Source organism: Astyanax mexicanus, chromosome 18, assembly GCF_023375975.1.
Source record: "Astyanax mexicanus isolate ESR-SI-001 chromosome 18, AstMex3_surface, whole genome shotgun sequence".
NCBI classification, from domain to species: domain Eukaryota; kingdom Metazoa; phylum Chordata; class Actinopteri; order Characiformes; family Acestrorhamphidae; genus Astyanax; species Astyanax mexicanus.
Genome location: NC_064425.1, coordinates 4,898,810 through 5,018,634, shown reverse-complemented (window position 1 = coordinate 5,018,634; position 119,825 = coordinate 4,898,810). Strand labels below are relative to the sequence as shown.

Here is a 119,825-nt window from a genome sequence, read left to right as displayed (position 1 = left end):
GCCATAACCAGAGCAGGACTGCCATGCCAGGCTACCCCTGGACTAAATGGGTATGGAATCCTTCCAAACCCAAGGGACTGGATAACTATGTAATTATGCTCTGGCCTCAATGAAGCTTCTGTGAGGTCGGATTTTATCAGCACTCCCATTGTATGAATATTTGGCTCCGCTTATAACACCAGTTCACGTTCTGTTTGAAGATGGGCATTGTAACTGACATGAGAGGGCATGTAGATGAGCATGTTTTTGAGGAGATTATTAGCAGTGTGGTGTAGAATCTATACAGGTTTGTAGGCTGTTTAAGACTGCAGGCTGTCAGATAAATGTAAATTTGTTCTTTGCAACCAGCTTATAATCTCACACAAGTATTTTATCATAAACTTCAAACTTCCTGCAGCATTTTTGTAAACATCTAAACACTTTACTAGCATATATGGATCTTCATTTTTATTGTTTCTAATTGCACTCAACATTGCCCATCTTACAGCTTTATTTTTGCAGTGCAGAGATAAGGTTTCAGATAATGCATAAACACACTCATTGCAAAGATGAAAATTTGTATTTGATAAGTAAATCAGGCCTGATGTAAGTCAACAGTTGTAATTTGAAAATTACATGTAATTCAAATTTCTAATATTTATAATATCTTGGATGCTCATTCCTTACACTAACACTCATTGCACATGTACTCCTCTAAGCAATTTTCCAAAAATCTGAAAATGAAAACTATAGACAGACAGAATCAGGAGTTTTCTGGTTTGAGTTTCTACACTGCAGAATGTTGTTTAGAAATAGCTGTTCAGGGGAACTGTGGAAGGCAATATTTATAAGGTTTGAAGAGTCAAAGAATTTAAAAGTTGGGAAATTTTTATTTAATTGATGACAGATAATGATTGAAAGAACTATAAATACTAATATGTACATATTTCTTAATAAATAAATGGATATTTAAGACTATGTACATGAGAAAAGAGAGTGAGATAAAAGTATGTGGGGTGTAATGGATCATATATAGGCTTATGTCTGATTTGATGCAGCTCCACAGTGAAACTGAATGAAGGGGTGGTTAATGAATCCTCCTCAAGTCCCTCTAATTACTTTATTGGCTCAAACTAAATCATTTATGTTTACCACTTTCCTACCTTCTCTCATTCCATTGCAGTGATGCTGACCATCCAGAAGACAGACTAGACTCAGAATGTTCTTTAATCTCACATAAAGGCCTGTTTTAATTAAATGTGTTATACCTACCTGTAACAATGAAATTGTGGACCAGGATTTTCCAATTAGGAATGATTAACTTGATGTAGATGACATTATGCTGAGCTGTGAAATCCCCTCATGAAAACAGTGCCAGTCAAAACAAAAGCACTGAGTACTGTTTACAACTGCCCATTATTTCAGTGCATTCATTATCCTTAATTTCTTTATCATGGGAATTCTCTTGTTTTCCCTGTGGAAAAAGCAGCACGCAGGACAACTGTGGCAAGGAATTAGACTTCATTCAGGCTTTAGTGTTCAGTCAATATAACTGACAAATATACTAAATATACCAGAGGTACTCAATAGATATCAATAGAAGGACTCCGGTCCTAATCCAGACCTAAATTAATTGTATTCTGGACAGAGTATAAAATCTCAGAGAGAGAAAAAAACTGAATCAAACTGAATTTCAAGTGATCTACTTTAATTTCCTGCGTTTAAATCACAGTGAAAAAAGCAGCAAAAAAACACCAGTAGGCCAATGAAAATTCATTTTATATTTGTCTTACTGTATCTAGCAAATCGGGGAAGAGACACACAAAGATTGTCTTTCATATTTTGGTTTCCAGAAAATTGTTAAAATTAGATTGACCGATTAAAAAATAAAAAACCTTAATAATACAACTAATTCCAAAGTCTTCATTGGTTTCATTTGAATATATTTACGCATAAGTGTAAAAAACACACCAACATACAATCTGAGAGATCTGGTAAGGTGAAATGTGGGTAAAAAACATGCATATGTGTCTGTCTAATTAACCTTTGGCACTCTCCTTGCACTTCCATCACTCTGGATTTGATGAGGTTGTTTGTCTTGTTGTGAGTAAAATTTGAGCTGCCAGACCATCCAGACTGAAAGGCTTCTGTACATATCGGATTTTAATCACAATTTTTTTTCATTATGTAATGAAGAAAAAAAAAACTTTCTTATGTTACATTTCTTTCAAAAAGTGCTACTCTTTTTTTAATTAGTTTTTTAATAAAATGTAAAAGAAAATGAATTAAACTCAAGATATGAGTAGAAAATTTGTTTAGTTTCAAATTTACAAATGAAGCAATGTTTATTAGCCCTTGGCCAAACATACTGTATGTATTATAAATGTGTGTGTGGTGGGGGGGTGTACAGTGTGTGTTTATTGAAAATGTGTTTTGATATATGTTTTTCACAAAAAAATGAGCCAATGCCAATGAGTCTGAGTTAGAAAAAATATATTTTTTTGTATCATTTGATGAAAAATTAAAACGGGTCCCACAGACCCGAACACCACACAAGGGTTAAGACTTACAAACCACCTCCAAATGTGCCAAAAGTGGCTAATTTTGATGCTCTCCTTGGACCTCCGTAATTCCATCACTCTGGATCAGATGATGTCCTTGTTTGTTGTGTTGTGAGTAATCCAATACAACAGACAACAAGCATTTCAAATCACCTCCAAATGTGGTTTCGATCTGATTTGCAAAAAAACAGATTTGATTTCTGGCTGTCCAAATTATCAGGATCTGGATATCTGGATACTACTTAGATATGACAAAAAATTACTTTGGGCTGGCGATCTAAACACATCCTAGTTAACATATATGTTCAGATCTGTTGAGATGGCTGTCTTGACACCATAAACCCATCTTCAGCAACTTTTGATGCTCTTCTCGGACCCCCGTAACTCTGTCACTCTGGATTGGATGAGGTCCTTGTTTATTGTGTCATGAGTGATCCAAATATGATTTTAATATAATTTCAAACCACCTCCAAATGTGGCTTAGATTGATTTGCAAAAATCAGATATCATGTGGTTTCTGTATGTTAAGATTATCAGAAGTCAATCTGGATACAAACTAGATACGACAAAAATCTAAATTTGGACTAACAGTCTAAAAATTGCCTAGAATGCATATTTGGCTGGCAAATTGGCAGGTCTGTTGTTATAACTGTGAGCAATGTTATTTGCGAGTGATCAGAACAGATTTGCATGTCTTGACACCATAAACCCATCTCCATTGGTTGCTGTGGTAACAAGGTTGGCATCAGTTGAAACTTTTGATACTCTTCTTGGACACACATAATTCTGTCACACTGAATCAGATGAGATCCTTGTTTGTTCTGCCAAAAGTGATGCAAATACGATTTGTACAGATACAGAGACAATCTGGGTACAAAAACTGGATTTGAGCTGCCCGTGTGAACACTATACTACAGCTGGTCTCTTTAACCTCCTAGGACTTGGTGTCCACATGTGTGGACATCACATTTTGGGTTTGTTAGACCACAACACTTTTTGCTCTACAAGGTCCTGGTGTCCTCTTATGAGGCCATTATACTGTCAGCTAGTGGTGACAGAAGAGTGTAACACGTTACAGTTTCGATTTTGTTCTGAAAATGAAATATACAGTAAATGTTTGTTTTTTTACTTTATGTCCTTGTGTTGAAGCAGCACTTCAAATGAGCCACTTTTGTTTCGTACTCTGTGTTCAGGCACAAAATAAATGTTTCACACATCATTAATTGCGACTTTAAGTCCTCATATGCAGACATAATTTTTCTCATAATCTACATCATGTAAAAAAAATTAAAAAAGTTTTTACACTAATCAGGTGCCAATTAGCTAAAATAGCAAAGCGAAATAAAAAATGCATGCAAGTTTTAGGAGGTTAAGTCACTGGCACTAGGCCGTGCCATTAGTGGCTAAATATGAGAGCAGTGGACTGCTGCATGTTGGGATATATAGAAACAGCCCTATAAGAAGAAATACTATATGAAGAGGATTAAGCAGACACATAATTGTGGAAATACTACTCGCCACACCCTTTAAATGCAGTGTGACTACAACACCCCACAAGTTTGCTCTCACACACACACAACACATAAAGCAAACGAGCTTCTTCTCCCCAAAAACCCACAGCAGTGTCCACTCCACGCGGACAGACACCGGGATGAGCCGAGCCCCGCGTGCAGCTCCGGCAGTGCGCATGATACTGCGGTTGTACTCCGCCAGCACGCTCCAACTCACCTTGACCACGAGCCGCCGCCGCCACGCCATTTTACTACCAAAAGGGGAGAGCCAAGACACGCCCCGAGGCGCCCGAGCAGCCAATCACAGATCAATACGGGGGAGGAGCCATCGACCGAATTCCCGCACTGGCTTTCGCTTCTCGTGATGGGAAGTTCGATTCCGCTGAGTGAACCGAATCCTCCGCCCGGTCCGATTCACTGAATCCACAGTCTGATTCAGTGATTCACTGCTGATTCCCAAGCCAATTCATCCCTGTCTCCTCCTCATCTCCTCTCATATGAATGAGAGTCTGTGAAGCTTGGCATATTTTTGGAGGAAGAATAATACAAAGAATGTATGGTTAATTTAATTTTTGTTTTGTTGTGCAGATATTTTAATATTTTTATATTTAATTATAGTATGTGAACCTGTCTGAGACTCCCAAACAATTAGACTATCAGTGGCATTAAAATTCTAGATCTGGTGCACACGATTCATTTTTATTTTATTTTTTAAATTATAATAATAATTCATATAAATTAAATAAATTCATTATTTTCTTTTTTTTTTTTTTTACATTTATGTCATTTATCTATAGTAAATGTTGATTTCTATTTCTGTTTTCAATCACTTTTATACTGTAAATGCTCTGTAGCATTGTAAATGAGGGTCACCCTTAATGTAATCCCGAGTGAAAATAAAGGTTGATTGATTAATTGATTGATTAATGAAATTTCATATAACACAGCCCTCTTCTGACTCGGGGAAACACACATGATATACAGTGTATTGGCAATTCGGGGTGGGCGATATGGCTCTAATATAAAATCACAATATTTCATGGTATTTTTGTGATAATGATACTCTTGTCGATATGTGACAAAACACTGAATAAAAAAAAACTGAGATATTAAAAAAATACAAGAATTTGATCAGATTTGTAATAGAAGTCAATGATCCAGATTGTCATGATACTAATAAAGCACTCCAAATATCTCCATATATCCAGGATTAATGTCAAATAAATTATACTGGACAGATATAATCTGTCTCTAGTAAAGATATATAATGGGAAATGGGAAAAGTGTAATTTTTTCTATTGCTAAAAACAGCAAAAAAGTAGTACCCTGATGTGTTAAATTGGGAGTGGGTGATATGGCACAATAGTTCAGGGTATAATATCAGTCACAATATTAAAAAATGTTGGCGATATTATTGCGTACGATACGTTATGGCACACCCCTAGTTTACAGTGAATTAAATGTAATTGTGTTGTGCAGATATTTTAATGTTTTTATGTTTTAAAATACAGCATGGTTAGCTCAAACTCTTCACTAGCATAAGGAAGATTATTTAAAATCCATTTTTATTTTGATGGCTCAGCAGGTCTACAAGCATGATCAACAACCGGACCAAGATAGACCTGTACAAGCTGATTGACCAGCAAAACCAGCATAAGAAGCATAACAAAGCTGGTTGACAGCTGGTTGGCTTGAACAGCATGAAAACCACAATGAGTCAGATTATTTTGTTAAAAGAATGCTGAAGATTTCACGTTTATGTACATGTCTCTCTACCAGTAAAGATGATCCCAACAGATGCTTTTATTAAAAATAAAGAACAAGTTAGTAATGCCAAAACCCATACGTCCACTATTGAAAGAGTGACTGACTGCTCATTATGGTGTGGCATGTATGTATAGTTATAGTATACAACTATGGGATTTTATATGGGGAATAGGGTTAGAATCAGACGCTACACCTGTCTGAAACTCAATAAATCCTGACTTGATTCTCAGTTGCCCACACTATCTCATTTAGAAGGCAGTGTATAGATCATAAGCTGTTAGCATTTAAGACCAATAAAATAGAAGGCTGGATTGCTGTTGGCACTGTATCTGCATCGTTATGTGCCATTATTTTCTACTATTGTTCCAGATGTGTGTATCAATAATAGTGGATAATAGTGTGGTGACCGTTGCTATGGACATCCAGAAAATGTGAGTAAATGGAATGAATGATGAATGAAGCTATAGCTTTGTACACACCCAAGGATGCTTTCTATACAGTCACACACACATTCACACGTACACTCAAATTCAGTTTTTTAATATGTATGGATATTTGGCATTACTCAACTTTCACGCTTTTACTTTAAATACTTTAAAAGTGAAAATGATTAGCAATGTGTATATATTAGGACACAAATACACAGAGTTTGTACGGTTATATCACTAAAAGTATACTGAAGACCCTCTTTTGGGTGGCACAGTGGCTTAGTGGTTTGCAAGTTGGGTTGCAAGTCCCTATCTGGATGGAATTTCCATGGGTCCTCGTATCATCATGTTAGATACTCTAATTGTCCATATACGCTATTGTGTATGTTTATCGGGTAAGTATGAATGATCGATTGCAGTCTTTGGCATTCTGTCTACTCTTCAGTGCCCAATGCAGGCAGTTGTTTCTGGTTGAGAGGATGCTGTGTGTGACTGGCTGGATGAGTGCCGAATGTAAATGGTTGTCTGTAAAATGTAAAGTGTATTTAGGTCTAGTATGAGTACCTGAGAAACTAATCCCATCTGGATAGGGCTTTAGGTTCAGAATCAGAATCAGACCTACACGCTTATAAAAAAAAAAAAAAAAAAACATTCGATTCAGTTCAGTTCAGTCTGGTGAATCGGTTCACCGCCTTGCTGAGAAGAACCGGTTCAGCAGCACGATTCGCTGGCGAGTCGGACTTCGCCAGTCTTCCGCCGAGAGCTGCTGGTGTTCGCAGGTGCTCGGTGTGTGTGCGTGTGCGTGTTCGGAGGGGGGGAGCTAGGATGCCATTAGGACGGACGGGCAGGGGAGGCATGAAGGGAGCGCGGAGGATAGAGCAGAGGACGTGAGCGCCGAGGAGGACGAATATGATGAGCACATGAGCACGCGGAAAGGGGCACGTTGAGCCGTTATCTGTGGCCGGCAACAGTACTATGATTTGGTATGTGGCCACTTTGATAGCAAGTGTATTCAGCACCCGAGGAACGACAGCTCAAGGTGAGTCGAAGTGCGGCTGCGGGTTTTCTGGGCTGTCAGAATCCTTTTCTGCCATTTCTATATATCCTTCATTTTTAATAAAGGATGCATGACAGTGTTGGGGATTATGGAGGGCTTATTCTGCACTGTTCCTTGAGGAGACGTTGCTTGGACGTTATTTGCTGTGAAATTGATGCTATATGCTATATGGTGGTGGAACTTCAATGCATGCATGGCTGATATCGCCTGCTGGGTTCTGAACGAGGCCATAAGCAATGACCAGGCACGCGCGCACGCACACAAGGCGTGCTGCAATAATGTGCGCGCATGCAGCGAGCGGCTGCTGTAGTAGTAGCGTTAGTAGCAGCAGCAGCAGCAGCCCAGCCAGCTCTCCTATGAGGACAAATGAGCCTCTAAGAGGATTTTAGGTGCCATTGCAACCATTTAAGAGCGATCGATTGCAGTCAGTCGTCGCCCTGTTGGAGAATTGCATTGCAATTGCATTGCATTGCACTGGAAAGCTGTCCATTCTGCTGGTGCTGAAAAAAGGGGCGTGCGTGCATCACGTTAAAGACAGGAGCAGGAGCAGCAAAAGCTGACTTACTGGGATGTGTGTGTGTGTGTGTGTGTGCATGTGTGTATCTGTGTGTGTGTGAGAGGGAAGGAGGTGTGGGGGGGTGCCATTGTCTGCCCGTCCCTATTTATTATTACTACTGCCTGCCTATCGCTACTGTCCTCCTATCTCATCATACTATAGCGCGCATCCTCTTCTTATGAACACTGTGATTAATAGCTGAATAGTAGCTGCTGTATATCCTGCTGCCCTGCCAGCCCTGCTGTTTGTTTTTCATGGTGAATTTCGCCGTGCAGTCGCCATTGGCTGCCTCCACCAGCCAGCCTGTCTAGCCTAGCTAGAAGAAGAAGATAGACCCCAGCCATTGTCACACTCAGTACAACACTCTGAGCTGCAGATGTGAGGTTTTTCCACATCACAAATAAAAAATCAAACCAAAGATCACCACCATGCATGCATTAATCCACATTTTCAGCACCGTGGACCCTGTAGCCTGTTGACCAATGGACTTACTTAACCTTGCGCTTCCAGCCGCGCCCGCTAGAGGGGGTGGTTCGTCCGCCGCTGTAATTGCCAGGTTGAACGTGCAGTCTGTGTAATTAGTGCGTGGCTTGAATGGGAGGTGTGTTAGGGGGATTGAACTCGTTAAATGGTTCAGCAGTCTCACAAATACTGAGTTTGTAATTATCCGAGCACAAGGCAGAGCTCCTCGCGCTTCTTTTTTTTAAATTTGTGTTGATGTTGACCTTAGTCTTTAGGCAGGGGTGTAGGAAGTAGGCCTGGACTGTTTCAAGTGCTGGAAGCTGATTTTTGATGGTGAAGGTAGTTGTAAAGCTGACCATTCAGGAAAAAAAACATATACTATGCTGATTATCCAGCTGTTGACAAGCATGGTATATATTGCATTTGATTTTGACCATGCTTGGCTATGCTGGACAACATGTTAGTAGACCAGCATGGTATTGCTGATCATGATGGTCAATCAGCTTGGTCAGCTTATTCAACTTATTCTAGATTATGTGATTGGCTGAGAGGCGTTCTCTGAGTGCCATTATCAGCCAGTAATGCACTGTTACCAAAGCTCTCCATGTATTACTCCATTACATACAGGTAACCTAGCAATGTTGCAGCGCTTACAAGAGAAACAGCGCAGCTACAAAACAGAACAGCAATGAAACTATTACTAACTAACTCGCTAAGTGTTTATAACCAAACAGATCGTATTTTCTATTCCTCTTTAGCTCAAAATCGTTCAATAAACAGTTATAAATGGAACTGTGGTATAATCGCAATAACACATTTGAGGTCCCTGCTATAATGTGTAATATTGGCACAGCTGTGCTGCGGTCATAGGCTTGAGGCCACAGGCCGATATTACACATTATAGCACGAACCTCAAGTGTATTATTACTTAATTATAGAGGTCTTTTTTTGTTTCCAACACTTCCAGCTCATAAATCTATTGAGTCTGTGGCTTTTTTTTTTGTTTTATTGTAAGACCTAGTATTTACATTTATATTTATGGCATTTAGCTGATGCTCTTATCCAATGCAACTTACATGCTTGTTTCTATTAAAGAGATGGGCCAATGTAGTGTTAGGAGACTTGCCCAAGGACTCTTTTCAGTGTATCAGTGAATAGTCACCCAGACCTGGAATTGAACCCAAGTCTCCCATATGCTGTGGTAGCTTACAAGCAGGCGGTGGTTAAAGGTCAAGGTGCATCTCAGAAAACTGGAATATCATTGAGAATTTTTTTTTATCAATAATGCAGTACTTTACTTTAAAAAGTGAAACTCCTAGTATACAGATTCATTACACACATTCTGTGTATTTCAAATATTAATTTCTGTCAATGTTGGTCAATCTTGGCCAGGCTCATCATACTTGTAAACCAGCTAAATCATCAAACTTAACCAAAACCTTCCCTATACTGGTAAAAACCCAAGCTAGTCAACCAACTTTTAACTGGCCATGCTGTTTTTTCTCCGTAGGGTTGTACTCCAATAGTGCTTCATTTATGTCCATTTTTGTCATTTTGAAATTGGCTTAATGATTTTAAACATAGTTTGCTGAGTGCCCTGCTCAATCAGGTGTGTTTGCAAGAAATTTATTAAAACTATGTTGGAGACTGACCCAATGAAAGGACCAAAATGTGAAAGAAACTTGATATATATAATTCTACCAAATTTTAAAGATTGAAAGTAGATATCTTTGATTATTTTACATGTATTAACCATCAAAAGTAAAAAAAAATCGTAAAGATTATAGAGCTGATTAAGCTTCCACCATTTTCCCCATGAAATCTGATAGGGCTCGTTAATCTTTATGGCTTCTTATGTTTATTGTAATAGCAAGTATTCTGATTGAGGGAAAGGTGCATCTCAACAATTTAAAATATCATCAAAAAGGGAATTTATTTCAGTAATTGACTTAAAAAAGTTAAACTCATATATTATATAGATTTATTACACACAGAGTGATCAATGTCAAGCGTTTATCTCTTTTAATGTTTGTCAAGCTTGGTCAGGCTGATCATGCTTGTAGACCATATAAAAAAAAACACATATAAGGGGGCGCCGAGTAGTCCAGTGGTCTAAAGCGCTGCCACTGTGAGCAGGAGGTCGGAGGTTCAAACCTGGCTTTGCCATCAAGCTGCCGACCCTGCTCCCTCCGGGTGTGTAGATGACACTGTCTCCTCACATCTCTCCTAGGGTGATGTCCACAACACAGGGCATCTGTGAGCTGATATATCGGACCCGAGGCGCTGTGCTATCTTCCAAGCGAGCTGGCTGCTCGGCAATGCTACAGCATCGAATCTACAGCTCGAAAAAAACGCTGGCTGTTTTTAGTTTTAATTAGCTGAAAACCGTAATCAATAACATTAAAATAAACACTTGAAAGAGATCACTCCGTGTGTAATAAATCTATATAATATGAGTTTTGAATAATATTTGGATAATATTTATTTTTTTGAGATTCACCTGCATGAGTTTATATAGGTGTCTTTAGTCACTAGGCCTGGGCCTGGACTACATTTAGTGCTTTCTCTGCTCTGATATGCCTGACAAAACCTGCCAGCTTATTGAATATCCTTCCTGAGGTGAAGTGGGAACATTCAGTTCAGAATGTACAGAACAGGGAGTACTCCATGATCAGGGTTTGAAAGTGCTCACCCAGAGATAAGTTCACTAATGCCATCCTTACACCAGAGTTACACAGCCCAGCTGTGTTGGGAGGGCAGGGCCTCAAGGACCAGGGTTAAGAAATGTAAACTGTCATAGTGAACATCAAGAACAACCATTAAATGAGTGTCTCCAGCACCGAATGAGGGCTGCTTTCTGTATTCTGCATTCTTTTGTTGTGTCGGTTGTACACATCATTGTCAAGTCATTGTATTGTCATTTTGGTGAATACTGCAAAAACAGGCACCCACCCTATAGTGGAACAAACTACCTTCTACTACCAGATCAGGAGAATCTCTCGCTATCTTTAATAAACTCCTGAAGACAGAGCTCTTCAAAGAGCACCTACTCTCCTAACACCTCTAACTAACTACCTTCTACTACCAGATCAGGAGAATCTCTCACTATCTTTAATAAACTCCTGAAGACAGAGCTCTTCAAAGAGCACTTACTCTCCTAACACCTCTAACTACCTTCCACTACCAGATCAGGAGAATCTCTCACTATCTTTAATAAACTCCTGAAGACAGAGCTCTTCAAAGAGCTCTTACTATCCTAACACCTCTAACTATCTACCTACTTCTAACCTCATTTCCTTCTTCCCCTCCTTCACTTCTCTATACCTTTATTTCCCTTCGACCTCCTTAAGCCCTATCTAAAATGGTTATCTTAATTCCTATTACTTTTGTACCTGACTATTGTTATTCGCTTTGGACAAAAGTTTCTGCCAAATGTAATGTAATGTAATGTAAAAGTATAAACACCAATAGCGTCCTCAGCTTTTTACTGCAACAATTTAAAGCAAAGTCATTAGTTTGTTCAAAAAAGTAAACTTTTTCAAATTAAATTATATTTCAATATTTCCAAACCCACCAGAGACCCCAACAATCTCTGCAGCCTTTCTCCACGCTGTATTACGCTGATCAGAGTCCCTGTAAATCAGCAGGGATGGATCATAAAGGATGGGGAAGCCTGAAACCGCAATGATTAGCTTTTCTTCCATGCTCACGTGACGGGGCAGTGTAAAAGCAGTGTTTGCCTAGTGTTTCAACTCCTTGCATTGTAGTGCCACTGTTCTCAATATTTTACACTTGATCCATCTAATCCAACTGAAAAAATAATACAAGATCACTCTATGGTGAACTGAGAGCATTGTACCAGGGTAAACATTCAAGCAAGAGTTTACAATTACAATTCTTTTAAAACATACCAAAGTACACTACACGATTTTTATACATGTGAAGTCAGCCACTGCTTCTTTTCAAGCTGCTGCTGATGCAGCACTGAGGAGCAGCCAGCACGCTTCGGAGGAAAGCGCAGCGACTCGGTTCCGGTACATCAGCTCACAGACGCCCTGTGCTGCAGACATCACCGTATGAGTGATGTGGGGAGAGAGCGCCATCTACCCACCCAGAGGGAGCAGGGCCAATTTTGCTCCCTCTGAATGCCGGCAGCTTGATGGCAAAGTTGCATGAGGGGGGGTTCGAACCTGCAACCTCCCGCTCATAGTGGCCGCACTTTAGACCACTGGACCACTTGGCGCCCCCACTACATGATTTTGTATTGTAAACTGAAAATTGCAGACAAAAATAGATCTGGCTCAGTCACTATTTGTGAACTGCTAAAAGACATGACAAGTGATTGCTGATGCCTTACAAGTTTTTCTGTAGATATCTAGCAGGTTTAATATCTGGACTTGTCTGCAACTTTAATTCATGTAGCATGAAAAATGTAGAAGTGTTACTGGAAATTACTGCAGTGACTAGCTTGCACCAATAAGAGCACAAGACACAGGGTAAGGATTAGGGGTGAAGAAAAACACATACATTTTTGTCCATTTAGGAAGTAAAAACATTGCATCAGTTCTCACGTGTGTTTTGTTGAGAGCAGAGTTACTCCTGATAAAAGATCTTATCCTTTGTGACCCTGTGTTAATGATCACTTGTACGGTGTTCAAGACAAGTTGTGTAGTGTGAAGGATACAGTGATCTGATGTCTCTGGTGACTGAGGTAGTGTTGTGTAACCCTGGCATAAGACCAAGATGGGGCATGCCTCCTTTACAACATGTAGGGCAGTGGTACACCAGAACCCGAGGCTGAGAACGGCTGGTTTAGGCCTTCTAGTATTTCAGAAGAAAACAAACACATCTTTCTTTTTAGGCCACTAGATTCCTCAAAGCTCAAGAACATGCCTACAGGGGTTTAGAAATGTGATTATATAAATCTCAAAACCTCTTACACAAACATTTACACAACATCGTAACTCTGAAATCATTGTTGCTGAAAGGAATTGCAGTGAGAGGCTTGTTGAATATCAGCAAATGAGCGACTGGAGACTGCTTTCAGAACATCAGGCTTTCAGTATTGGCCCAGTGAGACAATGAAGAGAATGTGCTGTGTGAATTAAAGCCTAACAAGAAGATCCACCACTCATCACATACTAAGCTCCTGTTATTGGCAGAGTCATTTCAGGGTCCTATAAATTGCCTTAGGTTCAATGTTTGTGGTTATGTACTAGTGTGGCCTGTCAGAATGCTCATTTGCTGTTGATGTGTGTGTATGTGTGTGTGTAAAAACCAAAAATCTGAGCTGCTGGTTTTCTTGAGCGAGCACCTGACAGGCTCACGGGACTGTGGGAGGGATTATGCACTGCAAATACAGCTGAGGCAGTGAAGGAGAAAATTGATTTCATCACAAGCTGCAAGGTTTCAAAGATGTAAATGGGCAAAATAATGGCAACAGTTATTCTATCCCACGCCATTTAGAGATCCAGTAATGCAGTCATATTGATAGGCATATTGACAGTAAAAGGGGAGGGGCTTTAGTGTATGAACATGGGTTTCTGCAAAATTCTAATTTACTTTAAAAAGCTTCTGGCTAAGTCATTTGTTTCTTTTGACACATGTTTAATAAACATTATTTCCCAATAGCTCATGAGCCCAAAGTTATAGGCTGTTGCGGTATATTACAGGCAGTTGAGGTAATGTCCTCAATAAATTTCATATTATGCTGATAGGTGTATTAAAGTTTGAGTCTTCTGTATTCATTATCTAAATGTAATGTATTTTTGCATTCATATGTAATCATTTATGAGGTCTCACTTAGCCTATGGTCAGTTTGTAAGTGCCAGCTTTTAAATACCTCTCAGGCTGAGGATGCAACCATGCACACTATTTAAAATGTGATTTTATTGGACACTGCAGTGTCATAATTAGTGATGTACCCTAGAGCTGCACAACATATAATTTTAGCATCAATATCACAATAATCATATCGTAAGATATTAAATTAAACTGAATTTAAAGAACAAGGGTCTTTGCATTTTCCAAAGCATCTATAATAGAGGCACACTAACACCATGCAACATGATTTATTTTACTCCAATATTGGATACACAGTTTATTATTACCGTAATATCATTCTTCTGCAATATCGTGCAGCTCGAATGTTCACAGATACTGAAGTATTTGATTTACCTAATAAAATATCACTATTACGTTTTGTATTACATGGCACTTACAGAAGCAAGGCCTATCTATATCTATGGACTTGCACATTATTTAAAATTTTATTTTATTGGACACTGCAGTGTCATAATTAGTCACATACCCTAGATTCGCAGAACATATTATTACAGCATCAATTTCACAAAAATCATATCGCAGGATGTCAAATTAAACTGAATTTAAAAGGCAATTTACTCAGATCTTTACATTTTCCTTGACATCTATACCAGAGGCACACTAACACCATGCAATATGATTTATTTTACCGTATTATTGGATGCACAGTTTATTATTATACACAGTTTATTATATTAGCCTGTATTGGGACAAGCTGGATCATTGACTTCTGATAAAATCTGGTGCAAATGTATATAATTTTTAATATCGCTGTGCATATTGCAGAAAAAAAATTATATAATATATTGCAATATCATTCTTCTGCAATATCGTACAGCTCTAAGGTTGACAAGTACTGGAGTAATTGGTTTGCCTAACAGAAAAACACTATTACGTTTTGTATTACATGGCACTTACAGAAGCAAGGCCTATCTATATCTATGGACTTGCACATTATTTAAAATGTGATTTTATTGGACACTGCAGTGTCATAATTAGTGAGAGCTGCACAACATATTGTTTCAGCATTAATATCACAATAGTCATATAACAAGATATCAAATTATACTGAATTTAAAGAACAAGGATCTTTACATTTTCCATGACATCTATACCAGAGGCACACTAACACCATGCAACATGAGTTATTTTACTCCAATATTGGATACACAGTTTATTATTATACACAGTTCATTATATTAGCCTATATTGAGGCAAGCTGGATCATTGACTTCTGGTAAAATATGGTGCAGATGGCTGTACTTGTAGTATCGCAGTGCATATTGGAGAAAAAAATGTATTATTATATTGCAATATCATTCTTCAGCAATATCGTGCAGCTGTAATGTTCACAGGTACTAAAGTACTTGGTTGACCTACCTATCTATATATGTGGACTTGCTGTTATGATACAACTGGGTCAAATTGGATGACATGAGGGCATTGAGGATTTTCAATGTGTTTTCAATTTTTGAAATGTTGCATCTGGCAGTCACTTTCTTGGAAATTACCCCTAGTATCTACTGCATGTGCTAACTACACTAATGTATCTACACTAATTATGATAATGCTAATTTGTAAGGTTTGTTATTTTGAGTGATAAATTAACATTCAGAGCTCCAAACAGACCCTCAGGGCTTAAGATGTTAAATTAGGGTGACTTAGTGCACACACATAAATGTACTGTGCGCTTAGATGATAATGAATCAGTGCGATGTGTGAAAAGTAGAGAATAAGTAGCACGTGCAGAGCTGTGAGGAGGAGCTCTTGGCACCGTGTGCTGATTGCTGGTAATGGACACCTCTGGCAAAGCAGCCTCCTTCTTCACTCTGCCAAGCAGCGTTTGTCTGACCTGTGGCCTTCTGACGTGATGGCTCCATATTACATTCCTTAGCCTGATTCAGTTAGAGTAGGAGCTACTCGCTTAATGTAGTCCTGTACTTTCTTCTGTAGAGAGTGAAACTCTGCGTGTTCTAAAGCAGAGGTGTCCAAACTACGGCCCGCGGGGCATTTGCGGCCCGTTTCCCTTTTTTGTAGCGGCCCGCGAGGTACTTTAGAGATAGAATGATAGTTGGCCCGCTGTTAAGCAGGTTTTTATAAGAGGGTGCGCATTTCTAGCGCAGAAAAACGGGGCAAAGAGTCTAAAAAGCGGAGAGGGTGCACATTTCTAGCGCAGAAAAACGGGGCAAAGAGTCTAAAAGTTGCCGTAATTAAGGAGTTTAATATTAAGAGACATCATAAAATTAAACATCAGTTTGAAAAATCTTAGTTTACACAACACTGCCAAAGATAAAGATAGTAAATCAAGTAAAATGGTGTGTAAATGAAATAATCATGAAAAAAGCATTATTTAAAGTGGTATATTTCATTATTTGTTTTATTACGGAGTGTGGCCCGAGACTTCAAATATATTTCTCCTTCTGGCCCCCAACAAAAACACCCCTGTTCTAAAGTAAAACATGTATATCTGCAATCATTTGAGGTTGTGTATTTTGTTAAACTGTCACTACAAGAACCTTTTTTAGTCTTATATTAGTTTTGGCATCCCTCTGCAATCAATTATAGATTTTTTAAATCACACATCACAAAGCTGCTGTACAAAGGTCCTTAAAAAGTAATTTAAAGATCAAATTTAGAACAACAATGACGAGTAAAACATTAGTGTCGCATTCTCGTCCTGTCTCTCGTTTTTTCCCATCTGCTCATGTTTTTTCAGCCATGTGCTCCCTAGCACATAGCCTTCTGTGTTGTTCTTCTTGACTCCGCCCCTGTCTTCAGTGATTCCACGTGTTCCATTTTTAGCTCTGCCCATTCATTATCTGTCCTCAGGTGTTTCCTGTTCTCTCCATTTGTATTTAAAGCTCCTTTTTTCAGTGTTCAGTTGTCTGTTCTTGTACATGTTTCATGTCTGTTAGGGGGTAGGTTTTTCTTTGTTTTTTACAGTCTGAGTGTATTCTGTGTTTATTCTAGTCACCCTGTCTGTTAACTTATCCTGTTTTGTGTAATATTATGTAATATTTTTTCCTTAAAATAACAACTTAAATATTATTTTGATGCTTCACTGACTGTAATAAGTAGTAGAATAGTGTCTCTATTATTAACACACTGGGCTCGGCACACAGCTAACCTCACTGTGCAACTTTGATGATGTGGGCAATTCTGTAAGAATTTTAATTAAGACATGAAACTACATGAGAAAACATGAAACTACACTATATGGATGAAAGTAACGGGGCATCTCATTCGTTGTTTCTTCTGAAATCAAGGGTACAGAAAATGTTGGAGTAACTGCCTTTACTGCCTCTACTGTTTCTAACTAGATTTTGAAGCATTACTGTGAGGAATTTAATGCTTTTAGTGACAAGAACGGTAGTGAGATAATCACAGAACAACTGGAGAAAAACAAAAGACCCATGCCTTATCCCTCTTTCCAAATATGATCCTTCACAGCAAAATATATTCTGTCCAGTTACTAACTGTTTTTTTTTTAAGTAGGCTTATGAAGCTTGGCTGTAGACCACTTTAAAATCAAAATGTCCAGAAAATACTGTAGCCATACATTCCTTAACAGAATATTAGGCTCATAGAAATGCTTTAAAACAACCTTTATGGAGGCTGTTGAGCCTGCCATGAGGATCTTCTTTTGTATTAGCTTCAAATTAAAGACAGAAGCATCACATAAACTTTACAACAACTGGACATTCCTAAAAGAACATAGACCACATCTATTACGATTTTTATTAGCTCTGAGTTTCATCTGAAAAGCACGAAGATGAGTCATGTAAAACTTGAATATGTATAATCTTGTAATCAATGAATTGATGACCATTCGGAGGAGTATTTCACAAACATTTGGAAATTTGGTAGTGTAAAAGTGCACTAATACATAAACATTTACTTACACTACTTAACACAACACTTTTTTTGTAGCCTATAAATGATATAAATACAGATACAGTACAGGCCAAAAGTTTGGACACACCTTCTTATTCAATGCGTTTTCTTTATTTTCATGACTATTTACATTGTAGATTCTCACTGAAGCATCAAAACTATGAATGAACACATGTGGAGTTTTACGTACTTAACAAAAAATGAGCTGAACCTCCACAGTCACCGGACCTGAACCCAATCCAGATGGTTTGGGGTGAGCTGGAGCACAGAGTGAAGAAGGCAAAGGAGCAACAAGTGCTAATAAACACAAAGTTCCAAAGTTCCCATCCTTGAAGACTGTTGGAAAACTTTTCATTTCAGGTGGCCACCTCTTGAAGAAGCTCATTGAGAGAATGATGCCAAGAGTGTGCAAAGCAGTAATCAGAGCAAAGGGTGGCTATTTTGAAGAAACTAGAATATATATATATATACTTTTGTTAAGTACATAAAACTCCACATGTGTTCATACAGAGTTTTGATGCCTTCAGTGAGAATCTACAATGTAAACAGTCAGCCTATATATGTTTTAAACTATATATGTTTTAGGTTGGGATTAGTTAGCTGTGGTGGAAAGAAGTTTGACCAATGGTTTTATGTAGATGCAGGTACAGGGTTATCTTATATAGTGTAATTATGTGTATAGAAGTGAGTGGTGTTTGTCAGTGAATGTTTGTGGGTGGCCCCGGTCGGCTGGTGAGCGCGTGGCTCAGCGTGGTCTTAGCACTGCTGTCAGCGCTGGCAGAAGCAGGCTGAGTTGTAGCTGTGTGTGCTCTCGCTTGAGCTGGGACAGTAGCTCCTGCCAGAGTAGGGCATGCTGCCACTGCGCTCTCCCTTTCCTTTCCACTCTCACTCTCTCTCTCTCTCCCTCTCTCTCTCTCAACATCCTCTCTCTGTCTCACCTTACAGTCTGTCTCCTCCAGCCCTCAGTCAGCTGGAGTTGTGTCAACTCGGCCTGTGCTGTCTCCTTCAGCGCCATTAAATATTCAGCAGGCTGCTTACAGAGACTGGACCTAGCGCCGCAAACTGCTCTGTAACTCTTCCGCTTCCGGATGTGTTGTTATTCTGCTCATTCTGATGCTGCTGTAAGGTACACTGACCTGCATTTTAGATGCTGATTACATAATAGATCTGCCTGTCTTACCAGTCATTCACTCACATTCGGCAGGTTTTAGCAGGTTTTTACACAGTAAGCACATTTGTCAAGATTGTCCAGAAGCAGGAGCCATTATCACTCAGGTATTTTTTAGGGTGCATTAATATGGGAATTGCCCCATATTTTTTATACATAGATATATTTTGATTCTGATACATAAATATTAGTTCAGTTGCTTCTGCCACACAAAAAATACATGTATATCCATTTTTGCAGTTTTTGAACTTTTGACATAATTTAAATCTAAAAGTTGTCTTTTATGTTCTGCCCAAATTTCAGGATTAAAGAACACACAGAAATGCTCCAAAATGACAAAACTTTGTCACATGGTCAGTCTGACAATCACAACAGTTTTACTGCTCTGAATCAGAAAAAATATGCATTAGCTTAGTTAATAGTTCTGCCACCTCCCCACTCCACCACTGGCCTGCACTCACACTGCGTTTAAACAATCCGTGCCCGAGCACGCTTACGTCATTACTCACTGCTCAGTGGGCTTGCCAGTGTTGTGCGGAATTCAGCACCCCTGCCATGCAAAACACCCTCTCTCGGGAGTACGTCTTCTTGATAAAAGTGGAGATAATCTGCTTTAACTTACTTTGAAAAAAGTTCACACAAAAGGTTATCTCAGTCACAGTTACATACATAGAAACATAGTTCGCACGCCTGAGAGAAGGTGCTCGGCACAACACCGCCATGTTTGTTTACTGGAACTTCACATTGCTAATGTCATCTTGTTTCGTGCTTGGGCACGGATAGTGCTCACTTTAAGCACTTGCCTTGTGTGAGTACACCCTTAAATTCCATTTAAGTATAAATGTATAAACTCATAGTCAGCCAGTTATACAGGCTACACACCTCAGCACAGAATGCATTCCAGATAAAACACTACACCAAAAAAGAAAGTTTTTTAGTGTTTAGAGGCACATATTGCAGACTGGTTCATTTTCATTAACTCAGCATAGCATTAAACTCGCAACTACGATTTCTTATGTGTTTTTTCCCCCTACCTGCTTTCAAAGTGGACATCACAAACCACAGTGGCTCTTTTATATGCCACCAGGGGAATGAGCTTATTTGGTGATGTTCTAAGCAGACACAGAACAGAAATTTGATAAACTAGACATACTCTGCTCATTTAGAGATATTACACTGCAAAAAAATCCATTGGCAAAAACTAGAAAAAATATATGCAAATTAAGATAAATATATGTATATTAAACAAAAAATTCTGCCAATGGGGTAAGCAAATTTTTCTTAGTAAGATTTCTTACAAAAAGCAATGGCGAAGTCTCAAAATGAGTGAAGTAACACCTAAATCAAGCAGAAAAGTCACTGTTTTTGAACACAAGAATCTGAATAACTTGATTGCTGCTTGATTGTGCTTATTTTTAGTTCAAATTACTTAAAATAAGGTACAAATTCTACGTAAGAATTATTAAGATAATTATCCCAAAATAAGCAAAATAATCTAACACTTACACAATGCTTAGTAAGACAAAAAGTCTTATTAGAGAAGAAAATAAGATTTATTGCCTTAAATTTAGAAAATTTCACTTGCTAAGATTTAGTTTTTTGCAGTGTATCAGCATGTTAAATTAGTGTTTACCGCCCAAACCTAGTTCCATGTATATGTTCTAAAAGGCTCAGAATAAACCCTATGCAAGCGCAGGGTTGCAGGGTAAATGCTGCTGTCATTAAAGCTACATCATGCAGGCCTAGATAAGCAGGCCGCTACTTACTGTAGAAGTAGTTCTGTAAGTAAGTAAGTGACACTGTGTTCCTGCATTTAGTGTTCCTTCTTTCCTGACCTGGATCTAATGACGTATTCTACTCGTTGTCTTGTGTTTTTGAGGTCGAAAGATCGAACAGTTTTATATCCTGACATCCTCCATTATCTCACAGTGTCTGCTCCTGAAGAGAAAGTGCTATAAATGGAGCGTTATGGACAGAATGTTCCAGGCTCGGTTAAGTTTACTTTATAATTTGCTATGTTCCACATGAGGTATAGTTATAAAGGAGATGCTCTAAATTTGGTCTTCTGAGTGTTTCTGCTGTCGTTCCTGCTGATTTTATCACACTTCAGTCTAATGTGAGGAAAGTCGCGCTTTGTTGCCCTGCTTTGTTTTACTCAAGATGGGATTTCCTGCTGAGAATGTGCATTGCTTTCTCAGCTGTCATCAGTTTTAGCTATAACTGTAATCAAATGCCTCTGTATGGATTATAGAGAGGGAGATATGCATCCTGCCTGCAATGATTGCCATGTGCCTCCCTCTCATATTGCCACACTCTGTGATTTAGCAGATGACTCAGATTAACTGTCACTTTTTATTATGCCAGTGTGCCCCCTTTTTACTGTGCAAAAAAGGCAGCAATGTTCAAACATTCTCTCCAAAGTGGAGCCTGGAGGGGACTGTTTAACGTATGGTGCCATCAAATCCATGCTGAAGCCAGGAACAGATTGGAATGTTCAGGGACACCAGGCTCCAGATGGGATGGGGTGATGGGACGAGCGCAGAGTGTGCTTCATCAGGCGGACACCTATGACCCTGTTAAAGTGACCACGTCTTCCGTTTCCAAAGAACCGAGTGACCATCTGGCGTCCCTGAGGTCTCAGCTGCAGTTTTTTGCCCTGTGCACTTGAGTTATGAAAAGTCTTCTGCAGATTTTATAACTTTAATGATGCAACAATTAATTTTTTGAAGTCATCCTTGGATTGAACCCTTTAAATTTCATAGGTGGCTTACGTTTTAAGCCCTTACTATTTTCTCTTTAAAGATAATATGTGTCCCATGAAGCTAAAGAATGCTGCACTGACCTGCAGGAACTGTGTTAGGACACATGTATTGAATGTAAATGTGATTTCTTTTTTTTTTTGTACCTTTTTTGTTCACACAAACAATTCTGACCTGTGGGATATTCATATGGGACTTCTGGCAGATGTCACATCCACATTCAATGCAAGAGTTGCTTAAATTTGCTTGTATTCTTATCCAGACATGGATATTAGGTCATGTGCTTAGTGCTTAGCGCGTGGTTAATGCTACTGCTGCTCCAGCAGTGCTAGTCGAGGTTAGCAGAAGGCTGCAGGCCGATAATTCTCACCTCTGGACGGCCAAAGTGCTAGCGCTTAGCGCGGTTAGCGGCAAATGTTAATGCTGCTGGAGAACTAAACTAAAACTCCTGAATAATTCTGTACTTCAGTGACGTGGCTTTACTGGTTCTTAAAGCCTGGCTGATAAAATTCATACATAAGGCGCACTGAAAATTTTTTGGAAGATTTTAAGTATTTTAGGTGTGCCTTATAGTGCAAAAAATAATATCATTGGCCACACTATTGATCTGCATTTCTGGTGTACAGTTATACTGTAAACCCAGCCATACCCACACTTTAATTCACTGCATCCTGGTTTAATTTTAGATACTGAATAATGAGTCTTATCATTATTAATAATTGAACAATAAGCCTGTAAATTAAGAAGCTAATAAAATGTAACCTTTAAAGTGAATTTAATGTATTAGCACTGCATATATACAGTCATATGAAAAAGTTTGTGCATCCCTATTAATCTTAATCATTTTTAGTTCTAAATATTTGGGTGTTTGCAACAGCCATTTCAGTTTGATATATCTAATAACTGATGGACACAGTAATATTTCAGGATTCACATTGAAAATGTGCAATATGCATTAAACCAAAATTAGACCGGTGCAAAAGTATGGGCACCCTTATCATTTTATTGATTTGAATACTTACTTACTGAAGCACAAAATTGGTTTGGTAACCTCATTGAGCTTTGAACTTCATAACCAGGTGTATCCAATCATGAGAAAAGGTATTTAAGGTGGCCAATTGCAAGTTGTTCTCCTATTTGAATCTCCTCTGAAGAGTGGCATCATGGGCTCATCAAAACAACTCTCAAATGATCTAAAAACAAAGATTGTTCAACATAGTTGTTCAGGGGAAGGATACAAAAAGTTGTCTCAGAGATTTAACCTGTCAGTTTCTACTGTGAGGAACATAGTAAGGAAATGGAATACCACAGGGACAGTTCTTGTTAACTAGTAGTTAGGAGTATTCAAATCAATAAAATGATAAGGGTGCCCATACTTTTGCACCGGTCAAATTTTGGTTTAATGCATATTGCACATTTTCTGTTAGTACAATAAACCTCATTTCAATCCTGAAATATTACTGTGTCCATCAGTTATTAGATATATCAAACTGAAATGGCTGTTGCAAACACCCAAATATTTAGAACTAAAAATGATTAAGATTAATAGGGGTGCCCAAACTTTTTCATATGACTATATATATACCTTAATTTAGCCAGCTGTATTTTCTTCTTCTTTTGAAAGGTCATTTGGACAAACTCCCTGTCTGCAGCAATCTGCTGGTTGCGTGGTGCAGTTTTGGCCCGGTCACTCACTCGTTCTCATGTGTGTCCATGTGTTGCTTGTATGGCACAGCTCTGGCCAGTCGCTCTCTGTGATGTGACCTTCACTTAATTCAGACTGGCGTTCAATTACAGATCTATCAGTGGCCCATGCAGCGGAGAGTGACCCTCTGTCCTTGACAGTGGTCTCTGCTTGACTGCTCATACCTTGTGTGTCTTGGTGCCCCAACTGGTGATGAAAGCAATGCTTTCTCAGGGGGTGCAGATTGGGATTGATCCTCGGCTTCAAGTTCAGCACCACAGAGATCCTACAGCACATTTAATATTAATGTCGCTAAACATTCTGAATCAATTATGAGATGATGAATATAAAATAATTTTATAGATTTGATGCCTACATACCTGGCTGATGGAACCATGGGGTCAAGCAAGTACTTTAGCCACTACTCAAAAAGCTGCACTGTCCCAATACTCAATGACCTGGGAAATAAACTGGTTAGCTGTTAGCCTAGCATAAATACTTATTTGCTTCTCTGGGTTTCCCTTCCCTTCCCCTCTTCCTTAACTCTATTCTGATATATTCAAACTTATATTTTTAAGAATGCGGGTGTCAGAGAGAAGCTTCCTTAAAAAAGCTGGTTGTATAGTGTTAGCTTTTAGTCTAGCATGGTACATCCTTGCTTCTTCTGCACTGTCTATAAGCTGCACTTCAGTCTAATATGAAAAAAGAACCAAATCCAAATTAAAATGTTCCTGTTTATGAGCCGAAATAAAAAGTTAGGGCAGAAAACAATAAGCAAATTAGTAGATTCTGGGACATATTTTACACCTTTAAAAGCAATAGTGTTTGTGAATAAATTTACAGCAATGGATGTGGTGGTCTGGAAGTGAGGTGTGTTCAGGTTAATTTCTGGCGTATTGCTATTCTGGAAACGAAAAACACAGGTGCACCACTGACTGAATACCACCTAGTCAGAAGTGTCAGATGTTCGTTGCTATCTTGGCAGTGAGTTGCCATCAGCCACATGCCCAACACTCATACGCACCCACTTGTTACGCACACATGAACACTCCTGTTGGCAGCTATGCACACTTTACATCAACAGTAAACAGTGTGAACAGGCATGAACAAGCAGGTCAATTATGTTTGACACATCTGAGTAGCTGCGCCATTGAAATAGCGATTAGTCAGACCAAACCTCGCTTTTAAAGGGAAAGGCATGTGAAATGCTGACACCAATGATTCATTAAGAGAATTATTGCATTCCACATTCTTGGTTCTCCTATAGATCGCTAATATTGTTGCACACTCTAAAGATTGGACAAACTCAGTAAAACCAATGGAAATTTTAATTTCACTTGAAGCATAACAGAAAGCAACAAATTAAAAACATTTAAATAATTATTTACCAGCAATTTAATCATTTTCCAGATTTCACCCACTAGCTTGATCTCCTCTGTATCACATGATGCCGTCAGCACTGGGAAAGTAAAGGGTAGCTCATGCTTCCTCTGAGACACATTAAGTGCCACTTCATCCTTTCAAACTACCACTAACATAATGTCAATAGACAGTGAAACATGCTTGGAGGAGAACACTAACTGCATGTTACTAGTAGGAGTGGCAATTTTATTACTTTTAACACCCAGCCATGAGTGACTGTGGCATCCACAAATTTCTTACCAACTGAGCTGCAGACCACTTGTGCCACTGACCTTTTAAGGACTAGTTTTTTTTATTCTGTCAAACAGCAAAGAATGGCAGTCCATACACATTCCTTCATTTTGGCCAGCTTTAAAAAGTTAAAGAAACTTTTTGTTATAACTGAATTTTTTCAGCTTAGGTCAAGCTTCACTGTCTTTAAGACCATCGTAATATTTCTGAGGTGATACATCATAAAATGTTCCTTATACTCATTCTCTGCCTTTAAAAAAGGGCCAGGTCACTGTATTTCCATTAAGGAAATGAAAACAGCAGTAGTAGCTGCCAGCCTTATGCTGATCTTCTCTTTGGTAGAATCTCATAAAGATACTGCAGTGTTATTAGGCAGACTGTGTGTACAAATCTAATTCTCAGGCTGGATAGGAATAGGTAAGTTCTATACTTTAAGCTGATCCGATTCAGAGATGAATGGTTATTCTGCAGCAGCTCCCAGTATAATTATGCAGGTTATACTTTCTTATAGTATAGTAAACAGTGTTCTGTAGTTTATATCATTGATAGGGTAAGGTATAGAGAAAAAAATGAATGCATGGTCACAGTGCACACTATAAGTAATTACTGGACTGTAAAGCAATTTCTTTTGTTTGCTGCTGCTCTGGCATACTGAATCAGAAACAGAATAATGAGGTTAAAGAGCAGAAGATCGGCTTTGATTCAAGGCTATTTCTACATATATATATTGAATACATACAGTGTGTTTTGTATGTAATAACTCAGTTCTTTTTCTGTTGCATGTATCAGAATGATCTGCTTTGCTACAGTGTTAAGAAGCTGAAACAAAGTGTTAAAAACAGGAAACAGGTCAGATCTTGTGAGTCATTACATTGATAAATAAGATTAATCAAATGATCAAATCGGGTGGTTTTTAAAATTGAATTACTGAATTCTAGGGGCACAATTCCCTATAACACTCACAGTTTGTATAATCTCCATAAAAAATGTAAGTAATAGATTAGTATAGACTGGACCAGCTGCATCTGACCCAAGGTAATCAAGCCCAATGCCTAATAAAGTATGAGTTACATGGTTTTTGAATTCTGAACTAATAAACCAGCATCAGTACCTGGTCTCATAATGCTCTTTTGATTAAACGCAATAAAATCTTCACAGTTATGTTCCAACAACTAGTGTATAGTCTTTCCAGAAAAGTCTGTATAGGATGTATTCTTTATTAATTTGTAATAGTTAAATACACTGCCTGGCTAAAAAAAAGTCACCACCTAGATTTTAGTAAGTAAATGATGTGAGGTTGGTTGATGCTGCAGTTGGTCTGCAGGTTTAGGTTCAGCAACAGTATGTGCTGAAAGAATGAGGTCAGCTGACTACCTGAATATACTGAATATAGACCAGGTTATTCCATCAATGGATTTTTTTTCTTCCCTGATGGCACGGCCATATTCCAAGATGACAATACCAGGATTCATGGGGCTAGAATTGTGAAAGAGTGGATTGTTCACCACAGAGTCCAGATCTTAACCTCATTGAGAATCTTTGGGATGTGCTGGATGGAGAAGAGCTGCTTTGTGCAGTGGTCAGACTCTACCATCATCAATGCTGCTGCAAGATCTTGGTGAAAAATGTATGCAACACTGGATTAAAATGTATATAAAATAAATCTTGTGACATTGCAGAATGCACCGTGCCGCAATCAAAGCTAAATCAAAGTCTATTGAAATATTAGAGTGTGACCTTTTTTTTTGGTGTCAATATTTTTTGGGACAGGCAGCACTAATGTAAAGATATCAAGACTTAAAAAAACTTGTTTAGACAATGACGAGCTGTGCTTGAATTAGAGCTGAGTTCATATTTTTTGTAATTTAGTGCCCCACAAGTGCAACCAGGACAAAAGCTGTCAGGCCCCGGGGGGATAAGATATACACACTGCCCCGTGCCTGTCATAGCGTGCATGTATTTGCACTGTAAATGTGCAGTGTGAGTGATGGGTTTGTGGATGTTTCATGAAGGGTTCATGTGACTTTGTTGTGCCTGTGGGAGCACGAGCGGACTAAAGTGGATTAAAAGGTGAGCACTCCCACGAGTCTGGTCACAGTGGAGCTACTGAAATACAGAAGCTACACTGACCTACTCAGCCTTCTGTACTCTCATTCAGAGCCATGCCAAGCCAAAAAGTAACCCTTTGTCTCATTGTTTGCCCCTATAAAGCACAAGAACACTGGCAGGTAAATGCAAATGTGCAGTAAATCTAATAGAGTAGAGTGAATGAGCACATAACATGAATGAATGTCTCTATCACAGTAAAAGAAGACACATGAGAAGCTGCCATAAACCCTGTCACTGTCACCCACATGCTGCTTCGGCTAAATCTCAGTGAGCTTACTCAGCTTACTACCATTGAGAAATTGAGAATGAAACTGTACTGATACAGTTTCTTTTATTTTACCAAATTAAAAACCTCTGAATATAATCAAGAGGAAGATGGATGATCACAAGCCAAACTGAACTGCTGGAATGTTTGCACCAGGAGTAAAGCAGCATAAAGTTATCCAAAAGCAGTGTGTAATTCTTTGCATTATTTAAGGTCTGAAAGGTCTGCATCGTTTTTGTGATTTCAGCCATTTCTCATTTTCTACAAATAAGTGCTTTCTATATAAGCCAATAATACCCAGTGTTTGTTGCACTCATAGTAAATTACATTTTTTTTACATTCTCCGCGCTCGTCTTGCTGTTGCCAAAAACACAATATTTCCTGTTAAAAATAAACTTGGTGGAATTGATTCCCAAAATGAACATAATTAGGCTCCAAATCGAGTGTTTGTTATCCACACACAGGTTTAAATCTGCAGCTCCTTGACCCATATCCTGTGCGTGTGCTGGCGGACGGCTCTCGTGTGAGGTGGTGAAAGCCTGTGCTGGGCTGGTCATGTGCAGAATCTGCTGAGTGTACGAGAGTGTGCACATGCCCCACTGACCTTTTATCAAAACCCAAAACCACCCTTTTATGTTGCCCATATTTGCACCCTTTTGCTGCCACAATGCCCGAGTGGATTTGAGGGCCTGGCCCGCAGCTGGACAGCCCTGGGCCCCACTTTAGAGGAAAAAAACGAAATTATAATTTGATTAAATCTGCTCTGTTTCAGTCCAAAAGCTGTGCTTGCTAAATCAAATAAAGTGGATTAACTCTTCCACTGGATAAAGCAGATTAAACTGGTAAATACAATCACTAACTGATGCATAGGAGTACTTGGGGAGTAGTATGTGGAAATAGATTATAGATATAGATATAATAATATTGGTAGATCCACTTTAAAAAAAATAAAGAACTGTATCTATTGCAGACAGAAGTTTTAGTGTGGGATCAGGCAGAAACTCTTGGTCAGGAACAGACAGACAACAGACTCCAAAGGCAGCAGCACAAGCAGAAGCCAAAACACAGAATAGGCAAAAATAGCATAAAAACACACTCAGGCTCAGAACTTCAGTAAACTAGAGGCTTCACAGCCTTTGACTGAGGCATGAGGCCAAATTTCCTATCTGACAGAAATTATTAAGATCACTTTTCACTGTTGCACAGAAGCCCAACAAAATCAACCTCTGTATTTAACACATCAATGGCAGTGAACACACACTCATACTAGTGATTATGGAACTGAGAATACACTCCAGAGGCATTGGGCAGTAGAGGTGTGCCATATCGTATTGTACACAATAAAATTGTCAACATTTTTGAATATCGTGAACGATATTATACCCTGACATATGGTGCCATATCACCCACCCCTAATTATCACATCAGGGTACTACTTTTTTTTGCTGTTTTTAGCAAAAGAAAAATTCACACTGTTCTCATTTCCCATTATATATCTACTAGAGACAGATTATATCTGTCCAGTAACATTTATTTTACTTTAATCCTGGATATATGGAGATATTTCCAGTGTATTATTATTAGTATCATGACATTCTGGATCATTGACTTTTGTTACAAATCTGATAAAATTCTTGTATTTTTTAATATCTTATTTAGGGATTGCCAAATCATTTCATATGCAATAATAAAATAAAAATGTTTAGTGTTTTGTCATATCGCCAAGAGTATCGTTATATAGAAGTCTTGAAAATACCATGAAATATTGTGATATTAAATTTTAGAGCCATACTGCCCACCCCTAGTAGGCAGTGACTTTAGCACCCAAGGAGCAACTGGAGTTAGCTGTCTTTTCAATGGAAACCTCAGCCGTAAATGCTGGCCTTTAGGATCAAAACCTTTCCATTTCCAAAGCACATTTTTTCAAATGTTTAGGTAACATTTGCACCCAAAAACAACAAAATCAAATTCCATATCTGAAATTAAACCTGAGGCAATATTAGTTGTAAGTAAGTTATTAGTACAGCTCAGTGACAGTTCACACTGTTCTCATTTTCCATTATATATCTACTAGAGACAGATTATATCTGTCCAGTATCATTATTTTTTATTTAATCCTGCATATATGGAGATATTTAGAGTGCATTATTGATTCTATTTATTCCTTTTGATTCAAACAACTCCTTCTTGGTGTGTGTTTTTGTCGATGAATGTACAATGACTTTTATTAAAAGTAAAAAAAAAAAACTTTTTTTTTTTGCCTGTAAAGTTTTCAGTTTGGACTGTGTCTGTGTTTATTTACCCTCCTCTGTTTTTTCATCTGCCCCTGTTTCTCATCTGTTCAATTGTAGCTCCGCCCCCTTGTTATCTGGACCCAGGTGTGTCCTGTTTCCTGTCCCTTTCTGTGTGTATAAATAGTTCTCCTTGTTTCTGTTTTATTCATCGATGATTATATGTGTTTACATCGGTCAGTTTATGTGTTCCTTTGGTTTGTTTTATCCCCATTTTCTGTTTTTTGTTTCTTTTTTTTTTTTTTTCGTTGTTTAATAAATCACTCGTCTCCTCCCTGCTCCCAACCTGACAGGCAGATAACTATTTTTAAATTTGTATTTTTATTTTAAATTTTTATTTAAAATATCAACCCACAATTCCCTAATCGGTGCATCCTGTTTTGAAACGTCAACCCAATAAATACAATAAAAAGCTATTTGAGGTTTTGTGGTTAGAACTCTCGAAGCTCAGGTGACTCTGGAACCTTCTGTTGTTCCTAATGACAACATTGTAGTTTTGTTTTGTTGCCCTCTTGAGAAGTTTTTACTGTTAGTGAGTCACTTAGATTTCCACACAGTGTCTGGAGGGGTGGAAAACACACTGTCAGCAGGTTTTTTGATTCCGGAGGTGATTTTCCCCTTCATTGAGGCGCTGAAGCCATGCTAACTCTGATAGAGGGGAAAGTGCTCAATGCTGTGGAGCAGTGGAGCCAAGGGGGGAAAATCCATTCTTGAGTATATTTTCTGCTGAGGCAGGTACAATGACCTTTAGCATTGCGATAGGTCACTTATAGGCGTTTGATGGGCCTGGCCATTGATTGGCTAAAACTCGGGCTCCCTTATTGTAGAATCCATCCAAGTGTGAATTAGTGGTGATCAATGAGCTGGCTGCATGTCATCTCATTAATGCCATGGCCAACTTACATCTGCTGTTTCATTTAAAAATTAAAAGTGTCTGCAGCTATCAGATAGAGCTGGGCAATAATTCAGTGCCACTGTGTATCGTGATAAAAAAAAAAATTGTACCACTTTAAAATAAGGCTCCTTTATAAAGAAATGTAATTTGTACATAGTTAAAAAAACATTTATCAGCACTTACAACACATAAATAGAAAGAACAACATTGAAAATAAGTTTTTAATATATCTAATAAAATAATATAGAAAGTCAATTTGGAAAGTCATTTAATATGTTATTATAGTTAAATAAATAAAGGTATTAACAGAAATGTTAATGCTGACTAATGGAAAAGACAAAGTAAAATAAGCATCTAGTAAGATCTGAGGTTTAACAGTATACTTTTTTGTGGTAAATGCTTATTAATGGTTTATAACCTAATTAGTAACTATTAATAAACACCTTTATTAACCATTTATACATTCTTTATAATAGAGCTTTATTTTAAAGTGGTACCAAAATTTTAATTTACAATATTTAGCTAGCTAACTAACTAGATAGATAGATAGATAGATAGATAGATAGATAGATAGATAGATATACAAGTACAAAAACTAGTGGTAGTGCAGTAATACAGAATAAATTAAGTATAAATTAAATGAAATTACATTTAAATGTAATTAAATTTACATCGTCCATTGCTGCATGTCTTTCAGTACAGGGCATATTAAAGGAATTGAAAAATTCTTTTTTTTGTGGACATTCTTAACAGTTTTTCTGTGTCTCTTACATTTTTTATATTTATATCAAAAAAAATAAATGGCCATAATTTTACAATCAGTGATAGTTGGATTAGTCAATATATATATTTTTTAAAGATTTCCAGCGTCCATTTCCAAAACTACCACAACTAAAAAACAGTTCAACAGTTATTCAGATGATTAATTATTAGAGATGTGTTTAATAATCGAAATGTTGTTAAATTGTTGATTTTATTCCAGGATGTTTCAAATTGTATGATATCCACAGTAATCTGCTTATATTAAACCCCTTCGTCTGTGATGTGTGTTGTCTGTAGGTGCCCACGGAGTGAGAGAGGAGCCCCAGTTTGTGACGGCCCGAGCAGGAGAGAGTGTAGTTCTGGGATGTGACGTGAGCCACCCCCTCAACGGCCAGCAGACCCCCTATGTGGTGGAGTGGTTTAAGTTTGGAGTGCCTATCCCATTTTTCATCAACTTCCGCTTCTATCCTCCCCATGTTGACCCGGAGTATGCTGGTGAGTCATAGCTGTTTCCATGACCGTGTTTACACCTGGTCAATTTATGGTCTTGAGTATCACAATTATATCTGGATAAGACTAAACTACATGAATGTGAAACTACATGAAGTGTAAACACGCTAAAGATGCATTTAACACATTATTTTAAAGTTAAGAACATCTTTGTCTTCTCTATTATTTATTAGTGTGTGTCAACATTTTATCTGATTTATTTTAGACCTACTATTATCAATTTTAATTTTAATTATAGTTTTATCAAATTTTTGGTTTTATTGTCCATGTCTGCACTGATGTTTTAAAAATTGAATGGTCATGAAAATTTGCCTTTTATTTAATTTATTGTTTTTAAAGTGTTTTAGATATGGACCGTTCAGTGTTTTTAGAGCCAGTCACTGATTACGAATGGTCTTTCAGTTTGATCAGCCAATTACCTATACTGATCAAGATCAAGGTCATATGCAGAGGCCATATGTGACATTAACATTTCCAGACAATTTGGGAGATTTTGCCTAATTCCAGCGACCTCTGAACAAACATGGGAAATTTAGGATGACTGTAAATAAATGGAAGCGCTTTAGCGCGCTACCTATAGAGCTATCCATTAATTTTTTCTTCCAAATAGCCTATATTTGTGCAAAAATACAACATATAAAATGAAAAACCATAAACAGCAGTTATAAGCTATTATGCTATGTTCAGATCATTCCCAATTTACATAATTCATTCGCTCTAACGCCAAATTAAGGCCACTTATCGTATCCTCCAATAGGGTATGAATGATCATCTGTTGCTCTGTCACCTGTCAGTATGAATGCAGGTTTACACATACTGACCTACACCTAAGACCCAAAAAAGGTAAGCACCCCTGACTGGCTCCTAACAAGAAGTGTCTGCAACCATGCTCCAGCGTCACCTAGTGGTAAAATACTGCAGCTTTCAGTGAAAGTGCAGCCCCAACAGTGAGTCACACAGAGCTGCTGTAATTCTTAACTCCCAAATATGATGTGATTAGCTCTCAGGAGTGGCTAAATTACAGAAATAGATCTTTCCATCTCTAAAATCTATAGTTTCTATTTGGAATCCAGCTGGTCTATTTATATAACAAATGTAATTATGGGATATACAGTATTGTGCAACTGTTTTAGGCACCTGTGGGAATTTCAGTAATGAAAAAGCTTATTATCTGTGAAGTAAGTGTTTATTAGTTTATTAACTCAGTAAAACACATTACAGCAGAACTTTTACAGCCCTGTTTTCCTTAAAACATCTCCTAATCTCTCCTCCTCATCTGAGTTTAATAGAGATATTTCTAGTTCTTATCATATTAATCAACACCTGGTTTGCTAAATTGCTGGTAAATGTGGTAAATCAGGTGAGCTGCTGACGGAACTGAACATAATATATACGTGCTGGCTGAGGAAAATCCAGGAGAAATCTGGAATCTCTATACTTTGTTCTTTAGCTTGGATAACAGGATATAATATACTTATAGTTAAAAATGATAATTCCTTGTTATGTTTTACTGTCTGTATGTTTATTGCATCTGTTTAAATCATATGTGGTGCTTTTCTTCATGTAAAAATACTCATATTGCTGAGATAAATGGATAATGTAATTAGCTTTGGTGCCTAAAACTTATATTGTATATAAATCAGGCTCAGTTTGGCCGGAACCTGCTAATGAGGAGCTAGTTGAATCCGATCTAATGGGTTACTGGTGCCAATGCTTGTAGAGCTTTCGCTTGTGTTTTTATTCCACTAAGCACGAGCCATGTGAGGTGGAGGCCTTCACCCTGAGCCTAAGACGCAGGGGCCAGAGGGGGCTACTCTCAGGCAGGCAGGCACTGGTGAGGCTTTAGTGTTGAGGCTTTAGAAAGACCCCCTGCTAACTTGCGTCTTGCTCCTGTTAAAATGCATTACACTGCTTTAATGATCTGCTGTCTGATGTGGAGGAGAGTCACACTTCACTACGCTCACACATGCTTCTCTACATGCACACAGAGCTTCCAGAGACTCACCCACGCGAGCTTCATCAACCCGCACCCAACGTGCAGAGCGCAGCAGCAGACTTAAAGAAGCAGACGTCCGCTTAGCCCAATGATTCAATGATTCTCATTTACCTTGGCTAGCGGACAGTTTTGCATAATTTGCATCGGACCGGAGATTGCGGTGGACTAAAAAATAGTTAGTCATCTGTTATGCAGATGAGGATATGTGCCGAGACGAGCATGCGGCGTGCAAAAGGCCGCAATTTAACACCACTGCAGCCTTAATGGACAGAAAGACACCATGATAGCTGATTAGACGCTCCCACGGGAGGGCATGCAATTTTAATCGGACAGTCCCCCTCTCCCTGTGAATCTAAATGAGAGACGGACTTTCAAAGGGGTAGCAGGCCCACAGCCCAAATGGACTCTCTGATCCACGTCTTTATACGGCAATTCCCATAAATCCGCACCTCGCATAAAATAAATAATTGATTTTTAGCGAGAGAGCGGAGGGGAGTAAATGAACTGATTGTGGTGCTGTTTGCCTGCCGCTTCATCACATTTTAAATTAGATTTGGAGTCTCACGTTCAATTTCAGCAACATTGCAATATGGCTGCTGTAGCTCATTCTGCGCAACTACTCTTTCCTTTACGTGGAGTGTCTGGAGGCCTCCCGCAGTTACTAACCAGCTCCATATATGAGCTCACAAGATTTTTCGATGTTAATGTTAGGGATCCACAGAATAAAAAAAAAGGTACTTTCAGTGTTCGCCAAATAATTGAAAAAAAAAAAAGAATAATTTATGCTGCACAATTTATTTTAAGTTGTATTGCAGTGTTTCCTCTAATGTTAGGATTTTTCTAATAAAACTCCAGCACTGGGATGCAAAATTCTGGTTCTAGGGGACTCTAGGGGACTCCCACAAAGGTTGATAATGCTCCTGTTAATTCAATTCAACAGTTATATAATAATAATATACTAACAATATAATTTAACCATAAACGTCTTGCACACATTACATTGTATCAACATTTTTGTATGCTCAAAAATGACCTAGAATTAAATATATTTAATTTGGTTTCCACTGAAAATTAAAAATGGTTGTTATTTTGGAGATATGAGGTTTTTAATCATGATTAATCACACTTGTTCTTCTTCTTAAGACTTAAACATTTATTAGAGGATAGTTCAATGTAAGTATAACAGAATGGAATTGTATTCATATTATTGGTGTCAATCTCTTAATAACAATTATAATAATCACGACAATATTCTTAAAATCATAACCATTTAAATGCAGGTATTTTTCTGTATTTTTGGGAGGGCTACAGTAATAATAGTGTACTATGGTGTAACTGGCAGACTAGATGCTTTTTTACTTTTTTATAATATGTCAGTGTAGTTTTGATGCTTTTTAATTAAGAATATATAAAGTTTAGTAGTGGAACAGTAACTGTGTCAGAGTGTGTGTACGTGTTAGAGAGGGTGCGAAAGCCTTGTAAGGGAGGTGTTGTATTGGGAGTTAGTTATTTAATGTAGCATAAATAATTTCTTTATGTTCAGTTACTAAATAAAACCTCCATTACCTCACCAAGCTTTGTAAACTCGGTTGTGTGACTTTACTAAAGGACTAAGTTTACAGATTAGTTAGCTTTAAAAGCACTAGATTTTTATTAATTTGTCCAGTAAATCATTCCCTGGACACTGAGACCATACCAGAATGCCCTAACAGTAACCCTGATTCATGCCTTTTAACTCAGTTGAATAAACTACATACTATCACTAATGTAGGAGACAGTTTTATGTAATTTATATAATTTACCCACAGTTTCCTGTTTAGATAATCTTCAGATAGCGAGAGATCACTTTTGCTCTGAGCAGACTGTGTGTACATTCAATAAAACACAACATGGCCATCACTAATCCTCCCCCATCAGTGCGCGTGTGCAGCCTGCTGCAGGATTATTTTCATTAAGCAGCTAAAAAGCTTGGCCCGTGCCCCCGACTACAACATGTGTGCAACACTGCACTAATGTAAACCAAAAGAAAAAAAATCTACCAAAAAAAAAAAACACTTTTAATAAAATGTGGGTGACAGACTTTTAAAATTACCTTAGTAATTCATAACATTATTAGTATTATTAATATTAAGTCTGTGCTTTGGAAGCTTGGGAATTTGGAGCCCTCACTGGTGAAAATATGTAATTGCCAGTAATGTGTTTTTTTTTGTTGCAAGGTCTAATGTAATGATTTGGCACACAATTTATGGGCAAATTGGACTTGAAATATACTCCTTGTTTAAGAAAGCCTTTAAAGTACTTTATTTTTGTTCTGTTATTAGTTTGTACTGAGCGGGTCGGCCTGAGTGGGATGAGTTCCTCTGACTGAGACTTGGTTCTTCCTAACCAAGCCAAAATCTTCCTCCATGTTGGCGATCCTGACACCCGATTCTGAGCAGTAGAGACCAGACGAGGGAGAAAGACTGTTGAGACAGCCTACTCATTTAAATAACCCCGCCCCTGAGGGCTGCCTCGCGGTCAAACGAGTTCTGTGGGGATATAAAAATTTGACAATATAAGCAGAGGTTACACTAGCTGTTGCATTTAAATAATGGTGGTAGAATTACAGTATATTGGAAAAAAACGTGATTGAAAGTTGTTCTGTTTTGCCATTGAAACCTATGGTAATGGGTGGAGTTACACAGCTTTCTGAAACCGAACAGCAGGGGGCGCCCGACCTGTGGTGGCTTCACTTTTGAGAGACGATGCTCTGTCCAGCTATACACAGTCTATGCTCCTAACGGTGCGCGTCCACTTGCACTTAAGCCGAGATGCATCCCATTCATTTCAATGAAGAGAGCCGCCGCATGCCGCGGTGCATTCTGGGTTGCGTTGCATTAAGCGCAGCCCCGCCCTCCGGCAAGAAAGTTGAGCAGATCTCAACTTTATTCAAATGAATCCAGCCGCCACGCTGCGTCCAGCCAATCAGGGAACAACAGGCTGCTACGCCACACACATACGAGCCTCACACGCACAGAGCAGGCACATTTTAAACACAGAAGAGAGGCTAAAAATGGCAGAATATGGATTTATACAGCTAGAGATCACAGTGAGGTTTACTAAAAATGTAAAATCTTAAACTTATGATTGACTAAGTCTGTTGCTTTATTTAAATTCAAAAGTGTCACGGACACTCCCACACGCGGCGAGCCGAGAGATCCGGCACGGCGACATGCGTTGAAGAAAAGTGCTAGTGGACGCGCATAAGAGGCGGTGGTGCTGCTCATAAGAGGCGTGGACCTGTTTTTTTCTCTGTAAAGCTGCTTTGTGACAACTTGTTTTAAAAAGCGCTATATAAATTGAATTAAATTTGAATTAAATCAATGAATCACTGAACTGAATATTTGATTCTCTGAGATTAGTGGTGTAATCAAATCGTTTCGGTGAGCTGAATGAAACTGGACGTTCATTATGAGGAATCTGTAGACTGTAGAGGTGATGGTATGGAAGTGTAGTGGCCGCCTCTGTAATGGTTGAGATATATATATTTTTTGCAGCGAATGCTCTGTAACCTCTGTGCCGATTCCTCCCCTCATCAGCACTTTATCACCTCATGCAAAAATAGATGTGATTTTTTGAAGCTGTGTTTTCTATATGTTTTTTTTTCTTCTCTTTGCTGCAAAGCTGCAGCCTCATTTTCCCCATGGCGTATTGATTTTCTGCTGTGGAAACCTGCAGTTTCCTCTCTCAGGTGCTGCCTCTGATCCCAGGCCTATGATATCTACTGCTCGATACAGCAGCAGCATGCTAAAGCATGGAGGCTAGCTGAAGCGTCAATACGCGAGTCTGCGAAGGCCAGGCCAAAACAGCCCCTGACGTTTTGGTGCAATCGTTTAGTTTAATCCCAGCTACATTCGTCAGAGAGGGAGATGAGAGATTGCATCTTGCTTGGTTGCTGTTGCACGCCTTACCGATGCACTGGTCCGTGTATGCCTATAGAAAAAGCACAATGCCCGATTTACACGATCTCGCTCGCTTGTTCGCTCTCGTGAAGCTCCTCTTCGTTCCTGAGAGCACTGCTAAGCCTCTTAGCTAAAGAAAGTGTAACATTCTTGCTGCAAGCTGTGACACTTTGTTCTTTTTTCCATTTCAAGTACAGTACACTTCTCATTTGATAGCGATGGAGGGATGAAATCAAGGGAAGATTGCTTTCCAAGTAATGTTATACATTGATCTTCATGCTAGCTTGCGGTGCTGCCTCCAGTCACTTTGCAGTCGCAGTGCGAGAAGCCTGTCAGTGAGACTCGAAAAAGCTGGAATCCAAATGGATTATTTTCCCCACTAGATTGCTATTCAGTGTTACTGCACTGCTTGCTGGTTTGAATGTCAATTAAGGCTAAATGTGCCTGACTGATTATGAATTCATAAAATGTGTGCTGCCTGTGATATTGTTATTTTTTTCGTAAGCACATTCCGAAAGACATTAAGGCTTATTATTTTCAGCTTGCCTTGTGTGTGTCAGGTTGCATCTTTATAAAAATTTAATTTGATATATAAACCATTTAAGACATTGCAGAAATGTGTATATTTGTGGAAAAAAAAACACGCGCATGTTTGTCTCTCTGTACATTTAGAGAGCAGTTTATTAGGAACACCCAACCAATAAGTCATGCAATTATCTTATCAGCCATCATCAGGGATGGAATGACCATAGGGAGTACCATGACAATTCCCGTAGTTCGCTATGTGTGTGTGCCAATGAAAAGCTTAAAAAGAACCTGAGTCAAGGATGTCGAGTTTTGTACTGGTCAAAAGAGCAAAGGAGAGGCTGAAAAGGTGCACAATAAAAAAGAAAATACTACTACAAGACACTGAAAAATGCATAAAACTGCACATTTTGTTTGGCTATCAAGAGTTTGTCAGCACAGCTAAAACCTAGGAAAGTTGTTCATAATACCTTTGCTAGCTTGCTAAGTTTACCTAAATTAAGCTGTTTTCACACTGTCGGTTGGCTTAAAAAAAGGTGCTCTTGTCTTGAAAAGAATTGTCTTAACTTGTGTACTGACTATTTGAAAGCAGCACATTAGCTGCTCTGCGATTTGCTGCAATCGGACGAAACTCAGCATACAAAAGTTACACAGTGCTACACAGTGCTGTTTTAGTCTCTGCCTCTAAAAAAGTCAACTTTAGCCTGGCAAATGTAAAACATGCAGAGTTTCAATCAGGAGACTAATATGTTGAGAAATGATAAATAAAATAAAAATAAATTAATGCTTATTGGTGTTTAGAAATATGTGTCCTCAGAAACTAACAGCAGACTTAACTGTGTCAGACTAACAGTTGAGGACTAACTAAAGATTGAGAAACTTTATATTGAGAAACAGTTATTGAGAAAATTGAGAAACAATTACCCCTAAAACCTTAAAAATCCAGTAATATTCATATTCACACCTGTTACCTTGAAACACTGTTGAGTCATCAATTTAATACTTATATTTAGTTTGTTTATTTCCTGCTTTATTGTATATTTTCTACTTTAATCTTTATGCAGCATACTTGACGAGGAACAAAGAAAGAATTTCATTGTATGGGGAAACTTGTTTCTTACTGTGCTCATGACGATAAACTCTTTGAATCTTTGAATGACACCAGGGATGAAAAAGGACTAATTTGGCACAATTTGGGTATTTTCACTTAGGGGTAGACTTTTGTTGCCAGTGGTTAAGACAGTGTTGTCCCATGAAAATATGAAAATGTGAGGTGTATATTCACTTTTATAAGATACTGTGTGAAAAAACACTCTTTAACACATGCCTCTAAAGATTGTTAAGATTGTGAAGATGGCTGCTTTACAGAACACTGTGCTCTTGTGCTTTTGTCCTGCAGGTAGGACCAGCCTGCATGGAAAGGCGTCTCTGCAGATCGAACAGGTGCGCTCAGAGGACCAGGGCTGGTACGAGTGCAGGGTTCTCATGCTGGAGCAGCAGTATGACACCTTCCACAACGGCAGCTGGGTCCACCTCACCGTTAACGGTGAGTCTCACCGACACAGACACACACTCACACACACACAGGTTAACCATCTCCAGATTCCTGTTCCTATTCATAGAAAAAGAAGCTCCAGCTTACTTCCCTACTCCCTCCAGCTATTTGTATCGTAATGGTGCGTTCCATTTACCTCAGGTGTCGAAGCTGTAAATGACATTACACCCAAGTTTACTGTACTCTAGGTACATTTCAAAATATCAGTTAGCATTGGTACGGTGCATGTTCACTGGCATTTAAGCCTCAACCCATCCTATTCATTTTAATAGAGAGAGCCCACGCCCACATGTGGCAATATGAGATATCCGGTATTGCAAAATGAGTTACAGAAAAGTGCCATTTTTGCCTTCTTTGCCATGTAAAGTCACCATTTTGGAGATAAATGTTTTTGATTGAACAGCGACAATATTCATTTGACTAAAATCTGATCAGGATACAATCCCAAATCTATTCTCATGATGTGAGCTGGTGTAAACTGAGACAATGAATTTGATTTCTTGTCAGCTTTGAATTCTTATAATGGATTAAGTTTCTATAGCAGCTTAAAATAGTATAATACTACTATAGTTAAAGTACTATATACTACAGAAATATATTATATATCCAAATATTTGTGGACATATTTGTGTACCCCTATTTTCACGAATGCATTTATCTACTTTAAGTTGCACCTATTGCAGTTATCCAACAAAAAGAGTAACCCTCAATTTTGGAAGAAGTTGTAAATGAAGAAGCAAGTGTCCACATACTTTTGTCCGTACGCTGGATGTAACTGTATAACATGTATTTGAATAAGCACCCGCTATACTCAGCAGCAGTTCAGGGTTTAGTCATGTATAATCAGGCAGTAGCCTGAGAAAACTCCACCCACCCCGCTACACTGCTAACATATTACCACAAATTCTTCCGTCTGGAAAAACTATTCCCATCTCATGAATTATACACATTTACAGCCTTTAAAGAGCACTTTGCTGCACTACATTCTCAGCCACTTTCAGCTCAAGGCTCCTAATAAATACTGTGCCATATGAGGGCACGAATACAGCAGTTTTTGTATGATATTCATGAATATGAGTATACATTTTTGTTATGAAGTCACAGGATATGTGGCAATGTACATTATTTGTTTGAATAAGTTAAAATACAGAACTTTTTCTATATAGAGAAACGACTAATTTGTTTTAAATCCTATTGCAGTGTATAATCCCAGTAATTAGTTTAAGCTAGCGGCAGATTCAAACACATGAAACAATCAGAAAAATTATGCTTAAAGCTTACTTAAGAGTTAGCTTAAAGCTATCAACAGGCTGGAGGGCTCATGATATCTTCCTCTCCAACACAGCTTAGACAGGATGCTGTGTCTGATAGCAATACGGCTTCAACACAAATGAGCCAGCCTGTTAGCATCACGGCTAACCCACTCCAAGCCCGCTAAGGTAGATTACTGCCTGTTAGCCTGTTAGCATTGTGGCTTTTACCTGGCTGAACCCGAAATGCTTGAATTGGGACTAACACACTCCATCCCAGCTGAGACAGGCTGTCTGTTAGCAACACAGCTTTTAACCCAGCTGAGGTCAGCTGTTAGCATCATGGCTAACCCACTGCAATCCAGCTTAGACTGCTAAGGCTGCTGTGTCTGTGAGCATTGCAGCCTCCACTGTAAATGTAGGGTATTCAATTTATGCAGGAGTAAAAAAGTGTTAATTTTGTGCATCCCTAGTTTTTATAGAATGGTTTGAAACAGCCTCTTGTTGAGTTGTATTTGAGTGAGTACATCACTTATCCAGTGTCCCAGTGGGTCCATTCAATCTCGTGTGTGAAAAAACGCAGCTTTGAAAGGGCAGTTTTTGGCAGGTTTGCACTCACTGATCCTAATGACTGTGCAGAATCGCCTGAGACGCTTCGCTCAATTTTGTAACAGATCGCAGGCGGCCTAAAATAGAGAATTGACCGGAGCCTGTCAAACCCCTTCAGCTTTGGAGCTCCTTCTGAGGGTCCACAAGCCTCTGAACTGATGACAGTACAGAAACCAAAAATGCACATTTGCATTTCCCCATGATTCCCTTTGCAGGTCGTTTGTGTGTGATGAGAAGGCTTTTCTGCTCCTTCAGGGAGGTGAAAAACATGAAATCAACAATGGTGGTGAAGAATAGGGGCAGGAAAGGCAGAATATGCCTAGAGTGAGATGAACAAAGCTTTTGGCAGTGAATTTCAGGTGGACATGTGACCCATTTGGCCCACAAAGCAGATCTGTTACCAATAATAGAAATAGCTTACAAGCCTTAATACAATATGTGCTTTTTACACTGACATGCCAAAAGTCATGGGCTAGCAGTATGCAAACAGATATTAAAGTGTTACCTCAGAGGAACGGCTTTGGAATGCCAACAACTGTATACGTATCACGTATTTAGCTTACAGTGGATGCCAAATGGATAAAACATTTTATTTCTGGAGTTGGATGTGTGGATATTTAACATTCCTCAGTGTCACATGGGTAACAGTTAAATGTTAAAAAAGGCATTACCACCCACAGTGGATAGCACAGTGGGTGGAAATAATTGTGACCGGTATTATCTGGCTAGAATTGTCCATGGAAACAGACAGGCATCTAGGCGACTTCACATCTCCATCCCATCACATCCACATTTTGGTCAGTGGAGTATTATTTCATAGGAAGTAATACTTGTTCCTGTCCCAGGACGTGGGCCATGCCAGTATACATTCAAATGAAAGTAAACAAAAAATATTGTAATTGAATGTGGAAGCACTTTATACAATATATTAATGAGTATTTTGTTATGTTAATTTATTTGAGGGAAGATAGTGTGAAAATATGCATAATGCTACTAAAGGTGTGACTGATCACATATTCCTTTATATTTACTGAAGCTTTTAGTGTGTGAACCAGGTGCTAATTGTTGCAGGTATCTTTAGGATTGTTTGGTAATGAACCTTATTAAAAAAATGGTTCAAGCTGGCTTTAATGATGGTCCTTATTTCACACTTCTACTCAGTAATTAATCAGCAATTAAACTGCTGCATCCAGACTGCAATTGAAAAAACAGGAGGACCAGTGAGATTTTTTTTTGGCTTTCTCTGTCACATGACATCATGTTCAGTAGCTCCTCCATTTCCATTCACTGTTGTGTTTAATTACGGTGTGTGGCAGTGGACAAATAGCTATTTTATTAAATGCGAGGAGACGAAACTCAAGAGATGTGCGTCCGGACAAGAATAAAATTACCTTATGACCACAGTAGGTAATTCAGCCTGAAATTTTCTCAAAGGACGTATGAGAAAAACACGTACATGGTCGTTCTGGAGAGGAATAAATTCACAGAGGATCCCCCATAAAATAGAAAATTAACCCAGGACCCACTGAGAAACGAATCCCGTCTGGATAGGGATTTAGCTCTATTGTGAATGTCTCCATGTGATTTGCTAATTAGTGCATTCTGTTTATGTTTCTTATGTTTTTTATATTTTACACAGCATCCAAACCTTTTTGGAACGGTTGTAGAACAGAAATATTAAGTGAGTTATGTTAGGTTTGTACCCAGCCTCCAGTCAGTACAACATTAGCCTTGCATTAGCAGTTGGACTCCAAAGGCTATCGCTAGCAGACTTTGTGTGTGTGTAAAATTTGGGTGACATAAATAAAATGAGCCATAGCTGTTATGTAACAGTTTGGAGGTTTGGGAATTGGCCTATTTTACAACTCGATGCTGTTTTTCTTTTTAGTGAAGAGAAAATCAGTGTTTTATCTTTCATGTTCCAAGCGCATTATTTAGTTGTACCAAGGACAGTACAGTTCTCCATTCTGTGGCACCAATAAAACCTGTATATGAGAATTATTAGTAATGTTAGCATTGAGTATTTAGGCCTATCTGCAGTTAACTAGCTGCAAATACAAAGAACTTACAGTAGTAAATAGAATGTGAATTTCAGATGCTTGGCAAGCTTGTAATAGAGCTAAATCAAGGCACGTTGTGCTGTGTGTCTTCTCACCTGTGTACACCTGCTCACAGCAGTGCATCACACTCTCTGTGCTGTTTCAGGACTGTGTGTTTTTGATGATTTATCATGACATCATGTTCTGTTCCTCAGGATTGATAAGCCAGCATGATTGAGGATATGTGTATGTCTTTTTAATGTATGTGTGAAGGAGGGACCAGCATCCATCTTGAGCCCCTACACCCCCATCCCCCCACCCTCTATACACACACACACACACACACACACACACACACACACACACACACGCACACACTTATACGTCAAGAGCTGACAGGCATTTCTTTATATAGTCTTTTTTTCTCACTATACTCTTCCCCTCCTGCTGCTCGTGTGTAATGGATGTGTGTTGTTGGTGGGGCTGAAAGATAAGATAAGTAATCATGGCTTGATTTCATATTCATCAGCAGTAGAAGCAGTGAATTAGAGCCATCTATGACTGGAGAAGGTGGTGGCGGGGGTGATGAAGTGTCACTCTGTCCTTTAACTATGCTATTCACACAGTTAAGGATGTTTATGGGAGCATGGAGGCATTTTCTTGCAATATTGTAAGTAGGGCTGTACACTTTATCATATGAGTTAAAATAACAACTTTAGTCCTATTTTTGCCAAATGTTTGACAAAATGCTACAAAAATGCTCCACTCCATGTAACAGCTGCAGCACATTTAACACCATAACACTGCAAACAAGTGTAACATGCTCTTTGAGCTATATAAGAAATCTAAAGCAATCTAAAGCAATCTAAAGCATTTTGTGGAATCTGCTTTTGTACCAAATCATAGTTATAAGCACTAGTTTACATCACCTGTTAGAAATCATGTTATTATTATTATTATTATTATTCATTTTTTAAACTCAATTTTAGCCCTAAATTGCGCCATTCCCTACTTGTTTGGAATGTGTTGCAGGCATAAAATGCAGTAATGGATGTATATTAACAAATGAAATGGTCATGATGATGGAGCAGACAAAATCAAAAAAATAAATGAGTTCAAATCATTTGCATTGTCAGTATTGTAACAACATTTTATGAGTAGTAAGGGACAGGCAGGTTCAGTAACACTATGACAGCAAATATAAACAACATAAAGAGTAGTCAGGCAAAACAGGAACTTACATGAAAAATCCAGTAGATAAGGGGCTTTGCAAAATAGTAGTCAAAAAAACACAAAATAGTACTAGAATCTGAAACAAAAACAAGTTGGTAACAAAGGCAATAAACAAAGGAAACATGTTATAGAAGAGCTAGATAACTAGGTTCAATACTTGGCAGGGAAAAGAGCAAACTGAGGGGTATTTAGACTAGAGTGGCCAGGTGAAAACAATCAGTGACTAGGAGAGCCAGAATGCAGTAGCATCACAAAATAGTTTATAGAACAAAAAAACTATGTAATGTGCCTATATTGCTACATTGTCATTTAGACCTATGCATGTATAGCACAGTGAATTACTTCATGTCACATATAGCAGCTTAGAAAGCTGAGGTCAGAGTGCGGGGTCAGTCATGCTGTGGGTCCCCTGGAACAGAGAGGGTTAAGAACCTTACTTAAGGGCCCGAGCACTGAGCCACCACTAATGACTGTGATCACAGTACTACTTTTAACGTTTAATTTATTATAGGTTTTGAGAATGCATAGTAGTGTGTCCCAAATCTGGTTAAAGTGAGTAAAAAAAATCTGAACTTTTCCTGCACCCTAATTTTAAAAAAAAAATTATTTCCGTAGAAAAACCTACTTTTTTAAAGGAACCCACTAGCCACTCCTGGGATCTGTCTGCCTTTGGTGTCAGATAAACAGAGCAATGTTTTACTCTGCAGAGTATTGAAAATTTCCATTAAACTAATGGAGATGTCCGCCATAGTGCCAAAGCACAAAGGCGAATTTGGACTTTGGTCCCTTTCGCTCCTTTTGAGCATCACGTTTTGCCTGATTTATTATTTATAGTACGGACTCGGCGCTGCCAGAAATGTATGATCTCTGCAGCAGCGGGTCTTTGCGTTTTATTAGATGATGAATTTAATATGAACCATTAAGACAATATGTAAACTATCATGCTTCATGGCTCTGTAATCATTGCCTGAAGGTCAGTTTTCAAAAGGCCCTCCATCGCATATTAATAGTATCGCCGTAGGCTTTGCGTATGTGCTGACAGGGCAGATTAATTTGAACACTGGAGTGTTTTGTATTCTGGACGCACACAACACACACACACACACACACACACTCAAAAAAAAGCCCTAGCCTTATAAATCCTCTCTACTCATTAATTTACGCATTGGAGCTGCGGGAAGACAAAGCAATGAGAGGTGGTCGTTACGTTCACTGGTACTGGGTTGCACTGGATCTGTCTAATTTCTCAATTTAAGTGTGTAAAATCCCTGAGTTAACACTAATTAGCCGCTTTACTAAATTCCATTGCATTCCCAAGCAATTAAGCAGCATCCACCGGTCAGGAAAGTTCAGAGAAATCATGCTACAGTGTGCATACAGTGCTACACACCAGGATGCCATCGGTTCATCCACACGTTCACCTTCACACATTTTTAATTGGGTACAGGTGGAGTCAGGAACAGTGCAGTACCTGTACACTGTTTTTCTGCAGCCATGCCTTTGTATGATATGCAGCATGTGGTTTTGCATTGTCTTGTAAAAAAATGCATGGACATTCCTGGCAAGTATATCATATCTCAAAACACAACTGGCTTTGCTCTCTCTGGGTGGGTACAGTAGATAGCGCTCTTTCCCCTCATCACTTCTAGGGTGATGTGGATTAGAACAAGGCTGCATCTGTGAGCTGATGTATTAGAACCGAGTTGCAGCGCTTTCCTCCGAGCGTTAGCTCTGTGATGCTACTCGGTAATGCTGCATGTATCAGAGGAGGCATGTGCTAGTCTTTAACCTCTTTGTGAAAGAGGGAGTCCTAATAATATTGACCTTGTAAAATGGGGAGGAAGCAGAATAAAAATAAGAAATAAAAAAAGAGTGAATTTTTTCTTACATAATTCCTAGAAATACACATTTTAAGGCTATATTAAAAACTAATTAAAGAGGTATTATAGCCATAATAATGGTTCTACCGAAAATAGTACTCAATATTGCCACAAATTAGATGAAATATGCAGCAAAACGAGCAAAAAGGCTTTGAAAGGATAAAAACATGAAACCAAAAAATATTTAAATGTTCCCAATTATGAACAAGTAAACAGTAGATATTTTAACCAAACACACTAAATTATAAAAAAGTATAAAAATAGACATACTATCTAAACATCTTTTAAAACACCCAGGTATCATATAGGAAGTACTTTTCAACAATTGCAAATAAATAAAAATATACTCAGGTATCTGAAAGTATAAGTTAGTTTTAAAGCTGCTTTTCCTCAGTGAATTTTCTGAAGCAGATCCACTCACACCTTTAGATCCCCACTAACTCCCGCAGGTGTACAGTGGAGCGCATACTGACCAGCTGCTTCACAGTTTGGTATGTCTACTCCACGGTGGCTGACTAGAAAGCCCTGCGGCGAGTTCTCAGAACGGCTCAGGGTATCATTGAGACAGCTGTTCCAACCATAAAAGACTTTTACAACAAAAGTCAATGTCCAAGTAGAGCCCTTAGCATGACCACTGACCACACACCCTACCCAACCGCTACCTGTTTGCTCCCTTACCTTCATATACTCTTCACTCTCACAAGACCAGAAGCTGCAATCTGCTGGTTCTCTCTCTCTCACACACACACACACACACACACACCGACAACCTGGTTATAAACTGTAGACCACTGCAGCGCATTACTCACTCGGAACCGAGTATTCACTCACTCGGAACAATCGGGAACAACTGTGCAGTTGTTACTCATACAGTGTGCAATAATCTTGTCTGCTTAAACACAAAGGCGTAGACCGCTATCAGTTTCTCTGCCATTAGCCTGTAGCAGACATTATGTAATGAAAAATTACGCAACCAGAAACACATTGTTCTATAGTTATAGCTTTAATCTTGTTTATTGAAAGTAATGGCTGGGCTGGTATTAAACTGTTGCATGGTTTAACACATATTAAAAATGTTTTTCTTTACAATAGTACTTGTTAGCACATCCTATATTGTCTGTATAATGCTTGCCCAGTTTCTGTTTGTCCTGTTTAGAGTACACACTCATCAAACAGTAATTGGGAATTGAGAAACAGCTTATTCTGTACAACTTCTCAATATTCAGTATGCAACAGCAATATACAGCAGCTTGCTGACATAAAAATAAAAAGAGCCTGGCTAAGATGGTTAAGGTCATCCAACGCGACCAACATGACCGGCATGAACATTATGATCATTCTGGTCGACCAACATGACCAACATGGCCATGACCCGCATGACTGCGCTACTAGACCTCAAAAAAAGTAAAAAAAAAGGCTGCACTGCCAAATGCTTCTAACGTGCTGAATCCACAGACAATAATCCAAAATTGAAGAGGACCGGACAGCACTCGTATAATATCCAAGTGTGTTTATTAGACTCACAGAAAAAACAAACGTTTCGGCCCTTAGGCCTTCCTCAGCGTGCTCTCCAAACACCAGACCCGCTGCTAAATGGATCAACCAGGTGTGTACACCCCGCCCCACTTATATACAAACATCAATGATGTGCAAAAATGAGAAAAGAAAATAACAAAAACAATTATTGAAAAACCAAATACTTCAAAAACAATAATAATAATAATCACAATCTCATGGAAAAATACTAATCACAATCTTATGAAATTATGTCCTACTCAAAATCAAATAACAGTATCTTAAAGATCCACATGCACAAAAACAAAAAATAAATTAAAGAAAACAACTCAAAGAAAAATCTTCATTCATGCCTTTTGGATTTACTGTATTTAGTTTAAAAATGTACCAAGCCTCTCTCTGTAGGAGACGCTGCTCCCGATTCCCACCTCTAGAAAAGATTTTACAATTTCTAAACCCATGAAACGTAGAGAGTTATCATCATGTCCAGCATTATTGAAATGTATAGCTACTGGGGATTTCTCATCTTTTTTCTGACTGTACATTTATGTTCACAAATCCTTGTCTTTAATTGTCGTTTTGTTTTTCCTACATAGAGAAGGCCACAAGGGCATACTAACAAATAAACCACAAAAGTGGACAGACATGTTATCCTACCCCTGATTTTGAACTTCTCCTGTGTTTGTGGATGTACATAACAGTCCTGTGTCATCATATTGTTACAACCAACACAATTCAAGCATCTAAAATTACCATTCGAAAATTTGAAAGAAAAATGTACCTGCTTACTCGGCAGATTAGACCGAACCATGTTACTAGACCAACATGACCAACAGGACCATGACCATCATGACCATGCTGCTCAACCAACATGACCAACATGAACAGCATGACCATCACCAACATGATCGTGCTGGCATGACAAACATGACTGTGACCAGAATGACCAGTATGACTGTTCTGGTCAATCAACATGACCAACATGGCCATGACCCGCATGATTATGCTACTAGACCAACATGACCAACATGACCAACATGACCATGACCATCATGACCATGCTGCTCGAACCAACATGACCAACATGAACAGCATGACCATCACCAACATGATCGTGCTGGCATGACAAACATGACTGTGACCAGAATGACCAGTATGACTGTTCTGGTCAACCAACATGACCAACATGGCCATGACCCGCATGATTATGCTACTAGACCAACATGACCAACATGACCAACATGACCATGACCATCATGACCATGCTGCTCGACCAACATGACCAACATGAACAGCATGACCATCACCAACATGATCATGCTGGCATGACAAACATGACCGTGACCAGAATGACCAGTATGACTGTTCTGGTCAACCAACATGACCAACATGACTACCATGACTATGCTGCTTCACCGACTTGACTGTGACCAGCATGGCCATGCTGGTTGACCAACATGACCAGAGTCAGTTGACCAGAGTGACCGAACTGGACAAACAGCGTGACCAGCATTACCTAGCATGGTCTAAATCAAATGCAACATACCCTAAGCTGATCAAGAACTGGTTAACCTCAGCTATCCTACCAGCACTGGATGTTGGAGGTTTGAGCCTGTTTGATGCATTGGATCTTTCAGCAGGGTGATGTGGAGCTATGTGGTGCACTACAGTATTTAACAATACTGTTTTTTTTTGTGAAAAGACAATTGAGCTTAATTTTAAGCAGTTTATGATTTTTTCTGCATATTTTGTGTATATATGTATTATATGTTATGTGTAGGACTTTAGCTGATTGGCTCAAGATTTACTTTAAAGTTCTACAAAAAATATATGAGTAATAAAACTACTAAAAGTACAACCATTCCATTTTCTCAGCGTTGTTAGCTAACCATACCTGGCTACAGAATAATTTGATAGGAGAGCCTAAAGACATAATGATGCAATGATTGGCTAGCTGGACCGTGCTATTGCAGTGATAGTGTTGTAGATGTTGGACAAGAACGCATAGCTGGCATGCTAATGCTGTGATAGCAACATTGGGAGGCTGGTATTGATGTGGGTCTGTAGCCAGTGTGGTAACGCATTGTTAGCAATGTGTAACAAGGCTGGTAGCTGCCAAGCTGCCATAAAACTCGGTTCTCCATTTGGAGAACAGAAATCAGTAACTGGGCTAGCAGGCCCATATTGGCATGGAATGGTATGATGCAGCCATTTGGCTCTGCAGTGGAAACGAAGCCATAGATAGGCTGTGTGCTGCAAGCTGTTTAATTTATTAATGTGTAATTACATTATTATTGTGTTAGATTACAATTAGATCAGATTGGTTTGGCAAATACTGTCATTATAACATATATATATAAAGTCGCAGTTTTGTGAATGTTGCAGAAATTACAGTTTGTGTTTAGTTTCCATCCACACCCTGCATTATTGTAGTGCAGTTCTCAGATCGTCATGTTCTCTCTATCTCCTACGTGTCTTTAGCAGTTGATTTTTGTTGCTGAGTGCTGTTCGTTATTCATCAGGAAGCTTTAGCAGCTCTTGAAACTTCTTGTCTCCTGTCAGACGCCGAGGTGCCATCCACAGGAACAGTATAATTAGCACAGGAGTGTGCATAGAGCTGTCAGCTCACAGTATGCACTCCATATTTGTTCACTAAATATATGCTTGTGAGGTGAGGCTCATGCATATTCCAACCTCCAAACAATAACGCCTGCAAGGGCAACAGGGGCACACAGTACCTGCATGGTAACTGAGTAATACACTGAATAGCATTGATAAGGTGGTGGTGGCGAGTGTACCGTGTGCAGGACTCAGCAGAGTGGAGCCGTAAGGAAACAGATGCACACTTGAAAAATGTTGCTGTTCTAATTAAGCACTATTTGCTACTTATTTAGTCCTTGTTCTTTGCTTGTTTTTGTGTTGCATCTATTTAAATATGGGATTTTTGGTACAGTTGACCATAACAGCAGAGTTTATCACTTCTATGTACCCTAAACTTTCAGTTTTGGACAGATTGGCATCATGTTTAAGCATCTTGCACTTTATTTTTTTACATGAAAGTATGTGTCTGTCCTGACACTATGCTACCAGTCTGCCTGTTCTTGATGCTAAACGTAACAACAAAGACTCTAATTACCAGAATGCTCTCTTTTTGGACTTCCCTGACTCTGCAGATCACGTGAAACTACAGTGTTCACGCTCCTCGAGCTTCTGATTGCACACAACTGGTCTGTCTTGTATAAATAGCACCTGTTTTTATTGTTCCCTTGCCAGGTATTGAATCTAGTTCTCTAGCTCTTTTAGTAAACAATAAAGCCCTTTGCCTGCCCACTCTGATATATTGCTTATTTTTTTCTTCTCTCCTGTTACTGACCCTGCCTGTCCCTGACCATTCCTGTAAGTTTTGTCCGTTTGTTTAATAAACTGTGTTTGTTATCCGATTGTGTCTGTCGTGTGTTTGGCCGTTGTGACAAATAAATGTGAACAGTCATATTTGATTTCATGTGTTTTTGAAGGAGGTGACATGAATAAGCATATCACTGTGTGCATGCGTTCAGTTTCAGGGACAGATTCGTTCACATTACAGACAGATACAGTTCATTTGCATTTCTGAATGTGAACTTTAAAATGGCCAGATCTGATCTGAGCAAGAAATGATTTTTTTTCTAAGCTTGTAATGTGTACGCACCTTAAGTCAACATACAAGCTCATTCATATTAACTGACTCTCTTGGCTAAAAGAAAAAAAAAACAATATGGGCAATATCGAGGTCACAAAAAATGATAGAGAACATTTCCATATCACATAAGTGTTAGTGATATTAGATTTGTCCCTCAGTGAACAGAGCCGGAGTGTGTTCTGTAATGGTGTTTGGCTCCGTGTGAATGCTTCTCTATGTGTGGCTCTGTGTTCTTGTTTCGCTGCGATTCGTCACCTGCGCATCTGCGGCGGGAACGTCTGCGGCTTCCTGCCGGCCACATTTACATTCATGGTCAGCACACACTCCTCTACCCTTAGACACACGTGTGTGTGTGTGTGTGTGTGTGTGTGTGGGTGTGTGCACACTTCACCTCTGCAGTGCTGCATTAAACGCTCTATGCCTTCAACTTCAAGCACACATACGTACACACACACACACACACAGACACACACACACACACAAATGTATATGTACACAGTTCCACACACAAACAGACACACACACATACGCACACATTTCTCCTCTGCAGTGCTGCATTACATGCTATAGACAACCTTGACACACACACACACACATATATGGACACATGTGCACGCACACACACACACACACACACACATACACTGTGTTCCAAATTATTATGCAAAAAGTGTTTAGGAGTGATAAAGTAAGATTTTATTTGTTTGTCAGTTAAACTCATTGATGGTGATGTGTGTCAGGGCTCTTTATATCACTGAAAGCAATTGCAGACACCTGTGCTAATAAGTTTGGCAGGCGTGTCCAATTAAAAGCAAGACTACTTAAGAAGGCTGTCCCACATTATTAAGCAGCCTACATTTTAAGCCAAAATGGAAAAGAAAAAGGATGTGTCGGCTGCTGAGAAGCAACAAATTGTGGAGTGTTTTTGTCAAGGCATGACTACAATCAACATTGCCAAGACACTTCATCATGATCATCGCACAATCCAGAAGTATGTAGCTGACTCAGAGCACACACGTGTACGTGCTGATAAGGAAAAATTGAGGACTCTTTCCAACAGGCAATTACAACAGGTTAAAAGAGCAGCTGCAAAAATGCCTTGTCATAGCAGCAGACAGGTTTTTGAAGCTGCTGGTGCCTCCAACATCCCCCGAACAACAAGATGCAGGGTCCTTCAGAGGTTTGCAGCTGTGCATAAGCCATCCTGTCGACCTCCTCTATCCACTGCACACAAGCAGAAACAGCTCCAGTGGGCCAAACAATACATGAAGACTGACTTCAAAACTGTTTTGTTCACCGTTGAGTGCCGTGCAACAATCGATGATCCTGATGGATGGAGTGGTGGATGGCTGGTTGATGGACACCCCATGCAAACAAAGCTACGGAGGAGGTGGAGTAATGTTTTGGGCTGGAATCATGGGGAGAGAGATTGTCGGGCCCTTTAGGATCCCTGAAGGGGTAAAGATGACCTCCATAATGTTTGTGGAGTTTCTCAAACAGCACTTCCTGTCATGGTTCAAGAAGAAGAACCGTGCATTCCACAGCAAGATCATTTTCATGCATGATAATGCACCGTCTCATGCTGCAAAGAACACATCTGCATCTCTGGCTGCTATGGGCATAAAAGGGGACAAACTTATGGTGTGGCCCCCATGCTCCCCTGACCACAACCCCATTGAGAACCTCTGGAGCATCATCAAAAGGAGTGTCTAGGATGGCGTGAGGCAGTTCACATGTAAGCAACAGCTCTGGGAGGGTATTCTGTCCTCATGCAAGACAATTGAAGCAGATACCATCCAAAACCTGACAAATTCAATGAACTAGAGAGTTCAGAAGATCCTTTCGAACAAGGGGTCCTATGTGCAAATGTAACATCACCTAGAATAAAGTTTTGACTGGAAAACTGTTTGATTTCAGTTTGTAATAACTTGCTAATGCTTATAATTTCACAAATGACCATTTTTTTGTTCTTCGTAAAAATGAAAAGGTTGAAAACTCTGCTGTGCATAATAATTTGGAACATGCATTTTGAGTGCATTTTGAGTGTATTATTTTTTTTTATTATACTGTTATCATTGGCAGTTTGTTCAAAAATCTTTCAATTGTACTATAATAGTTGATGACTGGAAAATTACAATAACTGCAATTCATATAGGTAATTTTGGAAAATCTGAGAAAATATTATTTGCATAATAATTTGGAACACAGTGTATATAAGTGTGCATGCCAGCACACACCATCTCTGCAGTGCTGCATTAAATACATTAGACTGCTCTCACACACACACACACACACACACACACACACACACTCTGCGTGCCCTTCTCCCTTAAACAGTTTGTGAAATTTCAGTATCAGTGTCTGCTCTGCGCAGATGCTTTGTGGCTTTTATATGTCTTGAAGAGATTTTAAAGCGAGAACACAATAGCCTTTCAGCAGCATTACCCGGGGTTAGACGTGCCGGCGGTGCTGCAGTGCATCTAAAACTGCACAGAGCCTGCTTGAGATTCATTGTATTTGCCGGGGAGGGATACGGGTGGGCGGGAATGCAGCAGGAGTGGCATGCGGTGTCTGGGCTGAAACAGAAGAGGGGGAAGACGCCCGGTGGGCTCTGGGACAGGAGGTCTGCTGGAACTTTGTTTTAACAGGAAATTTGTTTAGGTAAAAGCTCAGTTTGCTTTAAACACAGGTTGTTTCCATCTCATTTCGCCTTTCTTAGCCATGTGAAATGACCCTCAGGGCGTTATTACACGCTTCTTTGTGTTCATTATACATGTTTTACGAACATCTGGATGTGGCCATCTGGGCATCCTGGATTGAAATGGTCTAAAACAAAAATCAATCCTAATCAAACTTACTTTTACATGTCCTACTATCCATCTCTTAACCAATGCTAATCTTTCATTTAGACAAAATGAATCCATTTAAGTGTTTTTTTATTGTTACTAAAATAATATAAATCAGAGCACTTCTAAATTTTAAATTATACTAGTCGGAAATCTGTATGTATAAGAATGAATGATGAGGGGCTTTGAGTGCTGCAGCAGTCTAAAGCGCTGCCACTTGATTATGAGATCTCTGATTAGAATCCCAGTCATGCAGCTTGCCATCAGCTACCAGAGCACTGAGGGAGCACAATTGGCCGTGCTCTCTGTGGGTGAGTAGATGGCACTCTTTCCCCTCATCACTCCTAGGGTGATGTCGATCAGCACAAGGCATCTGTGAGCTGATGTATTGGAACAAGCAAAATCATGAAAAGCAGAAGCGTGCGAGACGCATGTATTTCCTTAATCAATTTATTATTGTGTGCAAAAACAAACCAGTAAGTTCACCCCTTAAGAATTAGCCCTGGGTGTGAAAATGCACCTAGGCCTGTTGAGCCTACAGTAGTTTGTTTTTAGGGGACAGTACATAAACACACAAAGTGGGAAATGCACTGGCATAATACATGTTTTAATACACAATTTTTTGCATGACATCAACAATATACAGCTCTGGAAAAAAATAAGAAACCACTTAAAAATGAGGGATTTCTTTGATTTTACCAAATTGAAAAGATGGATGATCACAAGCCATCAAACCAAACTGAACTGCTTGAATCTTTGCACCAGGAGTAAAGCAGCATAAAATTATCCAAAAGCAGTGTGTAAGACTGTTGGAGAAGAAAATGCCAAGATGCATGAAAACTGTGATTAAAAACCAGGGTTATTCCACCAAATATTGATTTCTGAACTCTTAAAACTTTATGAATATGAACTTGTTTTCTTTGCATTATTTGAGGTCTGAGAGCTTATTTAAATATTCAAATTCAAATTCAAATATGCAAGTTAATATTTAATGACAATATTGTATTTAGAATTTGGGATAAATGTTGTCCGTAGTTTATGGAATAAAACAATAATGTTCATTTGACTTAAACATATATATATATAAACATGAATAGAAAAATCTGAGAAACTTTCCAGAGCTGTATAATATGTTGTAACTGCTCTAATAGCAGAACACTAGCAGGTCTGATGAAGCCTAAAGCAAACGAAATGAAACACATCCATCCTCATATCACACACAGTGCTCTGTGTAGCCGCTGCTGCATCTCTTGGAAACCTGACAGTTTAGTCTTGTTCTAAAAGACGGAGACGGGTACTAAATTGGTATTCATGCTGCCCCCTCCTCTTGTCAAAAAGTGTCTTTGTCGGGGCAGGTGCTCTCCGGCCTTCAGTGAAGCTGAAAGGTTTCCTGTGGCCGGCTGCATTAGCATGCGCTTGTGTATGGATCTTATGTAGCCAGTGGTTCACTTCCTGCCAGAGAAGAGAGAGCGAGACAGAGAGAGAGGGTCTGTCTGTCCACTCTGGAGCCCTGCAGGTGTCAGATGGGCAGCTGTAGGCCGGCTCAGAACAGTAGCAGGTCTGAGGAAGCCTTTTGGACCACTGCACACTCACACACACACACACTCACACACACACACCCTCCTCATCAGTGCTGTCATGGCACTCCTCACACCTCCAGCATCCTCCCAACTCCTACTGCAGCCACAGGTCATTAAGTGCTAATGCCAAGTGTAAATCTGGCCAGCGTAGGAGGCAGTTCCACAGCGATGATAATGGCCCTCACAGACATATTAGGTGATGGGATGCGTTTAGGGCTGAACCTTTGAGCGAAATGTACCTGGAGTAACACTGTAGAAACTGTGAGTTGCATTTCTGTATTTATGAGGCAACTGTGGGAAACTGTGTTAAAACAGTCAAGGTTTAAAAATGTGTTTATTTTAACCCACACTGCTACAGTGACTGTGGCACACATGCAGTGTCAATAAATCAAATCAAATCAAATTTATTTGTATAGCGCTTTTTACAACTGGTGTTGGCACAAAGCAGCTTTACAGAAATGTGATCACAGGACAAAGCGTCAGGCAAAAGATTAAACATAGAAAATACAGAATACAGAACCCCCAGTGAGCGCGGAGGCAAGGAAAAACTCCCTCAGAGCTGCAGGAGGAGGAAGAAACCTTGGGAGGACCAAGACTCACATTTAAGGGGGGACCATCCTACCACTGGTCAAACAGCTTTTAAATTAAATTTTAAAAAGTCTTTTATACATCCACATAGGTTTTATATATTCAGGACTATAATAGCGCCACTAATGGCTTATAGAATGAGATGGATGATGAGCAGCTGATCTGTGGTGGGTGGTGGAGAAGAGCTGACTTCAGTAACTTCCAGTCTGGCCAGACAGAGGACATGAGAGCCTGAGGGTCCAACATCCATCAGTATCAGGTCAGACAGGTGGGCAGTCAGTAACTCGGAGGAAGGCAGAGAGATGGAATTAGTTTTGACTGGATTTATGTAAAACAGAGAATATAAAATATTATCAGAGTGTGGCTAATGACTCCGGCAGATCTAAATAAAACAGCCTAACTAAAGGCAGAGAGCCAGAAGGTAACATAGACATGGAGGCTCCCTGAAACACTGGCATCCACCCACTCCACCGTCCACAAACCTGAGTGACCGTGTGCAGTGGGAGAACAACAGCACCAGCATCTCAGTTTACCCACAATTCCCTATGTCCGTGAACCCCTGGAACTGCAGCCTTATCTAAAGGGAAATACATTCATTACCAAAAGCTAAACTAAACATTTACAAGCTAATGGAAACATTACAATACACTGTATGGACAAAAATATTGGAACACCTGCTCATCCTTTTTTTCTTTTAAAATTATATGTAATAAAAATATATGCGCCATTCCACCAAACAGGTGCCATATATTTAACAGTTTAAAATATGTACTGGTCAATCTCAGGCAGCTTTAGTTTGACTTTTTTTTTTTACAATTTTACACACTTTTTACAAGGTTTCAAGGCTGAAGAGGGTTACAAAACTCATGGCATTTAAAAATCATGTTTAAAAGCAAGTTCACTAATTCCACTAAATTCCACTAAATGTATGATTACAATGTCAGAGCTGAGGTAAATGTATGACGAGAATAGGTAGCTCGCTAGCTAGCTAAATGTCTGACTAGAATAGCTTGGCTGAAGTAAATGTATTATCAGAATAGCACTACTGAGGTACATTTACGATGAAAAAATATCATTGCTGAGGTAGCTAGCTAGCTATAGCTAGCTCAACGTGTAACTAGAATGGCTTAATTGAAATAAGCATATGAATTAAAGCATGAATCTGCACTACTATAGTACAGTTATGATTAAAATAGAACTTCTGAGGTAACTAGGGAATAACTAGATAGCTGAATGTTTGACTAGAATAGCAATGCTTTATTATTCAATGTATGATTCAGTTTGCACTGCTGAACTATACTGCTTTGAAACTACAATTGGGCTATGATGATTTATAATACTATTATTTAAAAAGAAGCAAATTTCATAAAAATCCATGGTCAGTATTCAGTATTCTTCCAATTGTGTAATTTTGTTTTGTAATGTTTTTTTCCCCCAATTTATATATATATATAAAATCACTAGTGGTGCTACAACACAAGAAGGGTGAAGACTAGCACATGCCTCCTCCGACAAATGTGAAGTCAGACTCCGCCTCTTTTTGAACTGCTGCTGATACAGCATTACAGAGTAGCTTCATAGCGCTAGCGAAAGTGCAGCAACTCGGTTCCGATAAATTAGCTCACAGACTCCTTGTGCTCATCCAAATAACCCTAGGATTGATAATGGAAAAAGGCCAATTGGGCTCTCTCAGGGCTCTGGTAGCTGATGGCAAGGTGCATGACCAGGATTCGAACCAGCGATCTCCCAATCATAGTGGCAGCCCCTTAGTCAAGTAGTAATGTAGTTTTCTATTATTATTACTGTATTCTGAGGTACAACACAGTGAGTTTGTAGCTATGTATGTAAAATGTGGACGAAAATATATTCCAAACACCCCTTATCTACACTTTACTGATTTATGCCCTCAGTTTACCTTGAAAATATCATGGGGCTTTCCTGGGAGAACGTGACAGGAGTCTGCTCTTGGAACAGAGTGGACGGGAGAAGATGGAGCAATGCTGTGAGTTCACTCACTGAGCTCCATCCAGACCATCTGTTCACATGGACAGAGCTGCGTAGAGGAGCAGGCTGAAATATGTCTCCTCTCCATCTCTGCTTTACCAGAGCTCAGACCAGAGCTTCTCACACAGAACGAGAGAGGAACGAGGGAAAGTAGGGCAAGTGTGTGGTGGGGCTGAGGGTTGTGCAGCTGAGAAGCTCCAGAGCTTTAGAGGATAAAAATCACCATTGCTTTTCAGGATTTTAGTACTATGAACTCAAAGCCTATACATTGCTTGAACATTTCATGAGGTATTTAATAGGTATATAAAAGGTATTTTTTTATTGATGTGGTTACTGTTTGAGAGGTACTGGTATGTTATAAATAACTAGTTATAGTAAAACTAGTTATTATAAAACTAGTTATAATAAAAACGTGCTGATGTAATTTTATTGAAAGCATATTTAAAGCAGCAGTCCCTTATATACATTTTTCTTTTAAATAAAAAAGCAGTAGTATTCCAAAATTAAGAGGGGACAGAGTACCAGTATTCTAATGAATGATTTCAGTGGTCTGGTACAACCATCCCTGCAACATCTAATACATTCACTAAATTCAGAGTGGTCTGGTAGGTCTGTTGGATGTAATTGCTATCTACATTATACCAGTATACTTAAAAACAGTAATTTGTGCATGTTAACCTGCATTAAAAGTACTTTTCCACATGAAATATGTAATTACACATTCTCACCAGAGATGTCTCTAAGGCTACGTTCACATTACCAGGCTGAAGGGACTCAAATCTGATGTTTTGCTCAATGTGGCTCAGATCTGATTTTTTCATGGCTGTGTGAACATGATAAATCCGATTTTTTCAAATCAGATTTAAGTCTCCTGCGACATGAATGTGAACAGGCAAATCAGAATTCATGCGTCTTTTTGCTTTTACGCATGCGCTACATGCTTCTCTCTCGTACCCACACATCTCTTGAAGCAGCTGTGCAGCTATATCTGCAAAAACAGCAAAAGCAAACCGCCTGGCCTTTTTACACCTCCTCGACCCGAGCATGAACTTCAGAGCAGCTGTTTACTCTCCATTCCAGCAAAAGATGCTCCACATATGAGCTACTAACTCATCCATTTCCCTTTATAAAGCTACGAGTCTCTCGTCTCTCTAATATGAGTTTTTTGTTGTTGTTGGTGAAGAAGGAGATGTTTATACACTTATCAATGTGAGCATGTTAAGACAGACAAGATAGCCAAATCCGATCTGGATAGAAAATGTGGCTTGTAATATGAACGTAGCCTAAAACCCCAAATCCACTAAACATACTTTATATACTGACATTGGTATATGACTGCAACATATGCACATATGCCATATTCTGTATTACAAGTCTTGCAGCAAAATAATGATTTTAAAGCTTTTTAGAAGTATCTTAGGCAAAAAATATACATAAAGCTTCTTTAACCACAAACAATATCCTTTCTTTTGTTAAGATTTATCTGGTAGAACTGAAGGTCTATTTTATCAGATTAACCATAATGATTTTTAATGAATGGGAGCAGTTCTGCCAAAAAAAGTTACACTATGAAAGCTTTCTATACATCACTATCTGTGCATGTTGCACTGCAGTACTGAGCATGGTGATATAATTAAAATATCTTTGCTTTTGCTGTGTGTATGGAAAACATACCAGGTAAGCATGAATGGACAGATGTTCTGAGGAATTAATTGCTACCTTTGTTTATTTTGCACCAGGTGTGTGACCCATTTCAGGTGAATACCAAACTCCTATTGGTTGACCGTGACCCAAATGCATTAAAAAAAAAGTAAATTGCTCCAGCATATGTGCAGGACATATTGCAGGAAAATATGTTGTACATACCTTCTAAGTCATGAAAAATACACACACACGTACACAATATATATATATATAGACTGACTATTCGAGTTGGTTGTGTGTGTGGGCTTTTATAGGAAAAGTTGCGTTGCTATGGGGGTGGAAGCATAGGCTGTTTTTTTTTTCACTAAAGTATAGTGGAAACTTGCAGCTCTGAAGTGGAAAGTCGTGAGCTTAGAGAATCGCAGGTATTAAACTTCTTCAGCAGCTTCTAGTTACAGTCATGTGAAATAATTAGGACCCCCCCATTAAAACCTTAATAAGCATAAAATGTTAATCAAATGTTTAATCATATGCTCATTAGAGCTTTATTAGAACAATGTTGAGAGAAGGAGCTTATATAACTAAATATATAACTGCTTTTAAACTTATTTTTTACGAGTTTTATGTTATTATTACATTTTTAAGTGGCAGTCCATATTATTTTGTTTCTAAACTAAAAGCAGAAGCATTTCTGAGTGGAGAAGGGACACAATATTGTGTTTAATGGTACCAGTGTGCTGGAACGACCATCCCTGCTAAGCCTAATTATATATTCATTCTAAAAACTGGTGTGTCGGGTCTCTTTTCGCAGGAGTTCTTCTTCTGGCCACGCCACACGTCTTTACGTACTTACGTCAAACGTACAGCCTTTAAAAGAGGATCCGGCTCATTTTTACTGAGTGCGAGTGGCTGGTGGAGCAATGGAGACTTCAGAAGGGGAAACTCAGAGCTCAGTAGCTCATTCACTCATAGTAAAACAAAAGTGTGGTCTCTCTCTCTCTCTGACTGAACATAATCTGGAATCGTATTCATTCGCTCTGAAAGGAGACCGCTTCACACCCGCCCAGTTTAAAATGATTCTTCCGCATGCTCGGTGCAATTACCCATTCTCACCAGAGAGGGCCCTAAATCCCAAAACTTACGGACATCAGCTTTAACAGCAGTGTGAACAAAAATCCACAATCGCAGCTGGAATTTGTATAAAACAGCACAGTCTGCGGTTTAGTATGTGCTTAAACTCAAATCTGTGTGTGTTTTGTGTTTGTTTCTATTGCAGCGCCCCCCACGTTCACGGACACGCCGCCGCAGTACGTGGAGGCGAGGGAGGGGGGCAGCATCACTTTGAGCTGCACTGCCTTTGGGAACCCCAAACCTGTGGTCACGTGGCTCCGGGAAGGGGAGCAGCTGACAAGCAACAAAAAATACACGGTAATTGAGCTCTGTTTGCAAACGCAGACACTGGAGTGTTTAAACTAATGAGCATTAGCCGTGTAGGCTAATACCATCCTGTCTGGGTAATAGCAGATGATTTAACAGGTTATTTTGGTTGACAACTACAGCACCCAAGTGGCTGATTTGTATGTGGAAAAAAAACACTCTTGGGTCTTTGAGCAAAGCACCTCACGAGGACCGCTAAAGCATGACCCTGTGCTCTTTCTAAAGCCTTCTAAATTGGGATATACAAGTTAAGTACTTAAATTTCTTTAATTAATGTGTTTGAGAGCATCAGTTGTAAAGCTGTGAAGAGGTAGAGTTACAGGTATACACTGAATAGCTCTATTTGAGTAATGTTCTAATCCAGATTATGGCAATAACTACTCAACTAAGTAAAGAAAAAAAATATTCTCACAGGGTTCTTACGGTCATGAAAAGCCTGAAAAAATTCAAGGAATTTGTAAAAAGCAATTTCCAGGCCTGGATAAGTTTTGCAAAAATAAAAATACAGAAAAAGTTTTGGAAAAGTCATGGAAATTTGCTCTACAAATGTTTTTCATTTATTGACAGAGAAGCTATTTTGAGCTAACAAGTACATCAGAACAGTTGAATCTCTCAGGATTTGACACACATTTTATTATTGAAGTTTCTAAGTCAAAATAATTGCTTAAATAATTGTTTTTCTGTTATTAAATACATTTTAGGTCTATTATCAATTTGATTATAGTTTATAATATTATTTGTCCATGTCTGCACTGGTGTTTTAAAGATCGTGTGATAATAAAAAAGCTGTAAATGCTTTAAAGGCATGGAAAAGTCATGAAAAAGTCATGGGAAAAAAAGTATTGTTTAAAAAGTGTATGAACCCTGTACTTAAAAAAATGAAGATCAGTCAATATGAACTTTGAAAGTGCAGTCACAAAGACCATCAAAAATGTTATGATAAAACTGGCCCTCATCAGGACCAGCCCAGTAGAGGAAAACCAAGAGTTACCTCTGTTGCACAGGATAAGTTAATCAGAGTTACCAGCCTCAGAAACACCAAATTAACAGCTCCCCGAGTATTTTGGTTCGTTTAACACTTTTAAGTTACTACATGATTCCTTATATGACTTCAGTATTCATTTAATATGTAGGAAAAAATTGAATGAGAAAGTGTGTCCAAATAATTAATCGATATATATATACTCCAAATTACCTTACATCAGTTTAGCATCTCCCAATAATTCTTTTAATACATTTCTTGTGCTAAAACATTGGAAAGTGAGACTGACTTCTCAAATTGCTTACTATCTGTTTCTTTAATGCTCTAATTTGTAACACACTGACAAAAAAAAACACTTCCAATTAATCAAAACAGCACTGACCAAGATGAGCTATTTATGTAGCTGCATTTTGATAATTACATAAAAAGTAATGAATATATAGAAGGACTAGTATTTTAAGGGTTAAAAGGTCCCTACTGAACCTTGCTTTTCATGTATGTTTCTGAGCTTGCTGTTGGCTATAGCTAGCATTTCCATGTTACGCCGTTTGAGTGGCGTCAGCCTTACTCGCGCTGCCACTTTTACTCACTGGTGTGTGTGATGAACAGCGAGTGAAGGCCGGCTGCTGCTCTGGCCTGCGTTCACTTTCAGAGACTGGCACACTCCCGGCACGTAGCCTCTCTTGGCCTTTCTCCTGCTGCTGCTGCGCCGAGAAGCGTTCACAAAAGGTCATGTCCGTAACATCCCATGCAGTGAGCTGGTCACAGAGATAAAAGCTTTCAACCTCTTACATATGCTTCATTGCATCATTAATATTCACGTTGGTTTAGCTTTGTTTTATGCAAATGCTAAGTGGTTTACAACCAGGAAAAGTCTGCCGTTATCGTGAGGAGTTCACATTGGAAACCTTTTTGCTTCAGATTTTTAGTAAAACGCTAACAAAACACTGAAATTGACCTTGAACCCAGAGACTCAAGATTCAAATTGTGCTTGAACCCTGAGACTCAATTTACCATGTAGACTTTAAATGCCAGGTTTATCCCAGTTTTTCAGTCGCAAACTATTTTTTGTTGCATCGACAAACAAGTTGCAGGCTCCTGCCAAATATTTAGTATGCTAAATATCTGATCCAGTCAACGACTGGGAGTCAAGAGCAGTAACTACCCTCAGCCAATAGGATCAATCTCTCGCCTGTTAAATTGCAGAGAGAGCTTGCGAGTGAGATGATTGGGGGTGAACCACTTTTTCTGCTTGTTTATTTAATTTTATTAAATAGCACAGAACATATACCTGTATATTTAAATTTTTCTATAGAAAACAGGTTTGACACTAGCATTACTTCTACTTCTACTGTTCCATACATTTTGGGCTCACCACAAGTGGGTATTCTCCTCTTTAGAGATTCTCTGTCTTGACATTTAGGCTCAGACCCAGAGAATCAAGACTTAAATCTACTTGAGTCTACTAGGACTACTAGGCACCCAGAGACTTTGAGATTCGCCTCAAATTTATGAAAAGAGACTTGAGACTTGATCACATCCCTTGGTGTGAGCTTATTTCTGTGAACTTATTTCTGTGGGGTTTTATTAAAATGAGCAATAATACATAGGCCAAAAATAATCATTACAATTTCAATACTATTTAAAAAAATAAAAACCTACAAATTTGATAGTTTATATCTACATCTTATTTGGATTAATGATGTTGCATAAAATGAAGTACATGGATCCACAAGATTAATCTTCACTGAAAACAAACATCTCACACACAGATACAGAAGACCAGGCAGGTCATTAAATGAGAAACTGTAGCGCCATCAAAATGTATTAGCCAGACACATTAAAATGTAATAGCTAGACATGTCTGATTAACGCATTTTGATATTTCATCTACAGGGTTTTTCCTTCTGTTGTTGCCTGTCTTGCCTTTTGTTGGATATGTAAGATGTTTTCTTTTTTTGTCTTCTTTTTTAAAACAAATGATTGTAATAATGATAATTAAGATGATATGAGGGATTCACATTATGATCACAGGATCACATATGTGTCCAATTTGGGATTGCAAATGGAAGATTGGAAAAGATTTACAGGGAAAAGGTCTATCTAGGAAAATGACACTGAATTCTGTGTTGTATTATTGCAAAGATATTAATAGAAATATCAAAACACTGGCTAGTTTTTGGACCCCAGAGAGTTAATGTGCATCACTACGCAAAGTACTGGGGACATTCAACTCATTGTGTGTCTACAAAAGTGCCCAAACACAACAGATCACACATTTCCTCACTAAATAGCAGCACTTTTTACATTTGAAGAGGTATGTTCTGGACATTTGAAGGACTTTAAGTCCCATATTTAGCCATTTCTATCGATTAGTGAAGACAGAGAAAGCTAGAAACAGGAACGTTGACTAAATGACAGATTAGTCGACTTTCAAATTAATCATTAATTGCAGCCCTATTTAATACCATCTACATTTATTGTAATACATCTCTCTGTTTAGAGGACGATGACTGCCTCAAAACAGCTTCACTAAAAGGCATTTACACAATAGTGCTGTGTCGTGACCTCACCTTTAAGAGAAGTGGCGAAGCAGGCAGTGAATTGCCGCTCGACACCCGGGCTGCCATGGCCGGAAGACAGAGAATAGCAGGAATGCGAGGACGGAGCAGTGAGCGTAAAGAGCAGGAAGGACGAGTCTGTTCTGTGCTCTCAGTGTGTGCAGAAAGCCTCCTTTCTCACCCTTCTGCACTCCCTCCTGCCGCACTGCTGCATGTGTGTATGTGTGGATGTGGGTATTCAAATGGAGCTCTTGGCAGAAGCAGCGTTTGTGGGAGTTTATTACCCTTCTCTTGTCTGGGTCTTCAGTGTGAGGAGTCAGACACTGACACTAAGGTGACGGGGCAATAAGGGGAGTGCTGTGGGTGGGATAGAGGTGAGCAATAAAACTGAATAATATCACGATACTTATAACCGATTTCAAGACAATATTTTGAGCAGTGCTGAACGATATGGCCAAAAGTTCATTATATCACAATATATTTCTGATATCGATATAACAAGTGTAAAAGCCACCACCTTTGTTGGACATCACACACTGACGTTGCCGTTGCCAGGCTACAGTAGTCTGTGTCAGTGTAATGTTCGGCTGTTTCTGCTCGGCATCAATGAAGTGAACCGACTGAAGCTCACTGTAATACATGTAAAAGTCAGTAACAAATGCTGTAAATATTGTACAGTATATCTCTTAGAAGGACAGACAAACGCTGATACCAATCACTGGAAAAAGGCTTACAGGGGTAGTTAGAGACAAGCAGGGTCAGAATCAAAATGGCAGTGATAACAAACAACATACCAGAGTAAACAGGCAAAAGGGTTATACACAGTACATCCAAAAATCAAAGAGGCAAAAAGGGGTAGTCTGAATGCAGAAAAAGAGTAGGTAATGCGTAAAAACAATAGATAGAAAAGATTAGTAAAAGATGCTACTAAATACCCGGCCGCAAACTAGATATAATACCCAGCGAGGGAACTAAGGAATCGGGGGTATTTATACAAGGCAGTCCAGCTGTGAGCAATCAGAAGCTCGGCGAGCATAAACGCTGTAGCGTAAGTCTTTAGTTATGAAGCTCAGGACATTTAAAAAATATATGACCGCTATTTAAACATTTTCTAGAGTGGTAAATATTCTGCATGGTGGTTTAGTGGTTAACACTTGGGTTATGGGTTTAAGTCTTAGGTTTTTGGGGTCTTAAGTTCAAGTCCCTATCGGGTCTGTGTGGATTTTCTCTGGGGACTCTGATTTCCTTCCACAGTACAAAAATATGGAGATAAACTGGATACTATATATTACCTAGAAAAAAGTGCTGAATTTTAATGGTTGTGTGTAAAGACTCCTTGGGTGCCTAGAAAGTTTCTATACAAGTATAACTTGGGGTACCATGGCTTAATCTGTGCTCTGTCCCAGCTTTTCTAAATTTTGTTTTACTGAATTTGCATTAGGACAATATAAGGTAAAGGATACATTTTTTTAATGCACACGCTACTGAGTGGTTAGTTGCCCCACTATGAAGGGCAACAATAGCAATAAAATTGTTTAATTCATTTAAAGAGCTTGTCTATTGAAAGGTTTTCTGAAAATGTCAATATATAATGGTGTCTACCTATATAATGCACTGCATAAGTCATGAAAATCTTCATCTTCCACATGCTAATAGTGCTCTGAATATAAATTAGGTAGTACTGCAGCATATGGCCGGATGTAAATGGATTTCTATTAAATATGTAATATAGTAATTGGGTGCAGAAGCTGTCACTTCATACCTTATGGGGTGCACTATATATATAGCGAGAGAGAAAGAACTCTTTTTCCTGGATTTACTTTACCAGTATCTCTGTACTCAATCTAAAGTTCTGTATACAAATAGCAGTTATTTCTCAGATAATGTAAACTGAAAGAGGAGTTCTGCACACATTTATTACATCACTTTATTACTGCATTTGTATTGAGACCAAAAATGGTGTAAACTGTCAAGCAGAACTGGGATTACCTAGTTTTCTTTGTCGTTTCCTTGGATTTGTTAGTTCACTATATTGGAGTGCTGTGAAATCTTTAACCAACACAGTGGCATCACTTCCTTTTAATCCTGTATTTTGCGAGTTGGAGGCACCACAGATGAGACTTAAACCCTGCACAAGGCTCGTCACGATGCTCATTGCTATCTTATACCCTGTCAACAGTCTATTTTCACAGCTTGTGCCTGTGCCGTTAAAATGGCCTCAGAATTTAGAAATATATCTACACTTATGGGTGTGGTGGTGTGGAAGTGTGGTGTGTTTAGGTAGATTTCTGGCGTGTTTATATTTTGGCAGTGGAAAACACTGTGGGGTCCTAACCATTGAAGAACAGGGTGAAAGGAAGACAATAAAATATGCAGAAAAACAAATAAACTACAGTCTGTAATTATAGAACTACAAAAGGCTTTTTTATCCCATTTTCTCCCCAAAGGCCAAATACCCAACCCACTCATTAGGACTCCCCCTTTCACTAGTGATGCCCCAACACCAGGAGGGTAAAGACTAGCACATGCCTCCTCCGACACATGTGAATTCAGACTCCACCTCTTTTTGAACTACTGCTGATGCTGTAGCATTGCCAAGTAGCGTCACAGTGCACTCAGAGGAAAGCGCAGTGACTCGGTTCTGATACATCAGTTCACAGACGCAGCCTTGTGCTGATCCACATCACCCTATGGAGTGATGAGGGGAAAAAGTGCCATCTACTGTTCCCACCCAGAGAGAGAGCAAGACCAGTTGTGCTCTCTCTGGGCTCCCGCAGCTGATGGCAAGCTACATAACCAGGATTCAACCAGCGATCTGCAAAGTGCTTATGTGTGGTCAGTGGAGCTGACAAATTTGAAAAAAAAGGAGTGTAGAAACAAGTAGATGGTCATAATATTTCAAAATGACTGTGTATGCAATATATATGGCTTCACATCTTGATAATTGTTGAAAAATTATTAGATAAGTGCTTAATGTCCAGGAGGGCATGCCAAACCATGTACATTTTAGTCTTATCTGGTTAAAGTGTTTGCCATGAAAACCAGGCATATAAAGATCTGGATCACAGCTTTCTCATTTTTTCTCTTCTACTTTTAGTCAGAATTGGAGGTTCTAATGCATGCAGTGAATGCCCTGCCTTATGAATATGTAGAACACTTACAGACGACCAAGTATAGAAAATCCACCAAATGCTCCCACTTGGATCCGAGGCATTACAGCACAAGGCAATTTGCTTCATATGAACTGAAGTGGCGAGGAGATTAGCTGCTGAGTTTAGAGTATGGCTGGTGTGCTTAATATAGCTGTGCTCAAATGTACACACTCCTACACGGAAAACTACCTGCATTGTAGAAGTGTTCTCATCATAGCCTGCAGTGAACAGCACGCCTAGAGACACTCCAGTATGGATTTTAACCATTTTCAATAATACTGGTACGGTAGATGTGAGATATCATACAACAGAAATGTTTTAAATAAAATTATTGTAAAGTCAGTGGGCTATGGGCAACAATGGGCTTTATTTATGCAATAGAACACGAGAGGGAGTGTGTTATCACGAATGTGATGTTATTCGTGATAACACACGACCTCGAGTGTTCTATTGCTTTTATACAACAGTTTTTTTTTTTTTTTACAAAATAAATAAAGAAAATAAATCAAAGAACTTTAAGAAATTCAGAGTGAATATGCTTTAATATGGACAGTGCCAAAACGGTGTATGGTTCAGGCAGACTAACACCATGAAAGTTAGCTTGAAAGCAAAATTGGGAATAAGTGAAGATGGTAACATTAGGACCATGATGTCACGTCCTGGTCTTGTCTCATGTCTGTGTGTTATTCCCACGTGACCTGTGCCCCTCTGTGTCTCCTGTCAGTAGTTTTCCACCACCTGTTTATCATTTGTATCTTTGTCTTCCGTGTACTCTAGTTTTGTGTTCCGTGGTCCCCGAATCCAGGTCTGTTTTGATATCTTAGTTAGTTTACAAAGTTTGTTAAGTATATGTTTCTAGTGTTATTATAGTTATTCTGTGTTTTATTTATTAGTTACACCTAGTTTTGTTCATAGTTTTCTTAGTTCTGAGTTTTTTGCGTTACCCGCGTTTTGTTTACTGTTTTGATTTATCTTGTTTGTTTAATAAATATATATATCACATATTCTGCACTTACGTCCATCCCCTTCTCATACGTAACACATGAAATAACACTAATACTCTCCTTTCTTGCTCAGAGGAGTCGTCTTCAGGTGAAAGCTGCGCATTTTTTGAACATTTCTGCTTGTTTTGCTGGGTGGTGTTGGTTAGCTAGCCGGCTGGACTGTGGTTAGGTTAGCGTAGCTTGCTTTAGCTCAGCATTAACTTAGCTTAGTCTAGCCTGGCTGCTTAAGTTACCGTTCTGGCTGTCAGACTGTGGACGAGCAATTTTCCTTTCCTTTTTTTCCACAAAAGACGAGCCAGCGCTGCGGGCGAGCGTGCCGTGGCTGAGCGCTAGCCTGTGCTAAGCTAACGCTGCTGCTGGTGCCGGTGCCAGTGGATTCAAAACTGTACTGTGTATAAATACACCGTTACTCGGCTACGCGTCGGCGGAGTGATACAAGTTTAGTGTAAGAAGGCCGTGCTGTTATCACAAATTTCAGCACGGCTAGAAGACTTCTCAACCAATCAGATTGTGAGGTCGGAACTAACTGTTGTATAATTATCAATATATACCAAGAAATGTTCTTACATTTGCTTTTGAGACAAATGCTAACAAAAAAGTCTAAATGAGATTTATGGTTCTAGTGCTGTCCAGCTGTCACGCCCGGTGCTGAAAGTACACTTGTCTCCCTCGCACACAGCTCTTCCTGTGCTCTTCAGTCACCGGACTACACTACCCAGAACGCACCACACATGGACTACACTTGCTCACATGATCACATGACTCTGCACTGGAAGTAATCATTGTGATTAGTCTCACCTGTTTTCCCCTGCATATATACCCCTTCAGCCCACTCTCTCACTGTTGAGTATTGTTTGGTTCGTTTTGGTTTGTTTTCTTGTTTAAGACCTTTTCGACCAAACCTGAAATTGATCAAATGTATTATCTTGCAAATTATATTTCATTCTTAATTCATAATTAGTGAGTGGGGACGGGTAACAAATGATATTTTTCATTGTTGTAAGTAGTTTTTATTAATTTTTAATTACATATCTTACTTTTGCAATTAGGTTAATGTACAAAAAACTATGCTTAATAATAAAATGTATGTAATGTACAGAAATGGCACCAATTCAGCGGAATATGTCATATCCTGCAGGTCAGTGCAGTGTCCTTTAGCTTCCATAGGACATGGCTAAAGTCATGGGACACAATACTAGTTCCTGTGGCATGTCAGTGTATTTTGTATCATTTTACAGCATTTCTTAAAGTTGCTTTTGCTCTTCATTTTCTCAGCTTTTTTTTTTTTTTTTTTTGGAGCTTCCACGATACAGGGGCTGAATGGTTATGCTTACAGCATTTTCTGTTTGTAATTTGTTTGTCATAGATCAAACTGATGCAGTTTTAGTTCATTCATGTTCTGGGTCAGTCTTTTTAAATGAATTATAACAGCACAAAATATATCAAAGTATCATTTAACAGTAAGAAGATTCAACCCTTTTGTAGGGCTTTTGTGATATTCACATTTAAACTAAAGGTTCGAATTTCTCAGCATAAAAAAAAACAGAAAGAAAAAGGAAATAAATGCTAATATATGACTCTATGAACCCATTCTGTACTTCCTGCGCTCAGATTGAGTCTTTTATCTACTGCTCCTTGTGACAAGAATGTGCTGGAAATCTCTTACCCTTTAAGTATACTGCAATTCATCTCACAGCCCAATTCCGGAAAACACACGTTTTACGGCACAGTATAGGAATTCTGATACCAATACCCAATTCTAATGGCTGCTATTGCTGGTGTTTTAATGGCTCTGATGAATCTGAGATGTTGTGTTGGCTTTGTTTGTGTGTGTGTAGGTGAGTGATGGCAGTGTGACGGTGCAGACCATCACACGGGAGGACCGAGGAGCGTACAGCTGCCGAGCCCACAGTGACCAGGGAGAGGCCGTTCACACCACACGCCTGCTGGTACAAGGTGAGGAACACTCCTTTGGTCCAGATGACTCGGTCTCAGGCGCTGTCCACATGTATGTTACTAAAATATACGTTTTTGAAAACTCAAACAAATTAAAAAGATGTGAACAGGGGAAAAAATGATGCAATTTTTATCAAAATGCTGATGTAACAATGCATGCATGTTTCTGGCTGAATCTCTAATATCTCTATACTCTCTATCTAGTCAACTACATAAAGAAAAAACAACTTCTACATTTAGATCAGTCTACATTCAGCACCAAATATCAGATATCCACATATAAATAAATGTAAGTATTGTTCTATTACAAATACAGTACTGTGCAAAAGTTTTAGGCACCAAAGCAAAATACACTAATCTATTTATCTAAACTAATATGAGTGTTTTTACCTATGATTTAAACATATGCAAATTAGCATACATACAGTAAATTATAACAAGCCATCCATGCTGAAGAACAAAGTGTAACTTAGTTCCAGATTTCTCCTGGATGCTCCTCAGCCAGCATGTGTATATTATGTTCAGTTCCGTCAGCAGCTCACCTGATTTACCACATTTACCAATTTACCAAACCAGGTGTTGATTAATATGATGAGAACTAGAAATAACTCTATTAAACTCAGATTAGGAGGAGAGATTAGGAGATGTTTTAAGGAAAACAGGGCTGTAAAAGCTCTGCTTTTTGTAAAATTGCTGTTTGTATTTATTGTAATGCTGTAATGTGTTTTACTGAGATAATAAACACTTACTGCACAGATAAGAAGATTTTTCTTTACTGAAATAACTGAAATAAGATAGGAACTTGTGAAAAAAATGTATCCGAACACACCTCACTTCCAGACCACCATCAGTTTAGATTTATTCATAAACTCAGACACTTTTTTACCACCATGGCGCAAGGTATGAAAATAGACTGTTGACGGGGTGTAAGATAGCAACGAGCATCATGGTAATTTTGTCTGAGAAGTATACACTGACACGTCTATATTACAGACATGACTTTTTATGCATTTCAATGTGGTTCTTCTATGGTTTTGCTCAAAGAGTTACTTAACCCTTGTGTGGTGTTCATATTTTTGTTACTCGTTTACTTTGTTACTTGTATTTAATTCAGCAAAATTAAGCAATTTTACATTAAAATGCTTTACATATGCTTGCTTCACCTATATTGCAAGCAATATAAACAGCTTACATGGTTAATATTTGCCCTTTACCTTTCTAATGTTACATTTCTTTTAAAAAGTGCTACTCTTTTTTTTTATTAGTTTTTTAATAAAATGTAAAAGAAAATGAATTTAACTCAAGATATGAGTAGAAAATTTGTTTAGTTTCAAATTTACAAATGAAGCAATGTTTATTAGCCCTTGGCCAAACATACTGTATGTAATATAAATGTGTGTGTGGGGGGGGTGTACAGTGTGTGTTTATCGAAAATGTGTTTTGATATATGTTTTTCACAAAAAATGAGCCAATGCCAATGAGTTTGAGTTAGAAAAAATATATTTTTAGTATCATTTGATGAAAAATGAAAACGGGTCCCACAGGTCTGAACACCACACAAGGGTTAAAACATATTTTAAGACACATTTATTAGTAATATTTCAGAGTGTACAGTCAGTGTCGATGCTTTCAAACCCTGTATGTTGCACTGTGTGGCCACCTGCTAGGTATGAATAGATTAATAGATTTTGTCCCCAATTTACTGTAGTAAAAGCTGCTTTTTATGCTAGCCTTCATGGCAGATTCTGGAACATTGCTTTGTAGATTTGATTGCATTCAGACACAAGAACGTATAGTGATATAGTGATATCAATTCATTAGATCTAAATACAAAACTCCACTTCACCTCAGACATTCACTCTGCAAATTTCTGAGATGCTTCATCTGGTTCAAAGCCCATTGTTGGGGCTTAATTTATTATTTGTCCCTCTATTATGTGTGGCCTTGCTTTTCTATAGAGACTTTACAAGCCTTGTGTTCGCAATTGAACTCTTGTGTCAGCATCTTTTCAGCATCATAATGTTTTGAGAGCTTTATCCCTGATTAACTGACTAATGCAGTCATACATTTATTGGCTACACTGAGATGTTCCCACACTCAAAGTTCGGACAATAACTGGTTTAACATTGCTGTAACCCTGTCAGAATGTTTTATTGTCTCTTCTTTTCTTCACCAATGTAAGCAGAGGTCAACAAATTACTGCTGATTGAAAGAGCCCAGTATTTGTAACATTCAGCACACTGAATAGCAGTCGACAGCTCAAAGCCTGAGTGAAGTAGTAGCACAGATATAGTTAGTCCACTTATCCACACTGTGCATGAATTAGACTAATTGTCTGAATCGTGTCTGGACCCATTGATGTCTTTCTTTCATGTCTGCCCTCCCTAAGCACAGCGGTCAATACTCTCACAGCCATTCAGAGCACATAGATCACAGCCTGTCACTCAGTTCCTAATGGAGCCTTCCACCAGAGCATGCTCCTGACCCTGATCAGTAAGATAGCAGTGATATGGGCCTTCTGCTTTATCACTTGTTTATATGTCTCTCAGCACACATTCTTTACCCTGTAAAACATAAATCTAGGAGCTAGTGGAGTTCTTAAAGTATTTGAGTGACTGTTTTTGTTATGTAATTAATAGGGGTGTGACGAGACACTAATATCACGAGACGAGACGAGACGAGACACGATATTGGGTTCACGAGAACGAGACGAGACGAGATTTAAAAATAAAATTTTAAAGAAAACCTCAAAAATGAAAAATGGCTTTAAAACGAGAGTTTTATTTGACAAAATCATATAACGCAAACTTAACAGACTGGTTTCTCTCACACATTGATTTTATAAGAAATAGAAATAAGAATAAGAATAAAAAATAAAAATAAAACTTTTCTAGGTCTTATATAGTGCAAACAATAATTGCAAACCACAACCAGTCATATTAAGACTAGGGTTTGTGTTTTTTCTCCTAAATCTCTTAATTTAACTATGCAGAACCATAACCAGTCATATTAAGACTATGCTTGAAGTGAAACAGAGACAGAACATGTTTTTAAATACAGTACAGAGCTAAGGGATTAGTACAACTGCCTATGAAACAGTCACGTGTAGGATTTACTTACAGTATTTATATATGGTTTGTGTCTTGTTGGTCACTCTGTTACCGTTTATTGTTTCCACTGGAGCCAAAATGCAGTCAGACATACAACTTAAAAAGTGGGTATGCAGCCTATGCGACGTATAGGGGCGCTGCACTAAAGAGGGCACCAAATGAAAGCACCAAATAAATTTTCTCTCAGCAGAAACAGCCAATCAGCTTGCTGGTTTTGCGGAGCGCGGTGGGCTAGTAATGACAGAACGTATCTCCTCCACCCCCTGCCCCCCGGGGGCGCTGATATACGTTTGCAGAACGTAGTTGCTTTCCTGCTGTGTTGCCAGATCCCTCTTAAAAAGTCCACACTAAACTATTTTTTTCCCCGCGAGACAGGTTAAAGACAAGACAAATAAATAAGTATTTTAACTAGGGGTGGGCGATATGACCCTAAAATAATATAACACTATTTTATGGTATATGAAAAAACACTGAATTAAAAAATATATATTTCAAAAATACACTACTGCAACAAAATAAAAATGGAAAGATATGAATGAAAGATATGGCACACAGCAAACTGAGATATAAAAAAAAAATACAAGAATTTTATCAGATTTGTAACAGAAGTCAGAGACAGAAGCTCTGTAGTCATCCTCTAGTCCTTTATTAGTGGTCACATGACATTGCCCATAGGATGCTGCCCACAAGACACTTTTGGTGGAACTATTCTCAATCCAGTAGTGGCACTGATGTGTTTAAAAACTCCAGCAGCACTGCTCTGTCAGCACAACACACAGAGCTAAGATATGGTCCAAAAATCCAGCCTATCCGTACCTGAGCCTGTCATTATGGAACCAAGCTGGGTTTAAACCAGTAATTTTTTGGTTGAGTCTTAAAACTGACCTTTTTAACCCTTTTACTCCAATTTTGTGTTAGTTTACTATATTGTAATTATCATACTATAGCTTAATATAAAATAAAAAATAGCATTAAAAATGTAAGCCTACATTACAGTCCATTTTCTTGAACCTTACCCAACAGGACCTGTAGAAAGTGGTGAGAAATATCAGCCCGAGTTCGGTTTGGGCATCTGGTCAGGTTCACTAACACACCACTATATCAGTTTCACTGTTATCTTAATACCTAAATATAAGATTGTCAAATTGTATCCTTAAAATTGCTTCTAACGTCAACTGCATCTCTCAGCTAAATATAAAGGTGTGATGTAGTGGCTCAGAAACAGTGTATCTCAGGTGCAGTCTAGGCTTTGAAACACAGCTTATGAGTTCATATGTGGAGCAGTGTGGCTTCAAGCACTGGCCTGATCTCATAGCTGTGAGCAAGAGATTCTCCAGAGCTGAACCTCCATCCTTTTATCCCAACACTCGTATGCAATTTTGGTTTTGTAAGGAAGACCTTTTAGTGAGAAGGCTGGAAGTTTAAAGAGGCTTATCAAATGTTTCTATTTTGTGATTTGTTGACTTTCGGACAGAGAAAAGGTTCAAACCAGGGTGTTTTCTAACAGTCCTTGAGTTTAGTTGAATATACAGATTAAATATAGGAATTAAAGAACAGAAGTTATACATCTGGGTTGCTTCTTGCCAGGAATGTTTCTGGATCTCAGAACAACAACAGTCTAACTTGCTTTATTCTCACTGGGGTAATACACAGTTTCTGAATCAGTTTCTCTGATTTGGCTATTTATAGGTTTATGTTTCAGTAAAATGAACACTGTTGTTTTATTCTATAAACTATGGACAACATTTTTCCCAAATTCCAAATTATTTTTTTTCATTTAGATCATTTATTTGCAGAAAATAACAAAAAAGATGCAAAGCTTTCAGACATCAAATAATGCAATGAAAACAAATTCATATTCATAAAGTTTTAAGAGTTCAGAAATCAATATTTGGTGGAATACTCCTGGTTTTTAATCACAGTCTTCATGCATCTTGGCATCATGTTCTCCTCCACCAGTCTTACACACTGCTTTTGGATAACTTTATGCTGCTTTACTCCTGGTGCAAAAATTCAAGCAGTTCAGTTTGGTGGTTTGATGGCTTGTGATCATCCATCTTCCTCTTGATTATATTCCAGAGGTTTTCAATTTGGTAAAATCAAAGAAACTCATCATTTTTAGGTGGTGTCTTATTTTTTTCCCAGAGCTGTATGTGTATGTGTGTAAGTACAGACACTTGTTGCTGTTGCTGCTGGAGTCTGTCCTCCGTTCGTCCCGGTGTATGTGGGTGAATGATGAAGTGGTCATGTTTATTACTCCTGCTCTGTACGCTCAACAATGGCAAACACCATCAGCCTGCCTGTCCCCCACTTTATGGCTTTCACTGTGGTCAGATTTATGAGGACCAGTAATCCTGAACACCGCGCCCCCAGCGCAACTTCACACAGCGCCTCTCCAGCTCCTACCATATTACATCTCCTCCACCCTGTCATTCAAAACATTTTAAGAGTATTAAATTTATCAATGCATCTGATGAAAAACATTGAAAACTGCATTTTCTAATAGTTGTAGAGATTTAAATGTGTTGCTAGGCTGTTTCTGCATGCTCTCTACATGCATTAAAAAATCTGTTCATAATCAGATTAGTACAATTATCTGATTATTTGAGTAGTCATGTAAACCGCATACACTTATATCAGATACTTAGATCAGTGTAAGATCTAGAAAATCAGATAAAGAGAGCTGCGCATGCATGAAAACAGACTGTAAATACTGGCACTGAAAGTTTTTAATACAGAACTCGGAACGCTGAAACTGAAGGCTTTAAAGAATCTTCATTTTTATATCTTTATATTGCAACTCACTGGGCCCTATTATAGCAATCTTTAGGTGAGCTATCAACTGCACACCCTACAGCTTGATTCAGAGCGCGTCAGTGTGTCTTTGCTATCGTAACGGCAGAAAAAAGTACACCTTGCATGGCTTAATAAAAGGCATGTCTAAAGGCTAATTCTCTTAGATAATCATGGGTGAGTTTTGGGCATAATATTAAATATACCAGTCAGCGTGTCACTTGTCATTCCCTTTAAGAGCCAGGTGAGCTCTGACTTTGGCAGATTGCTATTTTAATGGCGCAGCTACCTGGACGTGTCCAACGCTTCTCAGCAGTGGAAACTGACCTGCTGTTTCTAATGGGTTTGTGTCATCACATGTTGTTACCCATTAAACATAGAGCATATCCAATCAATGTGCTGCATACAGCCTGGATCACAATCTTGGACTTAACGATCTGCAGAATAAAAGCTATGCATTTTACTACAATTGCAGAATATACACATCCATCCATTTCTTATAAGATGTTTATTCTGATGCACTGAAAATATATTTACATGACGAACAAATGTTTATTTACATTTACATTTACAGCATTTATCTGATCCTCTTATTCAGAGTGACTTGCAAGGTTATTCTAATTATAGATATGGGCCAATGTAGTGTTAGGAGTCTTGCCCAATGATACACTCTACTGGTGTATCACAGTATAGTCACCCAGACCTGGAATTGAACCCCAGCCTTCCACCTTTTTTTTTAGCTCACTGGCAGGCGCTGGTGTTATCCATTGCTCTACACCAACCCTATTTTTAACCCTATTAAAAAATAATTGGACTTGAAGGCATTGAAAAGGGCAATGTCATAATGAAACCCATAATGAAACATACTTATTAGTATAAGTAGCAGCAGTATTTTCTGTTTTATTTATTTTACTTGTTATGTATTATATTCTAACCTGCGATACACTAATAGAGGTGCTGTTATTTGGCAGAGTAAGGCCTGTTTCAGCGATGGCGCGTCAGATGGAGCTGCAGCTGAGCCATGCCAAGCCTTTTCTGGCCCAAGGCTTGTTTTCTTAGATTTTTAGTAAACTGGCAATATTGTTTTTACAAAAAGCAATATTCTCACAGAGCCTCCGGAGACAAACTCCGCTTAAGTCTTCCGCAATAACGGCACGGGAGCCCGTCCCGGATATTTTTAGGATGGCTCGTGCGGTTTCTCTCGTGAAGACTTTTTAATATTCAGAAAGCCGCAGTATTGTCTGGAGTCCCTTTGTTAGCAGTATTACTGGCTGCATTTAAAGAAAGTGTTCAGAAGGCTCAGGGCATCCTCCACGAGTTCAGATCAGTGTCTGTTCCGCGATGAGTCAGACGCTGTATTTGTTTATGCCCAGAGCGACGGCCATGCTGTGGCCACTCGTAGAGTGTGTGTAAGCATCGCTGGTCAGAGGATATTGTGCCAGTCTGCTTATTTGTGCATTTAAGAGGAAGGGGGCCAATTTCAGTGACAGCCTCTGGAGGGGAGGTCTGTAGGGAGAGAGGAAAAGACTGCTTGTAAACCTGCTGATACACTGACCTCAATGTTAGAAATAGCTTGGCAACAAATCATAATTCAGTGATTATATGAATTACAATGACAGTTTATTCAATTATTATACATCTAGACAATCAGCCTGGACATATTTAGCAGTCAAAGTCTGTTTCTTTAGTTTTACACCAGTGCTAATAGGTGCTAACTGTTTTCTAACAGCTTTTCCTGTTTTTATTTTACCTTTCACCTTTTCTATGTGAATTATTTAGTTTTTAATCAAAGTTTTGTTATTACAACTTATTATTATTGTATTACTGTATTAACTATGTGTATATATAACCTATATAAAATCTATACATTGTTAATGCTTTCTTTTCAGAAAACCAAAATTTAGTCAGCCTTGTCTAAGAAGCTCAAGGTAACCTATGTTAAATGCACATGTAATAGAAGTGTGTTTTAGAAAAGCTTCAGAGGCAGCATTGCAGAGTAGCATCATGTTTCTTAACCAAGGACAATTGTGATTTCTCGGGGCTCCTGCAGCTGATGGCAAGCTGCATGACCAGGATTCAAACCCGCAATCTCACAATCATAGTGGCAGCGCTTAGCCCACTGGACCACTTGAAAACTGAAGTTTATTTATGATGTTTTTATCAGCTGGTACTCAGTGGTTTCTTTTTTTTTACAGGTCCTCCATACATCGTGGCTCCTCCTGAGAACATCACTGTAAACATCTCCCAGAATGCCCTCTTCACATGCCAAGCGGAGGCCTACCCCGGCAACCTGACCTACACATGGTTTTGGGAGGAGGACAACGTCTACTTCAAGAAGTAAAGTTATGATCGAGTTCACTACTGTGCCATGCCCTAGATATTTTATTTAGATTTTTTTTTAATACGTACATGTGTGTGTGATATAGAATGTGATTCTTGATAAAATAATACTATTGCAATTCATTATGATTAAATGGTAGATATACAAAAGGCCCGTTCACTATGGGCACTACTGGTCAAAATATAGTGACCTGTAAAGTAAGGGTAATTCTAGCCAGTTACTGTTATTACTACTCACCGTGCCTCACTCCTACTCTCATACTTCATATCACCTTGCCATGAATATGCTGTGTTCAACTGTACTAACAAGATAACACCTCACAGCGTATACAGGTGTTGGCATTCCAAAGCCATTCTTTGGGTAATATTTCAGTTTAGAACACTGAACATAGTCAACTGCTATCTCATGATGTTTAGCATGTCAGTCTATTGATTTTAGTGTATTGAATTTACATGGCTAGTTACCCAACAGTCATTAAGACTCCCCCCCATCACTAGTGATGCCCGAAAACCAGGAGGGTGAAGACTAACACACACCTCCTCCGACACATGTGAATTCAGCCCCGCCTATTTTATAACTGCTGCTGATGCAAAATTACAGAGTAGCATCACAGTGCTAACGCTTGGAGAAAAACGCAGCAACTCGGTCCTGATACATCAGCTCACAGACGCAGCCTTGTGCTGATCCACATCACCCTAGGAGTGATGAGAGAAAAGAGCAACATCTACTGTTCCCACCCAGAGAGAGCAAGGCCAACTGTGCTCTCCCAGGGCTCCGGCAGCTGATTGCAAGCTATAAGAACAGGATTTGAAACAGTAAGCTCCTGATCCATATCCAAATTGTGCAGCCCTAACACTCATACAGGAGGGATTTCAGCTTCAAATACATTAAACGTATAGACGTAGAGTCCTCAAATGTGTGGCTAGCTGCAGCTGTGTAGCGTTGGTGTGGAGAAGCACACACAGCAGGTTTTGATGCTGGAATAAGAACAGCTCGGGACAGTGTGCTTGTGTCATCACATGCCTAAAAAAACATGCTGATCATCTGATGTGGAGCCAAGAGGTGCTCTTCCCTGCCTGAGCAGCGCAATAGTGCCCCTCTAATTCCCTCACTCTGACTGCAGCCTAAAATAATATGCTGAAAGCAAAGTGTGTCAACTCCTGCTCAATCCAGCACCCCCCCTTCCCCCCTCCCCAACCCCCACAAGCCCTTCTGCTGAGCAGGACTTTCTCATCTCTACAGAACACGCAGACTCAGGAAACTTCAGGACTGCTGCGAGACATACGTGCACTGATCATGTGTACTGACTTGATTAGTGATGACTGTAGTGTTACTTTATGGTGTCACAGATATCAAGTTCAAAGCACAGCCAGCGATATACTGTACATGGAACTATGGGAAATCTTTATTTTACCAGCTTGCTTTATTTGCAGTCTGTTAAATTTGCCTCTTATGTTTATGGCATTCATAAATGTAAGCTTATGCACAAGCTTTTTGTGGTTTATTTCACCAAAAATGGTTGTGTTGCTGTTTTACATGTCATTACGCCTAGTTTTATTTATTTATTTATTTATTTATTTTCTTTTAACCCTCTTGCTATATTCAACACTAAGGAACAGCAGTAATATATTATTTAATAAAATATGTGGAACAGTGTTATCTATCAGTCAAATTAGCTGTAGTCCACACCTCGAGACGAGCAAGACTAACCACTTATACTAGCCTCTTTTAAGCTTATTAACACTATTTCCTCTAGCACTATGAACTTTTTATGGTTGTTCTCAATTAAGTTGACTTGAGTTATCAGTTGTTAACTTAATTGTTGTCAATGTTTGTCAATATCCTTGACTTAGATTAAATAGATGAATTTTTCATCAAACGATACTAAAAAAATATTTTTTCTAACTCAAACTCATTGGCATTGGCTCATTTTTTGTGAAAAACATATATCAAAACACATTTTCGATAAACACACACTGTACACCCCCCCACCCTACACATTTATATTACATACAGTATGTTTGGCCAAGGGCTAATAAACATTGCTTCATTTATAAATTTGAAACTAAACAAATTTTCTACTCATATCTTGAGTTTAATTCATTTTCTTTTACATTTTATTAAAAAACTAATAAAAAAAAGAGTAGCACTTTTTAAAAGAAATGTAACATAAGAAAGGTAAAGGGCAAATATTAACCATGTAAGCTGTTTATATTGCTTGCAATTTAGGTGAAGCAAGCATGTGTAAAGCATTTTAATGTAAAATTGCTTAATTTTGCTGAATTAAATACAAGTAACAAAGTAAACGAGTAACAAAAATATGAACACCACACAAGGGTTAATTTTACAACATACATCATCACATAAAATAAAAAAGGTACCATGGATGACCCTATAAAAAAGCAGACAAAGTATTGGAAAATTAGGTATTTCTTAACAGATAATGTCCTAACAAAACGAAATAAAATAAAAATAATGCTGCTGGGAACCTGGTTTTTGGGCCACCCATTCCTGGGTCATGAAGCTCCATACAGACATACAACTCAGACAGCAGCAACACAATGAAAATCACATAAAAAATTGTGTGGGTGAAAATCATCTGCATTAGCATTCTAGGGTTAAAGGAACATTTTCAGTTTAATATGTGTTAATATGTGTGTATAATATATACTATGAATTTTTCATTGAACTATTGAAATCAATCGCTATTATTATTCCTTTAGGATAGTCTTAATTTTAGTGTTTCCATGCTCTGATGCACCTTATTCAACCAGTATGCTCATTAACAAACCCATCACGAGCTGAAGTGGGTGTGCCAGAACAGGAAATCCTGTGCAGGACAGGGGGTCTCCTGGGAAGCGGAGCTCTGATGCAGTAACTGTGGATTCGACAGTATAGCCCTTCAAAGCGATTTGCTGTCAGGGTGTGAGCGGGATGCTGATGCCGTATAATTCACACATGTTCTCATCTCCTCTCTCTGCAGTGATCTGAAGCTCCGAGTACGCATCCTGATCGATGGCACGCTCATCATCTTCCGTGTGAAACCTGAGGATGCTGGGAAATACACCTGCAGCCCCAGCAACAGCCTGGGTATCTCCCCCTCTTCCTCAGCTTACCTGACAATACAGTGTAAGTAGAGCCTTATTCACCAAAGGGGTATTTTTCTGAAGTGATTAACCTTGTATTAATTAATTAATTAATTAATTAATCGACATTGCATTGATACATACTGTGTTTTTCACAGTATAAGGCACATTTAAAAAAAAATAATTTTCCTAAAAATTGTCAGTGCTCCTTATGTATTAATTTTACCAGTCAGGTATTAAGGAGCAGTAAAGCCACTCCGCTAAAGTACAGCGTTATACAGAAGTTTCAGTTTAGTATAAGCATTAGCCGCTAACTGTGCTGCACTCTGCCTTTTTCGCCATTCAGAGGTGAGTATTTTCGTCCTGTAACCTGCTGCTATCCCCGGCTAGCACTGCTGGAGCAGCATTAGCATTAGCCACTAACTGTGCTAAAACGCTAGCCATTTTGCCATTTAAAGGTGAGTATTATCAGCCTGTTTTTAAGAGATAAATCTGTGTAGATTAATATCCAGCACTCGTTTGACTTTAAAACATTTTTTTTTAAGAATAACATTTTTCTTTACTTAACTTAGCTTTTAGTTTCCCCCCCTACCACCACCCATGCTGACATGGCGACACCCCTGTTCCTTACTAGTGTTGCATAATGCGCCTTAAAATCTGGTGTGCCATATGTATAAAAAAAGGACAGGAAAATAGACTTCATTGATAGTGTACTTTGTACTGAAAAAAATATGGTACATATATGTTTGGAATTATTGTGTTTTAGTATGTTTTTTTTTGTATGTTGCTTTTAGAAGATAACTTTTGGTATATTCTCAAAAACCTTTAAATCTTCTTATTTTCCACTTTAAGTTGCACCCATTGCTGACATATGTGTGCAAATAGAGCACACACTGCTTAGCTAGTTCCTGTAGAGTAGTACTGCCTATGGAATAGGACTCTCTGGAGCAGATAATCATGAACCTATTAAGACCATGCCTAATGCCAGATATAAATATCCAATATGTTTTTGATAAGAGGAGGATGTTTTTATTTTAAACTACCAATGAGAAGCATGTGTAAAACCTAGTGGAGGCTAACGCTTATAGACACAAGCTATAGAAATCATAGCACATATATCTCATTATAAACAGTTATTACACATCAGTAGTCCAGAGTGTGTTTGATTACACTTTTAAAGGATCTGTGGGCTGAATGGTCAGAGAGGAGATATAAAAATACACTATAAAACAGTAAATCAGTACAGACTGTCTTATAAACTGTTACTAAAAAGAAAGTGATTTTACTTCAGTATTAATCAGCAGCACATTTTATCTTAACTGTGTGGCTGCATTATATTGGATCTGCACTGGCTGATTCTCAGCATAAAGAGACTTGGATCAGATCCGTAGGCAGAATAACCAGATCAAAACATTCCTAATGTTTTTTTTTCTTTTTAACAGCGAAGAGGAAGTTAGATTACTGTAGTAGAGAGTGTTAAACTAGAGGTTATGTAAGGATGTTAGCCTGTAAAAGCATTACATCAAAAATTAAACAGAATACTGTGTCATTAATCTAAAGGCAAATTGAGTAGGTGATTTTATACACAGCACACTGCCTTTTTTCTTTGTGCCTTTAAGGTGTTTTTATGTCGTACAGTCGGAGTGGGTAATTGGTGTCTGTCGCGTACGGAAACAAGGCTGTTTGGCTCCCTCTGAGATGCTGTAGATGGTGCCTGGCGCCTGAGCTGTCCTAGTTTTCAGGCTCTCTGTGGAGTATGCCGAGGCTTGTTTCCATCTGTACTGTGCTGTATGTGGGACTGTGTGAGCGGCGGATGGCAGATGAAGCTCCAAGCGTGAGGCGTCTCTCTGCGTCCGGCTGGCGCCTCTCGCTGGAGTCCAGGCGCGAGTCATCACGTCCTTTACACATGTCGTCATCCTCCTCACTGAGGCAGCTAGACTCTGACACGGCAAATAACCGGGAGTTTATTGAAATACAAAAGCTATGGCCTGGTTTGCATTACTGTGGTTTGGATCCTAATGGTTCTGTGTGGGTTTGGTAAGAAAGGAAAAATCCAAATTTTGATTAAATTTGATTAATCTAATCTAGTCTAAAAACTAGCGCTGCCATTATGATCGGGAAATCACTGGTTCGAATCTCTGTCATGCAGCTTGCCAGCTTGCCACTGAGAGAGTACAATTGGCCTTACTTTATCTGGGTGTTTAGATGGTGCTCTCTTCCCACGTCACTCCAAATCTAAAGTATTAAAACTAAGTCGCTGCGCTTTTCCGCAGCAGCAGTTCAAAAAGAGGCGGAGTCTGACTTCACATGTGTCGGAGAAGGTGTGTGCTAGTCTTCACCCTTCTGGTGTTGAGGCATCACTAGTGATATTACTTTAACAATCTTTATAATTTACACTACTAGTCAAAAGTTTTATAATTTAGCAATGACTTTTACTGAATTATTATTGCACTTCACCTGCCAGAGTCAAGTCAAGTCAAGGAGAGAATTCTTCTCTTCACTGCTGAAACTCAGATTTAGTCCAATGTTAAGCTGGCATTGCCATGTGGGTCAGCCAGACCTCGTCCTGTACAAGTTTTCTCCAGTTTCTAGACAAAGGTTTTGTAAATTGACTTTTTTTTATCCATTTCCAAAGCTGAGTTTATTTCTGTGACTACAGACCATATTCTACAGACAATATTCTACATAATATTAACTCATATAAAGTATGTATATGTTTATGTATGTATAAAGTATTTATGTATGTATGTAATACTGTATATGTATAGGGTATAATCTGATTTGAGTGTTTGAGTGTTATGAATTCTGAGCCTCACTGATGGTGTTTTGGTGAACTCTGCAGACCCTGCCCGTGTTCTCAACATGCCACCAGTCATCTACGTCCCAAGGAAGTTGCCAGGAGTGATTCGCTGCCCTGTCGATGCCAACCCGCCCGTAACGTCAGTCAGATGGGAAAAAGATGGTTACCCCTTAAGAGTGGAGAAGGTCAGCGGGATATGACGTTCTCTTCCTCTGTCTGAGCTGAGTCTGGAGGTTTTGTATGGTAATAATCTCACAGGTTATTGTGTCTGGTCTCTCAGTACCCAGGCTGGAGCCAGATGCCAGATGGAAGCATTCGGGTGGCAGAGGTCACTGAAGACTCTCTTGGCACCTACACCTGTGTGCCTTACAATGCCCTAGGTACCATGGGACAGTCCCCTCCAGCCACTTTGGTGCTAAAGGTTTGTAACTGAAACGTTTGTTGTACTGATTACAAGAAAGCTAGAGATTAACCCTATTAAATCAAGCACTGCACCAGTTGTGTACTTTAGTGTACACGTACGCTACAAACTATTTTTAAATCGTAGTTAGGTACCTTGTTGCTATGAAACACTGGGCAGTAGACTGTATATAGCTGTAATATATATTTAACCTTTTTATAAGATATTATTTTAATAATAGATGATCCACTATAAGCAATAAGGGATTAGAGCAATCTCAGCAACTAAGTTATATAAACTTTATAACACATGCATCTCATATACTGTGATATGTGTTTCCATGATTAGGACCCCCCTTACTTTAATGTAAGGCCTGGGGGGGAATACCGTCAGGAGGCCGGGAGAGAGCTGGTCATCCCCTGTGCTGCTTCTGGAGATCCCGAGATTCCAACCATAACCTGGAGAAAGGTATTAACATCTGAGCTCAGAGAGCAGAGAAAATACAATAGTGTTTAGTTTTGTCGCATAAATGATTTAAGCAAGTGACATGATCATGGGCCAGATTGATTAAAGGGGACATATTATTTAAAATCTAGATCACTAGACCACCATTTCAATCTGCTGCTGAAATTAGCCAGCAGACTTCGTCTGAAGGAGGGATCTGTGGCAAGTCAGAATGGGTCCTGACATTTAATGAATGTTTAATGAAGTTTTGTACTCCTATCGCTGCCAAGCATGAACTAGCTTATCTACTTTATTGTCTACTTTTTTGTCTTAACAGGCTTTGTAAGTGTTATTTTGAAATAATAATCTTAATCAGTCTTATTTGTAATTTTCACCTTATTTTAATTACAGTAATTTGAACTCAAGGATTTTGAGATCAGGATGTGTCAGGATGTGCAGGGTGAGGACACAGAGAGAAAACTTACCAACAAAGATACTTAGATACAAAAAGACTGGAAACAAGGAAACAAAGAAACATAGAAACAACCTGACTGACGTAAAACAAACAAGAACAGACAACTGAACACAAACACAAAAGAGCTATTTATACACACGAAAGGAGACAGAAAACAGGAAACACCTGGGAACAGGTAACGAGGGGTGGAGCTACAGATAGTCCCAAGAGAAACACAGAACTAGGACACAGGACAGAGATGCAGAGGAACACATAGGGCCATGTGCCACAGGCATGGAGGAGAAAGGTAAATAAATAAACAGGAGAGCAGGAAAAACACAGAGACAGACAAAAGAGAACCAGAACAGGATGCTTATTTACCAGAACCTTTTTGCTTATTTTAAGAATTTTTACTGAGAAAAAAAATCAGTACTCCATTGGCAGTTTTTTGGTTAATATAAGCATATATGTGTAAATTTTATTTTGATTTGTTAGTTTTTGTTAATAGTTTTTTTGCAGTGTAGCATAGCATAGCATAGCTTTATATTTAGCACTGTGACAGGAATGTTTAATCTTTTTTCCAATTATTCCCAAGCCTTGCCAGATGCTAAAGATGGCCGGCTAGGGTTAGCTTTTAGTGTAGAGTGGATACCCACACACATTCCCTGCCCTCGCCTCCTTTAATTTTAAGGTTTTGATTCTATATCTCTGGATCAGGCCTTAGGAAAAGTTTCTGTAACAAAACATCATTGTCTTAGAATAGAACAATCCAAAATAGTGATGAGTGCTAATATTCCTAACAATTAATCTATGTTAATACCTACCTATATTATACCTATATTTTTTTAGGGGTGTCACGATTCTCTAAACCCTCGATTCGATTTTATTTCCGATTTTAGGGTCACGATTCGATTCGATTCGATTCTCGATTTTCTTTTTTTTTTTTTACAGCAGAGAGGCCTATGCCAGTTTTAGATTAGTCTATGGTCAGTCATTGGTTTGATTCATCCAATTTACAATATCTTATTTTAAAAGGTGGGCTTGATATAACTGATGCAAAGTGATACAAGTGATCTGTAATACACCACATTAGGCACTAAAGGTCAAATTTATATAATTTAATTAAGATATATATATATATATGTAATGCCATCTAGTGGCTTTTTTGGGAGCAGCAGTGTGGACTATTAAAACAGCAATGTGCAACATAAAATAAATAATAAAAAAATACAGGAACAGTCATGTACAAATAATAGAACAATTAGAGCCTTAACAAACTGAACTCTATCCTACTATAACAGTTAAACATGAAAAATAAGACTCGGTCGCTGAGAATGACAAGATATATTATTAACTTTATCTGAGAGAAAGATGCTCCTTAAGGTACCAAAACTATTAACATATTTGAGGCTAGACAAAACAACTGTTATTTTTATATGTTCAAGTTTTTCTTTAAGAAGATGAGAATGTCCACATTCTCTGGAGAAAGGCCTGCTCTTTGAGCAGTCACAATGACCGCGGCGTCGGCTACAGCGTGCTGCACCATTTGCATAGCGCGAGTGCTCGCGTAGTTTAGAGGAAGGGATCGTCGATCCTCTTTTTAATTTTCGAGGCTCGAGACCATGACATAATTTCGATAAAATATCGAAATCGTGACACCCCTAATATATATGTGTATGTACTGCATATGAATTTTCATTTGTTTTGTATGATTGAAGGTAGGGAAGCCCAGCAGAAGCAAGCACAACATCTTACCCAGCGGCAGCTTACAGTTTGTGTCTCTGAGCAAGGAGGACCATGGAGAGTGGGAATGCGTCGCCACCAACGTCGTCACAAGCATCACTGCCAGCACTCGACTTTTTGTAATAGGTACAGAACTCGTTTATTACGTTTTACACACTCCTCACATTACACACACACTAATACTAATTACTTAGATTCACTCAGTTTGGATAAAATCCAGCATAGCACGTTTTTTTAGGGCTTGGAGAAAGTGTAAACATTGGACGTCTGACAGTCGAGGCCATAAATTGGTCTCAAAGTGCTGTGATATTTCTGTATTTGGCTCAGTGCAGCACAAGCACATCACACTTTGAGAGGCTCCTTTTTTCCAGAGTCACGAAATCTGTCAGTCATATGATTTCATCGCTGCCTAATCTGAGCCTTGACTCGGCTTGTGTGGGGAAATTACACTGCATGCCCAAGTGGCAGGACTGAGTCATTGTGGCAAATGGCTTTGGGGCCTGTGGGTGCTCAATCCCAGCTGTCACCTCGTCAAGTTTGGCCTTGTGCGACATGTGACGCTTCCGTACACACTCCGTACATTAGCACGCTTTGTTTGTTTCATAATAGGGTATTTTATGACAGTCCAGTGCTTGTGTTTAATAAGGGGATAATTTGGACTATTTGTACAGCTGGTGTTCAGTGATAAGAGAGCTGATGTTGCTCAAACAGATCCTCAAAACACACTAATAGTAAAGCAGAAGGGATTACATTTACATTCTTGATGCAATAAAGTGTATGCTAACTGATATTTGGGTAGTTTTACTACTTTATTACTTCACTCATGCATATAGTATTCTCTTGTGGTAAACTTTGAGATACCTTTATCTGTAGTTCTAAACCGGCTAGCTCATAGCTCAGCTTGGGGCAATATGTAAAACAAAATATGCTTCCACAATATAATTTGTGTTCATGTATACAGAACTAGTTAAGTTTTGAACCAACTTCCACAACTGCATCAGTAATCAAGTAAGTGAACACTTTTTATGACTCTGCTAATCACGTGTTCCTGCTCCCCCGGCTTCTGATTGTACGCACCTGGTCTGTTTTAGTATAAATACCCCTCATAATACAGAATTCTTAATACACTTTATATCTTTTACTGAGAGCATATTGAGTAATCATCCACAGTGCAGGCTAGAAAAAGTAAGTCAAACCCTCTGCTAATAATTTCTTCAAGAGCAAGTTGTCCCTTTTAAAGTGATGAGGTGAAAATGGTGAGATGGGAAGTGTGAGTTTCACAAGTACTTGTGCTTGTTAAAAAAGGCACTGGCACATCTGTTCTTCTAAAGAAAGCTTGGTTTGTGTGAACCATGCCTTGGCTGACCTCAAAAGACTTGTATAGGTGTGTATATTAAACTAAAACCATATTAAATTCAAGAAACCGCCTACAGATGGAAAAAGTGTGGATACCAAAACCCTGTTTAAACTGTGAAGCATGGTGAAGGGAGCATCATGGTTTGGGGCTGTTTTGATCTTAGCCCTTATTTAGATTATGTGGCATTACCTAAAGAGTACTGTGAACACATACAAGTGAAATATTGATAAATATTGTTTAACTAAAACACATGTACATGAAGTAAAGATCTAGTTAATAGTAATGACTGATAAATTCAAAGGTTATTAATCATTATTGACTATTGAGTATCTAAAGTACTATTAATTTTAAAAGTAATTTAGATAATTGTATTTTTCTATAATTGTGACAGAACAAGTCACAATTTCTTTGTAATCAATGCAGAAATCCAGTTAATTTTAAAAAGTTGACTTATATTTTCCTTTTAAATAATTGCCTTCTTTAGGTTTAATATTTCCACACGTTTTTGAGTGAAAAGCTAGAAAAATGTTTTGCTTCATCAAGAGTATGAGGGCATTTAAGACTATAGTGATTGACAGTAGTGTTGCCACAGCAACAGAGAAGAAACCCATGGCAGCAGATTTTCTATAAGCATTTGCACTTTAAAGGCTTGGGTGAAGATTAGTATCTGATTCCTCTGAGGCATGACTCACTCTTTTTAAACTGCTGCTTGTGCAACATCATTGGACAACTCAGCACGCTTGGAGGAGAACACTAACTGTCAACTGTGTTACATCATTTGGATTATTTGATGTCAGTGTCTTCTAATTTACTCCTGTCCAACTCAGATTCACCAGAGCAAAAGACAAAAATGCAGAAATCTCTTCATCTAAATGACCAACATTATTCTTCATTTAACTGCTATTAGTACATATATGCTAACCTCTTATAACTAAAAGCTTGAACAGATTAATTTAAGTGGACTTCATCTTTAGGGAAAAAAAAAAACAGGCATTCAGCCAGGTATGCCAAAACGTTGATCATATTTTACTGTTCTCCTCCTCTTTTTATTTTATTTTGATTAAAACCCAGCACAGCGATTATCAGCTAATAGGACAAGCTCTGGGCGGGTCTCAGACAGCTTGAAAAATTACAAAAAATTTTTACTTTCTGGATCTGGACTACCCACCTCTGTGTAAGTAACTAGGTTTACATAGGATCTCTGGTGGATTTGGCGTTTTACAGAGACTCTAAGACTAGGTCAGTGGCTGAACAGCACTTAGCAGGGCATTATTACACATGTTGTAAAGTAACATATGACATTGCAAAGACTAAAAAAAATAGTGTAAATATGTCTTTATTTTAAAACTTTTCTAACTGTTGTCCATCTCACTGCCTCCTGTTGTCGCAGTGCTGTTAACCAATCAGAGACGATTAGATGTTTGCATGTATGAATATTCATGAGCAAAAGTCAGAATCCTAGCGTTTCTCTCCGCCCAATCACCCACGGGACTAAAGCTGCGTTATACTGGATCACCAGAGCACATTTTTTACATAAACCAGCTCACATGGCATTAATTTATACTAGAGACCACAGCTAGACATTTTAAAAATGAATGTACGATTAAAAACGATGTAATGACTCCTTTAAATTCACTTTACATACGTTTGTATGTTTAATTGTGTTTTTGATGGCTATTTTTCAAAAATAAATTTGTTTGGTTAGGTGTTCTATAAAAGTGGGTTGCGACTTAATGACCATGAGAAAATGTGAGTCCTGGGCTGAGATCAGTTGAGAACCCCTGTTGTAGCACACTACAGTGGTTTTGATAGCCTTGTTTATGATTTTTTTCTATGAAAACATTTAAAAGAGGCTACATGAGCTGAAAAAACAGCACAGTACATTTATAGATAACTATACAATAACAGAGGTTGTATAATTTGTTTGTGTTTGTTTTGCAGGCACTAGTCCTCATGCGCCAGCCAACGTCCACGTCTCAGCGTCCACAACCTCAGCTAACGTCTCCTGGGAACCTGGATACGACGGTGGCTTTGAGCAGACCTTTTCGGTCTGGTACGGCCCTGTGTAGGTCCCCATAGAGTTTATAGTCTAGCAGTGTGCACTTTTTCCCCTTAACTTTATTTTAAAGACAAAATTAGCTTTAAGCATTCCATGCATAGACTACTGAAGTCGTGTGTCATTCTGTAGCCCTCGGTTAGCCCATATTTCTGGCATAGATTTTTACAATCTTTTTTATCTCATCTATTACATTCTATAGAAAATAGATATCGTTGAAATCCAATAAAGAACTAGTATCTTCAATTTTGTCAATTTTTAATTTACTACATAAATTAAACACAAAAACTGTCCTTTATACTATGTCAAAATTCCTTGATAACTGGACCAATAGAAATTCTTTAAAAACTCCTGAAATACAATATTTTTATATTGACTTCTATTAAAAGTTAAGAAGGTTTTATCTCTCTCCTGTAAAGTTGCTGTTTTTCATTGGACAGCGACGATATGTTAAGGACCCTATACATTTGTTCTGTGTACAATTTGCCCCTGAACATGACAGGATGAGGTTGTTTCAGAGTCGTGATTCCAATATTGCTATTTGTAAAGGAAAAGGAAAAGTAAATCAGACTTGCTGAACTATAACTTGTCTTAAAATGTTACATTTAAAGTTTGCTTCAGCATGCATGTGCTCTTTGTAGTGTACGATGTTGCAGCAAACGTTTATGAGGTGAGATAAGTTACCCTTTAGTGTATTCACTACCAGGTTCACTGGGTTGTGATATACAGACATATGTATTCTTAAGAAATAGTGCGAGCACTGGCACTGGAGTTATGCAGTTACTTATCATTTTCATTACACTTCTGTCATGCTCTGATGGTACAAACTCCTGGTGAATTAGTTATTAAATCAATGCCCTGCGCTGCAAAGCCCCATTCTCTGGTGCACTTAAATAATGTAGGACTTTTTGCTGGGGAACGCCACAGCAATAAATACATGAAAACAAATCATGCGATTGCATTGAGACAAGGCTCAAGGCGGGATGGTTGTTAAAGGCACAGTATATTTTTTTGACGTTACCGTATTTTTGGCACTATATGGTGCACCAGATTATAATGTGCATTATCAATGAACATGTTCTGGTCTTTCTGGATTATAATGTGCATTGTGTAACAGGTATGTTGCCTTGATTTCCTTCTAATTCAGCAGGATTAGCCTCTGGGTAGTGGGGGGGCTGGTAACTAAGTAAAGTAATGCTAAGTTAAGGAAAAAAACTGTAATTCTTAAAAAAATAATAATTTAAAGTCAAACGAGCACTGTTTTTAGGTTAATAAAGCATTTCTGTTTACATACAGTAAGCTTAGATTTTAAGATTTCCACTAAGGCTGGGATGCAGCAGCATTAGCATTAGCCGCTAACCACTAGCGCTAGCCTCACGTAGAGTTCCGTTAAGCCAAGGTGATATCAGCTAGCGGTTCGTCCCACGTAGCTTGTTTTAACACGGTAAACCTTCAGATTACAGCCCGATATACTCGCCTCTGAACACTTAGCATGGCTATTGCTAATGCTGCTTTAGCAGTGCTATACAGGGTTAGCAGCAGACTGTAGGCCAATAATACCCACCTCTAAACGGCGAAAGAGCTATCACTTAGCATGCTTAACGGCTAATTCTAATGCTGCTTCAGCAGTGCTAACCAGGGTTAGCAGCAGGCTACAGGCCGATAATATTCACCTCTTACTGGTAAAAGAGCTAGCGCTTAGCATGGTTAGCAGCTAATGCTAATGCTGCTACAGTCTTTGGGCTAGAAAACTAAATTTAAACTCCTGTATAACTCTGTACTTTAGCAGTGTGGCTTAAGTAAGTGACTTCTCTTTACTACCTGACTGGTAGAATTCATGCATAAGGCGCACTGACCATTTTTGGGAAAATTAAAGGATTTTAAGTGTACCTTGTAGTGCAAAAAATACTGTATATCAACCGGCACTTTCAATTGACTTTTGATGTATTGAGGTTTATAATGTATACTGGGTTATAGTAATTCTAGAACATAAGGGTTGCATGTGAAAGAATTTGTCATGTTGTATCATTTTTTTTTTAAGAAACAGGATGTTCTGCTGTTAAATTAAGGGCTTTCTTCCAACAGGAAGAAGAAGACAGATTTAGGTCCTCATGATTGGCTCTCCGTCCCTGTTCCCGGCTCTCAGACCTGGTTGGTTGTACAGGGGTTGGAGCCAAAGACTGCCTATCAATTCAGTGTGCTGGCCCAGAACAAGCTCGGCACGGGCCCCTTCAGTGAGGTAGTCACTGTGAATACAGTAGGTGGGTGCAACTTTCATTTACAGCTGGCATGAAGTGTGATGCCTTTTTATTTATTTATATTCTGCATAAATTGTTGTATCTTGGCAACTTTAAGATTTAAATCTTGTCAATACATCTAATATTTTATATTTCGAGATTTGTTTTTTTATATAGAGATTTTTGTTGCTTGATCCAAGGTATATTTTATTATTCAAAATCTTCATTGTTCTGGAAAACAGGATCTGTTCTAGCTTTGCTTCCATAAGATCCAGTTCTGCAGAAAACAGCATTGGTTCTAGCTTTGCTAGTCTGGCGGTAAATTGTAGCCACTCAGTAAGCTCCAGTGTGGCAGAAAACAACATGAAGTCTAGTTTTGCTCGTCTAGCGTTAGATTTTAAACACTCCAAAAGCTCCATTGTGCTGGATAACAACACTGTAAAAGCTCCACCTTAACAAATAACAGCGTTGCTCCTTGCTTTGGTCGCCTAGTGTTAGCATTTAGCATTCCATAAGCATCGGCTTTGCTTTGATTGCCAGATATTAGCATTTAATCTTTTTAGCCTGGTTTTAGCCATTGTATTTAGCATCTAGTCATCTAGGGGATAAAGGTTAGGGGTGTAAAGGAAATAGGTCAAGAAAGATTTATTGTTGTTCTGTGTCCCTTTAAAACAAGCAAACATATCTAGAAAAACATTATAAGAATATTAGGAATATTATAATATTTTACAACAACCTTGTTATTAGAAATATTAGCTATTATGACTAGATTTTTTGCCAATATATCATTTCTTGTAGTGTGTAATACATATTTACAATACATGAGGCTAATATTTAATTTAATGGGAGTTGGAAGTTGGAACAGACAGACAAAATATAATGGTAATGGCACATTTTAAAAATGCTTAAAAACTATAAGAACATGCTGTGTGTCACGGTCTCGTTTCCTGTTTTTGCATCTCTCTGATCTGTTCCTGTTTTTATTTATGCTCCTCATGTGCCCTTGGTTTATCTCATATCTCCACCCCTCACATGTTGCTCACATGTTCTTTTGTAGCTCCGCCCCCTTGTTACCCGGTCCCAGGTGTTTTCTGTTTCCTGTCCTCGGCCATGTGTATAAATAATCCCCTTGTACCTGTTTCTTCTGTCCGTGGTTGTACGTCAGTCAGGTCTCGTGTTCCCATTTTGTTTACTGCCTCTTTGTTTCCTGTATTTCTTTATTATTTCAGTTTTTGGTTCCTTGTTTGTATGTTTTTGTCTATTTTCAATAAATTCTCACAATTGCGTCCCCTCTCCCTGTCTCCATCCTGCCCCCTACCTGTCACTCACACCTCTTACACAATCAGAACAATTAATTGTTGCATAAATATTGTGATACTGATAATAACTGATATAATATCATTATAATATGACCCACCCCCACACGCACAAACTTTTTGTGTTGTTGGCTCAACTACCTATCATATGCATTCCTTCCAGTGTACCCTGTAAGTACCCCGGAACCACTGGTGCTTATTTCCCCACCGCGGTGCCTCACAGCCAACCGGACGCAGCAGGGTGTACTGTTAACGTGGCTCCCTCCAGCCAACCACACTTCGCCAATAGACCGCTACATCATTGAGTTTCGTCTGGGAGAAAGATGGGAGGTGCTTGATGACTTGATCCCTGCGGACGAGACTGAGATCATGGCTAGAGACCTCATTCCGGTAAGAGAGCTCAATTACTCAAAGGAATATTGGTGTATTCCTGCGTGAATTGTTTAGAAAATATATTAGGAACAAGGTTGATTCCCTGATGTACAAACATGTGACATGAAAAAAACTAAATGTACAACACTACTATTAACCTCCTACTACTAACTACAGTACTACTTAATTATATACCTTGTTTATTTCTCTTTATTGATAACATTTTTCTTCATCATTGAAGAAATTACTTATACAGGAGGAAGATGTACCTCACACATTTTGCTCATTATTAGCACATATGTGTAATATATGGGGCTGGAGCATTACATTTATTTAAGCTCCAGCTTCTTCGATATATCTGACCTACATCCTGTTAACCCACTTTAAGGACCTTTTAATGTATTTTCCCGCTCCTTTTCCTCCAGGACTCATGGTATGAATTCCGTGCCCTGGCTGTCATGGATGATCTCATTAGTGAAAGCAGTAATGTAGTGGGAGTGTCAAGCACAGGTGAGAATTAGAAGAAGCTATTTTAGACCCCATGATTTCACTGCTTTAACCATGTGGAGCTTCAGTGCCCTCTGCTGATCATAACAGATAGTAGTATGCTTTTTTTACATACTGTGTATGTGGAGCAGTGGCTTAATTAATATCTGAGGCAGTGCAAGCACCCTAATGTCAAGATTATACCTATTATATTGCTAAATTCTGCATTCTGCATTTTATATCCATGTATGGTAGAGCTTAGATTCTCTGCCCGAAACCAACCCGACCTGAGGGCTCAAGAAAATTATCTGTGATGTAGCCGTCTGTTGTTTTTTGCTATTTTTATTTTATAATCACAGTATAGAAAAGTAACAAATCAAACTGTGTTTTAAAAAAAAAACCTTATTATGTTTTCATGTTTTTGTGTGTTTTTGTGCACTTAGACCATAAGCTCCATTTAAAAAATTGTTTGTTTAGAATTTACTTTCTATTCTTAAACCATGTTAAATTATATTAGATTAAAGGAAAGTCATTCAGACATCATTCTTGTAGCCTAATTTACCGATGTTTTGGTCTGTGGATCATTGTTCGCATTGTTTGTGTTTTAATCTTTCTGAGATCTGTTCTTAATAAATATTTTTAAATAAATTAAATAAAATAGATTTTGCTCATTTAAACATACCGAAAATGTTTTTTAAAAGCTCAGTTTTAAACCTCTACTTATTTAAAACGTGCAGCCGGGTCGGGCTGGATATTTTTTGAGCCCGATCTAAGCTCTAATGTAGGTTTAATGCAGCTGTTAGCTAGAATTATAGTAACAACTTGAAAGCTGAAAGAGGAACAAGCTAATTATGTGTAATTTTTAAAATCTATGATCATTTTAAATGGGGGCCCTTTCATTTCTTAGTTTTTCGCACCTGTATGAGTACGATCTTAATTACGCCACTGACGTCCACAATGGCTGTAGATTGTTGTAGTAAAATAATAACATAGATGCTCTTGTCGGCTGCTCTGTGAATAACTGCATGCTTGTCCACCATGCTTCCATCTTTTTTCATGTTCTGGAGTGTGTCTTCTCTCTCAGACCCGTTCCCTCCCACAGAGATCACTGACGAAGGGCTGGCCAGGCCAGTGGTGGCCGGGATTGTGGCTACAATCTGCTTCCTGGCCGCTGCCGTCCTTTTCAGCACTCTGGCCGCCTGCTTTGTCAATAAGCAGCACCGCCGCAAGCTCAAGCGTAAACGAGGTATGTCTACTTGCCTCTCGGAACAGAACCAATCCAAGTGATGCACAGTTCTACAGTGTGTTCTTGATGTTCTGGGTATCGACTTTAAGAAGTAGCTGCTAACTGAAGAGTTATTTATTTATTTTTTGGGGGGCGGACATGTAGTCATGCTTGTTTTTTTCTGTTTCTGTTGTCTGTGTCTCCAGATCCACCTCTGTCGATAACCCATACCCGGAAAAGTGTTGAGTCACCGTAAGTATTGATGCATGGTAACATCCATCATACTTTGCATTGCAGCAGATCTGTTGAGTCCCACGGTCCCTCCGGCACAGTGTGTGTGTGTATATGCGTGTGTGTGTGTGATGTGTGCTTATGCGTGAAAGCGTGTGAGAGTGAAGGAGGTAATGCATGGACAGGGGAGTTAGAGCAAACGGCTGACCGTAGCAGCTGCCCTCTTACCGTGAGGGACGCATGGAGGAGGATTTGAGTGGTCGACTGAACGGCTGCTATAAATGCATCTATGCTTACCTCTGCTTTTTGGCAGCAAGATGCATTGATTTGTCATTACCGGCGATCTTATGCAGCTTTTTCGTAGTCTGCTCAGGTGGGGCCTGAGCCTTATCGATGGCAGCACAACACAGGATCAACCTGACGCTTATGCATCAGCTCTCGAGAATCGATCAGTGCAGGCATGGCAGCGGGTCACCTCCACATTCAGACAACCATATTGAAGTTCATGGGGAGACTTCATTGGAGGAGAAGGCTGCAAAATGCATTTTTTTAAAATCCAGCCCAAACGGGAAATTCATTCTCCCATCCCGACTCCATGACGGTCCTTTGTAGTTTTAGGCCCATGCTCCCATCCATCTCCATCCATCTCCGCATCGCTGTTTGGAAGCCTGGTCAGGTCTGACGGCCACCTCTTGCCCCCTCTCTATTGTGTCTCTCACCGCAGGCCTCCTCTTACCCCCTTGCCTGGCATTGAGCCCTACTGGGAAGAGCCAGACAGGAGCAGCTACAGGCCCCCATCCACCAGCCCTCAGTGAGTGCCTGCACCTGCACCCCTCTCTCAACAGATGGCGCTGGTCGCGCCTAGCTGCCTTAGCTGCATGCTTTCTGTTTTGTGGTGCGGACCTACATTGATTTGAAGTCCATTTGGGGAGATAATAGAACACAGCTGCTCCTATGTCTTCTTATGGTTTGATTTTTTTGTTTTTTGAAGTGGACAGTTCTTGACTATTAAACACAGAATTTATGTGTGACATAATGATAACATCTAATAGCTCTACTAGTCTGTCTCACCTGTTTTTTCTTTCTCCTGGTCTCATTCTGTTGTCTCCATCATGGCGTACCATAACACTGTGTTTTCTTTCATCCCCAGTCCAAGTGACCTATAAATAAAGGTCAGATGTGTGGTGTTACTTTGTTCGTCATCAATATTAAAGAGAGATTTGGCCGTACATAATGTTCTTCAGATCATTAAAGCTTCTCCAGGGCTTTGATTTAGCAGACGAGAGACACACAACACAAGTCAATACCTAGTGCCCCATACATCCTTTATGTTTTAGTCTAAAGTGTGCCCCATGCTAAGTACCTTGTCTCCTCTGATCGACAGGCTGTCCTCTGGGAAAATCAGTCCAGAGAGCATCGCCTCCTCCCGAACCCCGTCTTTGGCCAGTGTGGGAGTGCCTGGTCTGTACGTGAAGAAGCTGCCAAGCCCAAGGATAGAGAAGGAGCTCTCTCTGTACAAAAGAACCAAGCGAGCAATAACGGGCAAGAAGTACAGCGTGTCCAAACACGAGGCTGAGGTCACCACACCTATCGAGCTGATAAGCCGCGGACCAGATGGCCGCTTCGTCATGGAGTCAACGGATGGTGAGGCGTCCTTGAAGTCGCGGCGCATCGAGGGCTTCCCCTTCGTGGAGGAGTCGGACTTATACCCCGAGTTCCGGCAGTCGGACGAGGAGAATGACGACCCCGGGCCCCTTCCCCCAGTCATGGCCACGCTCAGGCCCCAGATATCCCCTGTGTCCTCCAGCCAGGAGTCCTACATGCAGCCCCCAGCCTACAGCCCCCGGTTCCAGAGGCCCATGGAAGGTATGAGCATCTTGGAGGGTAGTCGGCTTCAGGCCGCAGGGCAGAGCCGGGTCTTTCACAGGGTCTTCCCCCCAGGCCCTTTCTACGGCTATCTAGGTAGTGGAGGTGAGATGGAGCTCCACCCTCCGTTCTACATGCCTGACGTCAGTCCACGCAGCTCCGCCATGTCCTCCTCCTCACCCCCATACCCCTCCGAGGGGCCCTTCCGCCATCCTGCCATTCCCGAGGAGAGGGAGGGGCTGAGGATCCCGCAGTACGGCGCCTCTGGCCACGCCCTTCCGCTGGCGCACAGCCCTCCCTCCTCTCGCTCCACCGAGACCTGGCAGCCTCCTGACTTCCCCTTTCTGGGTCAGGAGGGTGCCCGGCTCACTCTCCCACCTCACCATCCCTCCCATCTCCACCGGGACCTCCCTGAGCCACCGCCATACTTCTCCTCGCATAGTCGCGCGCTCAGCGCCCCGTCTCAGCCCCCCTCCAGCTCGGCTTTCCTGCAGCTGGAGGCACCCCGGGCCCACCTGAGCCGATCGCCCGGCGAGTTCCCTCCTCCTCCTCCTCCTCCTCAGGGCCTCGCAGCCACGCATGTAACTATGCAACAGGCCCAGAGTCTGGGGCAGTTGAGACACACTGCTCACGGCATGGGCGTACCGGTGTTGCCTTACCCCGGGAGCCCCAGCACGCTGCGCAGCGAGAGCTCGGATGGCTGGCGGCCCGAGCCGGCGCCCTGGCTCAGCCCCAGGGCGAGGGCGCGCCGCCTGGATCTGGGCCTGCAGCAACAGCAGGTGGTGCTGCAGCCGTCGCGCCTCTCGCCCCTCACCCAGACCCCTCCCAGCTCCCGCGCCGGCTCGCCGGACATCCTGGTGCGCCCGCCTCCCCGGCCCAGCATCCTCCGCCACTCGCGCTCGCAGGAGATGCCCGAGAGCACCACGCGTCACGCCAGCGTCTCGTTCTCCCGGAGGTCCCTCTCCTCTTCCCCCACCACCTCTCCCACCCAGGGCCTGGGCACTGGCCGCCGGCCCGGCCCCTCCTACCGCACCCACATGGCCTTTGCCACCGCAGCGGCCAGCTACCCCTCCCAGTCCCCCTCACCCCCAACGGAGAGCAGCGATGCTTTCGGCCAACTGCCGTCTCAGAGGAGGACGGATGAGGAGATGCTGCCCTCAGAGCCCTCTCCAGGGTAGGTGAACCGCATTATTGGAAGACTCCGAAAACAAACATGACAAGGAGATCACACTTTCATCAAGTAGCCTGCGAAAGCTATGCCTTCCATGCTTTTGCCATTTTTAGCTACAAAATAATAATTATTCAGGAGTAGACTAAATTACATACACTTTTATAGTCTTACAGAATGCTTTTCTGTTAAAAATCAGTTCTTTTCTTTTCTTTTTTCTTCTTTAAACCCTCTAATGTTGGTATCAGCAGTGACATTTTTAGGCTATAGCATATTGAGTGGTTCAGTATTTTTCTAATGCATTCATGATGACCTCATGACTCTTTTCCTCTTTGTCCTGTTATGTGGGCTGACCACCTCACTCACCTTCTCCAGCTCATTCCTTCCATCTCTCTCTCTGTCTCTCACTCCCACTGACTCAGGGCTTTCTTCATCGTGGTGGCCTTCTTAGGCGGCCTTCATTGCCAGGGATGAGCCTGCCCTCGTCTCTCGCAATGCCCATCCTCATCTAGAGTAGCAACGGCTGTTTTTTCCTTTTTCTTTTTTCATTCCTTTCTTTCTTTCCTTTTGTCCTTTTCAGGCTCTTGTAGTCTTACCTTCTTTGTTTTTGATTGATCTCAGCTATCTGGGCAGCATTGTTGTGACCAGGTCCTCTACACCATAATAGGTAAGGGTTGAATCCATGTCTGAAAGGGGAGGGGTTAGCAGGCGGGGTCTTAAATCATTCTCATTTAAAGGGGAATGACATGATGACACTCATTTGTTGGTTTTTGTTTGTTTCTTTTGCAATTCACACATTTGGACAGATTTAATCTGCATATATTGCCAAATTACAAATATGTGGATATGTGTATTTTTATCTGCAGAAAAGGAACTAAACATAATGTGTCCTTTTTTAAACCATGAAAGAGGACTTGCTTAGGTGTAATTTAATGGATTTTCTCTTTTAGCAGACGACATGAATATTCCCCTTTAAACTTTTGTTCCATGTCCAAAAATATCATGCATGCTTTTCTCTAAGTGCTCCTCCTCAATGCCGAATCAATAATGGCGATTCTTGAACTAAAATTTCCGTCGCATTTGTCGTCCCAGTGGTTTGGTTTCTTTCTTTCATGTGACCGTTCTTTACCGCCATTCTTCCCCCTCCTCCCTGCCATCTCTTCTCCTGTCAGCATGGTGAAGCCACAGTACACTGTATTCATGGTAACCGGAGTGTGTTTGATGTGACGGACTGTAGTGCTCGGCCATGTCTCCCCCCTCTACTAATGCCTTTCGCTTTCTCTCTCCACAGCCTCAGCAGCAGGGGAGACTGTCTATAAACGCTTTGTGTTTCTATGCCTTGTGAAACCCATGAGTTGTTGGCTGACTCTTCCGTGTGGACTGTTCAGTTTTCATGATGTCCGTCTGTGTTATAACAGAGGGATGATGGCATGTGTGATTTAAAACGAAACAAAACATAAAGCAACGCTTTTTTCAGGAAAACTTGTGCTGGAGCTCGAATAAGAACCGCTGACTGACACTGGTGACCGCTGATCACTGGGCAGTGGTCCATTTTGACTAGGTTTTTTTTTTCTTATTATACAAGGGAGAGTGCTTACAACATGGCAGGAGCTTACAGCACGAGGTAAATGTCTCAGTTCTGCAATGCTAATGCTCATTCACTGACCCTCTGAAAACTCAGCGAGAACATCTGAAATCAAACTGACCATAATAACTACTGAAAACTTTAATCAAACACATCTAACTTATTTAGATTACTTTTACAACCCCAAATCATAAAACGTGGGACAGTGCAGATAAAAAATAAATAATGTCTCTCGCATTTCCTTCCTTTTATTTGATTGCAGATCATTTCAGGGCTACAACACATTCCAAATACTCTAGGACATAGAAAATAAGGGCTAGTAAAACTAATTAATAATGATGTGATTTTGAACAGGTGATTATAATTGTGATTTGGTACAAATCAAGTCAAGTAGTTTATTGTCAATACTGCATATGTACAGGACATGAGCCTACGGAGAATTGAAATTACGTTACTCTCCTTCCCAAATTTTACAGCAAGTACAGATAATAGATATAATAAAAGAGAATGGGAGATACTATGTGTACAATACAGCAGGGACACAAATAGACATACATGAGACAGAACATAAGTGAAATAAGATATATAAATATAAATAAAAAGTATATAAAGTAAATAAATAAATATAAATAAATAAAATGCATTTTCCACAAAATGCTGAGATATTGAAGAGTATCTCAGTTTGTATCAAATGTCAGAAAATTATTGAGATGTTTAATAGGTCTCTGTTCATATTGCATATTTCTTCCTCTGCAGTGCATAATATTGTTTAAATGCAAGGAATCCAGAGCAATTTTAGAGCAAAAGGGGCAAGGGCACAAGCTTAAGCTGAACACCCGTGATCTCCGATCCCTCTGACGGCACTCCATCATTTATATATGGTTATACATGGTTAAGCGCTACAGTACAGAGTTATATTTCTGTATATATTTGTGCATATTTAAACATTATTAGGAAAAAACTGGTGCTGCACACATTATAATAACTTGGAAAAAGAGGTGTTTGCAGAAAGAATAGAACGAATAAACACCTGAAACAATTAATTGATCAGCATCCTCTATGCCAAAATGTCTTTTAAGTCTTTTACTGCTTTACTGTCCCAATTTGGAACATACTGTGTTTTTCACACTATAAGGTGCACTATCAATTAACGTCTGGTCTGTTTTCAAACATAAAGTGAATCGGATTATAAGGCACATTTTATGCGAAACTAGTAACTTGTATTACGAACAGGGGTGTCACATGTTTTCCTTGTAAACTTAGCAGGTCTCACCACAGTCAATACAGTCTGTTATACTCGCCTTTGAACAGAAAAAGATCTAGCGCTGTAGTAAGCAGCTAATGCTACTTCAGCAGTGCTATCTGGGGTTAGCAGCAGGCTAACCTGCTCCTTTTTTTTTTTTTTTTGATTTCTCTGTGTATTTTCTAATTTGTAAAGCACTTTGAATGACCGTTGTGTATGAAAGGTGCTATATAAATAAACTTGCCTTGCCTTGCCTTGCCTTACAGGCCGATAATACTAACCTCTGAACTGCCAAAGAGCTAGTGCTCAGCATGGTTACCAGCTAATGCTTATACTGCTCCAGCAGTGCTAGCCGGGGTTAGCAGCAGGCTACAGGCCGATAATAGTCACCTCTGAACTACCAAAGAGCTAGTGCTCGGCACGGTTACCAGCTAATGCTTATGCTGCTTCAGCAGTGGTAGCCGGTGTTAGCAGCAGGCTACATGCTGATAATACTCTCCTCTGAATGGCCAAAGAGTACTTAGTACAGCATTTAGTACAGTTAGCAGCTAATGCTAATGTTGCAGGAGAACTGAACTGAAATGCCTGTAGCCTATAACGCTGTACTTCAGTAGAGTGGCTATACTGCTCCTTAATACCTGACTTGTAAAAATCATACATAAGGAGCACCGGATTATAAGGTGCACCAATTATTTTTAGGAAAATTAAAGGATTTTAAATGTACCTTATAGTGCAAAAAATATGGTACTTTGAAATGTATTGCCGGCCTGGAATGCAGGACTGGATGCATATTAATAAATAAAAATGAATCTGAGCAGAACAAACATGAAATAGCTTGGGTTATCATACTGTCTGCAAATAAAATCACATAAATGTTAAAGTAAATGTAAGAAACATAATTTCTTTCTTACTTACATTGTCTATACTGTCCCGACCTTTTCTGATTTGGGGTTATACATATGAATAATTTATATCATGGGACAAGATATGATTGATATGATTTTTTAGTCATTAACGTAATTTTCAAACTCTGGATTTGCTAAATCTTCAGAATTGGGTGCATATTATTCTTTATTAATGTTGCTATGTTTATTTGTATCTTCATTGATCAAGGTAGAGAAATTGCAAATGATTCACTCACAATATCAATGTCTCTAACAGGTAATCATGTGACAGCTCAATCATGGTTGATACAATTTGAATTTCTGTTGTTTTTAATGAGATGTGTTGTAATAAATGTGTAATTACACTATAAAACATCTTCACTATGTAACAGTGTATCTGAACAGATGTTGGGAGGGTGGCGCTCTCTGGTGGCCGTGTAAAGTAACGCAGCTTGTTTTGCCTCTACCTGCTTGTTTTGTAGGGAACCTCTAGGTGCAGTGAGAGTCCCTGCAGGGTCTGAGAGCTTTGAAGCACTGATTTATCATTGTATTAAAAAAGCCAAGAAAGTAGCGGCCAACAACAACAACAACTCCAAAGCCAGGAAAAAAACAGGTCAGTGTCTTCTTTGTGTTTTCCACAGAGGATTTATAGAGAATTATAAGAATGAAATCACATTAACAAAGAGTAGCTTTACGTTTTACTTAAATTTATTAGTTTGCTTTGATGGCAGAATATCAATCAATCAACCTTTATTTTCACTCGGGAATACAATACATTGAGGGTGACCCTCATTTATAATATTGCCGAGCATTTACAGTATAAAAAGGATTGAAAACATTTAATAGGAAATTAGAAATAATAAGGAATAAAAAAGTAAAAAACAAATAAATAAATAAAAGGAATAGTCATTTTAAATAAACATTAAATATATATGAATAAAAAATATATATGTAAAAAAAATAGAAAATTCTTAAAGACCATAAAAACAAATTGACACAAAGAGTAAATAATTTATAAAATATAAAATAAAGAAAAAGATAATAATAGTAAAAGTAAAGTAAAATGATAGGAATGATAAAAAAATATAAAATGAATAATATTGAACTAAGAACATAAGAATCAAAATATAAAACGTTAGAATAAAAAAATGTAATAAATGAATACAAATAAATTAAAATTAAAAGAAAAAGATTAAAAACTCATTAAAACACTCCGTTAGTCCAGTTTTTTTGTCTTTGTCTTTTTTTGTCTTTGTCTGTAGTAAAGTAGTGCTGGAACATCGTGTTTCTGTACTCTCTATTGTAGCATTTACACAACACACAGCATATTCACACTTTTAACATAATAGCCAGAAAAAGAAACACAGAAACACAAACTTGGCTGTGTGTGTGAGTGTATGACAGAGAATAGAGTGAGAGGGGCTTAGGGAGAGTTAGTTATGAGATTTAATCCATATTTCAGCAGCGTAGATAGAAAGTAATCAAACTTCTGCTAATATGTCATCGTCATTATTATTTTTCTGTTTTTAATCATTGAAATGATACATTTACTGTAGAGAATTAAAATCTTATAACCCATTCTTCAGCGAAGTGTGTGTTTGAGTCTGATAAATTTACTCACCACGTCTGTGCTGACTGATAAAATGTTTTTGCTGTGGAAAACGAAAAATGGATGGCCAAGATACAGCTCTGGAAAAGAATAAGAGAGCACTTCAGTTTCTGAATCAGTTTCTCTAATTTTGCTATTTATAGGTATAAGTTTGAGTAAAATGAACATTGTTGTTTTATTCTATAAACTACGGCAAAATTTCTCTCATATTCCGAGGAAAAATATTGTCATTTAGAGCATTTATTTGCAGAAAATGAGAAATGGCTGCAGAGCTTTTAGACCTCAAATAATGCAAAAAAACAAGTTCATATTCATAAAGTTTTAAGAGTTCAGAAAACAATATTTGGTGGAATAACCGTGTTTTTTTTCTCCTCCACCAGTCTTACACACTGCTTTTGAATAAATAACATTATGCCACTTCTTGTGCAACAATTCAAGCAGTTCAGTTTGGTGGTTTGATGGTTTGTGATCATGCATCTTCTTCTTGATTATATTCCAGAGGTTTTTAATTTGGTTAAATCAAAGAAACTCATAAATTTTAAGTGATCTCTTATTTTTTCCAGACCTGTATGTTAATGAAGGAAATATAGATAATCAATCTAGACTTTATAATAGACTTATAAATAGTGCAATATGTGCATAGCTGTCGTTCAGTCTTTCATTACCTTTTTCTCTGCAGATGTGTTCTTCTCTCAGACCCAGCAGCAGCAACACGCATCTCAGGCACCCCAGCAAAGACAAGACATCAGCTCTCCCACCAGGAAGAGGAGGAAAAAAACACTGAGAAAATCTCCCTATCTCCACTTATCTTCCATGTTACGCTGGTCTCCCCCCAGAGAAGACCGGAAAGCCCTACTGGCCAGCGTGAAGTCCGCCCTCCCGAACTACGGCTCTCTGCGCTGACCAGTCTAAATCCTGCAGGGAGAAACATGCCCCGGTGTATTAGCAGCAACAAAGCTCATATGCAGTCAGTATTGTCTTTAAATGACCTAAAACAGTTCTGTTCAGATCTGATCTCCTCTTAGATCTTTTTGGCATAGCCTAGTTGTGCATATACATGCATATACATATATATATATATATTTACGTGCATTGAGAAAAAGAGGAGAGAAAAAGAAAGAACGAAAGAGAGAGAGAAAGAGATAAAGTAGAATTCCATTATTTACTGTATCTTAAAAAGATAAAAAAAAAATCATTGCAGACTCAGTTATGATTCGTCTAGAGATGGATCTCCAGTGTCTGAACACTTGTGTATATTGTGAAACCTGAAGAGCTCTACGCTGTCCCTCGGAAAAGTAGAATTAATACAGGGTTTCTTTTCTTCCTCTTACAAAATATACCTCAGAAAAAAATGAACTAAAACGAAACAAAAAAAAGAAACTATTCTGGCACATATTACAGCACTTACAGACCATCGTTTGTGCAGACTAACAGTATTTTGTAGTTCAATGGCCTCGGTTGTCTGTTTTTGGCAAAACTCCAATAATATTTAAGTATTATTTGTTCCAGTGAAAAAGGCATCGACCTAGAGACCTAGAGAGTGCTAACTGGCCATTTGTTTTACTTTAGGTATGAAATGTCATCGAATGCAAAGCACAGAATCTCATAGAAATCGTAAGCTACAACAAAGTCTTTGGATCACAATGCAATATACTGGTCTGCTGCTATATTTGGATCTTTCGTCATAATCCTTTCTGAGGGGGCTCTTATGTGAATTTGCCATGTGCTAAAAATAGTCGCTTTAGCCCAGTTTCTCTCCAGTATCAAAACTCAGTCTGAACCCATTTTTATTTGTAGCTTATTTTGGAAGACAATTAGTGCTATTTTTTGATATACCGAATAGTGTATTCTCAATGTGGGGACTGAACATAGGATACGAAAAACATACTTTTGTACTTTTTGGGAGAAAAAAAAAAAAAGTAGTTACAGTGAACAACAACAAACGAACAAAAAAAAATGAACAAAAAAAAAATGAACATCTTTGGCATGTTATACTGACATTAATTCTAGACTGCTAGTAATGTTTGTTTTCTTAAGATGTTTAAAAGACTGCCTTTTCCAGGGGATCGAATTTTTTTGATCGAATCAATGCTTACGCCTCAGATTCTCTTTTGTACACTAGAGATCGTTGGGGGAATACATTCAGCTCTGAGAGAAAGGACTCAGAGCTGTGTAAAACAGTGTAAACATGGAATTCTACTCAGAGTATTCCTCGGTGTATGCTTCGATCAGAATCAGGGCCTCAAAATTGGAGCGAGATAATTTTTTTTTTGCCAAATCCTGATGTCAGAATGCTATGATTTATTTGTATGTCTCTCGGGCTGTGCTCGGCCCCGGCGTTCATACACAAACGCTTAACATGTGAGAAAAAAAAATGCCTTTAGACCGTCTTTATTCCAAATGACTTAACTAATCTTGATATGACGATTACAAATGTAATTTTCGAAAAACATCAACGAGTAATGTAAGTATTGTACTTTGGTGACCCTTGCACAAATGTAACTAGAAGTCGTGAAATGCATTGTTAGTGTAATGTTGAACTGTTTCAATCAGTTTGATAGAGATAATCAAGTATTAATTCATAGGTTATATTAGATATACACCAAGGAAGTACTGTAGATATTGTGCGGACAAACGAAGACGAAAAACACGACATATACCAATGAGAAATTAACATCAGTCTAATCATTGAAAGCGTAACGTAACTGCGAGTTGTCTAGATCGCTTTATACCTGACAAAGTCGGCTACTAAGAGTAGCTTCACAGAGATTTTATTAGGGGGAAAAAAGCATGGATTATTATCCTCATAATCTTTGGTTTTCCATCCATTGTAACTGTCCGTAGGGCACAGCGCAGGTTTGTTTGAGTCGCTGGAGTACAGCTAACCAGTTTTTTTAATCGCTTAAATGCTTTATATCTGTCTGGATCTCACTAACAGCTGCCGCCGACCTGCTCTCCGCAGCTAACCCTCTGCGCTGGCTCAGTTTAGCTCTAACCGATTATGAATGTATGGTTTGGTTTGAGAACTACTGATCTCTTCTTTTCTTTTTGTCATTTGCCTGCTGTCATTTGTTACCTATTTACGTAAAGCCTGCTCCCTAACTTAATAGTTTATTAACTATTTAATCCCATTTTTAGAGCGTTCAGGAACAGAAAGTCCTGCAGTGTCATAATCAGTGACTAAAGGGGTTCTGAACCGCAGGTTCAGGTTTGAAGAACAGCCAGAAGTGAATATTGCATAGAGAGCTGTTTACAGAAATGCTATAGCATTCAAAAGTTGGAAATCATTTTAATATTCATAACAGTAAGAAATCAATGTGATTGTAAACAACTAAAAACAATGATCATTAAATGATCCGAAATAATTTCAGATAAGTTCAGATCTACTTTCCTCCTTTTTGGCACAGCCCAGTTGTACAGATACAGTAGAATATACAGTAGTATAAAATAAAGGTGATAATCCTAATCCTGTGCACCTTCTCAGGTTTCTAATCATTAGCGTGATGCTAGGAGGCTAGGTATCAAAATAAGTATGAGACGAAGGCTATGATCGAACAGCAGTTTAAGTTTATGTACAGGACGTACAAAAGATTAGAATTACGTTACTTTCCTTCCCAAAGTTACAGCAAGTGCAGCAAAATTTAATTATAAGTATAAAAGAATGAGAGACACTAAATGTACAATACAACATGGTCACAGATATATACAATATTGTGAAAATGTTTTAGGCACCTGTGGGAATTTCAGTAAAGAAAAAAATTCTCATCTGTGCAGTAAGTGTTTATTAGCTCAGTAAAACACATTACAGCATTACAATAAATATAAACAGCAACTTCACAAAAAGCAGAGCTTTTACAGCACATTTTTCCTTAAAGCATCTCCTAATCTCCTAATCTCTCCTCCTCATCTGAGTTTAATAGAGTTTAATTTCTAGTTCTCATCATATTAATCAACACCTGGTTTGGTTAAATTGGTAAATGTGGTAAATCAGGTGAGCTGCTGACGGAACTGAACATAATATACACATGCTGGCTGAGGAGCATCCAGGAGAAATCTGGAACTAAGTTACACTTTGTTCTTTAGCTTAAGGCTCACATGATAAAAAACATACTTATTTAAAAATTTAAAATTCCTTGTTACGTTTTACTGTATGTATGTTGATTTGCATCTGTTTAAATCATATGTGTTGCTTTTTTCAGGTAAATGGATTAGTGTAATTTGCTTTGGTGCCTAAGACTTCTGCACAGTACTGTACATGTTTTCAATGCAGCTCTGAACATACAGATTGGAATTTATGTGACTTTTATATCAGTCCATCTCCTCATTCATCATTAATGTGTGAGGAGAAGGGAAAATGGCTGACAGCAGTGAGTGAGGGTTTTAGTGGTGGGGTAGTGAGGTAACTAACCTCATAAATGTTTGTGTTAAAAGTAAATTTGCATTTGGAGTCCCCTGAACATTAACATGACCATTATAGAAGCAGCTGTTACTGTTGAGGGATTTAGGTCACATTAAAAAGAGCATGAACAACCAAAAAGTATATATTTGGTAAATAAATAGATTTGTGCCAATTTACCTGCTGCATTAACATGTAGATAAATTAAAAATTATATAGCAACCACTTCGAAAAAACATCAACAACAACAACAATAGCTCTCTTTCATATTTCATAAAGGCACTTAAAATAATTACACAATAAATAGAAGAGATTTCTCTTGAGTGGAAAAATGATTGATATATATTTATTTGTTGAAAGGAATCAATTCATATGAAAATGTTCAAATGTCTGATCTCAAATGTTTGTTCACTCCTGGTCAAAATATCTGTTACATGAAGTAGTATCTTTAGTATTTTAGGTAAGATAACTTATTAATTTCAATTTTACAAATTATTCTTCAAAATAACAAAAAAGGAAAATGTCCAAAAGCAAAGGTTTGAGTACTTGAGTACTGATTTAGTACTTTGTAACACCCCCTGTGGCAGGTACAAGGCTTGTAAATGCTCTTTATTGATCTTCATGGTCTTCCAGATCTTAACTTGACCTTCACTGTTCCTATTAACTGCCATTTCTTAATTACATTACAACCAAGGAAATATCTACCTGGAAATTGTATCTTTTTGTAGCCTTATCCTGATTTGTGGGCATTAACTTTTTTATTTTCTGCTAGGCAGCTGCTTAGAGGAGTTCATGGCTGATGATTGTTGAGCCAGTGTTTGAGAATTGAGAGTATACTGTATATAAAGTTTTACAATTTCTATAATCATAACATTGTCTTTCCCAAGGATGACTATGAACAAAGTTATCTGAAAGCTTAGTTCTCTTTATAAAGAAGACTTTATGGCTACGTTAACATTATAAGCCACATTGCTCAGATCAGATTTGTCTATCTTGACGGTTCACATTCACTGTAAATGTCAGTGATCTGTATCTGTGTGTAATGTGAACGAGTCTGTCCCTGAAACTCCTCACATGCTGCACACTAATACCTGTATAAACGTCTCCTCCTTCTCCAACAACAAAAACCCTCATATTAGAGAGAGGAGAGACTCGTAGCTTTATAAAGGGAAATGGATGAGTTAGCAGCTCATATGTGGAGCATCTTTTGCTGGAGTGGAGAGTAAACAGCTGATCTGAAGTTCATGCTCAGGTCGAGGAGGTGAGAAAAGGCCAGGCGGTTTGCTTTTGCTGTTTTTTTTTGCAGCTATAGCTGCACAGCTGCACCAAGAGATGCAGTGTGGGTACGAGAGAGAAGCACGTAGCGCTAATGCTAATGCATAAAAGCAAAAAGACTCATGAATTTAGATTTGATCGTTCACATTCATGTCACATGTCCATGGATCGGATATGTATCCGATTTAGGATCCACATATGAAAGAGACTCAAATCTAATGTGAAAAAATCTGATTTGGCACGTTCACACATCCAGATTGAGCAAAAAATCTGATTTTAATCACTTCAGCCTGGTAATGTGAACGTAATGTATGTTTTCTATTTAATTATTCACAGAGGCAGAAATTTTGACTGGGGTGCTCAAACCTTTACATATCAATGTGTGTCTCTTGAACTGCAGTCTCAAATGTAACTATAAGTCTTAAAATGCATTGATGGCATAACTTTGGACCTGTTGCAATCAGTTTAATTGAGATAATCAAGTTCATAATTTATAGACTTTATTACTATACATAATGTACTGGTCAAAATTTGGACACACCTCTTCTCATTTAATGTTTTTTTTTCTTTCTTTTTATTATTTTCTACATTGTAGATTAATATTGAACACATCCAACTTACAAAAGGACCGCATATGAAATCGTGAAGTAAAGAAAAAAGTGTTAAACAAGCTGAAATATGTTTTTTAATTTATTATGGAGAAATTAGAATAGTTCTAAAGAATGTTCTAAAGACGTTTCTAGAGATCCTGAGTACTTTTTACCTGCTTTTCCTTTACTCTTTGTTCCAACTCGTCCAAAATCACCTGGGTTGGCTTTATATATACAGTATATATATATATATATATATATATATATATATATATAATATATATATATATATATATATATATATATATATATATATATATATATATATATATATATATATATATATATATATATATACTGTATATATATATATATATATATATATATATTAGGTGATTTGAAGCAATTTTTTTTTCCTTTTAAATCTACTACCTAACTGTATATGTGTTCTTGCATAGCTTTTATTTATCTTTAATTTTAATCTTCAATGTACTAAATAATGCAAATTAACAAGGAACATTCATGAGCATGTGTGTCCAAACTTCAAACTGGTACTGTTGCAGACAAAACATATCATATACCAATCAGAAACTAACATCAGTCTAATCAGTGTTTCAAAGGATCACGTTTTAAATGGAGATTTAAAACTGTACGTAATTTATACAGGATATATCATTTTATTCACTTGTTTTTTTTAATAACCGTAACTAATTCTATTTATATCATAAATTATAAGTGATTTCCAACTTTTGAATGCCTATATAAATTGGTCACTGAATGAAAATCAATAGAGGTGCCCACATTTTCTTTTCCTGGCAATATCTTCTGTTTAGCACAGTTAGCATATCTTAGCTATCGCCAGCTACGCAGGCCGCTGTTTGCTTCTGTTGCTGTTTTTCCCCTGTATATGTATTATATATGTATGACTTTGTAAAGCTGCTTTACGTGTGTAGAAGGTGGAGGCCGCAGTAAGGCGTCCACGTTTTTACTTGCCTTTAGCCGGTGAGCGAAAAAAACAAACAAACAAACAAACGAAAAAAAAACTTAACTACATCTTCGGCTTGAACGTTTTTAATTTTTTTTAATCAATGTTTTTTGTCAACATGCCGCTGAAGAAGTCCTACGAAAAATGTACACATGTTTACATTACTTAGAAATAACCGTGTGAGGATGTAGGCACTCCGTACGCATTATGACTTGGTGCTATGTCTTTTTTGAACTCTTGTGGTGCTGTGTTTCCAGAGGTCGACACGTAACGATTCATGCACAGTCCTCTGTCTTAAACTAACTCAACTAGCTCCATTGTGGTCCCTCTCATCAAGGTGTCATAGTGAGTAGGGTTGTAAGCAATAATAATGCCATTCTAACAGGACAGAACCTGCATTCTCACTGCATCTCACTACGGAAACGGAGGGGGAAAGAATACCGGTGTCAGAACATTGGTGTCAGAAGTGGAAGAGACTGCTTGTGTGCTAATGCTTGTGTAAAGAAAATGTAACGAAAGATTGGTAAAGATATGCTGAGCTTTGAGGGGGAAAAAGAGCAAAATGAAATGTATTGCTTTTTTTTTAAATGCAACCAGGGTACAGAGAAGAGCGTTCCGGAGAGAAGCATGGACGGAACCGAGCAAAGAGCAGTCTGGAGAATCAGATTACAGTACTGTTGTTTTTACAGCCGTTTTTACAAGCACTGTCATGCTATATACAACGACTTGGCGCTTACAGTATTTCTGTACATCTGAAACAGGCATTCTTCAGACGATAGTTGATGGAATTTTTATTTGTTTTCTTATTTTCTTTTTTTCTTTTCTTTATTATTTATTTTTTGCCTAGTTCCTCCAGTACGTGCATGGAGACGAGAGCGAGTACGACTCTCTTATATATAACTAATACTGTACATGTAAACACCCCCTTTTTTGCTTGTTATGAAAAAAAAAGACTAACTCTTAAGAGGGCTCATTCGCAGGAATCGTCATCGTCATCGTCAGCTGTTTGCCTGTGTTTGTTTATCATGCTTTTTTGATTACTTTAATATATTTGATTTAATTAATTTAATTTTCTGTGCTTCGTGAAAGTCAGAGCGCACTTGCTTACTTTGGGCCGGTTTCTCAGGCCCTGATTCTGAGATGATAGGCCTGATTCTGAGTCTGGTTCTCAGTCTGGTTCTGGACTACACTCTACAACATTTGGAGCATTTGTAAATTTCTATTGAAATGTTCTGGCCTGGAAACCGGTCCTGTGTTTTTTATTTTGAGCTACTCATATCTTCATCTCGTTCATGCGCTTTTTTATTTTTATTTTTCTTTACTTTCTCATCTCAACTCATCTCATCGCTTTTCATGTTTACCAGCACTGAGAATCTAGAATGTACTACTACATTATGCACTAATTTATGACTGTTTTAAGATTTTAACCTCATACGTAGAGAAACGTAGTGCTCGTCGGAAGCATATGTCAGAACTGCGTCGATCGTGCATTTTTCTAACTGCGTTTGATTTGTGTCGTGTTTTTTGACGGTTTACAGATTACTTTGTTTGTCTATGGTTTCTGGGCTGACTTTTTTATGTGTTTTTATTTTTTTTGTTTGGCATACATGGCTCATGACTTTTTCTCCACCTCAAATGCAGTGTACTGAGACTGTTCACGTGTTACAAAACACACAAATAATACATCTTTCTTTCTTACTCACTTAATTACTTACTTACTTACTTACATTCTTTATTCCTTTGTCTTTTCTTTTCTCTGATTTCTACGGTTGAATGATGGAAGGACATAGTTATTTTTGAGGCTTCTTTCTTTTTGGTAATCTAATTTGTTTCAGGTATTCTTCTTAAACAGTATGGTGCTGTACCAAAGCCTTATGTAAAATATTATTATTCTGCTGTATTGTTTGACTCTTCTGCCACTGCTGTTAAGACAAGTGAACACTCTCTCCAACCAATTGTGACAATGTCGCTCGCCAAAACCGACCCGTACGACAGTGCAGTGTGCCTCGAATTCCTCATCCTTGAACAAGTTCTCCTCAGTATGCTCACGGACTTTACAACTTAACAACAGCAACAACACCAACAACGACTACAACAAACGTAAAAAAAGTACCACATGCTCAGTAAGACAGTACGATTTGGTGCCTGGTGTGTCTTCTTCTTGCCTGCTGCTAGGAGTAAATGTAAACGGTGTCTCATATCTGTATAACATTACCTGAACCATGTCATGGGTCTCCACACTTTTACTCATTTGGACTTTGTGGAGCAGCATCGTATCTCAGCTGAAAGGGTCAGCCTACTAGAAAGTATATCACCATTCTACACCGTCAAGGGAAGCGTCCCATTCAGCTTGTTCAATTTCTTTGTTTGTGTATTTCTTTTTATATAACCACATCAGAAAACAGAAGAACATGCTATTCCTAACGAACGCGTTGTTCCAGATCTGCTCTCGGGAGCGGGTTCAGGTCGTGGTAGGTCTAGAGGATCTAGGCTATAATATCTGAATGCTGTCTCAGAGGGTCCAATTGAGGTATTGTAATGTGGAGCAGTTCAAATAGCATTGTTTACATCACCAGATGCCCAGATATGCACATGTTGGCAGGTTCTATTAAGTTGACATTTTCCAATGCTTCGTTCCATCTAATAACCCTCTAAAATTTTTGTATTTTGATATAATAAAATACATAAGAGTGTATTCGGATGTCTGTGAGTGCTCTGTTTTTTTGTTTTTTCTTTTTAGTTTTTCTTTTGCTGAAAAGTGAACTTTTACCTACTGGCCTCTAGCGGGTGTTAAAGGGCTCAAACTCCAAAGTTTACATGTCAATTTTTTTAAATATGTCTTGTTAAGAACTATGCAAATACTGTATATCCCTTTCAGACCCTGCATCAATTACAATGGACATCATGTATATATATTTTTTTGAATGTTTTGTTGCACAGAACACTAATCAAAACCTATTGCCCATCAGAATAGATCATAAACCAGCCACTGCACTGGTAAAAAATATGGTTTAGAATAACTTATAATAATTATTATGTTTAGGAATAAAAAGTGTTAATTGTATTTATTTTAATATGGATTTAATATGAGGATACTAATTTTAGAAATGTTGTGTGCATTACAATATAAGAAAATTATTATCACACTCTGTGAAATTTGCATTGTTACAGCAGCATAAACAATAGTAGAAAAAGGGAAAACAGTATAAAAAAAGATCTATCCAAACAAAACAAACAAAATAAAGAAAAATCTACATATTTACAGGTGATAATTTAAAAATAGAAAAATAAATACTAAATAAGGATAATGAAATAAAAAAAACTACAATTAACAAGTTTGCAGTGCTTGTTAATTACAGAAGGAAACTAGCCTTCATATATTTTTTCATATCTGGAACATAATTCAGGTCTGAAAGGGATATTTAGACCATCAGTACTATCTTATCTTTTTTTGCCTTTTTTGTCTTATAGTGGTTAAATACAAAAAGCTCTGCACTCATTAAGCCGAGCCTCTATATTGATTTCATAAAGCTACATGTCTACTGCTAATGATAATCATCAGGATGACAATATTGATCTCCTTTAATGGGTTTACACAGCCATCCCTTGTGAGGAATTACCACTAAGCAAACTGTTAGTTAAACAGTACCACATGTCTCCGTAGGAAAATGACTGGAGCCAAGCGAGTGTTGGTCTGGGAGATTGACTGACCACATGGAGGCGTCTACACAGCTCACAGAGACCACCTGTCCATGTTGGCCTAGCTGTTCTAGGGTCTGGAGAGAAGAACAGGCAGCTGAAAAGTGGGACGAGTAGAAGAACCTTAAAAAATTATAGTAAATTCAATGCATGAGTTGGTCCAAAAACTTCGGAAGTACTTCATATAGGTTCCTATACAAGCCTAGGGTTTCTAAATGGATCAGTAAAGTAATTTTTGTACTCATTTAATTATGCATTTATCTTATGTGCTTCTTCCTGGTCAGGGTCATGGTGGTTTCAGAGCCTTCCCAGAATCATTGGCCGAAATACAGGAAACCTCTCTGGACTGGAAGCTAGGCCAGACTTAGGGTCAATTTGGCTTGGCCACTTCACTCCAATAGAAGGAAACCCCACACAGACACACTGAGAACACACCAGACTTCACACAGGCAGGGACCAGAGTGACCTAAAATAAAACGGTAAAGCTTAAAAAACAGTCCTCCATGATTTCAGCTCCACATACCTAATATTGATTATGTTCCTTGTTGTTCCCCCACAACAGATCTGACCATTCAACGCATGAACTCCACAAGACCTCTGTAGGTGTTCTAGGGTATCTGGCACCATCAAGATGTTCGCAACAGATACTTTAAGTCCTGTAAGGTGTGAGGTGGCGACCATAATGCACATCAGGGAGCCATGGGTACTCATGACCCCAGTGGCAGGTCACTTGACCTTTCTTGGAGCCCTTTTGTGAGGTATTGACCACTGCATACGGTAAAATACCCACACAGTCACACAGACACAGTTTCTAGTCCATGTGAAGTATCACTTCTCCACTCTGTGGTGATAAAGTTATGGCTGATTGGTGTATGGTTTAACAGAACAGAGGAAAAAATAAGTATATATATATATATATATATATATATATATATATATATATACGTATATATATATATATATATATATATATATATATATACGTATATGTATATATATACGTATATATATATATACGTATATATATATACGTATATATATATATACGTATATATATACATATACGTATACGTATATATATATATATATATATATATATATATATATATATACGTATATATATATATATATATATATATATATATATATATATATATACGTATACGTATATATATACGTATATATATATATATATATATATATATACGTATATACGTATATATATATATATATATATATATATATATATATACGTATATACGTATATATATATATATATATACGTATATATATATATATATATATATATGTATATATATATATATATATATATATATATATATATATATATATATATATATATAATCCATTGATGGAATAATCTGGTCTATATTCAGTATATTCAGGTAGTCAGCTGACCTCATTCTTTCAGCACATACTGTTGCTAACCCTAAACCTGCAGAGCAACTGCAGCATCAACCCCACATCATTTACTTACTTACATCCAGGCAGGAAGGTATCGACCATAAATATAAAGCAAAGGTTTAACCTTGGAGACGGTGTAAAATTGCACATGAAATTTCATCAGTATTTATAAACCTTTAAACTCTTTATGGTGTATTCTACCGAATCAGTGCCGTTTCTGTTCCCAGGAAATTACATGTATAAATCTGCACACAAAGTATGATTTGTAATTTAAACCATTAATAAAAACTACTTAAAACACTGAAAAAAATGTGTCACCTGTCCCCACTCTCTAACTGTAAGCTTTACAATGAAGTATAACTATTAACAATTTTTGCATTGTTGTGTGACTCAAAGTCCCATCTACGCTTTTAAAATTTTTTTTTTCATAATAAATTCATAATATTTAAGTTAAAACACACACTTTAGTTGTGTCGCTGGGTTTCACGCAGTCCTGTGACCGTAAAACATTACCCTGATCATCTAAAACATCTGGAACA

The 119,825-nt window shown here is 38.6% G+C and overlaps 1 protein-coding gene across 5 annotated transcripts; it reads left to right on the top strand.

The window, feature by feature from the left end:
- Positions 1–7,002: 7,002 nt before the first annotated feature.
- Positions 7,003–107,587, top strand: igsf9ba (immunoglobulin superfamily, member 9Ba). Of its 5 annotated transcripts, none has more exons than XM_049466812.1 (21): positions 7,003–7,285; positions 31,922–32,119; positions 39,996–40,142; positions 62,295–62,446; positions 71,993–72,110; positions 80,209–80,350; positions 83,338–83,483; positions 86,283–86,425; positions 86,521–86,661; positions 86,989–87,108; positions 89,257–89,407; positions 92,580–92,703; positions 94,780–94,955; positions 96,411–96,637; positions 97,045–97,129; positions 98,208–98,351; positions 98,537–98,582; positions 99,286–99,372; positions 99,946–101,601; positions 102,217–102,262; positions 102,887–107,587. In XM_049466812.1, exons 1-20 carry the CDS (start codon positions 7,222–7,224, stop codon positions 102,257–102,259), a joined length of 4,110 nt encoding a protein of 1,369 aa, XP_049322769.1. In that variant the 5' UTR covers positions 7,003–7,221; the 3' UTR covers positions 102,260–102,262; positions 102,887–107,587. The 5 variants fall into 5 exon arrangements, 4 of the variants coding, with proteins under 4 accessions (XP_049322769.1, XP_022530507.1, XP_022530512.1 ...); XM_022674786.2 differs by having other exon boundaries at positions 98,190–98,351; positions 105,790–107,587; XM_022674791.2 differs by having other exon boundaries at positions 98,190–98,351.
- The last annotated feature ends 12,238 nt before the right edge of the window (positions 107,588–119,825 follow it).

Bases quoted from the DNA above. Each gene is read 5' to 3' on its own strand.
- igsf9ba (XM_022674786.2), top strand. From the start codon at position 7,222: ATGATTTGGTATGTGGCCACTTTGATAGCAAGTGTATTCAGCACCCGA. The intron at 7,286-31,921 runs GTGAGTCGAAGT...TGTTGTCTGTAG, and splicing joins CCGAGGAACGACAGCTCAAG to GTGCCCACGGAGTGAGAGAG. The intron at 62,447-71,992 runs GTAATTGAGCTC...GTGTGTGTGTAG, and splicing joins CAAGCAACAAAAAATACACG to GTGAGTGATGGCAGTGTGAC.